At 46.4% G+C, this 136,763-nt stretch overlaps 19 protein-coding genes, 2 long non-coding RNA genes and 1 pseudogene across 26 annotated transcripts in view; 10 read left to right on the forward strand and 12 right to left on the reverse strand.

Moving 5' to 3' along the window:
* Positions 1 to 2,475: 2,475 nt before the first annotated feature.
* On the reverse strand, positions 2,476 to 4,601 carry LOC100832611 (aspartic proteinase PCS1). Its single transcript, XM_003561734.4, has one exon. The coding sequence runs from the start codon at positions 4,315 to 4,317 to the stop codon at positions 2,959 to 2,961; it is 1,359 nt and encodes a 452-aa protein (XP_003561782.1). The 5' UTR covers positions 4,318 to 4,601; the 3' UTR covers positions 2,476 to 2,958.
* Positions 4,602 to 15,412: 10,811 nt separating this feature from the next.
* Positions 15,413 to 16,834, reverse strand: LOC100834239 (E3 ubiquitin-protein ligase RDUF2). Its single transcript, XM_003558199.4, has one exon. It carries the CDS (start codon positions 16,612 to 16,614, stop codon positions 15,778 to 15,780), a length of 837 nt encoding a protein of 278 aa, XP_003558247.1. The 5' UTR covers positions 16,615 to 16,834; the 3' UTR covers positions 15,413 to 15,777.
* A 2,127-nt stretch (positions 16,835 to 18,961) lies between these two features.
* On the reverse strand, positions 18,962 to 21,635 carry LOC106866111. Its single transcript, XM_014898813.2, has 3 exons — positions 21,273 to 21,635; positions 20,922 to 21,117; positions 18,962 to 19,199 (listed from the first exon to the last, which is right to left on the reverse strand). Exons 1-2 carry the CDS (start codon positions 21,573 to 21,575, stop codon positions 20,980 to 20,982), a joined length of 441 nt encoding a protein of 146 aa, XP_014754299.1. The 5' UTR covers positions 21,576 to 21,635; the 3' UTR covers positions 18,962 to 19,199; positions 20,922 to 20,979.
* A 178-nt stretch (positions 21,636 to 21,813) lies between these two features.
* On the forward strand, positions 21,814 to 24,965 carry LOC100834539. The gene is made up of 6 exons (XM_003558200.4): positions 21,814 to 22,080; positions 22,210 to 22,355; positions 22,891 to 22,941; positions 23,660 to 23,881; positions 23,979 to 24,081; positions 24,172 to 24,965. Exons 1-6 carry the CDS (start codon positions 21,995 to 21,997, stop codon positions 24,707 to 24,709), a joined length of 1,146 nt encoding a protein of 381 aa, XP_003558248.1. The 5' UTR covers positions 21,814 to 21,994; the 3' UTR covers positions 24,710 to 24,965.
* On the reverse strand, positions 24,862 to 26,657 carry LOC100833543 (pentatricopeptide repeat-containing protein At5g59600). Its single transcript, XM_014899884.2, has one exon. The coding sequence runs from the start codon at positions 26,580 to 26,582 to the stop codon at positions 25,182 to 25,184; it is 1,401 nt and encodes a 466-aa protein (XP_014755370.1). The 5' UTR covers positions 26,583 to 26,657; the 3' UTR covers positions 24,862 to 25,181.
* A 315-nt stretch (positions 26,658 to 26,972) lies between these two features.
* On the reverse strand, positions 26,973 to 31,870 carry LOC100834839 (protein TOC75, chloroplastic). The gene is made up of 7 exons (XM_003558201.4): positions 30,586 to 31,870; positions 29,721 to 29,942; positions 29,495 to 29,602; positions 28,776 to 28,970; positions 28,432 to 28,680; positions 27,867 to 28,121; positions 26,973 to 27,655 (listed from the first exon to the last, which is right to left on the reverse strand). The coding sequence occupies exons 1-7, from the start codon at positions 31,753 to 31,755 to the stop codon at positions 27,416 to 27,418; spliced, it is 2,439 nt and encodes an 812-aa protein (XP_003558249.1). The 5' UTR covers positions 31,756 to 31,870; the 3' UTR covers positions 26,973 to 27,415.
* Positions 31,871 to 32,389: 519 nt separating this feature from the next.
* On the reverse strand, positions 32,390 to 35,425 carry LOC100835147 (RNA polymerase sigma factor sigB). The gene is made up of 6 exons (XM_003558202.4): positions 35,042 to 35,425; positions 34,395 to 34,928; positions 34,040 to 34,270; positions 33,782 to 33,922; positions 32,961 to 33,158; positions 32,390 to 32,851 (listed from the first exon to the last, which is right to left on the reverse strand). The coding sequence occupies exons 1-6, from the start codon at positions 35,255 to 35,257 to the stop codon at positions 32,558 to 32,560; spliced, it is 1,614 nt and encodes a 537-aa protein (XP_003558250.1). The 5' UTR covers positions 35,258 to 35,425; the 3' UTR covers positions 32,390 to 32,557.
* A 1,168-nt stretch (positions 35,426 to 36,593) lies between these two features.
* Positions 36,594 to 37,786, forward strand: LOC100833851 (translation initiation factor IF-2). Its single transcript, XM_003561737.4, has one exon. The coding sequence runs from the start codon at positions 36,830 to 36,832 to the stop codon at positions 37,379 to 37,381; it is 552 nt and encodes a 183-aa protein (XP_003561785.1). The 5' UTR covers positions 36,594 to 36,829; the 3' UTR covers positions 37,382 to 37,786.
* A 494-nt stretch (positions 37,787 to 38,280) lies between these two features.
* On the reverse strand, positions 38,281 to 41,885 carry LOC100835456 (uncharacterized protein At1g76660). 2 transcript variants are annotated; one of them, XM_010230509.3, is made up of 4 exons: positions 41,551 to 41,885; positions 41,101 to 41,322; positions 38,977 to 40,216; positions 38,281 to 38,786 (listed from the first exon to the last, which is right to left on the reverse strand). In XM_010230509.3, exons 2-4 carry the CDS (start codon positions 41,239 to 41,241, stop codon positions 38,560 to 38,562), a joined length of 1,608 nt encoding a protein of 535 aa, XP_010228811.1. In that variant the 5' UTR covers positions 41,242 to 41,322; positions 41,551 to 41,885; the 3' UTR covers positions 38,281 to 38,559. The 2 variants fall into 2 exon arrangements, with proteins under 2 accessions (XP_010228811.1, XP_003558251.1); XM_003558203.4 differs by having other exon boundaries at positions 38,977 to 40,219; positions 41,551 to 41,880.
* Positions 41,886 to 47,037: 5,152 nt separating this feature from the next.
* On the forward strand, positions 47,038 to 49,342 carry LOC100835765. Its single transcript, XM_003558204.4, has one exon. It carries the CDS (start codon positions 47,766 to 47,768, stop codon positions 49,191 to 49,193), a length of 1,428 nt encoding a protein of 475 aa, XP_003558252.1. The 5' UTR covers positions 47,038 to 47,765; the 3' UTR covers positions 49,194 to 49,342.
* Positions 49,343 to 49,730: 388 nt separating this feature from the next.
* Positions 49,731 to 51,529, reverse strand: LOC112269390. Its single transcript, XR_002961225.1, has 2 exons — positions 51,483 to 51,529; positions 49,731 to 51,361 (listed from the first exon to the last, which is right to left on the reverse strand). It is a non-coding gene; the product is annotated as an uncharacterized LOC112269390 (long non-coding RNA).
* A 2,633-nt stretch (positions 51,530 to 54,162) lies between these two features.
* LOC100836380 (serine/arginine repetitive matrix protein 1) lies at positions 54,163 to 62,851 on the forward strand. Of its 2 annotated transcripts, XR_001405455.2 has the most exons (13): positions 54,163 to 54,329; positions 54,431 to 54,520; positions 54,638 to 54,760; positions 55,376 to 55,543; positions 57,421 to 57,507; positions 57,645 to 57,769; positions 58,733 to 59,401; positions 59,494 to 59,604; positions 59,691 to 59,834; positions 59,925 to 60,005; positions 60,092 to 60,220; positions 60,970 to 62,031; positions 62,466 to 62,851. XR_001405455.2 is itself a non-coding variant. In XM_010230510.3 (12 exons), exons 1-12 carry the CDS (start codon positions 54,309 to 54,311, stop codon positions 61,754 to 61,756), a joined length of 2,535 nt encoding a protein of 844 aa, XP_010228812.1. In that variant the 5' UTR covers positions 54,163 to 54,308; the 3' UTR covers positions 61,757 to 62,096. The 2 variants fall into 2 exon arrangements, 1 of the variants encoding a protein (XP_010228812.1); XM_010230510.3 differs by lacking the exon at positions 62,466 to 62,851 and having other exon boundaries at positions 60,970 to 62,096.
* Positions 62,852 to 66,781: 3,930 nt separating this feature from the next.
* Positions 66,782 to 68,399, reverse strand: LOC100837302 (AT-hook motif nuclear-localized protein 22). Its single transcript, XM_003558209.4, has one exon. It carries the CDS (start codon positions 67,998 to 68,000, stop codon positions 67,149 to 67,151), a length of 852 nt encoding a protein of 283 aa, XP_003558257.1. The 5' UTR covers positions 68,001 to 68,399; the 3' UTR covers positions 66,782 to 67,148.
* A 7,057-nt stretch (positions 68,400 to 75,456) lies between these two features.
* On the reverse strand, positions 75,457 to 79,783 carry LOC100836685. Its single transcript, XM_003558207.4, has 3 exons — positions 78,553 to 79,783; positions 76,305 to 76,865; positions 75,457 to 76,216 (listed from the first exon to the last, which is right to left on the reverse strand). Exons 1-3 carry the CDS (start codon positions 79,435 to 79,437, stop codon positions 76,115 to 76,117), a joined length of 1,548 nt encoding a protein of 515 aa, XP_003558255.1. The 5' UTR covers positions 79,438 to 79,783; the 3' UTR covers positions 75,457 to 76,114.
* Positions 79,784 to 81,930: 2,147 nt separating this feature from the next.
* On the reverse strand, positions 81,931 to 90,504 carry LOC104581810. The gene is made up of 6 exons (XR_001406900.2): positions 90,226 to 90,504; positions 83,862 to 84,455; positions 83,320 to 83,383; positions 83,056 to 83,122; positions 82,899 to 82,972; positions 81,931 to 82,493 (listed from the first exon to the last, which is right to left on the reverse strand). It is a non-coding gene; the product is annotated as an uncharacterized LOC104581810 (long non-coding RNA).
* On the forward strand, positions 84,981 to 88,708 carry LOC100837602 (tropinone reductase homolog At5g06060). The gene is made up of 5 exons (XM_003558210.4): positions 84,981 to 85,150; positions 85,263 to 85,470; positions 86,329 to 86,545; positions 86,633 to 86,739; positions 88,215 to 88,708. Exons 1-5 carry the CDS (start codon positions 85,059 to 85,061, stop codon positions 88,401 to 88,403), a joined length of 813 nt encoding a protein of 270 aa, XP_003558258.1. The 5' UTR covers positions 84,981 to 85,058; the 3' UTR covers positions 88,404 to 88,708.
* A 127-nt stretch (positions 90,505 to 90,631) lies between the features above and the next one.
* Positions 90,632 to 94,245, forward strand: LOC100837913 (tropinone reductase homolog At5g06060). The gene is made up of 5 exons (XM_010230513.3): positions 90,632 to 90,870; positions 90,976 to 91,183; positions 92,136 to 92,352; positions 92,460 to 92,566; positions 93,803 to 94,245. Exons 1-5 carry the CDS (start codon positions 90,773 to 90,775, stop codon positions 93,983 to 93,985), a joined length of 813 nt encoding a protein of 270 aa, XP_010228815.1. The 5' UTR covers positions 90,632 to 90,772; the 3' UTR covers positions 93,986 to 94,245.
* Positions 94,246 to 94,396: 151 nt separating this feature from the next.
* On the forward strand, positions 94,397 to 99,646 carry LOC100838215 (annotated as a pseudogene).
* LOC104581811 (glutathione S-transferase T3) lies at positions 95,796 to 97,773 on the reverse strand. The gene is made up of 3 exons (XM_010230514.3): positions 97,162 to 97,773; positions 96,623 to 97,039; positions 95,796 to 96,546 (listed from the first exon to the last, which is right to left on the reverse strand). Exons 1-3 carry the CDS (start codon positions 97,744 to 97,746, stop codon positions 95,890 to 95,892), a joined length of 1,659 nt encoding a protein of 552 aa, XP_010228816.2. The 5' UTR covers positions 97,747 to 97,773; the 3' UTR covers positions 95,796 to 95,889.
* Positions 99,647 to 109,252: 9,606 nt separating the features above from the next.
* Positions 109,253 to 110,645, forward strand: LOC100834162 (probable protein phosphatase 2C 30). The gene is given in 3 exon segments (NM_001317866.1): positions 109,253 to 109,594; positions 109,688 to 110,020; positions 110,103 to 110,645. Coding segments are annotated over 3 exon segments (1,218 nt in total).
* Positions 110,646 to 128,458: 17,813 nt separating this feature from the next.
* On the forward strand, positions 128,459 to 132,476 carry LOC100838729 (probable mannose-1-phosphate guanylyltransferase 1). 4 transcript variants are annotated; one of them, XM_010230515.3, is made up of 6 exons: positions 128,459 to 128,685; positions 129,802 to 129,929; positions 130,374 to 130,516; positions 131,009 to 131,071; positions 131,168 to 131,407; positions 131,516 to 132,476. In XM_010230515.3, exons 3-6 carry the CDS (start codon positions 130,406 to 130,408, stop codon positions 132,185 to 132,187), a joined length of 1,086 nt encoding a protein of 361 aa, XP_010228817.1. In that variant the 5' UTR covers positions 128,459 to 128,685; positions 129,802 to 129,929; positions 130,374 to 130,405; the 3' UTR covers positions 132,188 to 132,476. The 4 variants fall into 4 exon arrangements, with proteins under 4 accessions (XP_010228817.1, XP_010228819.1, XP_003558261.1 ...); XM_010230517.3 differs by having other exon boundaries at positions 129,868 to 129,929; XM_003558213.4 differs by lacking the exon at positions 129,802 to 129,929 and having other exon boundaries at positions 128,461 to 128,685.
* Positions 132,477 to 133,745: 1,269 nt separating this feature from the next.
* The window catches only part of LOC100839031 (digalactosyldiacylglycerol synthase 2, chloroplastic), a 3,415-nt gene continuing 397 nt past the window's right edge, over positions 133,746 to 136,763 (forward strand). The window contains exons 1-5 of the mRNA XM_003558214.4: positions 133,746 to 133,906; positions 134,272 to 134,585; positions 135,125 to 135,391; positions 135,819 to 136,168; positions 136,360 to 136,763. The exon at positions 136,360 to 136,763 is cut by the window's right edge and continues 397 nt beyond it. Of these exons, the coding sequence (XP_003558262.3) occupies positions 134,304 to 134,585; positions 135,125 to 135,391; positions 135,819 to 136,168; positions 136,360 to 136,763 (1,303 nt within the window). The 5' untranslated portion in view covers positions 133,746 to 133,906; positions 134,272 to 134,303. The remainder of the gene's footprint in view (positions 133,907 to 134,271; positions 134,586 to 135,124; positions 135,392 to 135,818; positions 136,169 to 136,359) is intronic.

Consider the following 136,763-nt stretch of genomic DNA (forward strand, 5'->3'; position numbering starts at 1 on the left):
CTTGACGCCGGTCAAAGGAGTCAACAGGTCAAGCCTCCCATGCCATGTTCAAAGGAGAAGAAGAGTTAGAGCAGGGGCCAAGAAAGGTGTAGGGATGAGTTTACTACTTTGCCCTCACTTTCTCCCTCCCTCAAGGGTATCCATGGTCTTTTTTCATGAACCCCTAGGCTATAAATACCCCCATGGAGGCATGTATCATTCACTCTTCATTGGAATAAGATCAAAGGGGAGAGAGCTAGAGTAACCTAAGGAGACCGCTCTCGAGTGCTTGGGTCGAGCTTAGTCTCGATTCGACCTCGGGGACGCGACTTGGGAAGCCTAGTTTCGAGGTTCCGGACCGTTTAGTACGACCTCGACTCGAAGTACAAGGATTGGGTTAGAGTCTCGAGGGTATCCTAACCTCGCTACTTGGGAAGACAAGTTCAGTCCAACTCCGAGGCGGCTCCTAGAGATCTCTCGCCATAGGTGATTTGGGAAGACGAGTTTGGCCCAAACATCCGGCTAACGACCCCCTCAAAGCCTCTTCTAACATAAGACTAAGTCGTACCCGCAGGATCGATCGAACCTATTCAAAAAATATCAACGTGTCAACTTGTCCAAAGTGTACGACGAACTTCGCTATAAGACCGACGTACACACCTACATGCTAGGGGAAATATTTAGTGAAAATCCTCTTTATGTGCAAACTTGCAAGCCGTCCGATCTCATTCCGCCATCCCTCGATCCTCTTTTTTCGTTCCCCCGAGCTTCGAGGAAGGCGATGGCGAGTGCTCCAGCGCGGGCGGCGGGCGGCGGGCGGCGTTGGGCGCAGGCGCGGGATACATCGGCCCAGGCGCGGCGGCATCGGCTCCAGCAAACAGCGGCGGCGACCGCGGCCCCACGCGCTGGCCGCGGCAGCGGCGGACTTGTGCATCACGGCCAACGGCGTCCTATGCATCACAGCAGTCTGCAACCTGAGCATCATGCCATCATGGCTTCCTATCACCTGTGCACCACAGCAGGCAACAGATTTCTTTTTTTTTGCGAGAAAAAAATAAATGGGGCCAAATCGTGGGGCATCACGGCATGGGCAACCTAATTGAGAAATTAGAGTTTCAGTCTGCAGAGAATCGCCAGCCATGGATTAATTTGGATGATGAGAAAAGCAGAGGACTTGAGAGTGGCTTACGAATCCCCATCCGGACACCCGGTCTTAGTGAATTACTGGCCGATGGTTTTGAGCTGGCAGTTGGTGGAGAGGAAGAGGTCGACGTAGAGGAGCTCGTCGATATGGTGGCCATGAGCCCGTCCAGGCCCTGAATCCTCGTCGACAGCTGCTGCCCCGTCAGGATTGACGTCAGGCGGTTGAGCGCGAGGCCGGGCAACAGAGCACGGGGCGGCTGAGGACCGGACGAGAAGCGCCGGGCATCACGGCCCGCGGCGGAACAGCACTTCGAGGCCCCATCGCGGCGGAAGAAACGAATCATCCCGAATCGTTTTCCAGTGCATTACTAAACGAGAGGGTAAAAACAAGGGGGTTATCTGCAAAAGGTGCGTTTAAGTGATGGGGTAGAATCCCACCTCTCATCTGAACCACACGTTTTAGATCCAACGGCCTACGAGCAAAGTTTGCAAGTTTGCACCTAATGAGAGTTTTCACTAGATATTCCCCCAACATACTATTTTTACATTTGTGCCATCGAACATTGACACCCCGTACTCCTGTTTTTTTTAGGACAACAACAGGTATAGTTCCTTAGTCACGTATATTGAATAGCTTTGAAAATATTGCACGCGCCAAAATACATCAAATTGCTTGTGTGAATTGGATCTTATCTCCGTGCTTACGTGATATGTTACCAACGAAGTTAGGCTATGAAATTATGTGCGTCTATTTTCGGTCTTCACCATTTAAATCTAGTCATAGATATCTTAGTTTACGTGGACCGACATTGTTGCTTCTTGCCCTCTTTTTTCTCATTTGGTCGTTTTGTTTTTCTCTCATTGGTTGTTGAATGTATGACTTTTGATTGTTCTTTTCGAATCAGAATTATTGTTGCATGACTGCAGATTTTTTATCAAACCTAAAAGACATGAAACCAGGAAAATAGTTGATGAATCAGCAATGACATCAAACACATGTGTCCTGGCCATGCAAAATTCAGATTGCACCCAGCCTATGTGCGCATAATTATTTTTCTATATTATTAAGCATTAAATCTAGACAGTCAAAATTAAGACCGACGGTGACCGCTGTATTTAAGACCGGCAGTGTGTAGTGACAAATGATCATGAAATTGTAATGGTAATGGGCAACGACCGAATCCTGCGGTGTGTTTTAGCAAAGGTCTCAAAATAAGGGTGCGCTCTAGCCATTTTCCCCTTTACAGTAAAATACAAAACTAGTTGCTCCAACAAGGCCGCGATCCAAAACTAATAAACTGTCACTAATTTTGTCATGAGCTCGTATACCTGTCTGCACGGCATAATACAGCATGAACAAGTAACCAGTCCATTTTCCCCTTTACAGTAAAATACAAAACTAGTTGCTCCAACAAGGCCGCGATCCAAAACTAATAAACTGTCACTAATTTTGTCATTAGCTCGTATACTTGTCTGCACGGCATAATACAGCATGAACAAGTAACCAGACCAGTGTTCTAAAAAAAAAAGTAACCAGACCATTTTCCCCTTTACAGTAAAATACAAAACTAGTTGTTCCAACAAGGCCGGGATCAATAACTAATAAACTGCCACTAATTTTGACATTAGCTCGTATACTTGTCCGCACGGCATAATACAGCACGAACAAGTAACCAGTTGACCTGACCTAAAAAAAAAAAAGTAACCAGCTGACCACAGCAGCAGGTGATCGCACATCGCAGGGAGCCATCTCCTACTTTGCTCTCTGCTAACGATTCTCGCCCTGCTACTTTGCTTTGCTACACTGGTGCGTGCGTGGGGGGAACAGAGACGCGCCTACACGTGCGCGCCGAGGCCGAGGCGCTGGATGGCGAGGTCGGCGCAGCGCGCGGCCGCGAAGCCGAGGCGGGCGTTCCGGAGGTCGTACTCCACCCACACGTCCTGCTGGTGGTGGTGCCCGATCACGTACGCCGACACGCCAGCCATGTCCGAGCTCCCGAACGTCAGGCACCACACGCCCTCCCCCTCCCCGCGCCGCTCGCCGGGCACCCTGTACAGGAGCTTCTCCGCCCCGGCCACCACCACCTCGGCCCCGCGGAGGACCAGGCCCACCTCGGGCAGCAGCCCGCCCGCCGCCGCCGCCGACACCCGGGCCTCCGTGCCGCGGAAGCACGCGTCGAACGCGCCCTGGAACACGAACCCCGGCTCGCCGAGCGGCGCGAGCCCGCCGTCGAGCGAGCGCGTCAGCTGGTTCGCGAACTCGGCCTTGAGCGCCGCGTAGGCGTCGGGCAGGAGGAAGGTGAAGCGCGTGCCGGAGTCCACCATGGTCTGCCCTGCCCCCGTGTGGTCCGGCGTGAGGAGGTGTTTGGGGATCGCGAGCAGGGCCGAGCCCACGCGGATGCCTTCCAGCTGCACGGTGTAGGCCGCCCGGTCGAAGTAGGGCAGCGGCTGGGAGATCTCGACCAGCGGCGTGTAGTTCAGCTGCTGCTGCGGGGGGCTTGTTAGGGGGGTTTCGGTGTCGTTGCCGCCGAGGAGGAGGATGCCGGGGCCTTGGCCGGCCGCGATGCAGTAGGCGAAGCGGCGGGTGGCCGTCTGCGTCACGAAGGAGAGGCCGCCGCGGTTCATGCCGAGGAGGCCGGTGGGTGGCGTCTCCGAGGGATCAGTGGAGGAGGAGTAGGAGGTGATGCAGCCGAAGAGGGCGGGCATTGGGCTGCTGCCTAGGAGGAAGGTGTCGGCGGCGAGGAGGCCGTCGGCGGAGGAGGCGTCGGCGTAGGAGAGGGAGACGCGGCAGGCGCTGGAGTCGCAGAAGGGGCGCACGGGCAGGTCGCGCCCGAGCCACGTGCAGGCCGGCGACGAGCAAGGGACGGGCGCGTACGAAGACGAGGCCGACGCGTCGAACGGCGCGTCATGGCGGCTCCCGTTGCAGAGCAGCCAGGAGAGCTCGCTGCCGGTGTCGAGCACCATCGTCACGTTCTGCGGCGGCGTGCCCACGGCCACCGGCACCGTCAGGCTCACGTTGTGCCGGAACCGCAGCCGGTTCGCCGGCGGGGGCGACGCCGCCTGTAGCCTGAGCGGAAGGAGAACCGCTCCCCCGGCGGCCCTCCCTACTCTGCCGCCGCCAGTGCCGTGATAGCTCGCTGCTTCGGTCTCTGCTCTCGCCACCAAGAGGCAGAGGAGAACAAGAAACGGCTCCATCGCGGCGTCGGCGCGCAGTTTCTACTTTTCTATCCGCGCGGCGGTTTAATTATGCCGTGTTTGTAAACTCGGCGGCGTCTGCTCGATCGCTCTGCGCAGGTCAGGTCAGCAATGGAAGCAAAGTGACCAAAGCCAACTGTCAAGCCGTGTCAACTGAGAGCGTGGTCTTCAACATCTCCTCTGCTTTCTGGCGTCTCCTTCATCACAAGCAAGTGAGCAACATGTGCCATGTGTTTGGCAGTCAGCTCTCTTCTTTACTCCGTGTGGGCAGTGGGCTCTGCAACGCGGCGCCTGGCGAGAAGAGAAGGGGACAGGGGTCCTGAATACATAGTACTCCGGCCAGGTATCGCGGTTAGAAGCATTACGCGAAAGCCGAAAGGCCAGTAGCTTTCGGTGCAGCTGGGGCAAGGCATTCACAAGAGAAAAATATGTTGTGTCGCGCCAGTTGATCCTGTCTGCGGTAGTGCGGTTGAGAAATCCCTGGTCGATAGCTGGAGGAGCACACGTACTGCGACTGCGAGTGAAAAAGAACGTTTCCTTCTCTGCCTTGCTAGTTCCCAACTTCCTATCCTTCAGTAAAACTCTCCATCTGTTGGATGGACACTAGTGTGTGAATCTGTTAGAAAACTACTCTTATGTATCTTAACGAAAAGAAGAAGCTATGACGTGAGGTCACGTCTGGGCCTTGCGCATTCCTTTCGAGAAGAAGGAACAGAATGTACGTGCAGGCTTAAGTACAGTAGGTGATCAGTAGAAGCACAGACGCGGAACGTGATTACGACCTTACTTTCTGCCGATGGCCCATTTTGTTTTGCACAATTTTTTTTTGCAAAAATCAGCACAATTCTAAACAAGATCGAAACTGTCTGCCTGCACATACAACCCAGCAGCAGCCTGTGGAGGATTTCACTCTTTCCAAGCTCTTCCAGACGAACTCATGATTCAAGGATCTACAATGATCACGAGATGGTGACGCACATCTGGTTTTATTTGCGTCGCATGCGACGTGGTCTGCTAGTCCGGCTACATATGACAAGACAGACCATTACCCACGAACTTGACTCTTTTCACCTTTGTGATGGGCTCCGGTGATGGAAGGTATATCCCCATACGTAAAAGCGAAGCAACAGCAACGGACCACGCGTGCATCTGGCTACCACTGTACCCCATCTCAACCATCTGGCACGCCCTTCGGTTTCGCACACTGAAGATTCATCTAAAACTCCATAGAGTACCACATATCGGAGAAAAGGAAGAAATTGCAAGTTTGCAACTCGTCGTACTCATGGCGGGGTAGTATTTTCGATTTGCTTTCGCAACGATTAGGTCATGGAGACACATGTTGAGTTGTTGACCCGACATGGATTCGTTTGACTAGATTAGATCCATAAACGGCAGTCATGCACTGCTGAAGGTTTGGCGCCAGACTGGCAGACTGCCATCTGTTACGCATGGATTGTACAGCAGGCATGATGGCAGAGAACAGGCTACGGACACAAACCGCTTTTGGCAACCGAGCCGACGAACAAGCATCAAATAGGACCAAGATTATTGAGAAAACATAGCAGAGTAGAAAATTAAAGGGTGGACCTATTGGCTAGTCGGCTGAGAAATAAGATTTTTTGGTCAAGAATTGTCTTTGATCTTTTTTATTTTGACTTGATTGAAATTAAGTGGATGCAATGAAAAAAAAATTGAATCAGACTACTATTTCAATCCACTAATCTATTCTATATAGACTAGTACAGTGACCGTGCGTTGCCACGGCCTCTTAAACATATGCACATCAAAATTCACTTTTATAGAAAAGCAACATGGTTTGACATTCGCAATGGATAAAACAATGGCTATTAATCAAAGTGTCATTTACTTCCTAAATCTAGAGTCAAACTTGACAAGTGAGCTGTCTACACAGATGGTGTTCTATTTGCCACTTGTATTGAATCAATTGTTCATACAGACCTAGCATTGGAATTTGGAACACATCTTGCTCTACATAACATTGGTGTTACTCCATTCCGTCGAATTGTCTTACTTTTTATATCTATTTGTAGAGCTAACTCTTGAAACTTTGTCACCGGGTTGAGCACATCTTGCTCTACATAACAAAAAGAATTGGGAACTTTTAGGTCTGCATGACCTGCACCACGCCACCACAGCGAGGAGGTCCAGTGAATAGAGACAGGCCCTTTAAGTGACACAGAGTATGTGCTAGTGCGGAGAGGCCATGAGCCTGTCAAAAGACCAGTTTGAGAAAATTCAGTTCGGCAACTTAGCAATCAGCACTGACCATTTTATCAAATTGATCAGCCCGCACAGAGTTACCAAGTTGAAGTTCGCGATACTTTGTTTCCAGGCCAGCGGCTTTAGCAGGGTCAAATTCTCCTTTTACTTCTGCTAATTCACATGAGTAGACTATAGCAGTATCACCAGGCTTCGAGTTGATATCTGTCAAGCTACTGGCTCCATTATGGTACCTCGGTTAACATTGTTGATATACGAACTACTTCACCGTCAATAATAACAGTAGCATCTGAAGATTGTGAAGAAGATGCATTGCGCTCCACATCGAAGCTGTCTGTGAAGCATTGCCCTATTTGGGATAAAAGATTTCATCTCCCCCGCTGGAAAATCAAGGTCTGAAGAGCCCCATATATTCACCTGCATTGCAGTTAAATGTTAAATATTATAACCAATTTGAACAAATAGATTAATCGAAAACATGCATGAGCATCAGCATTTAGACATTACTGGAAAGAAAGCAATAAAGAAACTATTTCATCTCACCGACATGCCCTCATCTCCCACACCAGCCAGAATTAGCACAAGACCTACATTAAGCAAGAACCCTCCTGAAACATAAGCTTAGGCCCAGTGCAATTCTTCCAAATCCAAGCAACTTACATGCATGTTCATAGTTCAGATCAAATCAACTTTGGTCATAACATAAACAATTTCTTTTCTTAAACAAGCTTTCACAGATGACTCATAAAATATTGTTCGAATTAACTTATATCTGAAGAAAAACTAAAGTAACATGAATATTTACAGTTACAGGTGTCTAACCAGGAAACATCTAAAATGACCAAGGACCCAAAACAATAGCAAATTTCTGATCTTATCTCTACTCACCATGACACCGCAACCCTCGTCAGCAATCCTTGCGTCTCTCAGTGCTACTACACCATCTTCCACCATGTGCTATGCAGAACTGTTAGTGGTGTATGTAAGATCTCTCCTTTTCACTTCTTTTGGAATTTAATTGGTAATAAAACTGCAATTTGTGTATAGCTTCAGCACAAAGGGGTACTAAAACTGCAATTGGCTTATATCTTCAGCACAAAGCTGTGCTCACCCCGAGTGTTCTCGTGAGTATCTACATAATATCATACAAAGTCTTCTAGATCCGTGACGAGAACTGAATTGGCTTATACAGGTTGGTCTTGAGGTGCCCTTCGCGGACGGAATGGATCGGGGCGAGCTCGGTGCTGACGTCGACCTTGTCGCCGTTGGATGTACAGTCGGATCCCCTGCTATAGTGGGCCTTGGCCGTGGGGAAGGATGGCGACGGCGGGGTATGGGGCTGCGTCCCGTCACGACCTAGATGAGGAGTGGGGGGCGTCTCTGGTGCGAGTCCGTGGCTGGGGAGGGCGACCGCGTCGTCCGGAGAGGGTGAGGGCGGCGGCTTCGGACACGGCGTTCTCCCGTGCGTGTCCCATCCGAGGAGGTTGGCGGCGGCGTCCGCCCGGGACGAGGTGCGGCTGGGACAGCCAAGGTGGAGCAGAGCGAGTCGTGGGGAGAGGACGAGAAGGCCCTCGATCTAGATCGATCCGCACGACCGGCGAGGTTCAAGGCCATGACAGAGGCAGAGGGCGGCAGAGGTGCGAGGAGTCGAGTTAACGAAGGGTTGGACGGCAGGTTGATTTCACACTTTCGTAGGGGGTAAAATGCAAATATCCGGTGGACGACGACGGAGGAAACTTTCGTCCTTTTATTATTAGGGTAGATTCAAAGCTAATATAATAGAAAGAAAATACTCTAAAGTGTGGTAGAAAAAACTATATATAGTTCTTTCTACCACACTTTAAGATTCCAACCGGATCCTTTCATTTAAGACTTGGATTTTTTTATTTAATCCCTTTTTCATTTCTTCAATGATTAATTGGAATTCCAATTAATTCTTATTTCTCAGTCCACTGGCTTCTGTGACGCTCTTTGTTCAGTTGTGTCCCGCCTGTTTGTAGGCCTGGTATTTGTGTTTGTTGGGCTTATAGGCTTGTGTCGTTTCCTAAAGTTTATGGCCTTTAGGCCCCCCACTATAAACACCAAAAAGACACACACAGAAAGTACAAAAAAGGAAAAAAAGTGACAAACAAGGAAAACTAACACCTGACGCAAAAACAACTTGTCTGGCTCTGATACCCGCAATGTTGATGAAACAGCTGAGGTACTTGATGCTTGAATAGGTACTTGATGTTGGACACATAAATGTTGACAACACAACAACCAGAACACACCTTATAAACTAGTCATCATCTAAATCCTTTGACATAATTTTATTCTCGAAGTACTTGATTGGAGTCATTTCTGTCAACCCAAAAAGAGCAAGAAACTGCTGCTTCCCAATATGTTCATCGAAGACAATTTGGTTGTGTCCCATTGGACTTCCTAACATATCATGCACTAACAATGGGCTCAGCTTGATGCGTTTGCCGTGAAGACATATTTCTTCGTCTAGGATGCTTGTGTTATCAGCTATGTGCTGTGCAAAAGCCCTTGGCACAACACACCCATCAAATGATAATAGTGGCTCAAAATCAACAGTTGTGACCAAACCTTTCTTATGTTCACACTAGGAAAAGCTTTTCAGCACCTCGTGAAGGTAATCCATATTACACCTGCTACTGACTCTTGGTGGTTTAACTTGAACAATAGCATTGGGTGCATCTGGTTGGATCTTAGCGCGCTGTGAAGTGCAAAAGATAGGAAACCTGTTATCCACCAAAAATAACCTGGACATATACACACGAAGGGCTCTTCTTAAAAAGAAAAATACACAGTACAGCCTACTGCTTGGTCAGAAAGCAACTACATGTACCTTTTTATCAACTTTGCAGCTTTTATGCAGGTGCTTCCTTTTCAAACTATTAACAACCTGTTCCAAAAAGGAAAGAAATACATCACCCTATTAAGAATTGAACTTGAAGGCTATAAAAAAACAATAGGGAGAAACTTGTGGCATTAACATATACACAATAAAATTAGGTCTTACCCTTTCTTTGGTTTGATTGAAAAATTCCTTGTCTGATTTGTCAGTACCTAAATTGAGACGAGACTGTCAAAAATATTCAAAAGAAACAAAAGAGTAAATATTCGGGGGGGGGGGGGGGGGTGAGGGGACTCTGTCAATGTAGGCACATAATTTTTTTTAAAAAGAGAAAATTGTAGCCAAACTAACTAACTTCATCATCTGAACGCCTCCCACCATCATTTGATTCATCTGAATAATGTGGATCACCACAAGTCGCCTCTCTAGGGTCCATGCTAAGTTGCACATATTGATACATGTTGTGCACATATTTATTAGTTTTAGTTGCACGCGCGCGGGCATGTAGTGCAAAGTCAACACCCCAACTTTGCACATATGGCGCCGTGGTGTGCAACTCACCTAATGAAAAAGTCAAACACCCCCTACTTGCACATGTGGGTACATGGTGTGCGAGTCAACTAAATAATACAAAGCTAAGAAAGGTCAACTGATAAAAAAAAAGTGACCCCCACCACCCTTGTTGAATTGCACATATTTATACATGGTGTGCAACTCGTCTCTCTAAGACCATACTAAGTTGCACATGAAGACGGGCCATGTGCAACTCGTTACATGCAAAAAGTCTAACAAAAAAGTCAACTCATCAAACAAGCCTAGAAAACCTCTTTGTTGAATTGGACAAACTGATACATGGTATGCAGGTCGCCTCTCTAGGGTCCATGCTAAGTTGCACATATTCATACATGTTGTGCACATATTTATTAGTTTTAGTTGCACGCGCGCGGGCATGTAGTGCAAAGTCAACACCCCAACTTTGCACATGTGGCGCCGTGGTGTGCAACTCACCTAATGAGCAAGTCAAACACCCCCTACTTGCACATGTGGGTACATGGTGTGCAAGTCAACTAATAAACAAAGCTAAGAAAGGTCAACTGATCAAAACATGAGCCCCACCATGCTTGTTGAATTGCACATATTTATGCATGGTGTGCAACTCGTCTCTCTAAAGACCATACTAAGTTGCACATGAAGACATGCCATGTGCAACTCGTTACATGCAAAAATGTCTAAGAAAAAAGGTCAACGCATCAAAACGCCCCCCCCCCTCCCCCTAAAAAACACCTTGCTTGAATTGCACAAATTGATACATGGTATGCAAGTTGCCTCTCCAGAGTCCATGCTAAGTTGCACATATTGATACATGTTGTGTAGGTCATGCGGTTGGCCTTCACTTGGACCATGCTAAAATTAAACATGTCTCAATAACCATGCTAAGTTGCACATGCGGGGACGTTGATGTGCAAGTCAAAGTCATGAAAACACAAAAACTCACGCGTGGTTTGCAATTGGCCCTCACTTGGACCATGCTAAGTTGCACATGTGACCACGTGATGTGCAAGTTAAACATGAAGACGAAAAAAAAGTAAACTCGTGAAGCCAGAAAAGTCTCCATTTGCTTTTTTTTATAGCAAAAGTCTCCATTTGCTAAGTTGCACATATTGAGACATGTTGTGCAAGCCAAAAAAAACCCATCCCGGCCCATCGCAGTTTGGCCCAAAAGTCTAGACAAGAAACGACCAACCTAATTAATAAGTAACACTGAAACATATCGGGCATACATTGAACCCAAAAGAATAAGTTGTTTGTCAGATCCTGAACACATATATGCATGATAAATTCTGATTACTGAAAAGTCATTCAAGTTATTGAATACAAACTTGGCAACTGTTCGGATTTAGAAACATTAAAAACCCAAAAAATATATTTCCTGATATATAAGTAAAAGAGATATCCTTAGCCAACTAATCTCCTTCCTAATTGACTAATCATCCAGCAGTTGCCTTATATGTTAAGACTTGACACACATCAGGCTGTATATACATCAAGCTGCGTGTACATATGTTGCAGCACAGACACCATAACTCAGAACCAACATAATCTTTCATGAACCAACCATCAATAGGTGTGCAACGCACAAAAAGATACACCATGGTGTTCACATAGTTATATATGGAACTAAGTTCAGCAAAGCATACCCCTCTACAGAAATAATATCGTGCCCACTAGAAAGATAATGAGGCTGCATTTTTTTAGAAATAGAGTACCTCCATGACAAATAGTTACAAAAGCCTGAAAAAAATTAAAGATCAAAACACTACATAAATAAATAAATAAATAAATAAATAAATAAATAAATAAAGATTCTCTGAAAATTGCGCCTTCGTTATACATAAAAATTCACCTGTTTACCCCTTGACATGTTCTTCGTTAACAAAAAAAATTGCACCATAAAACATAAGCATCACTATGCAAATTCAATTGGTGGACAGTGAGAAATTAGCAAGAGCAAAGATGCAAGGCATTGGCCCCCCAAAATTAAGAACACTGCCCTCCTGGAATGACATAGCTGGCCTAGAAAAATCCATCAACCCCATCCATCTATCCGCAAACAAAAAGGCTTCCCACAGCCACAACATCCCATCGCCGCATCGCTTGAACAAAAAACAAAATACCTAGCAAAAGCCCACCGCCTAGGCGCCTACCTCTGCAACAAACCTAGCGTACACGCAAACCCTACATATGCATATCAATACACAAAAAACAGAACCGGCAAGGTGGGGTGGGGGGGGGGGGGGAGCCGAACAGAACAAGAGGTGAGAATATTACCAGCGCAGGGGACGGCGCGCGACTCGCAGCGGCTCCGGCGATGGAAGCTCTACTCCCGCCCCCTCCCCTTCCCGAACCAGTCTCTCCAGAAGAAGACGAATCGAACGAAGAGCAGAGCCCAGAAACAAAAGTTCGTTCCCTTCTCAACACATTGAATCCCGCTGCCACCCAGGGCCCAACAAAAAAAGCCCAAACCCCCGTGCTGTGATGGAGTCCGCAGCCCAAAATCTAACCAAACACAGACAAACAGGAACACAGGGGGCGCACCAATCTCCGCGCGAACAGACCAAGATGGACGGTCCGTGTGCGTCGCCTGAGAAATATAGCAATTTCGAAAGAAAAAAAGACAACGGACTTTAAATATCGCAATAGTTCCTCACGATTCGATTAGAATAAAACGAAACCGTGCAAAACCCTGACTACAAGCAGACATGACTAAACCGTTGAACAAGCTACAGCTGCCAAAAGCAAATCCTCCCACTCCAATGATGCCAAACAGGAAGCAGATCCTAACGCCAGGAAAAGGTAGGCAGAACTAAGCTTTTTCGGGAAACGTAGCAAAAAAAAGGCTGCCCTGACAGGAATGGCTCGCGCGAAAGGCAGCTTGTGCTGCTCGAAACCGCCACCCCTGACCAAGACCCTAGCCGGGCCTGCTCCAACAAGCAAACCTAAATTGCAATAGTCCTATACTATCCGGAAATGCAAATTTTCATGGAGAAAGGCGCATTTTACGAGTTGGGAAAAGATTAGTGGCATATGCTATTTTAGCTCATCGTCTCTATTTTTCATTTTGAGCAGCTCACAAACGAAAATTGTAATCCCGCGTACACATCTGAACGATCTCTTTTGTGTCTTTAGAACTAAAAGGTGTAATGTTCGACAAATTAACATCAAGGACTCACTTGAGCTCGGGAGCCAAAAACTCTGCAACCTAGGCACCTAGCAGATGCATGTTCCGTTACTCGTATTATCTTGTCCCGCTAGCCTAGCTTAATTACATTTTAGGAGTACTTTGTCGACATTGCTACGGTGATAGGAGGAAAACAAGGATGAATTGAATACTGTGGCACTGCAAAAAATGATGTCGGCACATCAGAAAGAGATGAATGAACCAACAAAGTAGAGTGAACTTTCAGAAAACATGGAGCCTCGCCAAAGCAGGACAACTGTACAAGGACACCACACCACAGGACCATTGCTTCTGAAGCAAAAAGAAAACATTAGATTATCGAAAAGTTCCATAGTACTCTGTATTAGCGTCCGCCGATTCCCGTGCACCGCAATTTGCATGCACAACGGTACTATCGAACCAGGATTAGCACAACATACAGTGTAATTAGCATGCCCGTTCTTCAGAAGTCCTTTTCGCGCCAGCAGCCACAGTGATGTCCCAGAACAGCTGGACGTTCTCCAGGTCCACCAAAATGCATTCCAAATTTCCCTGGAGCCATCCGGCCAAACATTTCCGTAAATTACCATCAATGCCAAAACGGAGTCTCAAGTACGGAGCACCTAACAGAAGGTGCTTACCACAATCGAAGATGGTCGCCCGTTAAGGCCGGGGAAAGCGAAAGCGAAAATGGCCTAGACGGGTCCGGGGTCCAGTCCTGGCCGCTTGACCTGACAACTGTTTCCCAATCTTGGCCAGGGGGCTCTCATGTTGCGATCCTGTGGAGGACCCCGATTCTTATCATCGCCAGGGAAAATGCAGCACATACCGACGTGGATGCGCCAAAGGCTGTCGAATCATCCGACCTTAGGTGATGCTGAGGGTCCAACGAACAAACACGTTTCACCTTAGATGCATGTAGCGAAACTGCTGGGAGATTGCCGTCTGCTGTAACTGAGTCCAATCCGAGAGGTTGCTTAGGCTTACTCTGGTAATGGTTGATATGCCTCCCGAGAATATACTGTTAGGACCTTGGAAATGGGTGGATTGTAGAAGAGAGAGGATAAAAAAGCACAAGAACAAAAACATTCAACTGCATCGCAGCTGAATAAGGAAGGAAATGCAAACAGAAGAAGTCTAGCCAGCAAAGCAGAGACTAAATATTGAACTAATGCGCTTTGCCAGACATCCTTCTGCTCTAAGCAACCTAGAAAAAACCAGTTTGTGATCAGGTTAGAAATAATGCGAATTACAACAGGTACTGATAGTCTGATACAACAGATATACTAAGGTAATGATCATGTGCAGAAGGAAAACATAGTACAGCAGGAATTACAAGCTACTCCCTCCGATCCTAAATTGTTGTCGAAATATTACATGTATCTAGACACTTTTTAAGAATACATACATCCATATTTGGGCAGATTTGAGTCAAGAATTTAGGATCAGAGGGAGTACATAAAACAGAATGAGCGAGGCCTCTCTTCTTCAATAGCACCAAAACATGAACTACTCAACATACAGAGTTGAGTGCTCGAACAAATCATTCAATTGCATTGCCACAACTTGCTAGAGAATTACCGTACGACTATCAAACAAGAGAAAAGAACAACAAGGATGAACATAGAGAAAGAGTCGTCATTCTTATTGCAAGCCATGCCACTAAAATATGAACTCCTCAACAGACAGATTACAGAGCAATACGTATTGTTCATCAACCAGCCAGCCATGTGCTTGGAAAACAATAACATGCTACCCCTAGTAACTTTATACACATGAAGAAGTAGCAAACGTACTAATGCTAGAACAAAGTTTAATCAGAAATTGACAGGCTCCATTTGGATTTGCATTATTAACCCCTGTACATGTCACAAATTGTATTGTTTTGCCCACTGGATTACTGGAATATACCATCGATGCCTTCATTAACCACTGTACTCAGGGTACAGCACCAGAATCGAAGATGATGCTACAAACGTAACGACCGGCAAGAGCATTCAAAATCAGTAGACTTGAGCAAAAACATTAGAGTACAGCATGGTAGAACCGGGGAAGGTGCACCAAGGAAATTCAAGAGAACGTCGCTGACATGTTGTGCATGTTATCCATATTTAGCAGCCCAAAGATTCAACCATCTAGAAGCGATTTGGTAGACATTGTTATCAGTAAATGACCGATCCAAGGAGCATACCTTCGGTTGTAACCAAAAAGGATTGGCCAAAGGAATAACGATAAAAACAGAAGAGCAAAAATATAGTGAAATGTCATGATGCAAAATCGAATTAATCTTGAACCAATCCAGTATATGCACAAATAGTACAGAAGTGAAAACAACAACTGTTCTCTTGCCTACAATATTGTCAATGACTCATTTCAATCCTCCCATAAATCAACTTCTATTTCATTATTGAAGGCCTGTGTTCATTCCCCAAATTTGCTATTCAAATTCATTTCGAGTTGTTTGCTCATGGCATCTCCAAGTTCCTAAAACAAGACCAAAAAAGTGGGGGCAATGCAAGGCCTTCATTTACATCAAAAGACTGAAGAAATCATGATCTGGGTTTTCTCCTTATACTAACTCCTACTTATTCACCACTATCATCAATTGAAAGTGAGTTACCAATAAGAACTTTGCTCAGCCACTGCGGGACTGCGAGGAACTCTCTGGCCGGCTGCCCCGACCAAAACAACCAAACAGATTCCTAAATACACGGCGAATCCGACCTTCGCCACTGTCTACTTGCCCCTCCCTCTCTGGCCATGTCACCCGCCTCGGCCCGACCCCGTTACTGAAGCCACCATCCAGTTCGGTGTAGACAACTGGTAGCTGTTCTCTGGGACCGCCGGCAAACCTCCCGACGGCAAATCCGCCGCGGGGGAGTCGCCAGATGGTGAGTCCTGCATCTGCCTCTGCCTCAGGGACGGCCGCCGCTGGTAGCTCGCTCCGGCAGATGGGGCAGGAGTTGCGGAGGGAGAGCCAGGGGAGGATGCAGTCCTGGTGGTAGACGTGCTTGCACGGCATCTCCCGGGCCGCGGCGCCAGGCTCGAACGCCTCCTGGCACACCGCACAGTGGGCCCCGCCTCCTCCGGCGACCGTAACGGACGGCATCGACTCCACCGCAGCCTTGGACGCCGGCGGCCGCGGCGCCGCCGCCTCCAGCCTCGAGAACTGGTCCAGCAGGCGATGGAACCCCGACCCCATCAGGAGGTGCGACACGTCGCCGGGCAGCGGCCGCAGCCCGTCGCCCGAGCCGTCTTCGTAGTAGAGCTCGAACCCGGACAGCGATCCACCGCGGAGCACGATCACCGGGTTCATCGCCCCACGCCGGCCGCTGCCGCCGCCTCCGCGCGGCGGCTGCGGGAACTGCTCGAGAAAGCCGCCGTCGCAGTCCGGGCAGACGACGGTGGCTGGGGAGACCCTCACGAAGCGGCTGCAGTGGTAGCACCAGTACGACATCGGAGACGACGCCATCCGAGCGAAGCTCCAACGGAGTCCCCTGGAAGAAATCGACCCGGAATCGACTCAACTCCAACTCCAAGCCCAGAGGCAAATCAAAGAGACAGCCGAGCTCGGATCTGAGGAACCACACGGGGAAGCGAGACGCCGAAATCCCCAAATCGAATTTCGAATTGGGGGTTTCGGGCAGTGGGGGAGACTTGGGGAGGTGAGGGGAATTGCGTGGTGGGTGAGTGGGTGGTTCGTTTTTATGTGGGATTGGACGGCGGGCCTCGCGGCGGTGACGTCCCGGGTGACGGCGACGCCACGCAGACGGACGGCCGCGCGAGTGGGTGGCCTCACGCCGTTAAGCGGCTGGGTTTACGTTGACTGGTCAGCTGTCTAGGGAGTCAAAGGCGAGGCGGGGATGTCCGTAGTGGCACGTGGATCGGCGGTGTCCGGATTGGCTCCGCCGCGTAGATGGAATGAACGGAGGCGATTTTCGATTGTGAAATAAGCAGTCATCTTTTTCAGGGTTCAATTAAGAAAAAAAAACTCGTCTCTGTTCAGGCTTTGCATGACCAAATGACAGTGTCATTTAAAAGCCAAGACGAACCGTTGTTCTTCGATCGGCTTGGAAAAGTTTTAGCGTACCAAGATGGCTTTGCAAGTGTACAATATACCGTACACTCCGTTGGCAGTTTGGCCCACAGCCATGTAGGTTTGGTTGCACAAAAAACACGAGATAATTAAATTTGCAGTCAATAAAGCGAGATAAGTAATAAAAAAACACGAGATAATTAAATTTTGTCTGTGTGCATCGTTTCGATGCAGAGGCCAAGAAGAACCCCTTTTCGAAAGAAAAAAACGAGATAATTAAATTCAGTTCTAAATAATTCAGTTCGTAGACGTAGCAAATTAAACCGTGGTCCAGAAAAAACCGCAAATTAAATTGTGTCTTGTAAAAATCAAGGAAGGAACACAAGTTCTCTTTTTCGATCGACTCCCCTCTCTGATTCCTTCTCCCTGCCTTTCTGGTAAACTTTACACGCCGTTGGCCATGGTATGGCTGGCCTATGTTTTGTCTCCCAGACCAAAGACGATTCAGTTATTCACGCTACATCTGCTTTTGCTGGTGGTCACCATTACAGCAACAACTTCCCACTTTCCTCTCTTTCCAGTTTCTACTAGTACTACAAGAAAATTTTAGTCACCGCCTCAGCAGTAGATTGCCGGGGGTCAAAGGTTTCCTGCTGCAATCGCCTCAATTTCTTAACCACTCACTAGGAAAATTAAAGGGAGAAATAATAACCATTAATAAAGAACAGCTGTTGCTAGTGGTCCTACCGACCATTATACTGCCTCCATGGCACCAACTGGACAGATGTCGAAATTCACGGGAAGCTTGACTTGAGCTCAAGTCCATGTCAGGACTCAGGAGAGAGGGTGAGATCCACAGAACCAACAAAGAAACTTCAGATGCTTTCATGTTTGTTCATCAAGTCATGACATGCTACACTACTCCATGTCTGCTGCTGAAGACAAGAGGGAGAGGGCTGACAAGAAGCTTCCTCCCCATACCTTGCGGCCACTGGCATTAATCTACTAACAAAAATGGCATTTCAATTCTCAACACATCCAGTATATACATGGGTTCTGTTCATGTGCTTATCTAAGGCTGAGTTAGAAGAGTTGTCACAATTCACACATTACATCAGAATTACCTAATAAGATGCTTTGTCTAGAAAAATATTGCTTCCATCCAACATCCAGACTTATGATATTTCTCCGCATTCTTCAACTACATACCAGGCTACGCCGAAGCCACATGTCCATGCAAGCATGACCCCAGCAAAGGCAGCAATCAGCAACCGGTTCATTGCTAGCTTTTGGCAAGTAGAGCCTCTATATGCATGGCACATTTGACATTTCCGAATGGACGGGTCAAGGTTTTCTACTTCCAGAAGAAAGCAACCCCCAACGGACATAGATACAGCTGTCTCTTTCAAGGTTCACGTTCGAAAGGTCACGGCCTAACTATCCTAATCCAGCCTCGCCACAGAAGCAACAAATATCTCGAAAAACTAAAATCATGTACTCACTCCATCCAACAAAGGATGTCTCAATTTTGACCAAATTTGAATGCATTTATACACTAAATCATGTCTAGATACATCTAAATTTTGACAAACTTGAGACATCTTTTGTTGGGCGGAGGCTGAGTTGATGCTTAGTGCTTCGGTCTTGATTTGAGTCTTAGTATTTGGGACTGTGCAAACTTTTCAGCATGAAAACCACTAACTGTTGACTGGCCTTGACAGCAGAACCGTACCTCCTTTCAGCACGGAAGACTGCTGGTAGGAAGGGCCCAGCAAAAACTTAATGCGACCAAAACATGCCATTATATTTGTATTCAAGTGTAGTATGTTGAAGAGCAAACTCAAGTGAGAGATAATTTACCGTGCATTTGTAGTACAAAACTAGTGAGAGATAATTTACTGTCACAGAACCAAAGAAACGACATGGATTGAAGCTAACTTGAACAGAACCAATACAAGAAAAGGATATGTCACACTTCAGAGTGACATAAAACCAGCACAAAAATCATATGCCGAAGATTTCTGCATTAGTACCAAAAGGAACACTGTCAGTGAACGAACAACCGAAATTACAATCAGTGAATGCACAATGGAATTTACAAGGATCACGTGAAGAACACAGTTGAAAAAAGGGAGTATGATGAGGCTAGGTGTAGATACAGAAGTATGCGGTGCGGTTAACTATGTAATCCGACTTCAAGAGGTAAACATGACTATGATTAGGCTAGAATCCAATTAACAAAAAACAATACAAATGATAATTGAAAAAAATTGAGGTCAAATTAACAATGTAGTTTGTCGAAGGTCAAATTAACAATGTTGTGTTTGGGAACATATCCAGCGCTACCAATTATGGTGCTTCCATGCTACCACCCTCCAAAACCGATGCAAATGATCATTGATTTTTTTTAAAAACTTCTGTCACATATGCCACTATATAATCAAGCATCCTGCATAGACTCTAGTGCAAACACGATGGACATTCAAGAATAAAATCATTCTACTAATAGTAGATTTATGTTTATCTTTTTTTCTCCTTTCATTTTCAGCTACTCCTTGCAACATTGTTTGTCTTTTTGGTATCTCAATTTGTAGATCGGATTTAGGTACGGCACTGTGTTTGTAAATTCGTTTTATGTCACATTGTCAGTATTTTTTGGGAGTTAATAACCAATATCATCACGTTCTGAGAGGGGGGTAGCACCTGCTATGTTCCCGTGTTTCTACATCCCTCTTTATACTCCCTCCGATCCATAAAAAGTGGACGACACTTTTTATGGATCGGAGGGAGTACTAGAAAGGCACAAAGAAAAGAGAGGCCTACATGTGTTCTATGCAAGTTTAGTTGGTTTGTTGAGATTTGTCAATTGGTTTCACCGTCTCGGCGCTTCTTCTAACGAAAATGACACAGGTTCGAGAACAAAAAGATATATCAATTGGTATCGACTTCATCGTTCCATTTGTGAACGATTCTCAGAATCTAAGAGGATTGGGTGGTTAAAGTGATGTTGTACAGAACTGTAAGCATTGACATTGTTGACGCCTGCACACTTTCTCCTTGTCGCAAGATAATCATCATAAGCGAAACACATATGTGTCTGTGAACGTGCGTATAAGCATAATGTAAGTAGTGCTCTAGTATATGTGATGAGAATGTCATTGCAATTTAGTATACTCATGAGCACTTTAGAAGCACTTGAGGAGTAAATAATACTACCGTTCACTTTGCTAGTAAGCCTTCCGAAATTCAGAAAGATAAGCAAACTATGCCATCAACCCTTAAAATAACTGAAAAAATAGAAACTAAATTGCTAGCATTGGGGTTACAGAGCAACCAGACACATTAAATTTCTTCCAATGTTGTACTCCCTACAGTCTTGAAGAACTTGAAGTTCCAACATATCTTTGGCCAAACTTTTAAAATTTTAACCATTGATTGGATATGTGAAAGTCATGTATATATTTGTCTAAAAAAAATACTTCCATAATACTAGAGTTCCAACATATCTTTGGCCAAACTTTTAAAATTTTAACCATAGATTGGATATGTGAAAGTCATGTATATATTTGTCTAAAAAAATACTTCCATAATACTAGAATGTTTTTAGGCTATATCATTATATCTGACAAAAACTGATGGTCAAAGTTACTTTGTGAAGACGTTCAAAACATCAGGTTTTAAAGATTAGATGAAGTATATTACGTTGATGCTATTATTCAAGAAGTTACGGCAGAATTGCTCACATTGGGGTTACAGAAGAACCAGCCATCAATGATCACATTGGGGTTACTGAAGAACCAGTCATTGCCGATTTCTTTTCTTTCCCCTCGCCTTGGCCCTCTTCTTCCTCGCCTCCTCTTTCTGCCTCTCTTCCTCTTCCCTCGCAAACTTCTCGCTCTCCCTCTTCTGCAAGAAGTCCTGCACCCCCAGATAAATCACCTGCATTGCCAGAAAAACCAGGAACCAGGGAAAAATGTTCACAAGACCAGCACCGACCACCCCAAAACGACACTATCAGCAAACGGCTGTGCAATTCGCTATTCGTTACCCAAGAGACACGAAATGATTTGACAGAGACCAAACGCGTTACACACCCCGATGGTGAGGAGCGAGAGACCGACGAACGCGATGGTGAGCAGCGCGGAAACTACGGTAGCGGTGATGCTTTCGTCGTCGGCAGCCACCCTCATCATGGCCTCGGTCTGCTCCACTTCTTCGGCGACGGCGGCAGCAGGGCGCAGCCTCGTGAGGCGCAAGCGTCCCGTGGCGCCTCCGCATCCTCCCCCGGCATTCCAAGCACGGCGAGAAGCAGCAGATCTCGAGAAGAAGAGCGCCGGCGCGGGTATTGCTGGTGGCGCGAGGGGTAGGAGGAGCGAGAGGGAGCACGCTGCCGCCATTATCCCGTCCCTCGCGCCAGCAAGGGAAGGGAAGGGAGGTGAAATGAACGGTCGGAACGAACGGGTAATGGATGGGCCAATCCGGCGTAGAACGGGCCCGTGCGGACCAGTATGGGCCGGAGGCCCGGCCCGACGTGGGCCCGAGAGGCCTAGAGAATTCTAGAGATATCGATCCCCATCGAGAGAACGATCAGAACGGAGGAGGCCACGGTGGCAGTTCGGCTCGACCGCTGTGACGTGGCCTGGCCTATCTGCATTTGCCAGTTCGGCTCGCCCTCTTTCTTCCCTGTCGTGACTCGGAAACGAACTCACTGGAAGAAAGAAGCGAACAACCGATCGCAGCGCCGCACCGCATCGCACCCATCACCGCTTTCGAGGAGCGAGGTCCGCATTCCGTGGGATCGGGAGGAGAGGTCGGGATGGCCGGGGATCGTCTGAGCTGGGCGAGGCTGCTCAAATGGAGCCTCTCCTACATCGACGGCGCGCGGCCTTCTCGCGCCATCAGGTGAGCAGGACCCCAGGAAAGGGGAGATGGAGTCTATTTCTCGGCCGTGTTCTGCTGTTTCCATTTGGGCTAACGGGCTGATGAATCGGGTGCTGGTGGTGGTTTCTGGACTTCGTGTGCTATGTGCAGCGAGGAGGAGCGGATGTGGCTGGCGGAGGCGGTGGAGCGGCACATGGCGGCCGACGTGGTGAGCCGCATGAGGGAGATCGCGCTGCTCATGAGCACCCCGCCCTCCGTCCTGGAGGCGCAGGGCATAACTCCTGACGACATCGAAGGTACGGTTCAACTAGGGAGCAAGGATGGTATTAAGAGTGAGGGAAGGCGGTCGATTGTGGTATTAGAGTGGATTCAAGTGATTGAATTTCAATTGTGATGATAAACCAAGGACAGTGGACGGTTGGACGAGTAATTTTTACCCGCCCTTGGGAACACTAGGGAGTAAGGATGGTTACGGACACTTCCGATGAAATATAGTATGCCATAGTTGTGAGGAATGTTTTTGGCACTCTGAACAGCCATTGTTATCCCAATTCGCTCAAGCTACTGAGCTCGCCGGGGGTAAACCTTTTGTCTTCCAGCCCATCATTCTGATCTCCATAAGGTTTGTCCAGCCCATCATTCTGATCTCCATAGGGGTTTGTCTTTGCAAGTAATGTCGCCCGGGTAATACTGGCACGACGATATTTCGTTTGCCTACTTGATTAAATACTGGCACGACGATATTTCGTTTGCTTACTTGATTAAATAATGGCACGACGATATTTCGTTTGCTTACTTGATTACTGATGTCCGTTCCATTGACCATTGCAGGTTTGCTGGCTGAGCTACAGGTACATGTGGAGTCTATCGACATAGCGAATGGTATGTTTTTGAACGCCATCATCTTTTCCTATGCATTGCTAATAGTGTTGTCATGGTCCAACAGTGTTATGAAATCTCCTCCGCACTTTGTTTCAAGCTATCTCCTTGCTCAGCATAATAGTAGTCTAAACAGTTGAAGCCCCCAAATCCACCACTACCTCGTCTCAGTTATGTGAGTCTTCAGTACAACTTCTCCATCATGAGTAAAATATTGGGTGCACTAAGGTTTCTGCACATGTATTAGCATTACTATTGCATTTCTATGTACATCAACTCAAATTGATTACCTTCGAGTTGAATCTGCAATTCCATCTGTAGGAAAACAAGGTAGCAATTGAAGGCATACATTACTGGTGCCTAACTGTAAACATTCACAACGTTGGATGATTCAAAGAAACATATAGTTTCTGTTGTGGTGGCTAAACAAATGGATGGAGGCATCTGTAGTGGTTATTGGCAATAAACATTGATCTTCAGGTGAATTCTCAGCTCCCCCCTTCCACTATGCTGCTATTACAACCAACTTCCAAGGGGAGCTGTGTTAAGGGGAAAAAAAGATACTGGTTCCAATCTTGTTTGACTAACGAATTAGTTCCAGTAAGGCAGTAATAAGTCTGAAATCTCGAACAAGAGCATCAACTAATGTACTGTGCGTGTGAATTGTTTGTTATGACTTAATCACTGTGTGTTGATCTACTTTTGGTCTCTGGTGTGTTAGATCTGCATTCTGTTGGTGGCTTGGTTCCGGTTATCAAGTACCTCAGGAATTCTAATGCTCGTATCCGAGCTAAAGCGGCAGATGTGGTAACAACAGTTGTTCAGAACAATCCAACTAGTCAGCAGCTGGTCATGGAAGCTAGTGGTTTTGAGCCCCTCTTATCTAACTTCATATCAGATCCTGATCTCACTGCTCGCATAAAAGCTCTTGGTGCGCTATCATGTAAGTTATCTTCTTATCTTCTCTGAAGATGGTAAGAGTAATGTATCTTTCTCTCTATTAAGCTCTGCTGTTTGACAATGCCTCCTTTCATGTTCAGCCTTGATCCGGAACAACAAACCTGGAGTTGCTGCATTTCGTCTAGCCAATGGATATGCAGGACTGAGAGATGCATTGAGCTCAGAGAGTGCCAGGTTTCAGAGGTAATACTGATTTGGCATGAGTATTTGGCAGATGAGTTGCTACTTCCTAGAATGCTTGTGAGTGTGACTGACATGCATGTTCTCTGCCAGGAAAGCACTGAACCTGACTCATTATCTGCTCAGTGAAAGCCATTCCGATTGCTCGGTATTTGCACAGCTAGGTTTCCCCCGTGTCATGATGACTTTGGTATCCAGCAATGACTCTGGTGTTCGAGAAGCAGCATTAGGAGGCCTGCTTGAGCTTGCAAGGGACACAACTCTAGGAAATAGAAGTTTACTAGCAGACCAGGACAGGCTTCGACGTCTTCTATGGAGACGTATACAAAGCATAAGGATGATGGCTCCTGAAGATCTGGATGCTGCACGAGAGGAGAGACAACTTGTGGACTCATTGTGGATTGCATGCTACCATGAACCATCTACACTTCAGCAGGAAGGGCTCCTTGTTTTGCCTGGGGAGGAATCTTTCGAGCAACCTCCTGATGTGGCAGGTAGGTTCTTTGAGCCACTGCGCCGACAATCAGTAGGCAGGGCACCTCCTGATGAGAGATCAGAGCCAGTAAGTGGAACTGTGGGAGGAATGATGATGCTCTTAGGTCCCGCACCAGGCAACTCACTGAGTAACTGATCACTGAACCGCGGCGACCACATGAAAAGGAGACTGGGAGTTTACTGTCCTTTGTATAGTTATGTCAGTGCTAGTAGCTCTATCATGTTTGTTGTTTGTTATTCCGAGACTAGTAAGTAAATAATATCCCAGTTTCAGGAAGGAAATGTAAGTGATGTGGCTGTTTCGTGTTATGTATATTGTGCAATTTGCAACGCCATGTATGATCGGATGCTTGAGTATGTAGTTGTAAATGTGTGGCGTATTTCTGTCTAAACTTTGGCAGTACTTCAATCTAATTTGAACTGATATTACCTAAAGTTGCACAAAAACCATCCTGTACACACGTACATATGCGAGGAGAGGACGGTGTAAATGTACTAACCCGAGCACAATGACGAATTTGCTCCTGCTGTACTTCCCAAGAACCCCAACGCCATGATCTCTGGTTTCTGTTCGTCTCTGACGGTAGCGTTGTGGCAATCTCTGCATCTTAAGAAGTCTCTAACCAGCTGCAGCCGTCAAGCCTCTTTAGCCGCCGTCTCTTCACCAACCTTTTGATCTTGAAAACGTCGGTTTGCTTGCCAGCACTCGCCAGTGCACCCGAGAGAAGCAGGTAACTCGCTGCGTTACCCGGCTCGACTGTCAGCAGGCGGGATGCCGCCATCTCCGCAAGCTCAACGTTCCCATGGCTCCGGCAGGCTCCAAGCAAGGCCCCCCAGACGAAGCGATCCGGCTCTACGGGCATCGCTTTGATGAAAACATGCGCCTCGGCGAGCCTCCCGGCTCGGCCCAGCAAATGAACCATGCAAGCGTAGTGCTCCAGCCTCGGCTCCATGCCATATTCCTCTTGCATGACTCGGTACAAGCCTTTCCCCTTCTCGACCATGCCACCATAGCTGCAAGCCGTCAGAACGGCGGTGAACGTCAGGTGGTCCGGCTTTGCTCCCTCGCGCAGCATCCAGTCGAAGAGACCGACAGCTTCCCCGCAGTGGCCATAATTCGCGAGCCCGAATATCATGGAGTTCCATGTCACCGTACTCCTCTCTGCCATATTGTCAAACAAGTGCCGCGCTTCGTGTACAAGTCCGCACTTGGTGTACATATCGATGAGAGAGCTTCTCACCGTGAGCTCCTGTTCGACACCGGTCACAACCGCGTAACCGTGGATTTCCTTCCCGTGCTTCATGTCACCGACAGTGGCAAATGCTGGCAGGATGCTGCTAATCGTGGCCGAGCTTGGCCGGACACGGGCGCCACCGGCCACCATCCCCTTGAATAGCGTGCGCGCTCTGCCGTACTGAAAGTTTAGCACGGAGCCGGAGACAAGCGATGTCCATGTGACCACATCCGGCTGCAACCCGTCCTCTTGCATGGCGCAGACCAAATCGCTGGCCATTCCGTCATCGCCAGCCATCGCGAAACCCGACACGGCAGCATTCCAAGTAACTAGATCGGGATTCAAGCCGAGGCCACGCATTTTGACAGCGAGTGCTAGTGCGTGCTCCGGAAGCCCGTGCCGCGCGTAGCCCGCGAGCAGCGCGTTCCAGACGACGAGGTCCCTGACCGGCATTTCGTCGAACACCTTCCGGGCGCTATAAACGAGGCCGCACTTGGCGTACATGTCGAGGAGGGCAGTGGAGACGACTTCGTCCGAGGCGAGGGCGGGGCGTGTCTGCACGAGCGCGTGGATGAGGCGGCCGGAGGCAGCGTCGGCCAGGTGCGCGCAGGCCCGGAGGGCGGTGGGCACGGCCGCAGGGTAGGGGTCTACGGTCCCGCGGATGCTGGCCTGGAGGCTGAGGCGGGTGAAGAAGAGGCGGAGAGCGAGGCCGTGGTAGCCTTGCCGAGAAGAGCTCATGAGCTGCTTCATCCACGAGCTGGTTGTTCCGCGCATTTGAAGCAGCGACGTGTACAGGGCTTACAAGCACACCGCAGTGGCGCAGTATACCTTTTTCTTGTGAAGCTAACGTTGATCCGCGATACAGTACTGTACTAACGTCAAAATGGTCATGAAAATGACGACATCAGTATAATTTTATTGTGTTATAAAATTTCAGACCAAATCGACACACATGTCCCCATAAACTACCTCTTTTTTGGGTAAGGTACAGTAAAAAAGTGTGGGACCAAACAAAGCTGCAACAATATGGATCGGAGCATGTAACTAATTTTCTTAACATGCATTCGCTGGTTTCGATGAATTAATGAGAGAAGACAATGGCCTTACGTATTGAAATTGCAGGATCTTAAAGATGAGCCTTGTATACCGAAATGGAGGAAGTAGTTCAGCCAAACAAGGATCACCACCATAATTTGGATGCCTTATATTTGTATAATCCGAGAATGGAACAAAACTGCAGTGACAATTTAGCCAACCAACTGAAAGAAGTGTTAACAGGGAAACAAATTGACTATGACAAAAGCCTTGTCGAAACATTGGTTAACAACACGGAGCTGAGCATTCACCTATTTAACAAGCTTGAAGCTCTGAAAGACACCTTACTTCCTACAAGCTAAACACTCATCCTCTGGCACTACTCTCTTCCCCATAAAAAAAAGCAAAATCAAAACTTCATTATTTCAGCAGAACATAAGTCCCTTCTCCAGTTGAAACCAACAAGGATTCACACGGAAGGCACATCTGATTCTGAGACTGGAGGCCCAAGTATTGCATTATTTATCCCGTCTTGAAGATCTGAGCCTTTCTCGATGGCAGTATGAATGCATTTAGAATCTCTCACCAAATCTGAAGAAAATGGTTCCAGCCCCAGCGTTGTGATCTACAATGTACTCTCCTCTTACCAAGCCAAGCTTGACGCCAACACCATAAGAAGATCCATGACCAACACGTCGGAAGAACTCAGTAGGGTTCCCTTTCACATCTTTGGAACTCCCAAGGTCGGTGCCATGTTCCACAAATCCATATACATATGTGTTCTTCACAGGTATGCGCACCTCACTAGCAACCTGCCAGGATTAAAAGGCACATAAAAATGAGGTACCAGCACAGCAAAGACCACAATATGTTGCACAAAAGTAAGTAATATCCTACTGTCAGTTATTTCAAATTGTTCGATGCAATGAGATAAATCAGAAGAAAAGCAGCAACTCACGAACACATCATAATTGGTGATGAAATTGATGCATCAGAATAAATTCCAAGCTCTGTAGTACTCACCTCAAGAACATTCCTAGAAGCACCAAGTTCACCCATACCATAGCCCCTAACCGAGTAAGGTCCTCCAAGTGTAAATGCATCATAACTTGGCAGATCTCCTACACAACCTGCAAAATGACCATGAAGAACCAATACAGCTGGCAGCGGCTTGCCAACACCTTTCTCTTGATTATTTAAATTAATAAACTTTGTCAACGTAAGCTGATGACGGTTGAAGAGCGGGTTCTTGCTTCCGATGCCAAGACCTTGATCCAACTGCAGTCAACAAGGAAATTTCCAAAGGAATTAGGCTTGTAAACATATTATAACATTAGCTCAAAAAAACTCATTATCTGTGCCATTAAACATATATGATACTAAAAAAACATTCATTGAGTGTGCCTAAAGCTTAAATGTAATGCACCGTGTGGAAGTCTCCAAGTGAACCCATGAAGCAAAAGATCAATCATATAGAGAGGTCCTGGTCCTTTCCACACAGTTAAGTGTAGGGCTTGAACCTTATCTAGAGCCGTCTAGGAATAATTACTCCGTGTTTTCAGAAAATTAAGGGTACAGATCAGCATACCTGGAAAATACATCTGTCGCCAATAACTGCACCATTTACAAACTCTGTATTGTCTCGAGTTATATTTGCTTGTAGAAATGCCATCCGATCTACACCAGTACCACTAAGGGTTGTGGGAGGCCCATCCATGCTCAAGCCCCCACTAGGCATTGCTCGAGAACCATGTGTACATATACTATTAGTTTCATCGCGTGTTGTAATCTCTTCCACCACGAGGCCATATGTGAATTTGCTCTGCCGTGTGAAGCTCTGAAATCCAGAATTATGTTTTCCTCGTGTTAGAGGCATTTTAAGAATAGTTTATAAGAAAAGAAGATGTACAAGGCAATAGCAATTTGTTCAACCTCGGTTATGTTGGCTTTAAATCCAACTCGATCAATCCAGACAGGCGGAGCTTCATCCATATTGGGCCCAGCAACGAAGACAGGACTCAATTTCCTGGTGTTGAAGCAGCTAGTTTTGAAGGTGCGGTTTTTATTACGGTCTTCCACACCGTCCAAGTAAGGGTGGACGTATTCAAGTTTGAATGAAAGATCATCCTAAAAGACCCCCAAAAAACATGGTAAGCACATGCGTATGGAAAAACAACAAAATCGAAAGTGATAAAACATCTCAGAAAGTAATGCTAGATAAATTCTAGGTTATCTAAACAAAGCATAAAATATCACCAAAATGAAACGAACCAATGCTTCCTGATGATGCTGCCAAACCTGCAGTTTGTCTTACACATCAACAATTACACTTTACCAAGCAAATACAGCATGCACCGTTGTTTAGTTCTTTTATGTTGTATTTGTAGTGGGCAATAAAAGGTAAATTATGTATAAGGATTTACCAATTGGAAATGTAAACATCTACAAATAACAAATGTACAATTCCGAGATGACAGTGTAATGAAAGAAACAGATAAACATTGGATCAAGAATGACATGCTGGACTCACTTTCTGATTTGTGGAAAACCCATTCCTCTTACAAGTACATAGAACCAAACAACTGATCTAATAGTAATGAAAAGCAAAACAAAGAAAAACTATGGACACAAATGACGTAGTAACAACTAACCTGAGGATTGAGCAGGTTGCTGGATGTAACAGAACCGACAATAGATCTGTTAAGACCATAGATGTTGCGGTGCTCAAATGACACAGTTCCTCCAGGTTGGATGGATGCCTAGAGAAATTTGCCATCAGATACAAGGTTGCACAACAGGATTACAATGGTGTGTCAAGCAACTTTAAATATAGATTTCGCAAAGAATAGAAGGTTGCACTATCAGTAGGTACATTACCAGAGTGGGTCTGCCTTGGCGCCCAGGAACAATACTCCACTCTGTGCTTACTTCAGCTGACTTTGGATCTAATTCCTTAAGCTTAATTTCAACAACAATACCACCTTCTTTTGTCTCATCAGGGCGTGGATTCACTTCTATATTGGAGAACAAAGCAAGCGAATTTATATTCTTCAGAGCTTGTTTCCCTGCTCCAATGTTAAAGATGTGACCAGGTCGAAGCTGTAACAGAGCAGTGTAAGTACAAGTTAAATGCTGAAGTCCCAGAAACAATAACGGACATTGCACTAGGAATATTCATATCAGCACAATGAGCATCGAAGAATAATGATGAAATTGAAAATCACAGTCAGCGTAAGAAAACCTTTGTTTTTCTCAAAGACCTGCACAAGCAGACCAGCTTCTACGTTCTAACAGTAGCATTAAGTGTGTAGCGGAAGGTACAAGTTGAGGCTCTTTCATGGTGACAATCATCAAACCATATGCCATGAAAGGGTTACGATATGGGCTGCTATTCTCCTAGCTAACTAACTAACTCGTTAGTAAGATTACATGGAAGCACTAAAAGAAGGTTTCCAACTGTGAATGAACCCAATATTATCCCAAACTCAAAGGATAGTGGGACTACTACTAACAAAATAATAATAGTAATAAAACCAATCATAGCAGAGTTCGTCGGTAAAATTTGAATGTTAGAAACATCACTACAGGCTAATGTTAGTTTACTGGCCAAAATAAAATGTCACAGAAATCACTATAACTATAAGCTAAGCTTTAACATGTTAATTGATAAGAGAACATCATTGTATTGCTAACAAAATTGTTCCCTCGTGTTGTCCTTGGTAGTTAGGGGTATGCAGCATACCTGTTGGGGCAGCTCCCGGTCTATGATAGGAATTTGGGTATTCCCTTCCACAAAATTTCCGAGCTTATCCTGGAACTGGTACTCCACTTTGGTTATATCTCCCTCGACAACCTCACACACAACCTCACTGGTGTTAAGGTTTCCAAAATTAACCACCTGGGCGCATACAAACCCCTCATTGTGGTACCATTTCTGGACGTGATCCCTGATCTTCTGTAGCATCCTGGCACTCACCTTCTCCTGTTTTTTCATCATTGCCAGGACCTCCCCTCGCACAGATTCTGGCAATATGCATGGCATAGCGCCACGGACACGCTGCTGGTAATCACGTTCCTGCTTCCGAAGGTAGTCCATCTTCTCCCTCTCTGTCATGTCCTGATCGAAGTCGGCCTGGCCTGACTGCGCCATAAGCCCAACATTGATGCACTTGAACTGCTTAGCTGCACTCCATACACTCTCAACGAAGGACACTGTGAGGCCAAGGGTGCCATCAGGTTTGGCCTTCCCCTCTAGGTCAACCCGCTCGAACATGCCGCAGGATACTAGTGTCTCAAGTTCTTTCAGCAGCTGTGACTTGGTGTACACGCCTCCTGGCTGCAGGGTAACCATCTCGAAGAAGGAATCCTCCGGCCCTGCCTCCGTGCCGCCGCTGCCAGCAGGCGCAGCACGGTCGAAGAACTTGAGCTCCGACAACTTGTACCTCTTCAGCCCGCTCAGCTTCGAGAGCGGCACCGTGATGTTGGCCGGGAGCCCATGCGGGTCCCAATCGCCTGACGACTTCTCGTCGGCATTCGCCGCGCCAGCGGAGAAGATCCGCGACCAGAAGCTCCCGCCGCCGCCGCCACCAGCGCCACCGCCAGCCCCACCACCCCCGCCGCCCCATCCGCCTCCCCCGCCGAGGGGACCCCCGGAGCCACCCCCAAAGCCACTGGATGAGGCGAGGAGGAAAGCACCCGAGGCGGCGGCGGCTATGGCGGACCCAAGGGCGAGGGTGGTTTTGGATGTCTTGGATTCGGATTTGGGGGTAGAGGATGAGACGGCAAAGGGGTGGTTTCGGGGTTGCGAGTTGTGTGAGGCGGCGGCGGACATGGTGACGGCGCGCCCCCGGCCGCGCCGGGAAGGCCCGGCCGGCAACGGGGAGAAGAAGAGGCTCTGGGAGGTGAGCGCCATTTGCTGCCTCGGATTGGAGGGGAAGAGGAGGAGGAGGAGGAGGAGGGGGGCGAGGCTTTCCTCTTCCTGGTCCTGGGTAAGGGTTTCTTCCCTATCTTCTGGCCCCCGCTTCGCGTTTTTGTTGAGGGTTTAGCTGTGCCTTTGCTGGCGGCGTGCTTCCCCCGGACGCCCCCCCGTTGGTGCAACGGGACACGGCCGTGCTGTTTTTTATCTCCTCGATGCTGCTTTAGAGTTTTAGATGGCCAGATTTATCTTATTCTTTTTCCTGTTTCGAATTTTCAATCACCTCGCAGTAAACACAATGCGTAGATGAAAAACGGAAACATGTCAATGAGTATTACGTCAAGCTGTTCATAGTCAATTTTAAGTTTTCATAGAGTCGTATTTTAAGTTGAAACTTTGCACAGGTGTACAATATGGTCTTCCTGATACTTCCTCCGTTCCTAAATTCTTGTTAGGGAATACTGTTTTTTTATAATTTTAATTGTGTGCTTTTTAAATGGTATATTTAAAATTTTCAAAAAATGTGCATTTTCACATGTTGCACCCAATCAAGAAAATCACAACAAAACCCCAGCATAAAGAAGAGAAAATTCATTCCAAACAAACTTTTTCAAAACGACTTGAACCAAAGTAGACACGCACAACCAATTGTGTGGAATGGAGTATTAGGTTGAAAAAACTGATTTTGTTTCCTTTACACATTTATATACTGTACTACACGAGTGTACAAGAGGCTCAAGAGTGAATCGTACACGTTAATATAGTCCTCCAAAAAATGATCGCAATGCGCGCAGCACGGCTACCAGCTCTCCGCCGGCTCCAGGTACTGCTGCAGCGACGTAACCTTCTTCTTGCTCCTCAGCTTCCGGAACGCGGCCATCTCGATCTGCCGGATCCTCTCTCTGCTCACCCCCATCAGCTCCCCGATATTGTGCAGGGTCCTCATCCTACCGTCGTCCATCCCGAACCTGTATCTGATCACCTCCCTCTCCCGAGGGCTCAGGCTGTCGAGCGCTGTGTCGACGTCTTTCTTCATGAACCATCTGTGCAGTGTCTCCTCGGCTGTCTCAGTGCTCTTGTCCGGCATGATCTCCTGTGATAAACAAAGTTAAATACCGCCATTCAGATTCAGTAACCACATTACGATGTTTGATAGTTTGATGTGCATTCATAACGTGGTTTGCAGAGCAAAGGAAGCATACCTGGTATGTTACGTCTGTGCACCCGACCTTGCCCGAAAGGGACACACTGTATCTTGGGAGGGACATTGCTGCTTCGACCCGTCTCGTTGTCAAGCCGGTGTCCGATGCGATTTCTTCGTTGGTGGGTAGTCTATTCAGCTGCCGGCGGAGTCGCCGCCGGCATTCCTTCACTCGAGAACTTGCTTCAGCCATGTGTGTCTACAAATTGAACGGCATGCAACAATGATTTAGGTATCAGGGGACAGCCATCTCAATTTGATATCAATACTGCCATATCGGGCTCGTGCCAGCACCTTTGAAATCGCATTGGTTTTTAAGTCGAAAGAAGAAGAAAAGGCATTGGTTTCAGAAAGACCCTGATGCAACATCACGCATCAGTCTGTTCATTTATTGATTCAGTGTTTTTCATTTTGCTGATTTGATCACCAGTTACTTGTAAATACAATCTCTACTACCTAAGTATATACATCATCAATCAACACACATATGAAATTTATGTTCTTACGAGATTGCATGCTAGGCCTGTTGTCCTAACCTTGAAGTTCACACACTTTTTTTTCAGGTAAAGGGTTTGCTGATTTCATTACTTAAGTAGAAGTTGTGGCCGAGGCCAAGGAATAAACGACATGGGTCTAATCTCCTGGAATTAAATTACAGACTTAGCTCCTGCCTTGCCCCAAAGATGTAATAGATGGAAACACACTTCACTATCACATGATGGTATGGTATGTATGTATCATCATCACTTCTAATTGCCAAATGTGTAAACATCAATACAAAGAAATTCAAGTGGTGAAAACACAAGGACAAAGAGGACATACCGGCAAGCGAATTATTTGTGTTTGTTCTAGAACAGACTTGCGTATTGCTTGCTTGATCCACCAATGAGAATATGTAGAGAATCTAAAACCCTTCGAAGCATCAAACTTTTCAGCACCCCTTATAAGGCCCTGCATTCCTTCCTGCATTGGAGGCAGATTGAAATGCAACTCGTGAATATAATCACAAACATTTCCTTCTGAAAACTCATTAGAGTTTCATACTGGAGTGCTTGTTTGTCGAAAAGTACAGAAAAATACCTGAATAAGATCAGAAAATTCCGTCCCAGGGCCTTCAAACTCTTTGGCGATTGAGATTACAAGTCGAACATTAGATTTGACCATCATGTTCTTGCAGTAAATTCCATAGCTGAGACGTTTCCGCAAAGTGTTCTCATCAGTGCCAGCTGCTGCAGCCCACTGAGTGAAGGTTGGTTCACCGCCGTTGTAGTGTGCAACCTCCTTTTGGATAGCCTCCAACTTCAGAAAATCCTGCGTGATCAGTCCATGGCAACCACACGTAACAAGCTGACTCAGATAGCTGTAAGAATTGATATGTGTTCCGGACAACATATGACAAAATCACACACGCCCTTCACATTGTATAAGTCTTTACCTGAATACCTTCTGACAGCTCAACTTCTTGTTTCGCCGTCAGAAGCCTCCGTGCAGACATCTTGTAGAAGCAGCCCAATGGATTCCGGCAGCCCTTCACCCTCTTCTTCCTCGAGGAGCCCGTCACGGGCCACCGAGCACTCAAGGATTTAGCAGCCTTCATCGCCGCCCTCACCCTCCGAGCTCTTCGCTCGAACTGACGCGCCGACTTGACAGCCACGGCCGGGGCGCCCTGTTCCTCCTCGTCTGACTCGGATTCGTCGCTGAAGATACTGACAAACCCAGCATCGTCCAGCAAAGCGACATCGGCATACGGAGCGGCCCCCGACGATCTCGCCTCGGTGCGAAGAATCTCTCTCGTCAAGTAGTTGTCCACCGCGTCATGGCTGTCGATGTCTGGCCGGTACTGGTCAGTCTGCGCCATCCGGGCAACTTCTCCGGCTACCTCTGCGGCTGCTCGAGCTAATGCTACGGCCTCTGCGGCTGCGGCCGCCACCACGGCCTCTTGGTTGAGAAGCGCCTCCCCAAAATCTCCCTGGTTCCAACATTCGATGCAGCAAACAAACGAGGAATAAAAAACATATTTCAGCACGTATATTGCCCACTCCGAAATCCAAATCATCCTGATTGCCCGTAAATAGACGTTACCGGGAGAGGAGGAGGCCCGACGGCACCGTCGTACACGAGGCGCGTCGCCCCGGCGGCGAAGGATTCCAAGCGCTCGGCCTCGACGACGGCTGCGGAGGACACCGCGCAGTGTACCCTCCCTGGTCGGAAGCTGCCGCAGCCGGCGGCACCGGTCTCCCTGGACACCGCCGCTCGGGGGGAACGGGGCCACTTGAACTGCGGCGCGAGACACGACATCGCCCCTAATTGAGCTGCAAATGCGGCCTCGCCTTGCCTAGCTAGGTCTCTTCGCTGAGGGAGATGTTACTAGCTAGCGTGGAACGCATGGCGGAGGAGCGGGAGCGCGGGGAGGGGGGTGCGGCCGTACTGGGAAGAGGAAGCGGATAAGAGAGGAAGGAGACGGACAGGATCGTGCGGGGGAGGAGGTGGCCACCTCCACGCCTAGGCATCGTGGGCCGGGACGACGACGGGCCGTTGCTGAGCTGCCCGGCCTATCTAGTGAGGTACAGACCAGGATATTTCGGGTACGGCCCTGTAAACGCCGGAAAGCCACGGCCTACCTTTCCGTGCTAGTACCCTCCAAAAGAAAAATATCTAGACTTATATAAAAACACGTAATCTAGGCGCTCGGCCTCAACGTGATTGAAACGGTGCAGACGGTGGCAATTCAACCGATAACCTGTGAAGAGCCTGGTGGAGTGACGGGAGGTTTCATTCATGTTGTTTTTGAACCCTGCCCAAAATGTCGCTATTTCTAAGTCTTCTGATTTTTTTTAAATGAGTCTTAAATCTCAGCGTTTCAGAACCGTTTGATTAAAATCTGAGGATCATTCTCATTTTTTCATCTCCAACTTGCTATTGTTGATTAAGGTCCGATTGCTAAGCATGTCGACTGGTCTCTAACTTAAAAAACAAAAGATTTCTCAATATCAAAAACATGTCGTATAGTTTATATCCTAGTCAGAGATGTAACTCTCTTTAGTACTCACTCCGTTCCATAATTCTTGTCGAAATATTACATGTATCTAGACACTTTTTAAAAATAGATACATCCACTTTTGATTAAATTTGAGACAAGAATTATGACACAGAAGGGAGTAACTAATAAAGTTGTCCTTTGGGCTTTAAAATAAAAGCACCGAAGCAATACACTTGGACTGATTTTCAATTCCATGAAGTACCGCTTGCAAAAGATTCTGTCTGAAGTTGTGATTTCCACCCGTTGGCGAAGCTCACATCATCACATGGTAGTGGACGTGCGGCGTATCGAGGGAGATATTCGTTTCTTCCTTTTTTCTTTGAAACCACGGAGTAAGTCAGAACAGGTTGCTATAAAAAAAGTTAAGTCAGAAACAGGTTCCGCTGCGTTCAGTGGATAACGACTCGATTTTTCCAACGACTCAATCTCTGTGGACGTATTTCGATAGGATCCGACGGCTCCAACACTTTAATAAACACAAAAGAGAAGCTGTAGTCAAAAAACAAAAGAGAATCCAAAACCGTCCCGGGACCCGTTGCACCGCGGTTAAAATGAACGAACAAACGTTACACCCACGGATTGGAACAACCCCGGCCGCGGCCCGCGCACCAATCCCTCCCCACCGTCCACGCGCCTCGCCTCCTCCAAACCCGGCCGTCCCTTCGTCACGCGCCGTCCTTTTATATCCTTCCACGCGCCCCGCATGCACGGATCACGAATCCAGGATCACGTGAGAGAGCAGTAGAAGAGGAAGAAGAGGACGGCCGCGCACCACGGTTAAGCCAACCAGCTGCCTGCCAGCCAAGTCCAGGTACGCACGCTACGCGCCGATGGAGATGAAGCTCTCGTCGTCCAGCTCCGGCGAGGTGCTAGGCGGCAGCGGCTGCAAGAAGCGGCCGCCGAGCCGGCTCCAGAAGAAGGCGCCCGCGTCGCTGAACCTGGAGCAGCCGGCCGGCCCGGCGGGCGCCCCCGCGGCGTCCCCCGCCGCCGCGTGGAGCGGGGACGGGAGGACGCCGATCCCGCTCCTTTCGCCGCTCGTCATGTCGCCGGCGCCGGCGTGGGAGGCGGACCAGGGCGGGAGCAGCAGCAGGAGGGAGGGCCAGGCCGAGGGGACGAGCGCGACCCGGCACGGCGCGGGCAGCAACGGGGAGCGCCGTGGCCAGTCAGACGAGAAGTCGAAGACGCCCGCGCCCGCGCCCAGCGGTGGGTGGCGACACCCGGCTATGCCGACGCCGACGCCGGCGTCGTCCCCCGCACCCGCACCCAGCGCGGCCGGGGGGTGGCGGCACCCGGCGCTGCCGACCCCGGTCGCGGAGCCAGCGTCCCTGACGCCGCTCTTCAAGTCGCAGTGCGCGGTGGAGGTGCGCAACGCGCAGCAGTGAGGAAGATCCAGAACCAGGCGACTGGCCAAAGGCTTCGCGGTCGACGTGCGCAAGGGTTCGCTCGCGGTGGTCGCAGGCCACGCGGGCTCTCTTAATCCTGCTTGCCTGAGTCATCGTCGTGAAGTCGTCGTAATCCTGCTCGCCTCGTGTAAATTGGATGTGGTTGCGGTTCTCAGCTGTCGACATGAATTCAATAAAAAAGCAATGGCACAATCTGGATTCCTGGCGCCGCGTCTCATGTTCTGTCGCTGATTTAGAAAAGGTTTTGTTCCATCGATCAGTGGTTGAAGAACCAACGCCCACAGGAGGAACGAGAGCATGTTCAGCGTGGTGGTTCTAAGAAACTGACATGTAGAGAGGTTCTAAAAGAAATCAACAAACGATGCAACGTATGCATTTTTCTTAGCATCTCTTGGTGTCACCCAACAAACAACAAAGCAGTACTTCCTCCGTCCAACAAAAAATGTCTCAAGTTTGTCAAAATTTGGATGGATTTAGACATGACTTAGTGTATAGATGCGTTTAAATTTTGTCAAAGACATCTTTTTTGTACGGAGAGGCTATAATTCTTTATTCAAATTTGCTAGGTTCAGCTAGAGGTGTTGCCCTTGTCATTCTTTATTCAAATTTGCTAGGTTCAGCTAGAGGTGTTGCCCTTGTCATAGATGAGCATGCAAAGAGAATGAATATTTTATCGACTAGAACCACGCAACCTCCTAGAAATCCGCTAGATCTCAGTTGTATTCCAATGTCGAGAGCTCTACCATGTCGAGGAAGAATCGTAGCAGCACAATGTAGCCGATGAACGGATCACTTTTCTCCTTTTCTCGTCACAACTCAAAAGTATCCAAGCCCTCTGATATATAGATGGCACGCCCATGTTGTTTCGTCCAAAAAAAAAAGTATTCAAGCAGACTGGGAGCAACCTGTGCTCCAGCGCCCTTTCATTTCATTGCTCAGCTAAACGATTAGAGAGTGTCTACAAAAGAGGAATATGGAATTTTAAACAGAATACAGGCTGGTCATCACATATCCAGAGAACACAATCTGGCAGTATAATCCCCAGATATATATGTGGTACATGCTACTCTTCGACTACGGATTACTTCTAACAGCGCGAATCGATGCACGCTAGGCTAAAGGAAACACTGGAATTTGTCCTGCATATTAGTACATCATTACTGTAGCTGCCTCGCGAGTGTACTGCGCCATGACAGAACACTGTTGGCTTCTCTCAAGCTCCTCGCCCTTCTGTACTCGATTTCTGCATCTGAGCATGCCTGCCCAGGCGGACTTTTCTTTCTGACTTCTATTGGTTTTAGAGATATTTCATCCCTTGACTTCCTGAAAGGATGACAATCCTTCGCAATCCCGTCATCATCAGACAAGTGTCCCCCTTTCGTTCCTGCGATAAAAGGGGTAGAACACAGTAAGATTGCAGAAACATAAACACGACATCAATATAGCATTACGGAACTGTCAAGTCAAAATTTTGGGTGTACCTGATGCAAGACAGTTGAGTTCAGATTTCAAAGTAGAACAGTTTAAGTTACGGAATGCACAGAATGATTGGGGTTAAAAGTCAGGACATTTACCTTTGAATATATCCAGGTGCAGTACTTTTTGTGGAGTGCCACTGGAAAGCTGGTCAGCTGATTTCTTTGGGCTTGTGATCGCTTTTGCATTCAAGAGTGATTTATCCACCTTCTGAGCCTCATTAGGAAGATCATTAAATGGAGACACCTCCGCAGCAGGGGCACTGTTTCCAAATGGGGATATACTGAATCCATCATCAAGTGTATCTGGTATTTCTGCATAATGTTGAGTTGTAACAATCTCGTCCGCACTGAAGCCAAAAGATGCTCTGTATGCTTCAACCTCATCAGCATCTTGCTTATCCCTTGAGACACTGAGTCGCCCACCATTATACGGGAATGTCTGCTGAGCCTGATCCAGGTAAAACTGCGCAGATGCAGCTGGACGGAAAAAATTGCTATCCAGCAGGCAGTTTCTAGGGGCAGCTGAATCAAGCCCAAAAATATTGGATGGTGATGTCCTGGAATACGGTGTGTCGCAAGCAGATCTGGAAGTCTTCCACTGTGCAGTAGGAACCTCTTGCTCAGGGATGGGTGAAGCAATGGAATATGGTGTGTCACAGGCGGACCTAGATATCTTCCAGTGTGCAGTAGGAACATCTTGCTCGGGGATAGGTGAGGAAAGACCGGTCCTTGGAGTTGCTGAGGCAGGTGATATGAGACTGCTAGAAGGGCTTCCTGGGTAAAGCGGATAAGATCCCTGGAGTCCTGAACCACCAGAATATGCTGTTGATAAGTAATGCATGTTGTGCTCCTTGCCTGCAGTTTTAAGACCCATAGATGATGAAAGAAATCGAGCATATGGAACATCTGGAGAGGATGGGGTGGTTGCATGAGCTAGTTCAGGAGGAGGGGTCAGTGGCGCTGTGGAGGGCTCAGTTGTGTAAGTTGAAAAGGCTGTTGGAGGTGAGACAAGTTGAGGTTCGTTGGCATATGGTCCAACAGCGAACATATTAGAGGTCGGGCCACCAGGAGAGTTTGCAGATATTGACAAGAAGCAGTTAGGTGACTGGGCAGTAGAAGGAAGGGCAGAGTTTGAGAAGGATGCTGGCGAGGATGGTGGAGCAAGAAGAGATAAATTCAGAGCCCCATTTTGGTTGGAATTGCCACCAGATTGGAGAGCATTTCCACGGTTAGTTGATGCATTCCCATCAGGCATGCGTGCTGCAGGAACTATACGTTTTCCACCCTTCTGCGATCCAAAACATGACAAGCCAGAAAAACAGCCAGCCCATCTACTCTGCTGTTAAGCACAGAGAAACATGTATGTATTAGTGCGAGTAACAGAGATAAAATCCACCGTTGTAATTGTTGATAAAGATACACAAAATTGACTCCACAGTCCACACACGAACCAAGAACTAGTTTAGTGCTTAAAAGACAATGTACTAGATTGGTAGACGAAGAAATCGAACGTGACTATTAAACCCTGGCCAGAAAGAAAACACCACTGCTTCATCATTAACCATGCAGACAAAATTGGACTGAAATTGCATATGCATTAAATGCTATCACGTCGAACATATAAAATGTGGTACCATCAGTCAGCACAGCACGTCTCCTACAAGAATCAGAAAAATCTTAACATGGAAAGATCCTAGCATGAAAAGCTTATCAGGTTCTGTGCTTCTACCATATAGCAAGGGCTTTCCAAAGTGGAAAGCAACTTTGCCCCTAACCTCGACTATAGACAAAATATGAATAAGAGTAAGTCCATCAGTTAAACCTACAATATCTATGAAACGAGTAAGAGAGCAACATACTCCAGGTGATTCTGTAGCAGGACAAGGTATGGGGTCTTCACAAAATAACTGAATGAGTGTAAAATGCATGCAATTCAGCATGGACCAACACCAAGAAGATCAATCAATTGAGCATGTTATGCATAACCAGAGAGCAAGCAGTTAGTACTAAAGCATAATCGTTGTGGTAAAGATGCCCCAGTTGCAAGTTGCAGCATCTAGTGGTCGGTACAGTTCGTACTTAGTACGCAGATGCTGTGCCCTTCTATTTCGTCACGGCCTAACAATTGCAGGTACTCGTACACATGCCTAAAGCAAGCAGCGCAAAAGAGCAGCTAAAGCTTAACTGATTGCGTGCACAAGAACAAGTAAGCATATATACCCTATCCTGATGTGGTGGTTGAGAGTGGAATCTGGCGTCGGCTGAGCCGGCCGCCGTCGCAGCAGCACTGATGGCAACTGCGCCATTCGCCGCCCTGGTGCTGCTGCCGCCACCACCAGTACTGCTCCCAGGTGTAGCCATTTCTGATTGAACCAGCGGTTGCTTCCAATCACATTCTCCGTAGCCGCAGCAAGGTCTATCTTACGGATCCCGGGATCCTACCTGAGTTGTACAAAAGGAAATCAAAAGCAATCAGGATCCAAATCAGGGCCGGATCTAGCAGCGCTGGGTCACCGGCGGAGGACCCGGTAGGGCAAGGTAGGGGGGCCGCCCCACCTTGATTTTCGCCTCAGTTATGAATTAGGGAAGATGAAACGGGGAGCTAAAGGGCGGAATCCGTTCGTGGGGTGATGGGAGGAGAAACGGTCGGGAGAGAGAGGGGAGATCAACCTGCGCTGGAGAAGACGAGCTAGGGGGCTGGGGCGCTCGGCAGCGGTGGCGGCGCTGGCGCGAGGAGGAAGACGAGCCACTGAGCGAGCCTGCGAGACCTGATCTGGTCTGGTCTAGTTGTCCATGGAGTTACACTAACACAAGGGAGGATTTGATATCTTTAACCTCACCTTTGCTAGGAGAAGGGGACGTCGGGAGGAAATGAAGGAAACATGACACGCAGATACATGAGCACCAGCTGCTGGGCCTAGCGCCGGACAGTGCCACCACGTAGCAGCGACGAACGAGAGGAGGAGATACCTGCAACAGTGCATGATGGGCCGTAGAAGGTTGCTGCCGTGGACCTCGAACGGGGCGGACATATTAGGAACGCGATGTTGCGATGAGGTAGAAGAGGAAGTGCGACGGCGTCGACGCGGCTGACAAGGGACGGCGGGGAGAGGGGAGGAGAGGTTTGGGGAGTGGTACGGTACGGTGGCAGCTCGACTATAAGAGAGATAGGTCGGAAGAAGGAAGAGGGAAGGTACGGGATGACAAAAACTCTCCACCCCTCATTATAGGAGAGTTTTGAGTGAGGAGTGAGTGTATATAGATTTGATTATATATATATATATATGAAAAGAAATCAAACAAATTATTATGAGGTTCAGGGTGACGAAAGATCTTATTATTTTCTTTTTAGACACATAATTGAGTAGAGTTTTTTAAGAGTGTTTTTTTTAAGAACCTTTAAAATCAGTAATAAGTACTCTCTCCGTTCCATAATTCTTGTTGAAATATTACATGTATCTAGACACTTTTTAGGAATAGATACATCCTTTTTTGGACAAATTTGAGACAAAAATTATGAAACGGAGGGAATAATAAACTAGCGGTATGTATTGAGTACAAAGATTGGGGTGCTCACATGACATATGGCACAGGATCTCAAATCCGCAATATCAATATTAGGTTGAGGTTCGTGCTCATTTTCTGATTAGTACACATGCACATACCCTACACAATTTGAACACAGATTGTTAAGTACTACTCCCTCTGTTTCTAAGTACTTATCGTCATTTTAGTTCAAATTTGAACTAAGACCACAGCAAGAATTTAGGAATGGAGGGAGTATAAATTTGCGAATCCCACTATTATAAATCTGGTTGAGCTCTCATAATTGTAATTGTGATAAATTCACGTGTATAGCATTTGACCACTTTCTTATTATGTCATCATGAATTCAACCTACACCAACGTTGTCACCTTACTAACCTTCTCGACAAAACATCATATTATTATTGCGACATGAGACACAACAGATTATCGTTGCGACACGAGGGCACGCTGAGGGGCAAGGAGAGTAAGGTGGAAATGTGGGACTGCATCGTTTCTATTTCATATCATGTAAGTAACAGTTGTGTTTAATTGGTTGTTTATTTATCCATGTGGGAAAATGAGGTTGTGACTACGTATGTGCCTCAGCCTAGAAAAAAGACTACATATGTCCCTCGGAGACGTCCATGATGCATAGAAAACGCAACTTATTCTCACTTCATTTTCCTCCTTCCTATCATTTGAACTTGTGTTGGCTTACATTGTCATCTGAGCTTTGTCCACTCCTCTCTCCGGTGTGCATCAGAGGAAAAAGGAGCGGTCTCTCTAAGCCTTTTTTGTCGCACCGCTCTAGCAATGGCTTTTAATGTATCGACATTGCATCAAGCATGCACGCTTATGATCCGGCAGCATCAACAAACAATTTGTTTTAAAAGGAAAATATTTGTAAATTACATGCAAACTAAACTTGGAGATCCGATAATCATGATGATTTATAGTTTGTGTTGCCGTTATTAGGCTTACATTTGCATCACTATCTTATTTTGAATTATACTCTTGAGTAATCTCAGAACTAAGACATTAATTGCCAAAATTTCAATGTTGTACCATAAACATGTTATTTCTTTCTCTTCGTTTATTAGGGTGCAGAACGTACGTGTTGTTTCTTGTTTTTTTCAGTTTCCATACCGGGTCCTGCTAAGGAGGGATTCGCTATATTTTCTGGGCAAGTGTTCTTCCATGATGAGTAGAAACTTGTCTTTGCTTTTTGTTTTTGGAATTGGAATGTTCGTTGCTTATGGCAACTGGCCAAGCGTCTGTTGAATTTGTGAAAGCTTCCACATCTGATTTATTTTGTCTCCTTCAGGAATTGGGCTCGTTGAAGTATCATTTTTTAAAACAACATCCTTTCTTTCTCCTAGTATGTGACCCTTTCAATTCGTTCTTCTATAGGGGCACGTGCATGCGTTATAACATCTTGGAACAATCTCGGGCTGTGTTGTATAAACTTAACACACAATAGACGACTGCTAACCTACTACTATTTTTATCATCGTGTTTAGATGGGTTGATACGATCCACATGTCGTGTGATAAGCTAACAAGAAGTTATTCTTGGATGAGTTGGCAAGTCTAAGTTTTTTGTCTTTGTTTTGGGGCCTTGGGTTTTAGTTGGGGAGTATAACCAAAATTTAATGTCTGGTTTGTGGTTTGTACACTCATTTCTATCCATGTTTAAACCGAATGATTGAGATATTTCTTTAATTATTCCTTCAGCTTGCATGCTAATCACAAAACAAATACAAAAATGTGGAAATCTCCTTCTTTATTTCGATTATGGCTAGAGCTAGTGGAAAAGGAGGAAAACTAAGATTTTCAGTCTGAATCAGGAGGAGGGGGTGATTGTAGGGGATAAACCCATCCTAGACTATGCTACTAATTTCTTGTGTTCTGAGATAAGGTTAACTAATCAGGAAGACAGTAGTCGGTGGTTACTAGAAAAAGATGGCAAATTTTCAGTTAAATCCTTTTATAGCATGCTGGTTACTAAAAAGATCTCCTTTCCTTTTAAATGCTTTTGGAAGTTAAAGTTACCTTTTAAGATTAAGGTTTTTATGTGGCTAGTTGAAAGGAATAGTGTCCTCACTAGGGATAATTTGTTGCATAGGGGATGGAAGGGTCCCAAAATGTGTATTTTCTGTGGAAATGATGAATCTATCCATCATCTTTTCTTGAAATGTCCAATTGCTCAGTTCATATGGAGTGTGGTGGGGGTGTACTTTTGGCCTTAGTCACATTCCTGCATGTATGAAAGACATTCATTCTTGGTTTGCTAGTTTCCCTGTCAAAATTAAGCACATGTTAATTGTTGGTACTTCAGCTCTTTGTTGGACTATTTGGAAGTCACGTAATGATGTTTGTTTTCAAAATAAGTACCCTGGTGATCCTACTAATCTGGTATTTTCACTATGTTATTGGCTTCATTATTGGGCACTTTTACAGAAACCTGATGCTAAGAAGATTATGGTGGATGGATCCTGTGTTCTTAGAAAGGAGGTGATGGAGATACGGTGCAAGGATTTTGGCTGAGGTGTGGCTGGACGCCTGGAAGCAGGTTGAAGCTGTTGTGTCTGTGGATGGTCTTTTGTCGTGGTCCAGTTTAGTTTTATTTTGGTGTGACGAAAACCCAGGAGTTGGTTTAGCTGTTTTGCTTTCTGACTGTCCAAAAGTTCCTGGCAGTGTGTTCTTATTTCATGTACTGAACCTCTAAGAACCTGTAAGACCATGCGATTTCTGTAATGAAATCAGGAGCAGTGCTCCTTGTTGTAAAAAAAAGGAGAGGGAGTTTTAATGGTGTGCTCTTCCATGAAACTGACTGTTCTTAGGACCTAACTGCTGCCAGAATCTAACATATTAAAAAAAAAATCTTGTATGAGTCCTAAACCATCTCATATTTTGGTTCACCGTGCTTTGGTCCACTCAAGCCGGGATGCACCCGAAGGGCTGCAGGTTCATCTGCCAATCAAGCTGCTCCTCGCTGGCTGATCTTTCTGCTCGTCGGTCCCCATCACGATTCCATGGAACACATGTGAACAAAGAAACCAATGTTTTCTTAATATAAGAATGAAAAATGAGGATGGTCACACCATAATCAGACACTATTCAGATGATATACTTTTCAGGGCAGACGGATGCCTCTCTGAGCCTAGCAAATCTATTCTTCATATTTGGGGGATTATGCTTTCTCATCTAACAACCACCTCGTAACTAATGCTGCCCGTTTTATTTTTAGCTTTTGTGAATGGCTATAAATATCTTTACTCTGATGGAAGTAAATGAAAATGCTTCATGCCGGCTCCGTATATCCTTCACGAAAAAAGGAACATTGCCTAAATTTTTTAACAGAAGACCCTCCCGATAAGGCGTCAGCTGTGAATCGTGAAGCCAATTGGTCCGGCTCGTCGCATGCTAGTAGCTGCTACGACAATAAAGCATCGAAGGTATTCGTTTGCGTGAATTAACCACTGGAGCAAAGTTTCGAACAAAAGAGCATTCGAGCTTTGGTAGACTAGTATACGATGGAATGCTTTGCTGGAATAAAAGGTATTTAGAGCAGCATTAGAGACATCATCACATGATGATACAGGACGAGCTTAATGGTCCTCACCCCTATCAACGAGAACAATGATGGAAACGACAGAATTATCAATTTAAGTAGGTCACAGCAGCCAAACGTACGTAGACACCATCAACGTTTGTCATTGGATCAACGTATAATCATGCACGGCAAGAGCATAGTACTCCGTACTAGTACGAGCGCTTGGATCTAAGAATCCAAGATTTAATTGTGCAATGATCATCCTGGCCATAAAGCTCAACGAAGACACAGTTTTTTTTTTCTTTCTAAAAAAAAGACACATTTTTTGAACCGTAAGTAAAGAAGGAAAATCTCCTTTTGGCCCACAGATCAACCAGACATGTGCAGGCACTCCTGAGTCCTGCCTGATAACCTTATGTTTGATTGGAGAAATCTCTTGCAAAAAAAAGTAAGCCCATCATGCCCATTTGTGTTTAGGGAGGTTTATAGCCAGTTGCAAGTAGTACTCCGCTACGTCCGCGAAACGAAAATAAACAGCTGAACCTTGAGGGGCCCTGGGGGCGTGGGGCTCCCGATCACGAGCCGGACAGGCGGACGAATACGGTCATCATTGCCCCGCCGTGGCAACGGGACGGGCGGCGACCGCTCGTCGCATGGTGCTGTGGTCAAAAAGGGGCGGCTCTTCTCCTTTTCTGGAGCCGGCGATGCACGGGAGCGGGTGGTTTCCACGTGACAGCTTTTGCTCGGCGCGCGTCTTTTCGGTTCCGTCCATCATCATTCATCGATGACGCGGCAGCTGTTGGATTGGATATTTGGAAGAACACTGCAGTCTGCAGTGCCGTGCGGGGTAACAGAAGGAAGTTAATTCCCAAGTCTTGAAATGGCCCCTCCTGGTAATTTTAGTCCTGTGGCACGCAGGCACTCTTTAGTCAGTCTCGGGTCAGGGTTGAAAATGGGAGAGCTAAACTAAGCATAGGGGGAGCCCTTTTTTCAAAGCGCGCTTGACAGGAAAAGACGCCTGTATCTCTCTCGTAATTACAGACGAGGCGACATGTAGGCGTGCGTACTACGGTGGAAACGCGCTATCCTCCGCCAGGGAGCAACAACAACCTGTGTGATGCACCACTAGGCCAACGATGAACGGCAACGTGTTGTACCGATCGACCGGAAGTGCATATTCCAGGCGAGAAAAGGAAAAAGGTAAAAAAAAAGGAGAGGAGAGAGGATCGATGTCGCAGTGGAAGACTTGGCGAAGGAAGTCTCCGGCCGGGTCCATCAGAAACTCAGAATTTGCCGTTCCCATCGGTGGCTTAAGTTTAGGTTGGGACATGTCTCGCGGTGGTGTGGAGACGTGTGACAGTGCCTCGATCGATATCTTCCTGCGTATGCCTTTGGAATGGAACCGGCCAGCCCGTGCACATGAGCTTGTGACATGCCGGCTGCGTGGACGACTTCGCCTCTGGTGGTGTGACCCAGCCGCGTCGATCAAGCTGCCGACTCCGTTAGCATCTGCAGTAGTTCTAGTGCTAATTCTCTAGTCCAGATACATTCTTCCTTTTCTCTTCGCGTCGTTGCGTAGCTCTTCGCTGTTAAACGCGCTATCCACATCAGGAGCGAATCATCGATCACAGCGTTTAACGTACGTATGATCTGGGTTGGTTCGAAGGTTCCTATAACGACTCGATCTCTTCTTGCATAACTACCTATAGCTCCGACCTGCCGCAGTCAACAGCGTACGTAATACACAGAGTTGCTTCTTTATCTTGTTTTTCGATCGAGCGTGTGCGTGTGTGGTTCTGGTCATGCCCGGGTCGTCATGGCTCGCCGGCCTGCGGTCTCGGCTCAGCGGCGGCAGAGAGAGAGAGGACGGGCTAGGCATCCTGGCCTTCGAGGCGGCGGCGGCCATGTCGCGGCTGGTGTCGCTCCACCGGTCTCTGTCCGACGCGGAGGTCCGGAGGCTCCGCGGCGACGCCCTGCGCGCCGAGGGCGTCGCCCGCCTCACGTCCACGGACCAGTCCCTCCTGCTCCGGCTCGCGTGCGGCGAGCTCGTCGCGGACCTCGACCGTGCCGCCGGCACCGCCTCGCGCCTCGGGCACGCGCGATGCCCGGACGGCGAGCCGCTCCTCCGCGACTTCGACCGCGTCTACGCCGAGGCGAAGCGCGGCAGCCTCGCGCGCCTGGACGCCACGGCCGGGTTCTCCTTCTCCAGGGGCGCGGGGAAGCGGTTCAGGGAGATGGAGCGGCACGTGGCGGCCACGGCCAAGCTGTACGCGGAGATGGACTCGCTCACGGAGCTGGAGTCCTCGGAGCGGCGGATGGAGCAGTGGAGGCAGCACAGCGGGCCCATCATCCCCGCGCAGTCCGCCAACTCCAAGAGGCAGCAGGAGCCGAGCGAGAAGCTGGTGCGCGAGCTCAGGCTGCAGCGGCACAAGGTGCGCCGGCTCATGGAAGGCTCGCTCTGGAGCGTCGCGCCACGCAAGGCGGCGAAGCTCATGGCCAAGTCGGTGCTCGCCGTGCTCGCGCGCATCTCCGTCGCCTTCGGCGCGTCCGTGCCGGGCCTGCCGCTCCCGCCTCTGGCCGCAGGCCGGCAGGCGTCATGGGCGCTCGGCCACTCGTCCGGGCCCTTGCACCGGCTGACTGCGACGCCTGCCGACGCGGCGATCCGGCATTCGGCTCCCATCTTCCGGCCGAAAGACGCGGCCATGCCTGCGTCAGAGTCGCTCAAGCCGGCCGCGACCACGGTCGGAGGCTCCGGGATGGAGCTGCTCTACGCGAACGTGATCGTGTCCGCCGAGACGCTGCTCAAGGCGCTGAGGCCGGCGATCCGCAACGAGGAGGTGGCGCAGGACGGGCTCGAGCTGTCCATGAGAGACGAACTGTACAAGATGCTGCCCGTGACCATCCGCGCGGCCGTGAAGGCGAAGCTGAGGGAGAGAAGGAGAGAGCAACGGCAGATGGACGAGGAGGCTGCGGCGGCAGCCATGGACGCGGTGGAGAGGGTGCTGCGGTGGCTGGGCCCGATGGCGCGTGACACGCAGCGGTGGCACGACGAGAGGAGCATGGAGCGCGGGCAGCGGTTCAGCATGCGCCCGCGCGCGCCCATGGTGCAGACTCTGCATTTCGCGGACCGCCGCAAGGCGGAGGCTGCCATCGTGGAGGTGCTCGTCGGGCTCAGCTGCGCGTGCTGGTACGACGATGAACGGCGCCGGCCGGCCGGCTGGGACGAGTAGATCACTGCGCTGCGGGTACATGTGTAAATATCATACGTATACGTAGTGAGTAAAGGAAATGAATATAGGAAAATCATTTGTGTGCAAGAAATTGCACAGTTGTCCAATTATTACTATGTTTGCAATTGATGTTCTGCTGATTTGGTTAATTGTGTAGATGTAGGTGCGTGAAATTTTTCTTTTTAGAACAACGATCAACCAACCGAGGAAGATTTTGGATAAATCGAAAATTACACCAAACCAGCTAAGTGGCCCGTGCGTCGTAACGGTCTTCGCAAATTATTTCCGTTCATAACAATTGATAATTATACTCTTAGCTGCCTCCTCTTTCATCACTACAGTAGTAATGTAGGATACATCCGATAAAAAAAGTACCGTAGGATTCAAATACATGATGACATTCTTTCTAAAACATGTGTTTTAGGAATTCTGCGATGTGAATCAAAAAGGGCCTTAATGTAGTTAAATCAAAAGAAACACACCGTTTAATGGCTATTGTGGTAGGAAAGAAAAGTGTTAACGGAATATCAAGTAAGATGGCCTGAGAACTTGGGAACCCAACTCTTAGATTATCAAAAATAGTAAGTTGCCCGTACGTTGATACGGAACACAAAACCTATCAGTCGCAGATAGAGAACACTGCAACTAAACTTAGATATGCACATACATCAAATCATCTAAATTAAAATGTCAAACTCCATCTGCAGTGTTCCAATGAAACAAAAGTACCAAGAAGCAGGAACATTACCACAGATGGTTTCCAGATATTTAGAGAACAAATGATGAACTACAGACGCATCATCTCTAAATAATAACAAAGTGAACATTACCAGGAAGCAAGAACATTACATCAGATGGTTTCCAAATATCGTGGAGGCAAAGGAGCAAACTAAAAAAGTACATACACCTTGACCTTTTGCTTCTGAAAGTACCGAGACAAAGCTTCTTGCTTTCGATTTTGGACTAAGTGGGGTGAAAAGAGATCTTGCCAGTACAGATACTCCAGAATGCTTGCTTCTGAGTTTACCTAGATTTCAGGAGAGAGAGAGAGAGAGAGAGAGAGCCTGAAATCGGCAAAGCTGGCATCTATATCGGATGCAGCCACCTGACATTTGTCTCCAACCCTTAAATTCCAAGGTAAAAAAGGAATTGAAGCACAAGCCTGTTTCTTTTCCGGATACTGTAAATTGGAGATTCAAAACCGAGTGATATGTTTTCTTTTAAACACTATATACTATTGAATGGTATTCACATAGATTTGGACAAAAATATCACAAATGTGCATGTCTGATCTAATATTTTCCCCTAATTTATACACACAACAGGTACGTGACAAATTCATCATCACACTAATTGTTTGCACAGAAATGTAAGAATAGGAAAATTCTTTTGTGCAACAGTAGGAGGTGAACAGAAATTACTTGATAAAACAACACAATCTATCAGACCAAAACAGTTAGAAACTGAGAACACAATCAGGATTTGAAGAAGTTGAGCTTACCTCTTCTTGATTCTGAATAAAAAAAAAATACATACCTCCAGCAGGACCCAGAGAAGTATGGCTGGAATTAGGATGGCTTAAACGTACAAGTAGGCATACTTACGTTCAGTGCTTCCAAATAAGTAAACTTTCTTCCCACAAAGCTTCCTCTCTTCTTCTAAAGCTTTCTGTTCATCAACAGTAAACCATGTACTATGATATAAGAAAACTTAATATTAAAAAGAGGACTATGAAGCATATATGCCCAATTTTGAACTCCTTGATCTTATCAGTATTTTTTCCATTGCAATTGACATAGCTAGAAACAGATATATATTAAAACTCCTTCGTAGTGAAGCACCTAATGAACTCAGTTAAAAAAGCCAAATCATTACACACCTACTAAAAATTGCCACCGTAGTAAACAAATGAAATATAGAGAGTTGCAGTAAAAAATCTGCCGATCATTAACCAAACAGAATATTTATCTCAACAGCACGTGATCCAGGCGATAAGCATTTTGTAGTGAAATTAATTAATCCTATACTCCAACCAAATCATGATTCAGCAAGATAGAGTAGTAGACTTCCAAAGACTTTAACCACCTGCTCCTTCTTCTTTGAGAAGCACGTTGACATCAAAACCTAACCGCCCGCTCCTTCTTTGAGAAGTACCTTGATATCAAAGCCTGCAACCAGAGAAAGAACTAGTTGAGAAGATAAAGTACTAATCAGTGTTGTACTGCAAAAGTCGACACAACAATCATTCTCTCCTCGAAACAATGATGCTCTGGTTCTTTTGCACTCAACTTAGGTGAACAATGTTGTTGTTTTAGAAAACAACAGGAGTACGGGGTGCCAATGCACGATGGCACAAATGCGAGAATAATGTGTAGGGGGTGTACGCCGGCCTTATAGCGAAGGTCGCCGTACACTTGGGACAAGTTGACACGTCGATATGTTTTGAATAGGTTCAGTCGACCCTGCGGGTACGACTTAGTCCTATGTTAGGAGAGGCTTCGAGGGGGTCGTTAGCCAAGTGCTTGGGCCGAACTCGTCTTCCAAGGTCACCTATGGCGAGAGATCTCTAGGAGCCGCCTCGGACTTGGGCCGAACTTGTCTTCCCAAGTAGCGAGGTTGGGATACCCTCGAGACTCTAACCCGATCCTTCTACTTCGAGTCGAGGTCGTACTAGACGGCCCGGAACCTCGAAACTAGGCTTCCCAAGTCGCGTCCCCGAGGTCGAGTCGAGACTAGGCTCGACCCAAGCACTCGAGAGCGGGCTCCTTGGGTTGCTCTAGCCCTCTCCCTTTTGATCTTATTCCAATGGAGAGTGAATGATCCATGCCCCATGGGGGGTATTTATAGTCTAGGGGTCCATGACAAAAGACCATGGCTATCCTTAAGGGAGAGAGAAAGTGAGGGTAAGGCGGTAAATTCATCCCTAGAGCTTTCTTGGCCCCTACTCTAGCTCCTTTGACCATGGCATGGGAGGCTTGACCCTTTGACCGGTGCTTAATGCCTTGTTGGCGATTTGACCGGCCTTTGGAATTTGTTGACTTGGTCGTCGCCACGTAGGATTGCGGCCCGGCCCATGTAAGAATTTTATTATATTACCACAAACAAAAAGATGAGTGAAATCCTAACAGAAAGCATAAGGTAAAAACTTGATAAAGTTGTACACAATCACTCTGCAGTTCTACTAAAATTGTGAAAGCACATATTCGAGACTCGAGCCCCCGATCAGAGAAGGCAAGGCGCACCACGTACCCAGCGTTGGGCTGCTGACGTGGGGCATGGACGAGGAGGAACGCCGCCACGACCAGCGTCAGCAGGAGGTCGCAGCGATGCCCCCGCGACCGGGAAGGGGGGGAGACGCTCGTTGGCTCGATCCAGATCGGGGCGAGGGGGAGTGGGCGAGGCGGGTCATGCCCCGGCGGCGGGCGGCGATGCCCCTGCGCTCGTTGCAGATCGGGATGAGGGGGGAGAGGGCGAGAGGGTCGGGGATGCTTGCGAGGTGACGGCGAGGAAGGAGAGGCGCGCGGGTGGAACGAATGGCGGTGGAGGTTTGGAAGTGACGAACGTACGTACCAAACTCAAAATTAAGTAGTAGTAAAGAAATGTCTGAACCTATTACGATTTACGAATATGATTGTGGTTACATCAATGCAAAAAGTAGATGAAAGACGGTATCTGTTAACTCAGTGCCTACTCTCTGGGCCATGCTTAACCGACGGTCCTCTTCGTGTACTATCAACATATTACAGTCGACGACATGCTCGCCGAGACCATCGGGCACATCAAGATCACTTTGCCAAACCGCTCTTATAACCCTGTCACGGGCGCCATACCGCCCCCTTTGCAATCTAGTGCCTAACCTGCCAGCTTCAACTTGTCTATTTTGTCTACGACGATGTCTTTATATTAGTGCCAGTTTATAAAAGTGTTCGATTCCAACACCTAACCTATCACAAATTCAAGTCCAATCATAGCCTATAAACATATTCGACACATAATTCAACAAAAACCAACTTCTCTACCCGTGCCATTTACATCTCGATATTTATCCAAAAATCTGGTGATGAAACAATAGAAGACCAAACATGTACAAACCGACTAACCTTGGTTTTACATTGCTTCATGAGCTGCCCACCTCGGCAAGTGAGATCATAAGATCGCTAACACACCGTGAGCGGAGAGCCAGAGACACATCCCTCGCAAAGCAGGTTGTTAAACAGTTGAATCATTGCCAAACCTACGAGGGAGATGACCAAAATCATTAAATTGTGAGCCGTGATATCCATACGCTACATGAAGTGGACCATGATAATCAGTTTAGTCACACCATAACAGGGATGGAGACGGGAAACATTGAATCCGTACCTCGTTGCCTCCACGTCAGGATGATGTTGTAAAGAACACACAAAACCTTACAATCAAAATATTAAACAACAACGCATGCGTTGCCACGTGGTTCCTCTCGCATCATGATGGTAAGAGGAACCAATGAAAATGGAACTGTGACCTCTTCTCCGACGACTATGATTTGCTTCATGTTGTGTGTGCGTGAACAACAAGCCATGTGTCTAAACAGATCCATCGGCACAAAAAGGTGAGAGGAACCGATTAATATTTAAACATTGACTTTTCAGAGACGGATAAGATTTATTACTCTTATGTGTTATTTTTTGTTTTCTGGATGGAACAACTTTATTAACTCAAAATGTTAACCGAGGTTTTCTGGTGGATTACACAGCCGAACCAACGGCAAGAGAAGTTGCCGCTCATGCTAACCGGTTCATCTCGTCGTTCGTGACTTTATTCTGTGATGAGTCAGTTCGTTTCAAGCCCAAGCTAGTACAGGCCCAATTAGTTCAGATGCTGGAGGCCCAACAGTTACGGCAAGTTTTCAATCTGTTCTAACGGCCCACGGAGGTGACTGTTCTGGATCGGGCTAAAAGACTCTTCCTGCCGTGAGCCCGTGACCTGTCCGGGTCCGGCCGTCTGTTCTTCTCCCCTTCTCCCCACCCCTGCACCCCAACTCGTCGTCGTCTTCCCACGCACACCTCCAACCCTAGTGACCCTCCTCCGCATCCAAAGCGGCGGCTCGACCCGGCGGCCGCTCCGTCTGTGAAGATGTCGGGGGGCTTCTTCCGGGTAAGCGGCTGCCAGTCTCCGTATTGACCTAGCTGGCGAATCCCACTTCGTAGTTTCCGTTCGTCGGATCTGTGTGCGCTGATTCGCCGTGGTTTTCGCAGGGGACGTCGGCTGATCAGGATACCCGCTTCTCCAACAAGCATGCCAAGCTTCTCAAGACTCAGAAGTTCGCGTCCGAGCTCGATCACCAGGTATGTTTGTTTGTTCGGCGCCACGCCTCCATTGCGTTCTAGCTGATGAGCGTCCAGAGGGAAACTACCCGCTGTCGACTCAACGGAAAATGTTTTTTGTTTTTTTGTTGGTTCTAGGTGGACATGTCAAAGGTGAAGATGGACGTGATGAAGCCGTGGATTGCGACGCGGGTCACCGAGCTTCTTGGGTTCGAGGACGAAGTGCTCATCAACTTCATCTACGGCCTCCTTGATGTGAAGGTGAAGTTTCTGTTGCTTGAGCAATGGTGCTCGTGTCCTCATGGTACATTGGTACATATATACAGATGCAAATTCGACGGAAGTCCTCATTAAAAACCAAACCCTGTACTTGGTTCATGCAAGGCATATCTGGATAGATTGGATTTGGGCCAATCAACTTGAAGATTTTAGCCTGCGAATTAGAAACGAAATTTTTTCATGTTGTGGCCCAGGAATTAAATCTGAAATCATGCACATGTAGTTCTGGAAGTTAAAAATCGTGCACGGGTTTTTTGATAGCACAAGACAGGTACTCAACATCCATCTTGTGTAGCTAGATCACTTCGTTTCTTCTTTGCAGAATTCCAGCTGGATTATTACTCACCAAAACTTCTCTAGATTTTTGTGAAACAAGGCCTGCGATGTGCCTGTAACAGCTAACCATTCTTAGACTAGTTTGTTTCTGTCATGTCATTGATTTATTTGTTGGCGGGATACAATTATTTTCCTTAGTTAACCTGAACTTGAGCACTTTTTTCTCTGCCTGTGTAATGATTCAAATTTTTTTTTTTTTGCACCTGATATAGGAACTTTGTTTATATGTGTTTTCTTTGCTTCGTTTGTTTGTTTTGGCAGGAGGTGGACGGAAAGCACATACAGATCCAGCTGACAGGGTTCATGGAGAAGAACACAGTGAAGTTCATGAAGGAGCTGTGGAGTCTGCTCCTTAGTGCACAGCAGAATGCAAGTGGTGTGCCCCAACAATTTTTGGATGCAAAGGAGGCTGAGATTAAGCAGAGGAAGGTTAGCATTAAATACATCTGTATCATTGTATGTACACTTTGGGTATGTTGTTTTCACTTAACTCATAAGACCAATTCCACCCCCCCACCCCCCTCTGTCTTGGTTGGAGTGTATAGTGGAAGCATATGGAGATATAGGGGGGCAAATTTAGGGGCCGGTTGGAGTAAAGACATATTCAACTAGCATATGCCTTTCCAGTGATTAAGAGGTGCTCTCGACTAGTTACTTACCAGCTCTACCAATCGGTACTTGATTTCCAACAGGAAATATTGACTAGCCGTAGCTGATCTACTTACGGCTGTAAAGTTTCTTTGTGCATTAACTGGGGGAAAGCATGGCGCCATTATAACCAAAGTTATTGTTTTTCAGCGACCAAATATCTTTATTGTATTATAATATAATAACTATATATGTATGGCACATTTTAGATATGTTATTTTCAATTTCTCCATCTGTTAAAAAATAATAGGGCCTAGTGTATTATGAACCTTGGTTCACAAAGGGATAGTTTGGGTAGGGTAAAGGTTTGAAAACCAGGGATAGGGCACTCGCTCGCAACAGCCGGTGACAGGGCTTGCCCTTGATGTGGAAGAGATGCTCTAAGATTAGAGAACTTGTTGTTTTATTTTTCGATTAAAATAGTTACACGCTTGTCCTTATTAGTTTGACTTGTTTGATCCACAAGTTGGACTCAAATCTTAACTCTCGCAATCTCACTTAATTCCTATCTGGATGAAGCTAGCCTAATCTGAAACAGACTCCTAACTGGAAATAACTCAATTTTCCAATGTCTCCACGACTCTATCCAATGCCTTCCTTGTCACACACACTTGCTTCTGCCTTACTCCCGCATGCGTACCAAGCCACGTTAGGAGTACCCCATAGCACCAGCCAGCCACATAATCCTTGTTGTTAAGGATTGCTTGCATGTCTAACAGTATTGGCTTGCATGCAAATATAATAACGTTTTCTCTCTTTTGTTCTCATTTATGTTCCATGTGTCTCCAACATGTATGGCTAAAAGCTCACTCATTTATCTATCTCTTATTCCCCAGATATTAGTTTCATAGATAGCATGTTCATTTCCCTCTAGTTGTCTCCTGGTTTCAAAACGTCCTTAATCCATGTGATGAACTAAAATAAGCCTCCAACATTTATGGCTAAAAGCTCACTAATTTATCACAGTATTATTGCCCAGACATTAGTATGATAGATGACATGATCACTTCCGTCTAGTAGTCTCTTGGTTTCACGACTAACTTAATCCACGTGACGAACCAAAATGCTCCTCATATTTTAAACGTCTCTCTCTCTCTCTCTCAATACTTCTTTCCCACCGGCCTCCATTTTTCCTCTCTAATTTCCCGCCTGCCTCCAGTTTCTTTCTAATTTCCCGCCAGCCGCACAGGAGGCTCCCGCCCTTGCATAGGTCGTCCAATTTGGACGAGGCGACGCACTAGGACGCCTAATCGACGCCATAGACGCCTCAAAGGTGTCAAACGAAGATATCAATCTGTTATGGTTGAAGCTGTGGATGGCCTAATATATATCTAAGAAATTAGTCAACTAGGTTCATAACATATGGTACTATAGTTTTTGGTATTTTGTTTCAAACAAAGATATCGATGTGCTATGGTTGAAGCTGTTGATGAGCTACTTGGATGTTGTGCATGGAATAATAAGTATCAGTACTGTGGTCAGGGTTCAAGGCATTATAGTGTATTAGATGTGATTTCTGGAAGAAGAAAATCAAACTTTATTTTTGCCTTTGGTATTTTTCTTTTTATTCACTGTGTTATTTACAACTCATAGAGTTGCTCGTGAGACTTCACAGAAAATTGAGAACTTTCTTATGAGTCCATCTGTTTCATGTTCAGGCGGAGGAGGATAGAATTGCCCAAGAGATCCAGAAGAAACGAGAGAAAGATGGAAGGGGCACTGAAGTGGATAAACGTAAAGTGATGGTGAGCTATTTCCTGCTGCCCAGTTGTCCTATAACTGATTTTATGGTTATCTTGTGACCTCTTGTGTTTCTGATGACACTCAGATAGCTTCTCCGATTATTTCGGTTCATATCGTTCTTTACCTCAAACTACTGTAGGACGGGGATACCAGTAATCCAAGATTTTATGGTGATTCACTTGGCTCTGCTTTAAATAATCCCATTGTTGATGCTGAGAAAGAGAAGGAGTTGGACTCGAAATACAGCTCAAGAACAAAGAGCAGGTTAGTTGTTAACTTATTTGATTAACTTGGACTGCCCTTTAAATGCATGCCCACCTTTAAGACCCTTTGACTTCTATTTTATCATCGGGGAAAACCCTATATAATGGTTGTCCTTAATATGGAATTCATTTATTTTTCTCAAACTGTGCTCCAGTGCGCTGATGATGGCCTTGCCAACTGTCCTGTCACAAAGACGCATTGCAAAAATTCTATTCCCAAGTCAATTAGCTATTTGTTTGGGTTCTTTGGTAAAGTTGTTAGTTTCTGCTTGAACAACAGTATCCTTTGTCTCTGCCGTACAAAAGAATAGCTGTAAGCTGAATTTGCAGTACCTTCTCAGTAATATAGTGTACTTTTGCAGTAGGTGCTTCTGTATGTTCTTCTACCCCACCTTTGAACTTTGTAACCATTGTTGTCTGTTATGCTGATGTCCTTTGGTTATGTTTTAGCCTGCCATTCATTGACCACCAATTCTTATCATTGTTCCGTGTAGTTTACAATTGAAATTAAGCCCGTTACGAACTATAAACAATAAGGCCATGTGTTGCCCCAAACTCTTTCATAAAGTGAACCTTCACTGTCGTGTGCACTCATACATTCTGATAAGCAGTTCCGCCTAATTATTGTCTATTAAACTTAACACCTTTTGAGAACAGGTCAGTAGAGATTTAATCTTGATTTTTTTTACTTTGGCATGACATTTGTATTGCTAGTTATCATGTGTTTTACTTCCTCCTATCCATAATAAGTGTCTCAGATTTAGTACTCTGTACTCCCTCCGTCCCATATTAAGTGACTCAAATTTGTTCAAATATGGATGTATCTATGCCTAAAAAGCGTCTAGATACATGTAATAGAAAGTCACTTAATATGGGACGGAGGGAGTACATGGCAAGAGGCAGGTTCTATCAGTCCCAAGACAAATAGTTTCTTTTGGAGAGTCTTATTCTTTTTTTATTTCAGGGAACATCGCAGACCCAGAAGCACATCTTTGTCGCCCCGTGGTAGGCAGCGATCTGTTTCTCCTAGGAGGCGTTCTCCATCCCCTTCCAGGCATTCCCTTTCTTTTGAGAGACGGCAAAGATCAACACGACGTTCAACTTCACCTAGACGTTCTGTTTCCCCCCGAAGGCATTCTCCAAGACATGCTCCTTTAGCATCTAGGCGGAGGTCACCGTATTCTAGGAGATCACCTTCAGTACCGAGATCCCCATCACCTCGCCGAAGATTTCATAGTAGGAGAATATCTCCACCTTCTGGGCGACGCGGATCACTATCTCCCCATCGTCATCGTTCTCCAGCTCGTGCACTTAGGCGATCACCATCTCCTGCACGCCGCAGATCACCCGCTCGACACCGATTTCCAGCAGACAGACACTGGTCCCCATCTGCAGGAAGACGCAGACCACGGTCCCCATCTCCAGTAAGACGCAGGCCAAGGTCCCCATCTCCAGGAAGACGCAGGCCAAGGTCCCCATCTCCTGGAAGACGCAGGCTACGGTCTCCAGCAAGACGGCGGTCCCCATCACCTCCCCGCTCACCGCAGTTGAGGTCACCCAAACGCCAGAGGAATTCCCCAATTTCCATAAAAACTCTTCCTGGAAATCGCCGAGCCTCTCCACAACGAAGGAGGTAATGCAGCTCTCCTGTTTTCTTTGTACCCAATAACGTCATGCTGCATGTAATACCGTTAAATTTAAATATACTTGTCTTGATACTTTCAGGAGTACTAGTCCATACAGCAGGAGTCCAAATCCTCCTCCTAGGAGTTTGAATAGAGACAACAAGAAGGGAACAAATGGTGTTCCCTCTAAAGATGGAGATATGCCTCAAAGGTAATTCGCATGAAGTAGATGCAGGCATATTTTGTTGGTAATTTATATTCTGGTAAGTCGTTGTCTGACTTATATTATCTCCTCAGGAACCAAGAAAGGAGATCATATGCTGATGATGGGAATGACAGAGAAATGAGCGATCATCGTTCTCCAGGCTCTGAACACCATAGGTCCACAAAATCCTTGAGGTCTCCTACCAACAATTCAGAAAGAGTCTCCACAGATGATAAGTATGTATTTGTATACATCTGTTATATTCTTGTTTTCCACATGATGGTGCCTAAACTTGGATGTTAATTGTCTCACCATCTTTTTGGCAGTCCTAAGAAAACCAGGAAACATTTACCCAGTCAGGACATCACAGATGCCAGTGGAGACGAGGAAGAAGGCAGTCGCGCAAGGTTGGGCTTCTTTCTCACATGTCTTGTGCTAAAAAATTATTTACTTCACGTTCACTATGTATTCATTGTATACTTTTTACATTCAGAGAGAATGCACGGAAAGCCAATTCGTCGCGCAGGAAATTAAAGGATTTCTCAGCTGATCCTGAACTAAACAAAGTCCATGATGATAGCTTAGGCCTGGGAGAAAAATCACCCTCAAGGTCACAGCAGGAGTAAGTTTCTTTATGTAGTTCTCTGCTTAAAACTGCTTGTAGTTTTCTTAAAAAAAATTGCAGCTAAGGTCATGCTTGCGTAGTTTCTTTGGATTAAGAAAACATTCTTGTTATTAGGAAAAATCACCATAATTTACTGGCTATGTTTCCAGCATGTTTTTAGTTTTCTTATTCAAACTCTATTACTAGGAAAAATCACCACAATTGATCCTTTGTCATAATTTACCAAAAAGCATGCCGTAAAACTTTTGATTGAGAAGTTTATCCTGTATAAGAAACCGTAGTGCACACTATGAGTGATGAATTGCTGATGATGGTGGTGATTGTTATGGACAAATTTGCAACCTAATAATTATGATGCCAACTGGCAGGCTTGCAACCTAGGGAATAATCTTGGTGGAGTGAACGGATGATCACCAACTCAGATCTTTATAAGATTAAAGATTAAAGATAGAACGGGTGGCAACTACTGTGGTTTGCTAGCCACCTAGGGAATAATCTTGGTGGAGTGAACGGACGACCACCAACTCAGATCTTTATAAGAGTATATATATATATATATATATATATATATATATATATATATATATATATATATATATATATATATATATATATATATATATATATATATATATATATATATATATATATATATATATAAATTGAAAACACCATCTTTCCGTAGCATGACATGCATCTTTTCTTTCTGTGTCAAACTAACAGTTTTCCCTCCTTTCCCATTGTAGTGGCAAGGACATCCACAGCAAACATGACAATCAACTATCAGATTCATCAGAAGATGGGCGTGGCAGTGGAAGAAAGAAACGCCAGTTTGATTCTCCTGATGATTCCCTTGTGAAACAGCAGTCCCCTAGTAGAGCTGGAATGGATGAGACTAACAACGAGCATGCCATAGGTTCTCATGGCACTGTCGCAGAAAAGAATTATTTGGTTAAAGTTGATGAAGCTTCCCAATCAGATGGTGGAAGCCCTCTTCAAAAAGCTAAGAAAAGTAGCAATCATATTGATTATCGCAGTTCAGGCTCAGAAGAATCTGAAAAACACAGATCCCAGTCTGAGAAGCGAAGGCATAAGAAGAGTCACAAGCATAAGAGGCATCATGATGATAGTTCCGAGTCAGATTCTGAGTCAGATGACAAGGAGTCCAAGAGGAGGAGGAGAGAAGAAAAGCGGCTGCGGAAAGAGGAAAGGCGCCTTAGGCGTGATGAACGCCACCGCAGAAGGGCAGACCGTCATGCCAGTAAGCAAAAAATGAATTATCTTGGCACTCCGCCTTCAGATCTTGAGAAGGATCGTGAACCTGGCTCAGATGCTGATGCAAGGAAGAAAGGTTCGTACACCAGCAGAGAAGAATCTGACCCCAAGAAACTTGAAGTCGAGCTTCGACAGAGGGCCCTTGAATCTCTCAGTGCAAAAAAATTGAAGCATGTTGTTACTCCATCCCCAGACGAGAAGGATCGTGAACCAAATTCAGATGCAGATGTTCGGAAAGAAGTTTCATACACTGGCTGAGAAGAATCATCAAAACAAGCTTGAAGTTGAGCTTTGGGAGAAGCCTCTGAATCTCTTTAGACCAAAGACAGCCGTCAATCACTAGGCTGAGGAATTTCTCGCAATGCATTTACACATTTCTATTTTTTCAAGTGCGTATCTTATGTTATTGAAGTGTGCTTATATGGTACCTGTTTAATGTTCTGTATGTTTATTTGACAGTTGATCTGAGTAATTGACGATTCCTGAGCTGTTTCCTTGTTGCAGCTGCTTTCAGGCTTAGCTTCTTTTATCTGGTAACGTTTGCTTTTACATGTTGTCTGAACCATAACCCTGGAAAAGAAATATTTGTGTTATTTGATGTAGTGCCCCTATTTCCTTTATTCCAAATTGGGTGATCTAGTTCTAACTTGTGAAGAGTTCACCATTAGTCAGTTTTTCAGATGATATACATCAGACAGTTTGTTGAAAAGATTATCTTATCTATATGGTAGTGTCAGCTAAATTGTGTTGTCTGGTAGATTAGGTATGCACCATGCAATGGAATACCTGGTATTGGATCGAGCCAAAGTTCTCAGCAAAAGTTAGCTTGCATGAACTTGCGTTGTACTGGAACATGCTTATTTAGCTGAGCCACTGTGCAGTTCATTAGTGCAAACTGTATTGTTTTTATTCTTTCTAGAATACCAAACTGTATCGTTTTGTTGATTTGAATTTGGATTATTGGCAGATTAGCGCCATGTGAACAAGCTTTTGTATGTACCCAGAGATTTAATCCACACCTCAGCAACAAGCCAACAGCCAAGTTGGTAACTCCTATGATACTTGTGAAACTCTTCTAAATGCTCCTGTTTCGTTTGGTTGCTGCTGCTTAGAATGAGGTTTGTGCAATACTTCATTTATAATATATGTAGCTAGGTTCTGATGAAGCAAGTAGACATTCTTTTCTTTGAAGCTTGCATGCTGATTAGGTGCCATTCTGCTAAATTCACACGGAATCCTCACAAGCTTACTTTTACTGTGAAGTTGTCCTTTTCTAATATGTGGCTCCAACATGGAACCTTCGGTTATGTTCTGAATTCAAATAATATATTGGCGTATCACGCTTGGTGTGAAGAACATAATGCACGCCTCAGGAGCATTTGAAAGCATTCAGATGCATGTCTTGAGCAAAACTTATTGCATGTTCTTTCTGACAGGGGATGGCTGCATATGAGCTGCTCCATCCGTCCCATATTAAGTGACATTTCTATTACATGTATCTAGACGTTTTTAGGTATAGATACATCCATATTGGGGCAAAGTTGAGTCACTTAATATGAGACGGATGGAGTACCATTTATTTCCCATTTTACATTATGCTGATTTTTGCTTGATTTCCATCCTATTTCTTCTGTTCTTTCATGTGTTTTTGTTTATTTGGAGAAAAGTGTGTGTTCTTTAGTCTTTATTTTTTATATGGATGGTTGACCTTTGTGCCAGTCAGTAGTCCTTTTCCATGCATTTAGCATCGTCTTGATCTATAGTTACCGGGATTTGTTGTTCTGGAGCAATTTCATTTGACAGTCTGACACAGCGACTCCGGCTTTAATTTGTTCAATGGTTTGCCGCCATACCAGGTCACTAGACTATCTAGGCTACTACTACTGCAAATAGATTGCTGATCAAGACGCATTTACTGCTAATACGACAGTATGGAACCGTGTTATGACTGACGAGGTGAATGAACAAGATTGAAATGTCAGTATATAGCCCGACAATCTCACTAGCTATATAATGTTTCTTGTCTTTGTTTATAAGAGAAATATCATCTTTCAGCAGTACATGACGATCGACTTGTGAGGTCCGATTATTGGCTGTAGTTTAAATTCACAGTACTAGTACTATTACCGGTGCCAATCGTACACGATAACACGACCACATTTCTAGATGTCCATTAGTTCGTTGCTTAACCAGTCAGTCAGCCTGCCCTTATCGGCAGCTCTCATTTTCATCCCTATCTTTCCAGACTCATAATCTGTGTTGTTATTAGTCCCTTCGTTCCATATTAAGTGCCGAAATATTACATGTATCTAGACGCTTTTTAGTTATAGATACATTCATATTTGGACAAATTTGAGTCATGAAGGGAGTACAAATTTTGCAATATCCACTTTACGTTAGTCGCGATCCATGCTTTAATCCCTACTTTCTCACATCTTGCAGCCTCCTATTTGCTTACCAATTGTTGAGTTAGCTTCTGCCGTAATCTTACTACTTTCTGCACTAGTCACCCGGTTGCTTGTAGTTCAAGACCGCTTTAATTTGAGCTTTGCAGCTGACAGGCTCATGTTGGGTGAGCATTCTTATAACAGGGTATCGAATTAGACCCCAATTTCGACACCCGGTTGCGCTCGTCGGCCGCCGCGTTGTCAATTCTCAGGCTGGCCGGGACTTTGGACCAGACCAGATCGTCGGTTGTTGGGCGGAAAAGGGTCCCAAAAGCTCGATGCTCTGATCGGTCACCGTCTCGCGCCCCGGAAGTCGCGCAACTTGCCCCTCCTGCGACGCACGTAACTTGCAACGTGTGGGTTATGCTTTGGCCCCGGCGGATGAGCGCCATCGTTGTCCTTGTTTTCTTCTAGGGCAAGTTGGTTAGACCTAGAGCAGCACCTTCAATTCCTTTTTTCGGAAGTTAGGGCAGGTTAGACTTTTGTATATTATTAAGTCGAATCGCATGATGCGGCTGGGAGCCAAATTCCTCGCGGCAACACAGTCGAGTCCTTCGCTAGGCTGGCCATTTTGCGTCCGCGAGACATGCATGGACCTACTATGTCGTGTAGGGTATGTTTGGATAAAGTCCGTATTTCTTTCATGCTTGGACATTTATATCGGATCCTGCAGCAGCGATTGGCTTGCGCGGCGGAGTGAGTAACTGAGTAGTCGTACCATCTAGCTAGGTCGCCGGTCCAAAAAAGCTTGGACGCGTTCTGGCGGTCCCAATCATGGACGCAGGCGGCTGGCGAGGCAGAAAATCGCCGCTGCAAACTGACATGCATGCACGGCACCGTGCACACGGGTCCACTCTACCCTAGCGCAGCGTAGCCAAACAGTCCACCGCTTGAATGCCGCGACTGCTTCCACGTGGGCAGGTTGGGCGGTGCACGGCCATGCCCACGTGCGATATCGACGGCCCCATTTACCCATGGGCGCGCACCAGCAACGGCCCAAATCGCCCCCTCGCGGCACGGCCGCCGTCCCACCCTCGCACGCCCGTTAAACGCCGCCGCACTCCGCAATCATTTAACACCGCGCGCCCACGGCGATCGATGCGTGGCATGGCACGCACAACACAAGCTGAGCTAGGAACGTCGAACCTCCGGGGTTCGCAAGCAATGGGATCGAGGAGGAGGAGGAAAGTTGGTGAGGTCAAATCGGTCGAACCTAATCCCCGACCGGGCCGGGTCAGTTGATTGCTTCCCTTAACGAGCGAAGCGAACCAAAGCAAATGAAGCACCGCCAGCACGGGGCGGGGCCTCCCGGGCACGTTGCCGTGCAGAACAACGTCAAGTCGGACGTGAAACGCTTCTTGCACTCCAAAGGCTCGCTCAACCACCGCTGCTTCTCGACGAGACAGGCTCCCAGGCATCGCCAGCTCGGATCCCATCGCCCGACCGATCTCCTCTCTCCATCGCCACCTTTACCCCACGCACACACTTCAAATCACATTCAACACACAACCAGAGACAGAGCGGAGCGGGAGAAGAGGATCGATGGGATGGGAGCTTTGGGATATTCCTGTTCCTGCACAAATTACTACGGCGCGAGAAGGAGGCCGGCAGGCGAGACCGAATAATAAGCCTGTTTTGACGCCTGGGTTCGTTTGATCCACAGCGTCGTCCGTCCAGAAGTGTGAGGGTGAAAAGAGATGGATATGGTTACTAGTACGTGGCCGAGGCATCCAAAGATGGCAGTCAGGAGCAAGCAAGAAAAGAAAGATCCCTTTCGTTTCGTGAGGGCATTGGAACATGTACACGCACCTATCATTTCCATGGTGTCTTTTCTTTCGGGTCTCACCACCGGCCCGGCCGCCAGTGTCCGGTAGGGCCCTTCACAGTTGCACACCATGTCGCCGTCTCCATGCTGCTTTAAATCTGCACTGACAAGCTTCAGCTTATAGCCCTGCAGTGCCTAGCAGGCACTGTGACGACGGGAGCATTTCTTTTCTTTTTTTCCTGTCCAACCTGAGCTGATTTGGGAAATGGAAAAGTGGAAAGACAGAGGCAGCATTTGTTGTAGTGGGAGGTTTGTTCTTGATGGATCAGAAATGTCTTGGACTCAGACATGGGTGCGAAGTTTAGATTCTGGACGGGTGGAATATTGTTGACCGGCGAGTTTTGCGAGTACCACTCCCGTTTTAGTGCTGCCTGTCGTGCACTATCCCAAAATGTACTTGGTCCTAAAAATACCAAAATTGGCAAATTAAGTTGTACTTGATCATAGTACTGTACGGTGGCTCAGTCCAGGCTCCAGTGTGGAGGCTTGCACGTTGGCATGGTCGCATTTTCTCTGTGTGCTGGGATGCATGGGCTAGTCTTTTTAATTTTACCTGATTACTACTGTTGCTCTTTTATCGCCATGTAATCCGTACATAACAAAAACTGTAAAGATGAGATCATCACGCGTGACTTTTCATGATATAAAAAGAAGATAGAGTAAAATAAGAATAGTGGACTTCAGATGATAAGAAAAGATAGGACACTGAGGTATGAAATGAGCGGAGTTCCTGCCGTCAAATTAACTGAAGAAATCGACACAGAGTATAACAGGACTCAGTTTGTGTACAAAAAATGATTCTCGACGAAATTAGGAAGGAACCGTACAATTGAGGAACCAAGACTATTGACCATAAACTTGCATGTCCGAAACGAAGCATACTCCGTACAATAATACGGACAAGCATGCATGAACGCATGGCCGTACGCTGCTCTAGCAAGGCAAATTTACTTTCAATGCAAGATCGACTACATCAGTACACACGCGGTACATACAGCACACCATCAGACCTGCATAACTCGGGAAGGAAATTTGTTTCATATACTACTAGCTCGCTGAATGCATTATAGTACTAACACGTCAAATTGATCATTGGAAAGAAGCTAATCAATCGATCGGCCGACGAGCCACGATTGCTCGTTTGGGTTTCCTGACACTACTGCGGTGTAGGAATTTTACATACCCAAGCTCCAAAGAGAAGTAAAATCGACAAAGATCATACAATTACCCATGCATGAGATAGCACATTAATTAACAAGGTAAATCAAGAGCTACGCGGGCATGATAGCAGCTAGGGAATGAAGAAAAGCAGAAAGCTAAACTAGGTAATTAAGGTAATCGATTCGCCGCCTCGCCGGTGCAGTGCTATCGAATCGATCTAGAAGGACGTCGGCGGCGGCGGCCTCGCCTGCTGCCCCCATTGCCCGAACATGTCGTGCGTCGGCGTCGGCTGCGGCACGGAAGCATACATCGGCGGATGCGCCACGGCGGTTCCCCCTCCGCTTCCCTGCTGCTCCAGCAGCTGTGCCGCGCCGCCGCCCTCGGACGACCCGGACAGCACGGCCCCGGCCTCCTCGGCGTCGGCCTGGGAAGCTTCGTCCAGGGGCAGCCGCTCGTAGGTGGCGTTCCCGAACGTGGCCGCGATCACCATGACGGGGCCCGACGCCAGCAGCTCCCCCATGACGCTGCCGCCCACCACCTGCCCCTGCCCGCCCGCCAGGTACACCGCCAGCCCCGTGGCGCCCGGGGGAGCCGGCGCCGGCAGGAAGGCGCCCGACAGGGACAGGATCTCGAACCGCCCCCGCAAGGCGACCGCGGGCGCGCCGTTGCCAGCCATCCCCGCGGGCTGCCTGAGCGTGACCCCGGTGACGGCGCCGCTGCCGCTGAGCACGGACACCCCGCGCTGCCGGCGCCGGGAGAAGGCCGCGATGGCCTCCACGATGTCGGCCCCGCTCGCGATCTCCAGCACGTGCGACCGCATCGCGTTCGGGCTCTCCCGCGTCACCACCACGGGCGGCTTCGGCTTGTTCTTCGACCCCGGCGGCCTCCCCCGCGGCCGCCGCCCTGCCGATCCCCCGCCCCCGCCGCCGCTGGCCCCCGAGGGAGGCGGCGACGCGTCGTCCTGCTGCTGCTCGTCGTTGTTGCTGCCCGCGGGGCCCGACGCGGCGACGTGCGTGTAGCCGCCGCCGCCGCCGTGGTGGTGCAGCGAGTGGCCGTCCATGCTCCCCATCTCTTCTTCGGCCGCCGCGCCGGCCGGCCACCAGTCTGCCAGCCCTACTATCTTCGCGGCCGGAAGATAGATGGAGTAGATAGATAGATAACCCAAGCAGCTTCGCGAGGACCCAAGAGATAGATAAAAGCAGCCCCTGCAAATCCCGAACGCAAAAGCAGCGGCAGCGCCCTGCAGTCTCTAGCTCTAGCCAGTGGGTAGTATGGTATGGAACGGAACCATGGGCGTTGCTCTCATCACCTATTTATTTATTTATGCCGCTTTCTAGAATTCGCTTCGCTACCAGCAGTACCAGCAGTAATTCTCTCCTCTCCGCGAGTAGTCGTAGTCAGAGTACTCACTTTGCTTGTTCCTATTGCAAAATTTGTACTGCTAGTACGATATCTGGACCGCTCTTTGGCTCCAAAGTCCAAACCGAAGCATATATGCACGGTACGGCCTGTGCCCAGTGGCGAATTAAGCTGCTACGGCCTACGGGTACTGATGGTACGTTGAACAGGCCAGGCCAGTGCGTGTGACCCCGCATGCATGTGTAATACGTTGCGCAGGTGGAGGTGCCTGGAGGGTGGGTGCTCGGGCGGCATGGCCATCTGGTCGTCGTCAGGTGGGCTTTGAAAACATGTCGTGAGAATAGACGAAACGAAACAGCTGCGCGTCGTGGATACACGGAGGAGTGCCCCGCGCGGCTAAAACACGTGCGCGTTTGGATGCAGACACATGACCCGACGGACGATTTCCTCTCGTCGGCCCCTGCAAAGTGATCCATGATCGATTACTGCTTTGATTCCGATGTCTACCAAGTTGCACGGCAAGTATGACTATTTTGGTTAACTGGAGTATGCTTTCTTTCGAAAGCGGGGGCAATTTTTCTCAAATCTATTTAGCCCATCTTCCGTAGGGCTCTCGGATCTGAGAGCAGGAATGAATCCCTGCTAAAAAATATTACATGTATCTAGATATTTTTTAAGAATAGATATATTTTTTTTTTGAGAAAACACGGTACAGACGCAAGCATTCACACACACGCACACCCATCCCTATGAGCACCTCCGAGAGACTGAGTCACCGGTCGATCATCTTGAGATTGACGAAGTCACTACATGCGCCTCGTAGTTGACGGGTACGTCACTCCCACTGAAAACACAACGCCGGTTAAAGCCTGAAATAAATCCAGGAAATGCGAACACACATGCCAAATCTGGGACTTGAACCTGGGTGGGCTAGTTCCACCACAAGGAACCAACTACCTGAGTTAGGCTCAGTTCGTAGATACATCCATTTTTGGTCAAATTTGAAACAAGAATTATGAAACGGAGGGAGTAGCCAAACTATTACGGGTGCGAGCCAGGTCCCATTTGCAAATTTAGTCAAATACTTTCTTTGTTCCTTTTTTTTGCGGGTGAAATACTTTCTCTGTTCCTTAATGTCTGTATATTCGGATTGTACTGAGTCAAACTTTGTCAATTTTCATTGGCTCCGTGGAAAAAAACCAATATATGCAACATCAAACTATTATCATTAATACTACTATTAAGCATATTTTATATTGCATTTGTTAAGTATTACTCTTTGAGATCCTAAATTCTCATCATGGTTTTAGTTCCAATTTGAACTAGAACCATGCACAACAAGAATTTAGGATAAGAGGGAGCACATATGTTAGTAGTTTTATATGCAAACTTGGTCAAAGGTGGCAAAGTTAGATTTAGGACAACCCAAAATGTACAGACATTTAGAAATGGAGGGAGTAATATCAAGCTTATAATGCACTTCACGTCGCAATTGGTTATTCTATGTCTTCCAAGTGTATGTTATACTTTCATAGAGTGATCACTTTGGCATATGATTGCACAAGATTTGTTAGGAGACCGCAATTTCGGTCTGTTAGGTGGAATATGCAAATAACAAATCATGGCAATTCACTGGCAGTATTGCGATTTATATCGTAGTATCATACGATATATGATGATGCTACTTCAGCCAACTTATACAGATTGCACTGGTATCTCTTTTGGGTGGCAACTCGTGGTATCCAATGTGGTTAGTAGAATTGTTAGTATCATGATACAGAAGCTATATTATGTAATCCTACTTTCGGGACAAAAACCAACCATTGATACATCTGCGATAGGAAATCATTGGGCCCATGTTGTTGGTCTGTCCCCCCCCACACACTCTTTTCTCTTTTTTGCTTACGATCCCTAATGCACTGAGACTTGTTGTTTCCGTTTCAATGAAATGGAAATTGGGTGTCGCCCAATTCAAAAAAAGAAGATAGAAAATCATATCCCTTCCCCCTAGCTATTAGCCTGCTGCAGCCATTGCAAGTTTGCAACAAGATGAGAGGCTGGGCAAGTGATGATACGTCATGTTTTGACTGGTTGCACGCCATCACTGATTGGAAGTTCATATGCGCCAAGTGAAACTAAACTTTATGTAGGATTGTGAGTCAATGTTTATTGTTGCATTCTCTTTTTTTTATCCTTGCCGTTAATTTGTTGCAATCTTGTTCGAGTTGTTAATCATGCGTACTCTTAATCTTAAATTTTCACCTGGAATGACAACATTGGTATCTACTTATGTCTTAACAATGTGTTATGAAGATACCACCTTCATGAATCATGAGTTTTTTCCTACATAATTGTGTTGCATAGGGTTTTTATACTACTTATTAATAAAAATAAAAATTCACAATATCGATCGTGATACGGAGTACTATGGTAGATCTTACGATATATGTTGACAGGAGAAAAAGGTACTTCCTAGTATCCCGATACCCATAACCTTGCTCTATGGAAGACACAATTATAACTTTTCCTTTTTCTAGTTATATTGCCACGCTGGATTTTGGAATGCAGACATGGGTAAAACATAGTCTAGTTTAAATCAATCGGAGAGGCGCGCGTAATGGTACCAGCACCAGAATATTTCGGCGGTCTTACTATATTTAAGTCACCTGATTAGTTAGGGATAAGTCGGATTTAATTAATGCTTTAAGATTCGTAACGAATGCTGAAGAGAGAGGAGTATCACTAATCTGACGGTTTCTGATGCGTTGCTGAGATTTAACCATTTTTCGTAAAAGAAGCAGAGTCAATATCGAGACGTCACGTCCGATGGGTGCCGATTTCTAAAGGCAGGCAGGAACCGGGAGCATCCGGATCGATGGGATCGGGCGAAGGCGGACGGGAGAGCTTTCATGCAGGGTACCTGGGGGTTGTGTATGTGCGCGGCGCGGGGGCCATCCGACTGCGCGCGGCCACACACCACCGGTCGCTTTCTTTCGCCGATCGCAACGCTCCAACCATAGAGTTTGCCATGCCATGCCATGTACGTGCGACGCCAATTACACGAAAGCTAACCTAGGTCCCAATTATCTTACCAACCCTAGCCGTGTAGCCGGGTAGGTCACAGTGATCCATCGGTAGCTCTGGCCGGCCGCCTGCAGGCTGCTCGCTGTTGCCCGGCCCAGGGACAATGTTGTACTCGTACATTTGTGGCAAAGAAATTATACTTGGATTTGGATTATTTTGGTATGGTTCTATGATGTAGTCGACGTATTTAGAAGGCTGAATACGATTACTTAAACTGATTGGTCCATTTCAATTTTCATTGGATGGCTAAAGTGGACAGTAGAATGATCGGTCAAAGCGTACTTCTGTAGCTATCGTGGAATTGTGGATACTACTGGTCTTTAATAATGAAGAACAACCGGATCGAACAGGTGTGACCAGCAAAACCTAATGATTTGAAGGCAAACATGTACCGGCATGGCAGCACCCTGCTGTGCGCATGTGTCCCTAGCACGCAGTCCCTATCTTGTGCATTATTTCTGGGCTTATCCTCTTGCAGAAAACGAGCTTTGTGGAACTATTCCTGATAACATGTCTGACCGGAAAATAAACAAGATCTCAAGGTCTTGGCTAAAATAACACTGCATATGCACGAGAAATCTACGGTTTTGCTACTCGTAAATTGCAAGAAATTTTGTGGACGAAAAAATATTTTTGTTATGCAAAAGTAATCTTTTTCATCCCCCACATCAAAATATCCATTTGGTCTCTTATTTTCTTATATTTCGGTCCTCAATTATTAAAACCGGACAATTTGCCTACTCGAAACCTTAATAGAACATGCAGTGGGTGGTTTGAGATGAAAGTTTGTGGCGGGAGAAAATAACCTTGTATCTTGACATTTTAGGATTTAGAAGTAAGCCTTCAATACTGAAACAGAGATGGCAGTAGTCGTTACTTCAAGAGGCAATTGGTGGCAGCGCGTGGTCGGTCACCTCTTTGCCTCATCTATTGTAAAAAAAGTGCTTACCACCTCCTGACACAACAACTAAATCCGTAAAATAATTAAGATACCCCTACAATGTTTTCCATTAAAGATAAGATAAAATTATTTAACATAAAAGTTTTAATTTCATGAGCAGTTTAATATACATTTATCCGTAGCAACACACATTTACCTGATCAGTATTTCTTTTGTTTCATAATTCTTGTCAAATATAACATGCACCTAGATTTTTTTTATGAATAGATACATTCATTTTAGGACGAATTAGAGACAAGAATTAATTAACCTACATTGTGGAGTTTAGCCGATATATGACGAGCAAGAAGAAATCGATACGTACGCAGGGCGTTTGATTAGAGACCATAGAATCAGGTTCTTGATTGGGTAGGTCATATCATGTGTCGTCTTCTACGAGTACTATCCACGTCGTCCGTCACTCTGTCGCCAGATTTTTCAAACCCCGAAATTGCTGTCTTTTCGCAATTATGCCGAAAGAGTGTGCATGCATGGCTTGTTGCTTCCCTTGCAAATGAAGTAAACTTTTTCGGCCCGACACGGGGTTCGACGAACACGTGGCCGACGCTGTCACGCAGGCGGCCACGATGCAGTAGAACATGCATACGCGTTGCCCGCAGGTGGCCCGCCCGCCGCAAAGCACAGAGCTTCGAGGTGCCTTGCTTTAATTTGTCTTCTGCCGACTGATTTCAACCTATACTCGCAAACAAAACAAAACAAAACGGTTCCTTAATCTTTATGCGGGGCAAGATGTATATGAGACAATGTCAGTACCGCAACGTGAATGCGACCATTTCAGCCGGCGGATATATTTCCACCTATCAACTAGCTCAAGGAACTCAAGTCGGGTCATCCAACCGAGCGTACGTAAATGTCGTACTATCCATCCAACAGGCATGCATCCCTGTCGATCCACAAGTTGACATGCATTCGAAGCGGCGCTGCATGCACGGACCATTTCTTTACTACCAGATTTTTTTTAGGCAATCAACGGCCGAAGATTCCCCACCTAAATATATTACTTCAAGAGAGTAGAAATTACAGCAGGAATGAGAAATAGTCACGTCACAGACGGGCAGCTATTTTCTTTTCATGGCATCTTAGCCTAAAGGACCACAAAGTGATGTCCTGGATTAGTGAACCAATAGCAATGGGAGGAGGGAGATCTTCATTAGAGAAAACCTTTGCATTTTTTGATTTCCAAATGCGCCAAAGTATTGCTAGTAGCATGGAAGGCCACATTTCCTTCGGCAGATCAGCAGGAGGGTGGAGGAACCAAAGATCTTCAAAGTCCAGGTTCACTGGGTTCATGTGGAGTGCATCCCAAAATTGCATCGCCATTGGGCAACAGAAGAAGAGGTGCAGCCGGTCCTCACGGCGCTTGGCAGCGGGCACAGGAGGCAAACGGAAGGAGGGTTTTGTGTAGTAGATTAGCCCTTGTGTTTAGCCTGTCCCGGAAGAGCAGCCAAGCGAAGATCTTCACCTTGTTGGGCACATGTGAATCCCAAATCCACTTAGCGTTCTCGTCTTCAGGAGCCGCGGTGATCGCCAGGTAGGCTCCCCGTGTGAACAGTGGAGATCCATCATTGAGCAGCCGAATGTCCGAGGCTTCAAAGAGAACCACGACCTGCAAAACATTTCGCAAAAGAGCAAGCTCCGCCAGGGCAGCCAAGGTTAGTCTGTTCCGCAAGCCAGCATCAAGCCCCTCATCCAAAATGTGCCTAACAAAAGCATTTGGCTTATGGTGGTGTGAGAAAATGGCAGGAAAAATCTGAGCAAGTGGTTGAGGTAGGATCCAAGAATCTAACCAAAAAAAAGTAGACAAGCCTGATCTAACCTTGCAAGAAGTAAGTGACCTCAGGAGGTCAATATGTTGCATAATAATTTTTGCAAGGTGCGAGGTGGGAGGATTTTGTGAAAAAGTATTTGACCAACAATTGAAGAGCCATTGCTTCCATGGCAGGTGCTCTGAGTGTAGGAAACGGAAGGCAAATTTCTAAAATAAACTCGCATTCTGCCCCGACAGGTTTTTAATTCCCAAACCACCCGCTACTTTATGTATCATACGAAGCGTGGAGTCTGACTTCGCCTAGCCACCATTTATGCAGCGCGGTGCTGAGTCTGACTTCGCCCGATAAATGACAATCAACCGTAGAAACTAACTAGCACTCAAGTACTCAACTTGCAATCCTGGTTTCAGAGAGTTTGATATCTGCAGGCGGTTCTTGCAAAATATCTGAAGAAACAAAGAGCAGCGCACAATCTGGTCACGTCTCGGTATGTAAGAAAGCGTTGAATTTGGAGCGTGTACCGCAGTCGTAGACAATTGCGTACGCCTGGATATATAGATCAATTGGCCGTGCGGCGGAGCTTGTGGCTAGGATTGGTTGTGCCCTAGTTGACATGATTTAAATAGATAAGAGGCAAAGGCCAAGTTAGCCATGTCAGCATTGCCCACGACAAGGAACTCGTGGGATAATTCCATGAGCAATGTGAGCCACATAATGGATCGACGGATGTTGTGTTTGACCTTCTTCTCCGCTGCGCCCCACTTTGCGCTTGGATGGCTCTATGATATGAAAGGGATTGAGATTTGAAAGGTGTTGTTCATCCTGTACATGTACGTCAATGATCTAGGTGTTTTCAGCGCTTTCGGGGACAAAGGGGAGTGGCTACTGGCTATGATTTGTAGCTCCTGCCTGTAAATATGATCCAAAGCTGGGACGTACTACGTACGGTTCTCCAATCTCCCGAGTAGAAATGGGAGTACGCATGCGGGCTGTACTGTCAAGAAAAGTTTGAAGTACGGACGCCTGTTAAGTGCTAACTGCATAACAACGAAAACCTTTCCTTCATTAGCGCTATACGATGTCTCTTCCTTCAAAAATTTTACACGATTTTCCACCTACTCTCTTTTTCAGGGAATCACCTTTTTTTTAGAATCTTTTAGCGAATCTAGTGATGGAAGGCGGGTGACCCAACCCTTAGTTCCGGGCCTCCGGCCTTTCGGACGCATGCATATTGACCCAACATGTCACGACATCTGTGTGCGCATGCATCTTGGCCCAATAGGCCAACTCCGAACGGTCCTTGGCATTCCTCGCCAATTATTCATTTGTTGCAACTATTCCATCCGTCAAGCTACAGAAGAAACTCCCGCATTCAGGAGCAGGAGCAGAAAATTATACGTCCTCCGTTCATCTCCCTTCCAACCCATATTCCAATCCTTTTCCAAATCACCAATCTTCCGATGGTAGAATCAGAGCACTACCAGGAAAGAGGTAAAACCTGAAAAGAGCAGGATCCTGCTCACTGCTACTCCCCTTAATTTACAATCCTTTTCCAAATCACCCATCTTCCGATGGTAGAATCAGAGCACTACAAGGAAAGAGGTAAAACCTGAAAACAGCAGGATCCTGCTCACTGCTACTCCCCTTAATTTACATGTGAAAATGGACCACCCATCTCCTGTAACCAGAACAACCGCCTCTGTGCAGAAACAGTACACGATCCCATATGGCAGTAACGGAAAATTTTGCACCTCTTGTTTGTATATGTATGTATGCGTTTGCCAGTTTGCCCCATAAGTTATATAGTTAGCCATCTGGACACACTGACTGAAGTCCATCTGTCGCGCGCCAGCAGGAAAGTACGGTCCAAAGAGAAGCTATTTTCTGTGTCCCTGCGAGCACGGAGAGGATTATTCACCTTTGCCATCCCATTATTATCGCACTGCCACAATGGCACTCTACCCTCCGTCCTGTGGAGAACTGGCAACCTTGCGGCAAAAGACGATGGAGCTACGGGGTGGTGAGCTCTCCTCGGCCGCAGTATCGTATCCGCACCTCTAGCACCGTGCCCCACCTCGTCCTCTTTGTTTTGCAGCAATGCCGTCGTGGTGCCTGAAACATGTGTACCAATACGGATCGAGTAAATCAACGTAGAAGGCATAAAGATTTTTGAGATGCAGGTCGTGTCCTTGGTGCTTACCCGTTTCCACTCATTTTGGCTCATCTTGGGAGCGAACACCTTGACCGTATGGACCGTGGATGCAGCACGGAAGCTGGCCTTGTCGCACTCCTTCTCCGACTTGGGATGGTGCCTCGAGTACTCGCTGACGGTGGCTCGGCCGGTCTCGTTCCGGACACGGCTAAGGAAGAAGATGGCAGGCCGGTAGCACGGGTTGTCCGGGCCAAACAAGGGCCGGGTGTTGAAGACGAAAGGCCCGTTGGCCCAGGTCCGCCAGGTCTTGAACGTCTGCAGCGGCACCTCCAGCTCGTGCGGGGCTACAGCCCACGGGTATACCTGGACCGTGTAGCCCCACGCGATGGACACGGACCAGGTGTAGTCCACCCCGTGCTGGTAGCAGAAGGCCTGCTGCAGCAGCCGGGCCGAGTCGAACCGCGACGCGTCCATCAGCGGCCGGACCGCGCTCAACGCAGTGTGCCCGACTGGGCTGATGGGCTCGATGTGGTCGAGGTGGTGGAGCGAAACCAGCGGCGCCTGCGGATGGGCCGCGAGCATCCCGTACGCGTCACCGCGGATATCCACCTGCGTCCATTACAAAATTGTAAGATAACATGCATTTTCTAAAAGGCATTGAAACGGGCGGCGATCGATTCCCCGTGGCCAGGTCGCGAGAAAGGCACAGGACAAAAGGGAAACCAGACTGGGACACGCCAAAAAAGCAGGATTAAACTTAGAATCGGGGGTAGTGCACGTGTCAGAGACGGCACAGGGCTCAGAAAGGTGAAACGGAAAGTGCTCTCCGCCGCGCGCGGAAAAAGTTATTAACTCTTCTGTTTAACTTTTGTTCTCCGTTTGCTCATGAGCGGATTGCGGCCGTTGCCATCAAACGTTAACTTCGGCTGGTTTGTCAGTGTCAGTGGGAAACAAAAACAACACTGAGACCCCTGGCGCCGCAGGGTCGTATAGCACCACACAACCATGGCGTTGGCGGTGCGCTCCGGAAAGCGACAGCCTCGGACCAGGACCACCACCCCTCTGTGCGCGAGGCTCGGTGGCCTTTCACATCTTGGACTAAACTGTGGCCTTTGGGCTGGTCAGGAAGGTGGTGCGATGAGCTTTGGCTCGCCGCCGGTAATCGTGCGCACGCCACCACCGCTGTGGCCTACGCCAAAGAAAACCATCACGATAGCTTTGCCTAGAATGCAGTAGATCCTCTCCGGCCAGCGAGACTTTAGGCGACCTAACTGAAGAAATCCATATCTTCTGCACGGCACAGGTAGCCAACACAATGCCAGCAACAGCAACACACATGCAACAGGGAGTCCCGGCGTCGTTTGCTTCGGCTTCATCTTTTCTACGGCGGCAGCGACATGTGGAACGTGGCAGAGGCAAAGGAAAGACGAAAAGGTGGTGGTGTGTGGTGCCCGGCAGAGGAAAAGGCAATGGGGGCTGTCGTTTTTGGTTGAGGTGGTGGTTAGCTAGGTCAAGTCGTCCTGTAGGCTGTGGACACTTGGCCTGGTAGACACCCGGGTCACATGGGTTCGACAGAGAGGTGTCGCTGCAAGGACCGGCCGGGCCTGCCTCTGCGCTTCCGGGCTGTCCTGTACCTTCGAATTGTCCGTGCCTCCGCGACTACCCATACACTTTCAGTCGGGTTCTATCCAGTGATTTCTAGAAAAAGGTTGCTCGGGCAACTATTCGTCTTTGCGGCAACTGATAGAAGGTTTTGTGTTCTCCTCTCGATAGACGGAAAGATTCTATCATCCTCTTGATAAAGGAAAGATTCTGAAGGATAGAAAGATCACTTCTGTTGCCTAGCCCAGTAATGTTTTGGCCCTCTCTCTCTCTCTCAAAAAAGTAATGTTTTGGCAGCACAATCCTGAGTCCTACACTAGTACTACACTACCTAGGAGTATAAACGGTGAAAAGTTGGTCAAAAAGTATTTTGATTCAGGCTTAAATGCAGAGACGCCTACTGGAAAAAACCGTAAGCTGCTCCCTACGAGTACGACTAGGCGAGCTAAATTCTGCATGGGCATCAGAAGTTACAGAACTAGAGTTTTTTGTACCGACGCTGTTTTAAGGAACATTCGTGGATCAATTGCTCAGACACGATTAAATTCGGGTTTGGGAGACGTTTCCCCAAATATAAAATGAAGGGTTTGAACTTTTGATTGAACAAATCATCATCTACTCCGTAACAATCTAACATGACGAGTTTTGTCAGTAAGAAAGTAAGTAAATTAAGCTGCGGCGAAATGACACTGACCTGATGGAATCCTGGCTCGCGGGTGAGCGGGATGCCGAGCTCGCTGAGGCAAGCCTGCACGCGCTGATCGCTGCCGTAGAACTGCGAGTAGCGGTCGAGGCAGCCGTCGATGGCCTTGGCGAGCTCCGCGGCGGCCGGGTAGCTAACGGCGAAGCCGCCGCCGCCGAAGGCCATGCCGTACGAGTGCATCACGTTCTGCTCCACGCTCTCCGACGGCGCCCCGACGTAGTACATCTGCTCGTGGTCGTACTTGCGCAGCACTGCCACCAGGTTGTCCGGGAAGAACACCGTGTCGTCGTCGCCCATCACGAACCACCTCGCCTCGTTCTCCTGGACGGCGCCCGTGGCTGTGTCGTTCGCGATTGCCAGGAACGAGTCCGCCACGATCCTCGCCATCCGCGAAGCCGACGCCCGGTTCCCGAACCGGGACGCGTCCCCCGAGATGCGGTACGGCGGGCACGTCGCCGCAGGCCATGGGCCGACGGGCTGCTCGTCCAGCCAGACGTGGCCGCGCATCGCCTCGGGCCGCCACCAGAGCTCCGCGTACCCTCGCCGCTGGTCCCACGTCTGCGCCGAGGCGCCGATGCCGAACACGATGTGCGACAGCGTCGTGGGCGCACGGCTGCCGATGGCGGCGGCGGTAGGCCCATCGGCCCCCGCGGCCTCATCGACAGGGAACTCGCCCAGAGCGCCGCCGGGGCAATCCTGGCAACGGCTCCACCACCGGTAGACCCCGCCGGCGCCGTCGTCGGGGAAGAAGGCGACGTAGGCCAGAAACGCCAGGGTGGCCGCGATCAGCATGGACAGCGACGCCGCCACGCAACGCCGCCGCTGGTCGCCGACGACAACGCCGGCGGCCTCCACGGCCTTCCATTTGGGCTGCATCGATCGACCACACGTCCTCGCCGAGATCGAATTCACCACCTTTTCTCCCTAGGACGGACGGGGGCGCGGTTTCACGCGCCGGGATCTCGCGCGGCGCGGGGCTGCTAAAATAAAATCACCCCCTGCCTTTCCTTTCCCCTAGGACGGTTTCACGGGGATCTGGCGCGGCGGGGGGGCGGGCACAACGGCGAGGCTCGAGGCCGTATTCTCAAATCCAGCGAAAAGGGGATTATGAGAGAGATGGCGCGTGGTGGGGTGAGCCAGGGGAGGCTGGCTCGCCTTTCTCGGATGCGGCGGAGGAGGAATTTCCGAATTTGTGCGCGCGTGGTGTACGCTATCCTGGTACGTGTTGCTAGCTCCCTGTCATGTGGCCCGTATTTGTTGTATTCCGACGACGTACAGGTACAGGCACAGAGGGGTGGTGGGGCGATTCCGACGCCTCCTTTTCGTCCTTCGTAGATGGCAAGTTTCGCAAGGACCCAGGACGCAGCCCGCGCGCTCGCGTGTCCGTATTAGCCTTAGCCTGGACCGCCAGGGACGTGGCATGTGAATGTTTTTGTTTTTTTCTTCCCTTTACCAAATTATTATGCGATAAAAACCAGTCGACGGACAGTAACGTCCGCCCAACGAGCCACGCGCACACTATGGGCGAGTCGTGCGAGCTACGGCTTGGGAGGATCAGTTTGTTCTCGGCAGCATCGGAGTCGGCCGGTGTGACTCGTGAAGTTTGCGCCGGATGCGGCTTTCTTTGCTTCGGTGTCCGGCAATAATGGCCGGGACGCGTGGAGCCATCAGAAATTTTGCCGTCCGTTTCGGGGTCCTGCCTACACGAGGAGTGACATCACAACAAGGAGTCAAGGATGACTTGACCGCTAAGCCTAGAAGCGCAGAAGGGATTTGATGTCTCCAAAAATGCGCCGACCGGTTTTAAAAATAAAATGGAAAGAACAATATTGTTTTGCTGAATTGCATTAAAACGGAGATGAGAATTTAGGATAGGAGCTTGCGCTTGCTTCAGCATATTGGTTGTACTGAGCTAAATAGCTAATCAAACAATTCGCAGGTAATTGATACTCCCTCCGTTTCTAAATACTTGTCGCTGTTTTAGTGCAAGTTTCTACTAAAACAGCGACAAGTATTTTGAAACGGAAGGAGTATCATGTTGAATGACGAGATTTCCACGACACCGGCGGCTTGGATCTGGTTTTACCAAAGTTTCTTATGAGTGTTGTCAAGGATAGTTTCTCTTCAAATCTTTCTTGTTTCTGATATGATGGTTCCCATAGTTTTATTTTACCATGTCGGTGAATGATGTGAATAACTATTTTTTATGCAACTAGATAAATTTAGATCATGTACGTGTTGGTACGTAGAATTATAATTATTTAGTACTCATTAATAAATCTTGTTTACAAAATATAGAGTTTGGTAAATTGAGTGAGCTTCCTACTTAATATTCTCGTAATTCGTGAAAAAAACAATGAAAAAGTTGTCATGATCATCTAATGTAGCATATTGTGTTTAACACTATACAAATAAATTTTGTCTTAGTTAGTATTGGACCTATGTGTGCCTCAAACCATTTGATGTTTTGTCCCTAACCCATCAAATATGCCCAGTGACAAATCCAGAACGAGAGATATGTGGGTGCATCCCATTACAAACCCTGATTATTCCACATTCTTTCGCACAAATACTATTAGATTTCAACTTATTTTCTGTAACTCATGTGGGACACACAGTCACCAACGTGGATCCGCCACTGGATATAACCACCGTAAATTCAGATGGCGTGGATCAGTGTGAAGCCTCCCGCCGGTACCCCTCATATTGCTTTTAGTACAATAGATATGAAACGTGATAATAGATAGAGTATAGTTTATAATACTTTCTCCGATATATAATAAGTGTCTCAGATTTAGTACAACTTTGTACTAAGTTACTATAAAATTTGAGACCTCTTTATGGATCGGAGAGAGTAATAGATTTACGGAATGTATGAAACCTTGACCACTTCAAATACGGAGTTTGTTGACACATCAAATTTTTCTGTCATAATTGCTAAAGTGAGCCTTGCAAATTCACCAAATAACTGGTACCCCCAATTCGTGGGTGCAGTTAGTCAAAACAGTTAATTGCTCTCGATACATGCTCGTAGTTTTGTTTCACATCATAATACATGCCCGTAGTTGCATACGCATGAAAAGCGAATTGATCAATGAAGCATGCATGCACATACCTCGACTCGCCGGGCAATTCTCCTGAGCGCTGACCGATGACTGGATTCTGGGATCAAGGTTGTCTAGCGCATAGCATGGACGTGTATGTACGGAAATGGTACGTGCCACGTTAGAGTCCATTTAGATTACAAGATACGTGTGACGTTAAATCCGGTTTACATTTTAAAAATTATGTATCACATGGTTCCAACAGTTGTCTTTCTAAATATCATAAATCCAACAATCAAAATAATTCAGATGATGTGGATCAACGTGTTGGTTCTCCTCGATACATATCATATTGCTTTTAATATATACTCCCTCCGTGCCGAAAAGATTGGCACGGGGTACTCACAAGTCAACTTTACAGTTGGGTCCTTCACTTTACAAAATATTACAGAGGCATTCAGCAATTAACTACTCCAGCCGCTATTTCAAATCACACACATAGCACGATCCAGGAGCTGCAGCCGCTATTTCAAATCACACACAGATCTCAATCCCAACAGCCGCCAATACAAATGAAACACAGAGAGATCAAGATCACAGGAGGTACATACGCTATTTCAAATCAATCACAGATCGATGACGTCGCCAGCAGCCAGATGCCGTCGGCCGTCGCACGCCGCCGTCGCCTCTCACCTGCCGACGCCTACCAACAGGCTCCGACGCCAGGCATCACCGTCGCCCGCCGAGCATCACCTCTGCCTTCCCGCATATGAGGCAGAGCTCTGCCTTCAGCCATCTCAGGGCAAGCTGTTCCTCCGCTCCTCATCTCAAGCAGAGCACCTCCTCTGTCTTCCTTCTGCGTAGCCATGGAGCGGCTCCATTGAGCAGCTGCAACCAGATCATGCAGCCATGGAGTAGGAGTATTCAGCAAGAAGATAAACAACATGTACATATAGCCCAGCAAGAACAGCTTACGTGTGCAAGTAAATGAAGATACAGCTCAGCAAGAACAGCAATTAAACAACGAGTAACTGGAGAGACATTTTTACTCCTATCAGACAGGAAGAAATTAAACGAGTAACTGGGGAGACATTTTTAACATTGGAACAGTGAACGTTGGAGTATAGAGAAGCTCAACCTTATCAACATTTGTACAGAGTATAGGGACAAGCTCAACATTATCAACATTGTCCCATTTTTAACATGAAGTAGTCCATTTAAAACTAGAGGCAGGGAGCCATTTTTAAACGGAAGTAGTCCATTCAAAACTAGAGGCAGGGAGCCACAACAAACCTCATAGACGAGAAGAAGCCGGGGTTCGTCCTGACGGCGTCATGCCGGAGAACAAACCAGAGCAGCGCCTCGACCTTGGAATAGAGAACACAAGAACAAAAGTCAATTGGAATTTTTAATTTAAAACAGAAACAAGAACAGAGAACTGTAGCCTTACTTGAATGTCCTTGACAAAGACCCTGGAACTGGACCGCTCAAATTATTATACTCTGTAGGACAGGTCCCTGAGAAATGTAAGTCCAACAGTGAGTACCACAGCACAGAGCCAACATAGTACACAATCACATACTCCTGACAGAGTAACATCAAAACAAGAAGAATACTCACAGGAAAACAAGCTTTGATAAATTAGCTGACGATGAAGGGAATGCACGAGACAGGGAGTTATTGTTGAAGTATAAGTGGATTGCCTAGCTCTTACCATTAGATCGGTCTTTTGGTTGCGTAGGCTAGCGCATGAAGCTCTTCGGTTATTATTGAGCCTCCTGGTAGCAGTACACAGTGGCAAACAATATGAATATCTACATGGCTACTGAGAAACAGGCCATGAATGGAGTACAGTAACAGGGAGTACTTAAAGAAGATCCGGCTGTAATTAAACTTGAAACATTTTTAACAGCAAGTACTAGAGGCATGCAAGGAGTAAGTATAACTAGAGGAGTAAGAGGAGTACTACGAATATCATTTTCATGTTTGAGCATATATAGGAATACTTTGTGGTATCTACTCATGGATCAGTGAGTACACTAATTAGGACAAGATCGATGGCAAGCAGACGGTGAGAAACAACAATATTTTTGGACAGAGTGGCTCAATGATTCTGCATACTGCTACTCTATGGTTCCAGTTGGCTTCAATGTCGTTGGTTTCAGTTGAAGAGAAAGAACAGAAACTCAGAGAACATCAGCAAATCAAATCTTCCCTCAGTGCCTCGCATTCAATTAAACTCAGAGTACTCCGTACCTTGTTGAGGTCGAGTGCCTTGAAGATGTGCTTCGCCTCCTCGAGCCGCTGCTTCTCCTGCTGCAGCGTCTTGAAGATGTGGACGGCGACGGGGTTGGTGTCAGGCTCGAGGTCCAGCTCGCGGAGCTTCCGGTCGGCGCGCTGCTTCTCCTCGTCCTACCTCCAGTCCACCTCATGGTGCTCCTCCCTGCTCGCCACCGGATCCGTCCTTGCCACCAAAGAATCTGGCCTCGTCGCTGAAGGCATCTCTGACGCCGGATCCAACGATTTTTGGCCAAAAAAAGCTGCCTGTCGCTAGCGATTCTTTCGGGGGGGGGGGGGGGGGGGGGGGGGGGAGCGCAGCACAGGGGAGGAGGAGCTGGAGCGTAGCAAAGGGGAGGTGGAGGAGCACGGCGGAGGCGAGAGAGAGCGTGGTGGAGCTGTGGAGGCAAGCAGAGAGGAGAAGCGGAGCGCCGCGGAGGCGAGCAGTATCACGGCGGTGACGAGCAGACAGGGGAGGAGACGAGGGGGTTGCCGGTACTTAAACAAATGTACTGCGTGTTGATTCGAACAAACTGCACGGGTGTTTTTGCAAAACGGGCCGGTCGCGCCAACCTAACGGAAGGAGTAATAGATATGTAAATATCACCGAATAGCTTTGCTTAAAAAAATTCGGAGCTCTGAATTTTATGCAAACCAAGAACAAACTCCGGGAAGTGTATGTGTCAGACGGGAACTGAAACACGTGGGTCAGAGAAGTACAGCACAAGATACAGGCAGACATCTATATCTATACCATTATATTAAATTCGAAACGGTGGTCATGGTACGGGCGTCGCTGCGGTACGTCATTTTGCCAAAATTACGAATATGCCACCACTGTCCAGCGGGTGGGCGCAGTACGTCACATTTGTTCTTTTGTAGCAACGCACGGGGCTTTTGCTAGTATGGTTAATACCACGTTCCACAACAAGTTGAGCTGCTGTTCCCTATGACCCCGGGCCTTCGAACTCGCGCAGCGACCACTGCATACGTTATTGGGCCAGCCCGAAGGAGCGTGGCTGCGTGGGCCGTGGGCGTGAATTTCTTCTCACACGCGAAACAAGCGTGATAGGTTGCTCTAGAAAAAAAAGCGTGGTTTTGCCACGGCAGGGTTCCAACTTCCAAGCTCGACGCAGTACGAACGGCGTCAGCAGTCAGAACACAGCACTAGAGCACATGGCCGCGGAGGACGCCATAGGCAGCAGTGCGGCAAGATGGTCTCTCCACGGCAAGACGGCCCTCGTCACCGGCGGCACCCGTGGAATCGGGTACCCCTCGATCTCGATCAACGCCTCTCCCTTTTCCCTTTTCCGGTTTCACGCTGGCTTCAGGTGATTTATTATCGTGTCTGCGCTTGCGAATTTGCGACGCTTTGCGCAGGCGCGCGGTCGTGGAGGAGCTGGCGGCGCTGGGGGCGGCCGTGCACACCTGCTCGCGGAAAGAATCCGAGCTCCGCGAGCGCCTGAAGGAGTGGGAAGCCAAGGGATTCCGCGTCACCGGCTCCGTCTGCGATGTCTCCGTGCGCGACCAGCGCGAGCTCCTGCTCCGCGACGTCGCCGGCCGCTTCGCGGGAAAGCTCGACATCCTTGTAAAGCACCCCCAAATCTCCTCCCGGCACTATACTTATTCTCTCTTTTTTCCGATGAGTTAACTAACTGTAGTGTTTTCCCTGTGGTCAAAAGAAAACTGCAGTGTTTTCCTCCATTGTTTCCCCCTTCCTTAATTGATCATGTAGTTTATGGTTGGAACCCGCTACTCGTCCCTTAGTTTAAATCAATTTGCATGTTTTGTTCCGTTTGCGTGGATATAAGTACTGTATGTTGCTTTGGAACTGCTTATACTGCTGTTCAGTGGATCACAAGTCATGTCAAAAAGAGAACTGCATACTGTCTCTGAAGCTGTATTCACTCTTGACTTCAGAAAATTTGATACTGGCTTGTCACGAGGGACTTAATTGCTTAATGACCATTGGAGCTCAGTGATTAATTAGATAATGAACTTGAAAACAGTATTCGGTCGTTTTCACTTTTCAAGCACCTGACGTGTTTGTGCGGCGCTTCAAAGTTCATCAAACATACTACTCATTCCTTTCCGGCATGATACAACGAGAGCTGTATCCAGGCGGCTGAAATTTTAGGATTCAAACCGCCCAGGAGAAAAAATGAAAAAGAAAAAAGAGGGCAATAGTTAATACTCTCCTGTTCAAAGTATAAGGAATATACATTAGGGAGTGTCTATTTCTCAGTCGACAATCATAGCCATCCGATGAAATTTTTTTCATCTTTTGCACTTACATGAATCTTACAAGAATCTCAATAATTAGACTGGACGGTCGTTAGCATCGACTGGTTATTTTTCAGTCGACTAAGAAATAACAAAACCATTTATTTTTTCATGGCCTGACTGTTGTAGCTGATTTATGTACTCCCACAATTTGGTTATGCAGGTAAACAATGTGGGGACAAACTTTACAAAACCAACTACTGAATACTCAGCAGATGATTACTCATTCATTATGACCACTAATCTTGAATCTGCATATCATCTATGCCAACTAGCACACCCTCTTCTAAAAGCATCTGGATCGGCCAGCATTGTATTCATATCATCAGTTTCTGGAGTGGTGGCCATATCTAGTGGCTCCATTTATGCTATGACAAAAGGTAACTGCGGCAACTTATTTCTCAAATATGTTGTTGTTTTCATGGGCATAAATCATCAGTGCTCTTTCTTGTCACTGCCTCTTTTAGGTGCCATGAACCAGTTGGCCAAGAACCTAGCGTGTGACTGGGCTAAAGACAACATAAGAACCAACTCTGTTGCTCCATGGTACATCAAGACTTCACTTACAGAAGAAGTAAGGCTTGTATGATTTTCGTTCAGAATTATCATCTGTTTCCTACCACAGCTCGTTTGGAAGTTACTATTTTGGTTGACTAGACCATTGGTAAGCCGGAGTTGATAGTTAAATCCACTGTTGTCATTTCATGATTCATGAATAACATACTAGCGTTCATCTTATTGTAAACAGTAAACAGACATGGCCTAGTTTTCCTCCCTTCTTAGTTTTTCTTTTCCTGAAGATGCTCCCAAAGAATTGTACACCATCCATCTATATGGTCCAACAGTTCAAATTTGTTTTACTCGAGCCCTCATAGGAGATTAGGAGGTAATAGTTCATCAATTACCATCCAAAGGCTAGTAACGTCAGTTACTACTCCCTCCGATCCATAAAAAGTGTCGCCCACTTAGTGCAAAATTTGTACTAACTTGGTACAAAATGAGCGACACTTTTTATGGATCGGAGGGAATACTACATAATGAAATAGACATCTGTATCTATACATATATAAAAACGTATGAGTTAGGGTTTGACGCAAACCAGCTTAGTCACAAAATCTGATCTAAGAGCTCAAGAATTATGCTGAAGAATAACCTATCCCCTATTCCTAGTCATGATGCCATCATCGCTAACTTTATTCAGTTCTTGCCACGATATATTTTATTACTCGGAAATGGTGTGGTTGTCATACCATTTTTTAACAATATTATAACTGTGCTAAGTGAACATAAAAAATTCAAAGGAGTTTCAAATCGGTGGTATTATCTTTTGGGAGATATAATCGTATTTGAAAAATGTGCATGGTATACGTAGTATGTTAATACTTGCTAATTTGAAAATTATAATTGTAGTAAGGTGAGTAACTATATATGACAATCTTCTTACTCAAACAAATAGATGAGAGCTCAGTCTTAATTACTGTTTTTAACACATTTCACAATGCATATCATTTATTTTGGGAGAAACAGTACACATTAAGCATGTTCGATCCAAAGCATAAAAAACATTGAGTATGAAATACTAGTACATAGGAGTGAAATTACACGTAAATGATACACAACATACATACTGTTCTTAAAACAAGCATGTCTTTATTCATTCTTCGACAAAATAGATAGACATATGAAGATAAGTTTGCTGCACCTGGGAGTTGTCGACAGATTGAACATATTATTAAAAATGGTAATCGAATCCATCAAAATCATTTCTTTTTCAACAAAACCAGTAAACCTTGCAATAATTAGAATACTCGTGCGGTCAAGTTTACCTTTAATAAATGGTTGTCTTGGATTAAATAAATTTAGAGCATCTTAAAAGAGCTCTATAATCATCTTGACCCCATTTCAGAGAAATAATCATCATCTTTTCCATCTTTCATAGCTAGCTAGCTTGCTTCATGGATTACAACTATAGATGGAGGAATACCAAGGAAATGAAAACTACAAGGATTTTGTTCTGAAAACCTTTACTTTTCTTGTGCTGTTCTGCAGAATTTGGCAAGAGAGGATTTCGTCGATAGCATCGTACGTCGAACTCCAATGAGGCGTGTGGGAGAACCGGAAGAAGTATCGTCGCTGGTCGCTTTTCTCTGTATGCCTGCTTCGTCTTACATCACCGGGCAGACGATATCGGTTGATGGCGGCATGACCATAAATGGATTGTATCCAACTCAGGACTAAACAGTAGAATGCAGATTTTCTGCAACTAGTTGTGTCCAAACACTAAATTACATGCAGCTTTTCAAGGTTTTCAGAAAATTTGAAGGAAAAGAAATCCCTGGATATAGCTTATCGTGTATCTTGTACAGTTACAAAATTTCACCTGGAAAAAATAGTTGTATGTTGCATGCAACGAGAAAAGATATGTGAATTTGTATCCTAAAACTAATCCACACCGCATTGGCTGGATTCATGAAATGTGCGTGTATGAGAATTGAGAACCTGTATGAGAAGTTCTCGCCGTTTGGCAGAAGCGAGCAAGCGAATTTGGGTGGAGCGAGACAGTCGCGTACAATTATGGAGGGAATCTGTTCAGGGCACACTAATAGCATGTCTGGTATACTATATTTTTGACATGGGCATGTCTGCTATACTTAACTGATATGTTGCGTATGTATGAGCTAGGTAGGGGAGAATGGAATCTGGGTTCAGGCAAAAGACCGTCCGCGAGCAAGATTAATAGTTATAGCCTGTTGCAAGCTGCAAGCTCTGCCATGTCATTTTTATGTAGTAGTATAATAGCTAGCATGTATAATAAGTTGGTTATAAAAAACACTATTTTACTAATAGCAGGCCCACATTACAGTCTCACGGGGTGTTTAGGAACACGTGTTGCGGCTGGCTACTAGTTAATAACCCACTTCTCTTCTCTGTCCTTTTCTCTTTCCTCCAACTAAGCACCAATATAGTATTTAAATTCTTGTAACCAGTTTATAGCCCACCATTATTCTTACTCTAAATGCGTGTCCTAGGTTCCCTAGTCCCTACCCGGGGAACCAGGGTTGGTCTAGGTGTAACATAATGGATCGGTGCTAGGGAAAAAAGTGGTTTTTGCCGTGTATACAAATTGGTTCATGAATACCTACCTATTTTTTTTCGCGGGTATTGTGAATACCTACCTAGACTGTCCTCCTGTAAAAAAACTACTTCCTCCGTTTTATAATTCTTGTCTCAAATTTGCTCAAAAATGGATGTGTATATCCTTAAAAAATGTCTAGATACATGTAAGATTTCGACAAGAATTATGAAACGGAGGTAGTATCTATCTGTACATGATTATCCGTACATGATCTAGATACACATCAGCGGGCTTGTGGGGTGTGATCTGAGGCCTATACGTCTGCCTTAGAAATCAAACCAAATCTATCACGGTGCAAATTTAATTTTCTAAAATTCTGATAATTGTCAGTCGCAACGCAGACTTTTTTTTAGGGAAATCTCAACGTGGATGTGCATATATTATACGCACCGTCGTATACACAATACCTACAAAAGACCGAAATCATAGAGTCTATAGATGCCAAATTTAGCATGTGCATTTTTTACTTTTATTCTCGAGATACATCGCACACATCCGCACAAAAACCGAGTCATGGAGATCGAGAAATCACCGTTGGCACCTACCATCCAAAGGATAGTCTCGTCTTATTGAGAGACACACGTGACAACATCCACAAAAGATCAGAATCATCGAGTCTCGAAATTGAGGAGGTCTATCGAAACTAAGAAACAGGGAGGTCAAAGATAGGGGGGCGACTAATTCAAGGGGCTCCGCCGGGGGGACATGGCGGGCTAATTCTGCAACTCATTTTTTGGGCTGCCAGGAAAGAGTTCTTTGTCTTGCTTTTTATTTTTATTCTCTTGACTTTTGATTTTTAGCCTTTGCTTTTTTTTTCAACTTTTAATTCCTCCGTTTTGATTTGAAGGTTTTGATTGTTCAACTTTTCATGCTAGATTTTAATTTTCAACTTTTATATTGTTTGCATAATTTCTTTGAAAATACCTGACCACTTGTCGACGTTGACTCCCCGACGGCACGCATGGACGTGGGCGGCACACTGGGATCCGGGCCCTTCTGGTGGCCGATGTTCCTCTCCTTCAGCACGGCAGCAGATCCATGACGACAAACATGCCCGTGCGGGGACAAGCCGTGGCGGCGTGGAGCCGGCCTTCTCCACGGGAGTTTGCGGCGCACGCGGGGAGAAAAGGCGACGACGCAAGAAGATGACGAGGGGAGGAGAGGCAGGTCGAGAGAAGATATGGAGCGGCGGTCGAGGGAGGAGAGAGCGAGTGGGAAAAAAATAAACATTGTTTTTTTAGTAAGGATGGGGATGGTGGAATGTGGAATAGGACGAACACCAAAAGAGTCAAAGAGATGTTTCGCAAAGGTAGGGCCAAAACAGGACCTCAAACATAGGGTCCGGGTACACCCATCTCACTAGTGACCACCAACTGATGACTGATGGTTCTCTCTGAGTGTGCACCGTAGTGCTCATCGTCTGGGGAACAGATAGGTAGAGAAGCCGAAAAGAGCAACCAGAGGTTGGCCGATGGCTGCGGCGGAGACCTCGGGCAAGGCGGGGGCGCCGGGGAGGTGGTCTCTTCACGGCAAGACCGCCCTCGTCACCGGCGGCACCCGCGGGATAGGGTACCCCTTTTGGCCCTCCACCTATCTCTTCACTAGCAAGCACTGACGCCCCCAATCCGCGAGATTCCCTCGACACTTGACATGAGGAGTCCCTGTGATGCGCAGGCGTGCGGTGGTGGAGGAACTTGCGGCGCTAGGGGCGGCCGTGCACACCTGCTCCCGGAAGGAGTCGGAGCTGGGCGAGCGCCTGAAGGAGTGGGAGGCCAAGGGCTTCCGGGTCACCACCTCTGTCTGCGACCTTTCCGTACGGGACCAGCGTGACCGCCTGGCCGGCGAGGTCGCCGAACGTTTCGGCGGCAAGCTCGACATCCTCGTGAGTCGGAACCAATCCTTCTCTGTCTCAATCTATATACTGTACCTGTTAAAAATCTAGCAGCATCGACATTTCTCTGAATGCAAGCCTGCAATGGAGTTCAAGTTATGCAATAGACCTGTACTATACGTCTACTATACCCCGTCCTACCCAAGAAACTTTGACTAATGTTGAGATAGCAATGAGAACAGGGAAGTCAAAGAGAAAAGACCAGAAAGTAAAATTGGCATGGTACATCTTGGCACCAAACCTAACACACCCTAAATCCATGTACTCCTACTACATAGACTCGTACCTCTCACTAATTCATTGTCAATCATGTCCGTGGTTTATTCAGCTTTCCTCACTTTCAGGGCCAATTATGTTAATCTCACGACAACATGTTACAGTTGCAGAAGGACACTCCCAACGGAAATTATCTTATACGAGTAGTTCTTATGTTAATGCTGTAGCAGTGCAGCACATAGTTGAATTCAAGATCTGAAAAATTGTAACATGAGGTTGAATGGAGGATTTTGATGGCTCCATTAATCTTCTGATGAAAAATGTGAGCTGAAGTTAAATTACAGATGTGCTGGTGAAGTTCTTTTAATGGCATAGGCCAATATTTTCACTTGAGATCTGCATTCATTCAAATGTAGCTCAATTCCACTAAAATCTGTGGTTACCAGAGTACAGGACGACATGCTGACCCTGCAAGATGAACTGTTTGCTGAATCTCCATTTCATTTTCTGTTATGTTTCCATTAATGCTGATTCCACACCGTGAATGCTCGTCTTTATTTTTTTTTACTATCTTGACTTCTCTTTAATGTAAACAATGTAGGCGCAAACATAAGAAAGCTAACCACTCAATGTTCTGTATAAATTTACTCACTCTGATGGCCAGTAATCTTGAATCTGCATTTTATTTGTGCCAATTTGCACTGACTTTCTTCATTTCCTGTTTAAGGTAAACAATGTGGGGACAAACATAAGAAAACCTACTACTGAATATTCTTCAGAAGATTACTCATTTGTCATGGCCACTAATCTTGAATCCGGGTATCATTTGTGCCAACTTGCACATCCTCTTCTAAAAGCATCTGGTTCGGGCAGCATTGTTTTTGTATCATCTGTTTGTGGAGTAGTAGCCGTATTTAGCGGCACTATATATGCTATGACTAAAGGTAATTATATAGCTCACTACTGCCTATGGCTTTGATTTCCTGAGCATGTGTAAACATTAGGTGTGTCAGACATCTCATGTGTGTAACCAGCTATGGTTTCTGTTCAGGTGCCATCAACCAATTAACCAAGAACCTAGCATGTGAATGGGCAAAAGATGGCATAAGAGCCAACTCTGTTGCTCCATGGTACATAACAACTTCACTTACGGAAGGAGTAAGTGTCTTGCTTTGAATATTGATCTGAAGTCTGCATAGCACTTTGGAACATCATATTGTTGGATCCATGATTCTGACTTAGTATGCAGACTACAGCAACTGTAAATTGATTGTGGATATCCTTTTTACTTACTTGCCTCTAAGACTAATTAAGTTTTAGTCTACCGGTCTCTGCCATATACTCCCTCCGTCCCAAAATAAGTGACATGGATTTGTATAGATTCTTATACAAATACACGTCGCTTATTTTGGGACGGAGGGAGTATATGTTTACCTGATTTGTTTGTCTTGGGAGCATCGGTTCCCAGCTTGCGCTGATTTAACTACACTTTTTGCCAGTTGACTTATTTACGATAATAACCTCGTATTAGTATCAGTTGCTGACAGAAATTAGCGCAAAAAAGCATGCTTTTACTTATATTCAAATTGCATTGCTAGAAATGCCACTTGCTAAATATATATGTATACATATTACTGTTAGCACGTAATGTAGCCAATAACATTATGTTGATTTCAGACTGTACCTTCCTTTACTATCAGAGAATGAACAGTGTCACAGTCATGCTGTTGTATTAACTGATTGACAAGGATTATAATGGTTATACCTTAGCTCTTTGCATCTGTATAAGGTATGCACCTTATAAGATGGAAAGCTGGGAGCAGATGTATGTACATTCTGTAAATCCCCAATAAGTATATTCATGGTGGATTCTTGGAAAGATGGTACAGCCTGCATTATTAAAACCGTTAAGTATGGTAAAATAATTGCGCACACCAATTTACAGTTATGCCTACATCAATTCAGGGTGAAGTTAGGATTGTGAATTCCTGCTGAGCTGAATACTGTCTGGCACCCTGAATAGATACGCTAAAGATTTTTACAACTGTTTCCCATGTTCTTTTTTTTTTGTTGAGAAAAGGGGTTCCCCCCCAGCTTCATTAATGAAGCCATAGATAGTTCTACGAGGAGATAAAACAATAGAGGTTCCCATGCTAATTTGTATGATTGTATCCATAATAATATAGAAGCACAACATAAATATATTTTGTTATTCCCCACTTTGCTTCTTCGTAATAGTAAAAATGGAAGGAAAGTTGTATTACAGCCACATGTGGAAGTTGTCTTCTATTTGCAAGAACACTTGAGTGATGAACTCTTTCATTTCCGTATGTACTTATGTAACCTCCGAGAAAATGGAAACTATGATCCCTGAAACTCTCTTTTTTTGTGCAGCTTTTGGCGAATAAGGAGTTTGAGGCCAGTGTTGTGAATTGTACTCCACTTAGGCGTGTCGGAGAACCAGGAGAAGTATCATCGCTGGTTGCTTTCCTCTGCATGCCTGGTTCCACTTACATAACCGGCCAGACGATCTCTGTGGATGGAGGTATGACTGTCAAAGGGCTCTATCCAAGTTAAACAGTATCAGGGAAGACACTGCGTTTCTCGTTGTTGCCCAGGAGGCAACCATATCATCTTGTGTTCTTGGCAAACCAGAATAAATATTCATGTAAACTGAGCTCATCATAAATCCAGACCACGGTCATTAGCCATTGTTGAAGCCAGCCATGTGAAGAAGGTTATGGTCAGATTTATGCGATGCCTTGCCGCGCTTTAATTTACCAACGCACACAATGTATTCTTTCAGCTTCTACACTTGCCGTTCCAGTTATTTATCATGTACTCTCCCAATCAGTTCAACCTGGATCATTCTGAATCACTGGCGGCAGGAGGGTGGGCTGGCTTCCCCGATGTGCGTGAACTCACCTACAAGGGTGAAGCCGTGAAGGCGTGTGAGAGTCGCATGCCGCGGCGAACACATCACACAACGCTGCACAAGCATTGGTAACCAGAGGTTAAAGAAACGTTGCAGCTCGGACACAGTAAAGTGCAAGGTAGTGCGAAGAAGGTCCCACAAGCCCTTGCTTTTGCAGCTACTTCCTTCGCGCTGTCAACTCCTGATCTGGATGCTCTGTCAGGGGATGCTCATCTCTGCACATGTCTCCTGGGCGTGGGAGCCGCCTCCTCCTGCCATGGTCACCGGTTCACTCACGGTTCACTCATCAGGAGCAAGCTTCATGAGCTGCTGTTGCGCCATGCATCAGCCAGCCACACCGAGACACTCCAGGATGATGCGGCTCGATGAACTTTCTATTTTCTGCTTTTAAATTGTCTGTTTACTGTAGCATTTCTCATTTTGTCGGATCAAGTATTTATTTTTGCAGCAGAATGTACAATTGGTTTCATTATTAGTAATGGAACCGGGAGGCCTGGCCTCCTGATACTCTAAAAAAAAGGTCCCACAAGATACGTAAGCTAAGCAGTCTCCGCTTCCACTCGTGCGCAGCAGTTCTGCTCGTCAGTTCGTGAACGGGATAAGCATTAGCAGAGACGCTAGAGACACTCGGCAGGATTGAAGCAGCGAGATGGACGCGGCGGATCAGACCTCAGCCAAGGCGGTGGCGCCAAGGAAGTGGTCTCTGCACGGCAAGACGGCCCTCGTCACCGGCGGCACACGCGGCATCGGGTAATTAAACTCCCCCCCATTCCCCAACGCCCGCTACCATCAGTGCGCGATTTCGTCGAACGGTTAGCGTGAGCAAGCAGCTCGTTTCGGTGAGCAGGCGTGCGGTAGTGGAGGAGCTGGCGGCGCTGGGCGCGGCCGTGCACACCTGCTCGCGGAAGGAGGCGGAGCTGGGCGAGCGCCTACATGAGTGGAGGCCAAGGGCTTCCGCGTCACCGTCTCCATCTGCGACCTCTCCGTGCGGGAGCGCCTGATCCGCGAGGTCCGCGATCGATTCGGCAGCAAGCTCGACATACTCGTGAGTCAGGACTACCTCCCCTGCCCTCCCGTCAGTTTGTTCATCGTTTCGATCTGCGAATGCAGCATCGATGGCTCAGCGTGTAGACCCTAGTTCGAAGTGGGCTCTTTTGTCCGGTGAAAGCTAAAAGGTTCTACAGTAACAGCGGGCAAGAAGAGAGATTAGGGCATCTCCAAGGGTGACTACCTAAATGGACATGCCATCCGTCCGTTCGTCCACCGTCCGGACAATTTGGTAAGTGTCCATTTAGCACATCATCCAATGGATACAAGCTAAAATGTCCGCGTTTCAAATTGTCCACACCTATTTTTCAATGAGTTCTATTACCATACAACTATGTATTCAACAATATCAATGCAATTGTAGAGTGCAAATTAATTAAAATGACATGGTCCAAATATCTCAAATGACAAAGTTCAAATATCTCAAATGACCATGTTCAAAAATCTCAATGACATAGTATCAAAATAAGCACAAATCATATGATGCACCATCACAAGATCAAATGCCATTTTGTGCCAAGATTTTGTCACGAAGATTTTCATGCCACAATTTTGTCTTGGCATCCATCAAGCTTTTGTTGGCCAACATGATCCTCGACTCCTCGGTGAATCTAGTGAGCCCAACTTGTTCGGCCTCGGTCACCGCCCTCATTGCTTCAATTTCAAGTCTCTTCTCCTCCCTCTTTGCTTCAATGTCAAGCCTCTTGGTCTCCCTCGTTGCTTCAATTTCAAGCCTCTTCGCCTCAAGTGCCACCTTGTCCTTCTCAATCGCAACCTTCTCATTTGTCATCTCCATGAACCACTTGTGGTGTTCATCCTTCTTTTCTTCCTTCTTTTCATCCCTCTTCTCAATTAGTTTACCTTTGTTGGCCATAATCTCCGTCCAAGTATCTTTCAACGTACTCGCATTAGCACGCTTTGCCTTCTCCTTTTCCCACTTCCTTCCCTTCGGCCTAGTTGCGGTTGACATCGGCCCAAAACCCTCCCCATTCTCATCCATTTGGCTTGCCGGCCTCTTGTGTGCTCCATTGGGATTCTTGAGTGATGCTACAAGATTCATCCACTTTGGGGCCTTGTTGAGTATGGTCCAACAATGAACCAAGCCAAAGTGCTTCCCTTCATGCATTGTGCTATACAATGTGATAGCCATTCCCATCTAGCAATCAAGAGACATGTCAAAATGTAGCAACATAGCAAAAGGGTGAATGGTATTGCAAGAATGTATTTCTTACATGTTCTTTGATTCCCATGCCACTTATCTTCCTATTGATAATTTGATCATATGCTCCACAAAACTTGTTGCAAGAATCTTGAATGACACCCCAACGTGATTGAAGTGAACACTCATTGCGATCACTTACAAATTTCCATGGTGGATAATTTTTCCATTCATGAAAGTACTCATGAATTCTCTTCCAATATGACGAACCCCTTTGCTCTGCACGTTGGATTGGGTCTTGGCTCACTTCCAACCATGCCGTCACCAACAACTCATCTTCTTTGATTGTATATGAACTTCCTCTCTTTGTCGGACCTCTCTTTTGGTGGAAGGGTTGGTTGGGAATTGGAGAGTTTGGATCATCAACATCAAATATTTGAGGTTGTTGCCCATCATTGATCAAATCCATCATACACTCCTCTTGATACTCCTAGGAATACAAAACCAAAAATTTCTTACATGTTCCCAACTAAACCTTCCCTAACAGCACCATATACTCAAAACTGCCACTCACAGCAACTGAAAACAACAACAAACAGAGGAAAATAATACCTGTGTCTGTTCAGACATTTCATCAAACAGGTTGCGGGCGCCACGGCCTCTGCCTTCCGACATGGCACTAGGCTGCCGACACAAGGCCGGCGAGTCGTCCATGCCGTCGTACCCCATCTCCTCATCAACAGACGGCGAGCCACCTTCCATGGTTGTTGGGCTGCCCGGACGGCGCGCGTTGGCAGCAGCCGGAGGTGGAGGGTGGCGGGGCGGTGCGGCCTGGCCTGAGGAGGCTCCGGCGGTGGTAGCTCTGGCCACGAAGCCTTGCTGGGATGCCCGGGCGGTTGCGGCTCTGCGTCGTTGCGCCCGTTGGACGCTCGCCGCGGTCGGCGGCCGGCGGCCAGTAGGCGCGGTGAAGAGCTGCGGCAGGGCGACGGCAGGGCGGCACCGCAGGGAGATGGCGGTGCAACGGGGCTGGGAGGGAGCGGGGCGAGGCAGGGAGTTGGCGGCGCGGTAGCGGGGCGAGGGAGATGGCCGCACGCGTGGGAACCAGGAAAGAATGGCGTGCTCGGTGCGAGAATAGGGAAAACGCTGAGGTGGCCTTTGTCCGCGGACTGCCAAGTTGATATCAAATTTGGCTAGCATTTGGCATGTCCGCGGACAAACGGACGGATAGCAATAGTTTGGCATGTCTCATTGGATTGGTTTTTCTTGTCCGCGGACAAAAACGGACGGATGGCATTGATTTGGCATGTTTCCTTGGCGATGCCCTTAGACTGATGGAGGACAACATTTCCATTTGGGACCCAGATTTCTCTTTCATCAAGTATACCTTTCAATTTGCATGCATATAGGCTTTGTCACGAACCCATGATGCGTTTTGACTCGGGAGATTAAATTGGCAAATTTATTCAATTACTCTTTCAGGTAAACAATGTGGGGACAAACATAAGGAAGCCAACAACTGAGTACTCTTCAGAGGAGTACACTTTTTTTATGGCTACAAATCTTGAATCTGCCTATCATTTGTGCCAACTTACGCATCTTCTTCTAAAAGCATCTGGGTCGGGCAGCATTATTTTCGTATCATCCATTAGTGGAATTGTAGCCTTGCATGGCGGAACTGTCTATTCCATGGCTAAAGGTAACAGCTATCGCACAATATCGAAAGTGTCTATCCAGCAGGTTTAAGCATAATTTTTATTCACATCCAGCATGCATAACCAGTTACAACTGTTCTTTTAGGTGCGATGAATCAGTTAACCAAGAACTTAGCATGTGAATGGGCCAAAGACAACATAAGAACCAACTCCGTCGCCCCTGGCTATATCTTGACTTCACTGACAGAAGGAGTAAGGATCATACGTTACTTTTATTCGGCTAAATTTACAGTGTATGCGGCAATGTTCATGCAAAATGCAGTAAGGATACATAAATTGGAAATCGATTAGCACCTAATTAATTCATAATTAGGTCTCGCTTGTGCTATTGCGAGCTACTGTATATAGGTAATGAACATTCTGTCAGCTTCGGCCTATCTAGAACATTTTTAAATACTGAGATTTTGAGCCGAGGAATTGCCAGTTCCAGTCGAGCTGAAGATTGTTGGCAACCCAGGAGTATATTGTACTTTTTCACACCCTGAGTATCAGTATACGCGGATGCCTTTGTAGTGTTGTTCTTCCAAAATATAGATACTTAATTTTCTATTCTAATAATTAATTCTGCTAACCATTCTGGTATAATGTGCACAAATTTTGTATCCAACATTGAACTGAGACTGACTAACTGAAACTGGAGTTGAATTATCTGTACCCATTTCGTGCAGCTTTTAAATGCATTATAGTAGCTAGCTGCTTTACCATTTGACTTCTTTGTACCTTGAATGGTAGCATAAATCCTAAATATCAGAATTGAGTACTTTATAATTGCATAAATCTAAATATATTTTACGAGACCCTACTGGCCTACTCTGCGTCTTGGCAGAGATATGGTGTTCTATTACTTACATGAACTTATCATTCTCAATTCTTCTTTCTGTAGTTTACCTGCATGTGCTCCTTGAGTCCTTCTGATGGCTCCTATTTCACCCCGAGACATGGGAACAAACCCTGAATATTTTTCCCATATTATTTCTCTGTGTGTGTGTGTGCAGGTTTTGGCAAATAAGGAGTTAGAGGGCGCTGTTAAGAGCCGAACTCCGCTTAGGCGTGTCGGAGAACCAGCAGAAGTGTCATCGCTGGTTGCTTTTCTTTGTATGCCTGGCTCTACTTACATTACTGGCCAGACGATCTCGGTTGATGGAGGTCTGAGCGTCAATGGGCTTTATGCAACGCAGGACTGAGGAGCAAGAACTATGGAGTGAGTCGCATGATCTTTGTTGTCAGGGAATCAGCCATGTATGGGTGTTCTTGCTCATCAGTCATCATGAACCCGTGATTGTTGCCAATCGTGTAATAAATCTGGGTATAGAACAGTACGAGGAAGCTCGTGATTAGATCTGTGCGAGGAGTATATTGTTCTATTTATTTTAGTTGGACTGCTCTGAGCATGTGAGCTAAATGCAGAAGCGAACACTTGGCAGTTGGCACCCAATGCCCGCTAAAAGAACTGTCGGTAGTATAAACGGGACCTGCTGAAAAGGCTGCGAGACGTGTGTCCGACTGTCCACCGCGAAGGCGTTGCCGCTGCGCCATTGGCCCCCGGCTCGACCGCATCCCGGGAAAGCGAGAACAGCAGCAGAAATAGATCAGGCCGACGACGTGCGAACTCATCGCAACGCCAGGGGCCAGGGGCCAGCCGGTGCGAGCGAAAAATCTCGTGCTAGTAGCTAGGCTAGGCCAGGCTAGCTCGAATCCGACGGAGAGAACCCAGGCACCAGCAGCGCGATCTCCCGTGATAGCGAAGTCTCGGCCCCCGGGCGCCGAACACGTCGCCGAGCCCCGCAGACACCTCCCTTCCTCACGCAATCTACTATCAATCTCGCCCGGCCGGCCGGATGCGTGGCGTCGTGGTCCGGCACCGGCAGGGAGGGGGGGACCCGCGACGTCTCCTCCTGCGCGCACGGGGCCTGATCTGACTGCTGGCTGCGTGGCGGTGTCGCTGTCGAGCCGGCCTTTACGTGGCCAGGCTAAGCGTGCCGCGCGTCACCGGCGGCACGGCACGGCACGGCACATGATGTCGTAGTCCGGAAGCGAAAAAAAAAAGGCCGTTGCCGCTCCTGTTCCGAGCGGACACCGACAGATGGGGACGGACGGACGTGTCGCGTGGCATAAAATTATTTTCGCTACATCGGCCCTCGATTCTCGGTCACATACATGGACTTTTGCAGAGACACGGAACCTTTCAAAAGATCTCGAAAATATCGTCCTCTGTGATTGATTGATCGTCTTGATTTATGCCGTTTGGAGGAAGAAACAAAAAGGATATGATAATGGATCCATGCATCTGAAAACACCCATGGGTCGGAGGCGATCTACTGTGCGGATCGCGTTGCGTAGATTTTTTTTTCTAGGGAAGGTCGGATTTTGATCAAACTCATGCTCAGACGCGTGCCGGTGCCCGATCACGATGTGAGGCACTCCAGGTTACGCAACGAGCTTTCTGTGATGGCGCGTATGATTTGTATCTTGACTCGTAATTGTCTTGCCATCGTTGTATTATGATGATGTGATCTGTCCTTGCTACGATAATTGGTAATTGATGAGATAAGGAGTTGTCGCTGATCTTTTAGTTAACCCGACCACAAGATCTCCAACGAAAGCAAACGTTGTGTGGTCACGTAACACCAGGTTTATACATTTTGCTGTAAAAAAGTATCATACCATTTTTTTAAAGGGTTTTATACCAACGAGAACACTGTTATTTGCAAACGATATGGCTCCACTTGTACTTTTTCGAAACCTTTCTCGACGGCGTTTGATGCCGGAGCTAGTGTTGCCCTGCCTCCTCGTTCCACGGAGGCAGAGTAGAAAGAAGGTGTGAGACAGAGGGAGGAGAGCTCGCATCAATACCTTCAAATATGAAACAAATATGAAAGAATCCATTCTTTAGAGAAAAAAAAATCTCTTGTAGTTGGAAGAAGAGTTAATTTTTGTTTTTTTGACGATTTAGTGTTATATTTTAGTTTGGTTTAGGGTAATCTGGTACCCCACCAGCAAATCTAGCCATCCATTTGCATCAACAAATCCATTTTCTGTTTGTGTATTAGACATGCTAATTTGCGCCTATTCTTTAGACTGAACATAGATTTAGCTACACTCGATGCATTCTTGTGTAAAAAAAAGTTGCGACAATCGCTGCATTCGCAAAAAATTCCAACAGTTTGAATATAGTTTAATTTATATATTGCAGAACCTAAATTTGGCATGATATGAAAGTTGACACAACCGTTGCATCTATAGTCGTGTGTCCCCTCCCTGTGGTCATTATGCCGTAATTCTAACATCTTTGTTGTAATTCTAACCATGACGGCTGTAGGAAATTTAACGGTGGTCTACCCCCTATTCCTCTGCGCTTTTCCGTGGTGCCGCTCACAATTCCGCAATCTGAGGCTAGGGGGTAAGGACCTTCTTATACTGCATCTACAAATAAGAGTCCTATTTTTAAATCATCATATTTAAACTAGTTTCCAGATAGAGTCCAGATTAAACTACCAACCATGATATAGTTAATCCGTTAGGGACTCTAACTGTGGGTCCCTGGAACACGCACTTGTGAGCAATGCGCCATGATTGTGTTTAAATTCCACTAATCATGTAGGTCAACATTAGGGCTGTAATCTAATCAATGACATAGCTCCTTCCGATTACTAACGTGCCCGGACGGTCTTTCCAATATTCATACAAGATATATTGTATTCCATTGATAATCGCCAGCTTCCTTAAAACACATAAGTGTATTTAAGTACCTTCCAACAAGTATACATTCCATGCATCATATAATATGCACGTGATTCCATAATGAGGTAACCGAGTATTAGAAGTTCAATAAATAATAAAGTTGCAGAACACAAAAAATCCTACATCTCCCACTTGTCCAAAACGATTATTCAAATACTCGTAAACCCATATCCTTAACATGCTTACCAAATACCACCTGACTAAGAGGCTTAGTCAAGAGATCAGCAAGCATATTAATACCAGGTAAAAATTCCAAACAAACTAATTTAAGTCTATTAATCACATCACGTATATAATGATATTTTCCCTCAATATGTTTACTCTTGCTGTGGAACCTGGGATCTCTGGAAACCTTAATCGCCGCCTGATTATCACAATACACGGTCACCGGTTTGCTTGCACTTTCTACAATCTTGAGAGTTGAAAGAAAATTCTTCAGCCACACCGCCTCCTTGACAGCTTCGGATGCTGCAATGTACTCCGCCTCCATGGAAGATAACGTCACAGAATCCTGCTTCTTACTTCTCCAAGATATTGCACCTCCAGCGAGTGTAAATAGATATCCAGATGTTGATTTTCGGCTGTCCAGATCGCCTTGCCAATCAGCATCAGTAAAGCCCTGCAACTATAGATCCTTTAGGTCAAAACAAAGATAATAATCCAATGTTGCTTGAACATAACGCATAGCATGTTTAATTTGATTCCAATGCTCAATTCCTGGATTCTTTTGATATCTACTCAAAACTCCAACCGTGTAACATAAATCAGGGCGTGTAAACAACATGGCATACATGAGAGATCGCAAGGCAGAAGCATATGGAATATTATCCATTCTCTTCTTTTCCTTAGGAGTATTAGAACACATTTCGTCACTGAGTTTAATTCCTGGAGTCATGGGTACTAAAGCAGGTTTGCATTTATCCATAGACAAACTTTTCAGTACAGATTTTAAATAATTCTTTTGAGATAAACCCAAAGTAACTTTATTCCGATCTTTAAGTATTTCAACTCCCAAAACATAAGAAGCGTTACCCATATCTTTCATGTCAAAAGTAGATGATAACCAAGTTTTAACCTCCAGTAGCATTTCCTTATTGTTTGAAGCAATAAGTATATCATCAACATACGGTGATAAAAGAGTAAAATTTCCTCCCACTATCTTAAAATAAATGCAATGATCTCCTTCCATCATAGAAAACCCATATTACGTAATAGCATTGTCAAATAAAATATTCCATTGCCGTGAAGCTTGCTTAAGACCATAAATCAATCTCTTTACATTACACACCTTTCCCTGATTTTGCTTTTCAACAAACCCATCAGGTTGAGACATATAATTTCCTCTTCCAAATGACCGTTTAAGAATGCGGTTTTAACATCCATTGGATGAAGTTCCAAGTCAAAATAAGCAGTTAATGCACCAATAATACGAATAGAAGTAAATTTTGCTAAAGGGGAGAAAGTTTCCACAAAGTCAATTCCTTCCCTTTCTGTGTACCCTTTAGCAACAAGCCTAGCCTTGTATTTTTCAACATTACCAGATGCATTCAACTTCCTTTTAAAAATCCATTTAGACCCAATAAGCTTCCGGTCATTAGGCAGGTCAACTAACTCACAAACTTTATTCCTTTCCATTGAGCCTAGTTCCTCACGCATGGCTTCCAGGCACAATTTTGATTCAGAACACGTCACAGCATGTTTAAAGGACTTTGGTTCATCCTCTAAACTCAAAGTTTTGGTGTGAACTTCCCCCAAAAATACATAATAATCATCAAGATATGATGGAGCAGATGCATTCCTCCCACTTCTCCTAGGCATGCTAGTAGAGGGAGTTCCTGTGCTAATTTCGCCATTAGTTTGGCTTTCCTGATTATTAGAATCAGTTTCTGTATTTGGTTCATTAGTTCCAATGGGGTTACCAATAATTCCACTCTCACACGTTTGGCACGCCGAGGTGTATCTTGATCTAGAAAGACATCATCTCTACTTTTCATTAATTTCTTATTTTCTGGATCATAAAACCTATACCCATTTGATCCAGAAGCATAGCCAATAAAAATACCGGGTATACTCTTAGGTTGCAACTTAGTTTTGAGCTGACTATGTACTCTAACCTGTGCATTGCAACCCCATACTGCCAAATTCAACAACGTAGGTTTCCTTCCTTTCCATAATTCATAGGGAGTTGAGCTAACAGACTTCGAAGGCGACTTCGAAGGCGAATGATTTAGAAAGTATACAACAGTATGTAAAGCTTCTCCCCAAAAAGATTAAGGGAGATCAGAATAGGCCATCATTGATCTAACCATGTCCATTAAAGTTCTATTCCTCCTTTCAGCGACTCCATTTTGCTGAGGAGTATAGGGTAATGTATAGTGATGGACAATTCCATTTTCCTTGCAAAGATCATCTAATATTCCTGATGTGTATTCGCCACCATGATCAGTTCTAAGTACCTTAATTTTCTTATTCAATTGATTTTCTACTTCACTTTTGAATATCTTGAACATATCAAAACCTTCCGACTTATCCTTAGTCAAATAGAAATAGCCGTATCTGGAGTAGTCATCTATAAAAGTAATGAAGTAGACTTTCTCCCAAAATGTAGGTGTTGACATTTCCCCACAAATATCAGAATGTACAATTGCAAGTGGTTTAGTAGCTCTAGCGGCTTTTGGAAAAGGTGCTCTGGTCATTTTTCCCATAACACACGCCTCACATATGCCATAATCTTCCCACTTGAAATTTAAATTTTCAGAACTAATTAATCTCTTAATTCTGTTTTTCGAAATATGGCCCAGCCAAAAATGCCAAAGGTATGATTCTGAACAATTATTAACTCCATTTATATTACTCACTACTGAGTTATTTTCAGTGACCATGCAATCCATGTTTTCAATGTCTAAGAAATCCTCAATGTAGTATAGACCATCAAATCTATTTCCTGATTGAACTAAGTTCCCGTTCATCATTATCTTCACTTTGCCATCTCCAAATAAGACCTTAAAACCTATCGTTTCCAATCTAGAAACTGATATTAAATTCTTTTTCATGCTAGGGGAATAAACTGTATCCTTCAAAATTAATTTTCCTCCGCTAGGGAGTTTTAGTATGCAGTCACCTACACCCAGAATTTCAGCTTTTGCAGTAGTTCCTAGATAAATAAATCTAGTTCCTTTTTGTATACGTTTCAAAGAGATAAAACCGTCGCTATTCCTTGCTATATGCGAAGTGGAACCAGAGTCTACTACCATCTAACGACATGTTAAACAAAAGTAAATCTCTCTTTTTCTACATGAATCTCTTCATCATCAATTGTTGATACCACAATTAATTAGAGGGGTCCTTTCAACTCATTAGTATCAATTGTTAATTCAGAGATGGACCACACATGCAACTGATAACCATCATTAATGGAAGAATACAGGAAAGAAGAACATTGAAACATAAAATAATGTCAAGTGTAATAATCATGGAGCCGAAATCATAGTTCTCGGCTATTGCTTCTAGCGGCGGACATTCTGTTTTAACCTATAATTCAGTTCATTTCTACAATAATTCAGTTAATGAGAATGTCCACCAAAATATGATAGATTTTTCAGTTAACCGCAATTCAGTTAACCGTAATTATCCGTTCGCTGTTCTATTAATTTAAACCGATATATGACCGAACTTGTGAACTGAGTGGGGAACAAACAGTATCAAATCATGAACGTTAGCAGAATTTTAATACATATGTGCCTACTATCGACACTGTTAAAAACGGGGAGTAGTGCTGTACATGTATGTTTGGTAAAACTTGGTAGACTATCTACTATAACTACTAGCTACACTTTCAATAATCACTTATCAGGAGTAGTACTTCTCTTTTGGAAATAATCAGGAGTTGCGGAGTACAACACATGCATGCATCATTATTAAAAAATTGATTTGCTAGCTAGCTAGTACGTACCTACACTTCTAAAACTCCATGGCATCGATTGTACTAACTCAGTAAGAAGAAATATATCATCGAAGAGAGGTTTTATACTAATTCCCGCGGTCGCGATTTGCAACCGCGCCCATCCCTAATTGCTTCTACACAAGTGATTTTAGAGTATTGACGTTTCATTGCTTTTGGCAGATCAAACCATGTATTGCCATGCATAACAGCCTAATGACCAGGCCATAATTACAATTTTACCCCTTGAAACCGGTGGCGGTCTCTCATCTTCTATTGTAGTGAATCACGGTAGCTAGATTGAGGGTGATTGATGGACTATATTAGTTAACGGTTTTGCTATTGAGATGTCGCTTGCTTCTTAGTTACAGATCAGATCAGTAGCACGTGGGAGCGGGAAGAGTGTGGATAACTCTTAGATCTTAATCCAACGGTTATGATACGTCAATTGAGACTTAAGCCATTCTTCTTAAAAATCAGACGAGCTAAAAATAGCCACACCCATTAATTAAAGGGTACTCTAGAGACTTTATTGCATGGTGTTAACATCAATATACAAAAAAACATTTATATGACGTTACAATTTGTCAATTCGTCGTTTAGTTTTTGGTTGAATCCTTCTTTAAACATGTGTGTGAAATCAATGAAACTTTTTCAAAATTCTCTAGAAACACGTTGAAATAATATAACATTCTTTGGAAATTAAATATGTGGTACTACGGTACTAACAAATAAACGTATGGAACTCACAGCCTGTTTGGGTAATCATCGTTTCATTTCATTTGGTAGAAATGAAATATCCAATTATTGATAGGATTTCATTGGGTTGAATTTGAATTCCTTGTTCAAAAATCATGTTTGTCTACTACATGGATTTGTAGAGTGAGAGACAATTAGGAAGAAATGATAACTTTTGGAGAGGAATTTGGCTTAGTTATAATGCAATTTCATGAAATTTGAGATTGAAATCATGTGTCCATTTCCGTATCAACCAGATAAGTTCGTTTTTGAATTCAAAATGAATTTCAAAATGCTAGACCTAAATGTCAAATGAGCTGTCAATTGAATTGTATGAATTAAATATGTAGAATGTTGAAACAATAAACATCGATAATGTTGTGGTGGTTTACTAATGTTTTTTGAGCGATCCCGTTGCACGTGGATACGAACTCTTTTGTCAGTGAAGAACTATTCTGTAGCAGAGCGGCCAATCATGCACGCGAAGACATATCTCGCGTACGGAGAATATGGACTAGACGGGCGTCCGGTTGTTATTATTCTAAAGCTAGCCCATTGCACAAGCCACAAGGCACACTGAGCCATTGAACCCAAGGCACAATCGCATACGTGCCGATGTATCTGGCCACAAACACCAAAGCAAGTGCCGGAATTATCAAACGCCGGGAACGTGGCTCGTGTCGTCGCGCGGGGAGCTAGCGCTTATATAGCAGCAATAGCCGTTAGTAAAAATATCCAGCGTTTTCACACAAAAAAAGAGAAAATATCCAGCGCCTAGCGGACACCTGTCTGGTTCTCTTCTTCCCTGCCCCTCCTTGCAGCCGCGCGTCTCCTGCAGTATCGTCCATGCCGCCGGATACGGCAGTGAGTAGTGACACGGATAACTGTGCACGATTCTTTTCGTCCGCGAGAGGAAGAATGTCTTCCGAATTTTTGCTGGTTCTCACGCCAACAGTCACCGATCATTAAGATCGATGAGAATGATAATACACGTGATTCGCTCGGTTTGGGGGAGCCAATTACGTCTAGTGTATGAACGTCTGCCTGTGTTGTAGCTGGCTGTCTGATTAATTAATGGACATGTATGTCCCGTACTTGACACTTGACACGTGGTGTTTGCAGTTTCCATATGCGATTAAGACGTTGTTCTGCTGATGGCTCCTTTCTGCTACGCACGTTCCGACGTTCGGTGTCTAGAGTTCAGTACATGGCATTGTCACCAGAAATGGACCGGTAGTTTAGCAGCAATACGGTTTGATCCGATTTCACATGGTTCGCATGGAGGGATAAGTACTCTTTCCGGAATTCTTCAACGTTTGCACGTGTGGCAGTTTTGCTTCTCACACAAATACTCTTGTGCAAAAAGTGCTGAAAGAGTGCTTGCAAAAGTTTGTGCAATCTACTCCACTTTGAATAAGTTACACATCGAAGTGTAAAAATGACAAAACAGATGCAATTTTATCAATGCACGATGCTCTTAATTTGCTCCTTTCGCGTAGTAATTTTGAACAGGATGTTTACAAATAATACCATGGTATGAGTAGATACAACCAAGTGTACCACCTCCACTTTGTACGTACAAACGGAACATCTAAACTGGGACGCAAATTAAATCTGTGAGCAACGAGCTCATAGAAGGAGCAAGAGACGATGAATCTACGACGTGTATGGTTGCTTGCACATTGTCCAGATGCACGTACAGAACATGTTCAATAGTCTGAAAAAATATCTTATCGCACTCGTGTTGCGTTTGGGCTTGGGCTTGGAGAAACGGCTACGTACGCCCGAGCGTTTTCCAGATGGAGATTTTTTGTACCTTATAAAACGTGCTGGTCTAGGCGTACGTGCATGGCATGGCCCAGTGGCATAAAGCGTGAGAGCTAAGGTCGATCGTACTCCTGGGCCGTGCCGTGCCGGACGACGGCGACCAGACACGACCCGAGGTGCAGCGGCAGAGCGTATCCCGTACATCACCCCTTGCCTCCACGTATCCCCCTATCACTCCTCCCCCTGCCGGCCCTTATCGCTCCACGGATGGGCGCGTCCACGTATACCTGGTCCCCGCCTCCGGACCCAGCCAAAGAGCGACGCGCACGTGTCCCCCCCGCGGCGCGCCGAACACCAAGCACGGAAGCAAAAACCGGCCGGCCCGCCGAACGTCGTGTCACGCGGCAGCGTGCCCCAGCTCGCAACCGCCCAGTGGACGCTCCCAGGGCTCGACACGCGTGCCCGAGGCGGGGTACCGGCCACGGGCGAGCGTCACGTGGAGCGGCATCCGACGGCCCTCGGCGCCATCGCACAAATGTACGGGGCGCGTGGCGCGTGGCCTCTTTCCTGCCCCCGACCCCACAGCCCGGCACATTTATATGGAGGCGCCACTTGCTCGCTTCCCCGTCTAAATCGCTCTCACGCCTTGCCATTTGCCAAACGTTGGAGAAGAAGAGAGGCAGAAATATTTAACTGTCGCCTGCTGTTTCGCTCGCTCGCCCGCAGAGAAACTGAGAGAGGAGTTTGGTTTGAGGAGCTTTCTTTTTGTTGCTGCTGCTTTGGAGATCAAGCTGGTGGTGAATTCATGGCGGAGATTTGCAGCGAGGTGGTAGCGCCGGCGGTGGCGGAGGGGAAGCAGGGAGCCGAGTGCGACGCCGGGGGCCGAGCGGCGCGGCGGCGGAGGATGGAGATCCGGCGGCTCAGGTTGGCGGCCGAGCGCGGGGCGGATGAGGAGGCGTCCAGGAAGAGGCGGAAGCTGGAGTGCCGGAGAGAGGAGGAGGAGGACGTGGAGACTGGGCCCGCGAGGTACGGCGTGACGTCGGTGTGCGGGCGCCGGAGGGACATGGAAGACGCGGTTTCCATCCGGCCCGAGTTCCTCCCCGGCCACCACTTCTTCGGGGTTTTCGACGGCCATGGCTGCTCTCATGTAAGTGCCTCTACATATATTTGGCATGCCGAAAAGGGCCTCTTGCTTTGACTTGGGATGAGTTACTTATGGATTGATTGCATGTGCATGTAGGTGGCGACGTCGTGCGGGGAGATGATGCACGAGATCGTGGCCGACGAGGCCCTCTCGACGGGGTTGTTGGACGGCGACGGCGAGGAGAGGTGGAAGGGGGTCATGGAGAGGAGCTTCGCCCGGATGGACGCCAAGGCCGTGGGCTCAAGGGGCAGCAGCGACCCTGCGCCCACCTGCCGCTGCGAGCTGCAGCTGCCCAAGTGCGACCACGTGGGCTCCACGGCCGTCGTCGCCGTCGTCGGCCCTCGCCATCTCGTCGTCTCGAACTGCGGCGACTCCCGTGCCGTCCTCTGCCGCGGAGGCGCCGCCATCCCACTATCTTCCGACCACAAGGTACTTTGTTGTGTACGCGCGGCATGGATCCCCAGACAATTGCCATGTTGTTCTAATCATGTATGTTTGATTCAATTTTCAGCCTGACCGGCCTGACGAGCTGGAGCGGATCCAAGCGGCGGGAGGGCGCGTCATCTTCTGGGACGGCGCACGCGTCTTCGGCGTGCTCGCCATGTCACGCGCCATCGGGGACAGCTACCTGAAGCCGTTCGTGATATCCGACCCGGAAGTCAGAGTGGTGGAGAGGAAGGACGGCGAGGACGAGTTCCTCATCCTGGCCAGCGACGGCCTGTGGGACGTGGTGAGCAACGAGGTGGCCTGCAACGTCGTGCGGTCCTGCGTGCGCGGCAACGCGAAGCGCCGTGACGACCGAGGGCGGTCGAGCCCGACGTCCAACCTGAGCCCCAGGCAGAGCAGCGGGAGCGGCAGCGGCAGCAGCAGCGGCGACGAAGCCCCCAATGACGACTGCGGTGGCGCCGGATCCGAGAGCGACGAGGAGAGCTGCGAGGTGGACAAGGCCTGCGGCGAGGCGGCCATCCTGCTGACCAAGCTGGCCCTGGCGCGGCAGACCTCGGACAACGTCAGCGTCGTCGTCGTCAACCTCAGGCGCCGCCCGAGGCCGTGACCCGGTGGATCCATGGATCCATCGAACTACTCCTGACTCAGCCGCGACGTGGCATCGATTGCAGAATTGGTGAATATAAAACAGAATTGTTTCGTTTATTTTTTGCGGCGGCGGTCGCAAAGGTGTTCAGATCAGACAGGCCACACCGCCCCCCGCCATTTTCCATTGATGAAAAGCCGGTGTGTTTCCGGTGTCTCAAGAAACTTTCTCTCTCAAGCGTCGAAGAGGAATTGTAATTATAATCCGGTGTCCCTTTTGCTCGATCGCCAAAGCTTCCCATCCCCCTCTGACTAGATCACCATGTTCTTTGTTTATGTGTCGAACGTTCAATCTTGTCGTTCTGATCCCGCAATCGTTTCTACGCGTTCGACAGCGGGAATTTGTTGCGCAACCTCGAATACAATATGTTTCGTGCGGATGTCTCCGATTTTTAATCGAGCTTCCGTTTCCGGTAGTAGAACCTTCGCACGCAAATGCATCGTTGCGTTGGTGTCGTGCTGCTGCTTGCTGCTTTCGTGGTCGCTGAAAAGTCCTCTTGCAAACCAGCTGGTGGGTGAGCCGTGCAGTAGCGAGTCAACAAATCCGCGGCCTGAGAATAGGTAACGCCTAATTATAGTGGACACGAGGCGACACGTACTGTGCTACGACTTGACGACGGGAGACGGGTGGGGGACGATTGGTGGGGGGAAGAGATCGCTGAAATCACGTTCCTTGGATGGTGTATGCCACCTGTTGCGCGCTCCGGAGTTTGGCCCGATGGGTTTTGGTCGCAGCCGAAGATTCTTTTTTGGGATTGTATTTGTTTGATCGGGACGGCGTTTATCACACCCCGCGCCACGTCAGGACGTCTCGGCTGGCCCTTTTGTGGTCTCCCTTTTGGTTTCAAGGATGTTGATGCTGATGGTGCTTTTCATCTCTAGTGGAAGGTAGCTGTGGTATCCAGCGGTCAAGTACACCTGGCTGCTCCCTGCTGGATCCGCACGCATTGGCGTTTATAATTCTACCACTCCCTCTAGCCCAAACTAATTGTCACAGATTTAGTAGTTCCGATGGAAGGGAGGACTTTTTAGTTTTAATAGATAACGGATAATCTTTTTCTGTGTGCTTAGTAATTCCAATTTTAGTTCACAACCATACATCTTGCCTTTATTGTCTTGATCAATTGTGCAGGAAACACTTTTATACATTTTCTAATAATTTACTCATAAAATATGTATTGATGTATTATTTGTATGTGCTATTAATCATCAAATTAATGATAGGCGTGTGTCATTTGTATGTGATATTAAACTAGTATAAAAATAAGAAACTAAAACTCATCTTGCCAAAATATGAATCATGACGAATAGAGGTGAGTTTACTATTTAATATTCTTGCGATTCATGAAAAAACTAGAAAATTTTGTGTAATGGCGTAACATATCTATTGTCTAACGCAATATGTTAAGTTACAATTCTTTAAATGCTCGTTGATAAATCATCTTTGCAAATTTATATTATAACGAACAGGGGTGAGCTTACTGCTTTGCATTCCCGCGATTTGTGAGAAAACAATGAAATTTTTTGCCATGTTGTATACATTCCCGCAATTTGTGAGAAAACAATGAAACTTTTTGCCATGTTGTATACATCCTGGCGATTTGTGAGAAAACAATGAATTTTTTTGCCATGTTGCAACATATTTATTGTCTGGCGTCGTATGTTGCGACTACATGTTTGGATGTAGAGTTTTTGTTATAAAATAAATCCCTTGTATTGGCCGGGGCATGAATCCTACTTGGCGAAGACCAAATCAATAATATCCTACACCGCTCAAGGTGCCTGGTGGCATAGTCAAGCCTACACGGCTCCGCAATGAAAAACAAGTCAAAAGAGTCAAACCTCCTAACCATGGTCAAACAAGCGGAAGGACTCAAATGTGAGGGAAAAAGAGGAAGAAGAGGCTGAAGCAAAAAGGCAAAAGGATGAAAGGATAAAACATATGGTCCATTGTGGACCATGGACCACCCTTATTTCTCCCACTTGATACATCACAAAGTTATGGACCAAAGACCTACTTCCATTTTTGTCCTCGCTTTCTCTCTCCCACCATGGGTAGCCATCGTCTTTTTTCACGGACCTTTGGCCTATATAAACCCGTTATGGGTCATGCAACATTCACTCTCAAATTGAATAAATTCAAGGGGAAAGGTCTAGGGAATCTGGTGGAGCTTTAGTCACAAGCAGCGTGAAACAGAGTAGCTTGGGTTGGGAGCGAGGAATCAGGATAGTCTGACGGGTATCCTTACCTTGTTTCTCTGCAAGACCCGTTCGTCTGAGCACGAGAGGGCCCGAAAGGATCTCGTTAAGTGTGTTTCAGGAAAGACCCATTCGCCCCAAAATACTCGGTTAATGATCCCTTCGTTGACTCTCCTGACATCGAACTAGGTTATTCCGCAGGGACGACTGAACTTATTTAAAATAACATCGTTGTTCTCAACTTTGTTCAAGTGTACAACTACCTTCGCTATAAGGCCGACATACACATTGAAAGGGCATTTCGTTCCCTAATGAGTTTTGGTGTTCATGACAACATAACATGTAGACTAAGCGTGCACTAAGTATTTTCAGAGCCTGTATAAAACCAAGTGACGTGGTTCGTAGTCCTCAAAAAGGAAACATGCGTAGAAGAATTTACATCCTTTTATTTCATTGAGGCCTAGGGAAATCCGTGCTATAAAGAGGGAGTCCATATGGAAAGGCTAAGGTGAATCAACTTCACGTACACAAAACTATCAGATTGCATCCACCAAAGAGCCTCCAAATCCATCGGTGAAGATTCGCGAAAACCAAATTTTGAGCCAAGGGTTTTGTGTCTGTTTCATTCCAGGGCAGCAGTGCCGCTCTGTCTAGGCCGGTAGTACCGCCCAGTGCCAAAACACCACTAACCTAGCACGGCACTGATACGGTACTGGTGCAGTACTACCACCGGCGGTAGTACAAAAACAGCCCGTAATGGGCAGAAATTGGGGATCTCTATAAAAGGGGGTATTCGTCCCCAACAGCTCTAACCCTGACTTCCATTGCTCTTCACAATTTCTAAGCTTCAAATCTCGAGATCTCTTTTCCTAGGGCATCCCCCAAGCCAATACTTTGAGAAAAGGTAGAGAAGAGCTCGATCTAGGGTTTCACCAAATCAAAAGTTGATTCCCCTCGTTTTTCTTTGTGGATTTTGTTACTCTTGGGATTTTGGGATCTCTAGCCGGAAGGTGTCTCCTCAAGGCCATTATTCTTGTGTGGTGGTGCTTGTGGATTCGGGAACGAGCCTCCAATTGAGTTGTGGAGATGTGCCCTTCTCTTTGTTTGTAAAGGTTCGGCGTTCGCCTTCAAGAAACCATTAGTGAAGCTCACCTCGCCTTTGTGGTGTTGTGAGAGGTGAATAGAGTAAGCATTTGTGGTGCCTCTACTTTTTTAGTAGAGCACTCCTTCAAACGGAGACGTACACCTCCCCAAGAGGTGAAACTCCGAGATAAATCTTAGTCTCCCGTGTGGTATCATTTTTGCCTCTTTACTTACTTGTTTAGTTTAATTGTCTATCATTTTGCTTCGGCTAGTGCACTTCATACTAGGGTTGCATTCACTTTAAAGAATTTAGTGAGTCCTAAGATTAAGTGTTTGTATCTTTCAAAAATAAAAATAAAAAGTTAAATTTATTAGTCGCCTATTCACCCCCCACTCTAGTCAACCATACCGATCTTTCACACGTCCACTTATTCTTTTCCATTGCGGGTTGACACCCCCTATACTAAGTGATGTTCGACAACGACAACAATTTAAATGTATGTTACTAACTAATCCTTACAGAAATATTGATTATGACGAATTGAAGGCGAGCTTACAACTTAAAATTCTTGTGATCCATGAAAATAATAATGAAAAAGGGTTTTATGTCTTACCATATTTATCTAGCGGAGTATGTTAGGTCATATTGTGTTTAGCATTATGCAAATAAATATTTCGCTTATGTAGCATATTGGGCCCATGTGCGTTATGCCGTGTTTGGTAGCATTCAAAAAAATATTTGACTTATGTAGCATATTGGGCCTATGTGAGCCTCATACCACTTTGATATTTCTTTCCTAGTCCATTAGATATATCCTCTCATTAAATCCTAATCATCAAATATAAGATTTTTTCTAAAAAAAGAGTCAAATATACGGTCTGAATAATTTTCGGTAAAAAAAAGTCAAACATACTTGAAACAGGATTTGCTTGCGCGGGTTTCACGTACGGTTTCCTTGCGCGGATTTGCTTCATGGTTTGGACTTCCGCAGTTCGTTCCCCGTACGTGAAACACAGTTAGACTGCAACTTTGGTCTTTCAATCCCTCGACAGCTGCGTTGCCGTGAATTATTGCTCGCCCATCCAGAATGCGGAACGGAAAAAAAACTATCCTCGCAAAAAAAAAAGGAAAAAAAAAACTACCGCGCGTCAGCTGCATTACAATGACACCGCACTTCGGCAGATGCCAGGCGCGGAGTTTTCGTGCAGCACTCGAAAATTAAGTCCCAGCTCGATCTCTGCGTTCTGGTTTCTGCTTCGCTCATAATTTGACAGCGATGAGGATGAACAGAGCAAAAGCGAGAAAAGGATTGGCCGAAAACAACAGCGACGGAATACTACTCCACGGGAAAGGAGATCAGCATGGCGATGCGTCCTGTAATATCAGGGAAGACTTGGTTGACACGACCGGTGCATGTCGCCGGAGCAGCCACGCCTGTGGTTTGGAACAGCAACCACTAAAAAGTTGCATTAATTAGCTATCTCTCCGGGAAGAGGACATTTGATCCGTGGCATCGGAATCGATACAGGGAAGCGAATATGATGGCATGTTCTATTCGTCGCGCCGTTCAATTGGACCGGGAATTTCCATTTGAGGCACCCAGAAGTATAAAACAATTTTGAGCCCAGTAACTGGAATGTTGGGCCTTTCAAGGACAGGTTTAGTATGGGATCCAGTAATTGTTTGGCCCGGCATGCCAGTTGGATTACTAATGTAGTGGTTTGAGAGCTCTTCTATCCACCACCCTCACGAAGGTTTACTCCATTTTTGTCTGGGCAGATTCTCTCGTACCTAATACTCCATCTAGCCTTGACAGAGTATTAGAGAAGGGCATTCCAGTCTTTGCACGTTTTCACATTAGTAAAAAAAAAATCTGAAAGGGGGAATCTAATTAGCACCGCGATTTTCCATCTGGTTCTCGTCTCCCCCTCCCTCGATCTTTTCCTCTCCTCTCTCCTGCAACCGCCACCGATCCTTGGCCGCCGCCGTCGCGCGCCGCTGCCCCTCCGTCGCTCCGTGAAGCGCGGGCCGTCTGACCGGCAGAAGGAGCTGACCTCCAAGAAGAAAATCAAGCTCGAGGCCACCAACAAGAAGGCCTGGCTGGACCAGAAAGACGCATGGCCTGGTGAAGGAGAAGACGGCGATGGTGGCTGCCAAGAAGAATACACCGGCGGCAAGGACGGCGTCGCCGATGGCGCTGATGATTAAGTATCGTTGGTGGCGTCGCTAAAGGCGGTTCACGCGCTTCCGGTCGCTGGACATCGACGGCATCCGGGTGTACTAGAAGTCCCACATGTGCCGGGTCATCTACAGGTTCAGACGCCAAGGTGGCGCTCAAGTACGCCAAGGCCAATGCCATGTTCGGCTATCTCACGCCCAACTACTACCACTGAAGCCGCCGACCGCTCCTCCACTAGTCCTCCCTCCCTCACCGCCGCTGCTACCCTCCACTCCAGCAGCGAGATGCCGTCGCCGAGGACAGTCTCCTACGAGTCTCCCCTTCTCCACGTTCACCTCCAGCTTGTTAATTCTTTTTCTCCCGTGGGTGCGGTGTATGTTCAAATTTTGTTTGCACCCGCAGGAGCTTTGCAGGAGAGAACTGGGTGTTTCCAAACATCTACAGTATTTTGCTGCATGTACATTATACCATTTGTATTTGTGCAAACATTGGCGTGCTTTGCTGTAACATCCCAAATTTCAAAACCCTTCATATGCATTGCATATCATAAGCATCATGTCACCTTTGCATTTGATCACATTTGAAAACCCTAAAATTTACCGTGAGAATCCCTATTCAAAAGTGTTTTTATTTGATTTTGAGCTTTGATCTTGCTTTCAAGCATTTTTGTTTTAACCCATGAAGGTATTGGTATAAAAAGGAATTTAATGCATATATAAAGCTATCCCATATGTTTGTCTTTTGAAATTATTTCGAAAAACAATTTATTTTGATATTCTATAAGGCCCTAAAGGCTATTCTATAGTCAAAAGTATTTTTAAATATTTTATTTTGAGAAATTTTTTATTCCAGAAGTTAGATCATATGAAGATATGATTTTACAAATTTTGTTGAAATTTATTTGGAGTGATTTGGAGTTTTGAATCAATTCTGAGGTTCAAAAACAAAAAATAGAAAAAAGAAAAAAAAAACCGAGCCGAACCGGACCGGACCGAACCGGCCCAGCCCGAGCCGCCAGACGCCCCCACTGACCAGCGGGCCCCCTCCTCCTTCTTCCTCCAACTGCACCCGAAGTTCACGGCCACGCACGAGTCCGCGTCGCGCACGATTCCATCCTGATTTCTCCGCGCACGAGCCTCTACTCCCGAAACCCCGCGCGTCATCTCGAGCCCCACCCTCTTCTCCTCCTTTTCCCCCAACTCCCACAGTCAATTTCGCACCTTCAGCACCGGAATTTCTCGCCGGAGCAAACCTTCGGGCGCCGCCATTTTCGCGAAGCCGCCACCGCCCCGGTGAGTTCCGCGCACCGGCAACCCCCTCATCCTTCTCCCCTCTCTCGCGCGCACTGTCTGACGCGTGCCGTTTTGTTTTTGGAGCTCCGCAGCGCCCCGTCGCCGGCCACCGCCAGCCGCCCGCGCCCGTCGTCCTACCGCGTCGTCCCCGAGCCGTCCCCGACCACACCGACCACGCCGTCCGCCGCCTCCGCCCCGAGCTCCGACCCAGCCGCCGCCGCCCGTCTTCCTCAGCGCCGGCGTCCCGCCCCGGTGAGCCTCGGTAAACCCTAACCCGACCCGACCGGACCAATCCCGGGATGCCACGTGGTGAAGCATTTTTTTTAATTTTCGGCCGAATTAAAAGTTGCACTTTTGTAGAAAAACCTCCGAGTATTCAAAGCATCATAACTTTTAAACCGCTTGTCCAAAAATTGTGATCCTCACCTTTCTGGAATTGTCACAACTTGTAGAATATTTTGGCACAGTCCAACTTTAATTTTGAACAAATTTGTCAGAAGCAAATTACAGAATGGTTGAATATGGTTTAAATTTCAAATGAATTATTTCAAAATGGTTTTGAGCATGTTAGCTTGCTGTAAAATTATTTAAACATGTTCTCGTCCATTAGGACCAGAGGAGAAAATTATTTTATGAACGACATGACCCTGCAAGTTTAAATCTTACTCTATGTTTTGCAAAAACCATATAATCTTTTAATTAAAGCCTATGCTTGTTTTATGCATATTAATTACCTCTTTTATTATTGTATACTCTGTCCAAATCTTTTGAGAAGCTTTTCGAAACAGAAACAAAACTTGTTACATTAAAAGTAACCAAGTGTGCATCATCATGGCATATGCATCATAGCATGATTTTGTATTGAATGTTGTGTTTATTGTGTGTATGCTTTTTTTCATTTTAGATTGTGTGGAATGTAATCCCTGTTGTTGCGAAGAGTGTGATAACAACCACTACAACTCTGGAGAAGGCAAGTTCACTTTGATCAATTCCCAATTATTTTACTATGCACTAGTTGTTTTATTAGATGCATCAGGAATATTACTCGTACCTCTATGCTAGCTATAAATCCCAGGTAGTATAATTTTACCCTTGCCATTACCTTGCTACTAAAATTACCATCGATTGTAGTTGATTGCTAGGCTATGGTAGTATCGCGGGGGAAATAACTAAATTATGATATTGTTATGCCTTTGGATATATGAAATGTTTTGTTAGATGTAAGGCAAAACAATTAATTCAATGAACCATCCTGGATGGCTTCTTTGAGGATTTTGAGGATTAGTGGCGCAGGTCCATTTCTATGGGTCCCTCTGAGTCGAGTTCCCGTGGATTCGGGAATGGATCGTCCATGAACGTCTCTCCCGTGGATTCGGGGAGCGCCTACGTTGCAAATGTGGAATGTCACCTGGGGTAACCGAGACTGGACTAGCTTCCTATTTAGCAGCTTCCAGTACAACCACAATGCTACATGGGCTCTGGGAAGACAAGAGTAAGTTGTATGAACCTAGACCCGAGAAATTGTACCGAGGTAGAATGTGTAGGGGGAGCGTGATTCTCTCGTGGTTTAGGGAATTACCTCTGAAAATCTCGTAATCGATGCCGTTGCTACTCTACCCTGAGGACAGCAAGGGATTAACACGTCGGTTCCTTGTGGGGAATGTGTACAAACTCTCGAGAGCGTCAAAACTAAGTACTTAGCCGTGTCCCCGGCAATGGACAATTTGAGCAACTAGATGTGGAGCTGTAAGAAAAGTCTTACTCATTCTAATTTTTTAATAAAATGAATGGTTTGAACTTGGATTTAGGAGCATTGATGTGTCTACTCAATGTCCTTAGTTTAATATGAGCATGGGTGTGTCTACCCCATGTCCATTAGTGATAAAATTCTATTTGATTTAAAAGATAGGATTAAACAACTAATCTTTTACGCAAATAGCTTTGAACCCTACTTTGCCATATTATGCATATACTTGGTACGTTCTGATATAACTCCTAGTGAATCTTGCCAATACATTCAATGTATTGACCCTAGTGACTGCATCGTTTAATGATGCAGGAAACTCCGACGACGAGTAAGATGTACGTTCTGCTTGTTTGGGTTACGGGCCTATATTTCAGAACGCTCTCACCGTGGTGTTGATGTGCCCTTCTATCTTTCGCTTTCCGTTGCTAAACAGTTGTTTTATTTCCAGCTAACCCGTGGGGTTATGCGAGCTGTAAGTACTTTTAAATTATGGATGATACGTTGTAATATTAAGACCTTTGTTCTATGATATTACATCTTAAAACTGTATGTGCTAGTGAGTCGATCCAGAGACTAGCAAACAGAAATCGAAACCGTGTACAGTGCGGTCGCTTCATCTGCTTTTTCTTTCGTGCTGCAGAGATGTAGTACGGACCACAGAGGAGATGAGATTACTGTCACATGTCACTCTGTGTTGATTAAAGCTGAATAAATTAAGCACACAAGTAAACACTATGAACTGAATGGATTTTCTGCAGACATGCAAGAATAGAACGTACATTGACAAAATTAGATAACAACCAATGACACATGCATGAATTAAACACTTGTACATATAAATAAACAAGGAGGTAAAGTGCCTAACTATGAGCTGGTAGAGCCGTGGTTAATTATGACAGCGTGTGTCAACGAAATCTCAGTTCAAACGGCAAAACCAACATATACACATGATGTACTACTGATACCAGCCCGCAACCATGGTCTGGTATTATACTGAATCAAAGAACCCTTCTGATCCTTCCGAGACGGCCATGGTCAAGGTCACCACCGTGGAGTCGTCCTCCGGCGACTTCTCATCGACGTCATCGTCGCCGCCTGATCTGAGGCTACCTCGCGACCGGCGCCTTTGCCTTCGTGCTGCAGGCGGCGTGCCTCGCTGCCGGGTTCGTGTCCTTGGGCCTTGGCGACGCTCTGCACGCGACCGAAGGTCACCATTCTGGATGTTGCTTCTCTGCGCTGCGCTCCTGCTCGCTGTGGCGCTCGCCTACGGCTATCTCAACGACGACGTCTGCACGGTGGCGACCGTGGCGGCGGTCGGGGCCCGAGCGCGGCAGGGCGCGTGTGGCGACAGGAAGAAGCAGTGAGCTCTCTGCGCGGCCACGAGCCGACGAACACGACGTGTAGCCCCGCCTCACGCCCTTAGAACTCCGCCGCTTCAAGCCTCAACCACCCCACGCTGCTCATTTCTCGGGAGGCAGTCTGCGACATCGGCGGTCGAACGCGCGCACAAGCAACGGAAAGCACCAGAGGCGACGACAGAGGGAGCTCTGCTCTGGGAGGTGGTCTGCGGCGGGCGAACACATCGACGGGGAGAATTGACCAATGGGGAGATTGGGGAAAATGAGAAACTGTCGGTTGTTTATGCAGTGGGTTGGATTACGTTTTTGCCCTTGATTCCTGATACTCCCTCCTAATACTTCACACCTCTAAATTGGAGTATTGAGGAGTATTAACAAATCTGAGCCATTAGATCAGAAATGAACGGTTTCAATTTAATATGGGATACTGTAGAAAGAGTCTTTTGTCTGGCCCAGCATGCCATGGGGATTGCTAATGTACGTACTACGTAGTGGATTGCCAACTGCGACATGGCGTGCACCATGGAGTGATGCGGTACTCGTCTCCGTTGGCCAGAAAAGGTCGTGCCGGCTTATCATGTGGAACTGCTGGAGCTCGAGCTCTCTGCAGCTGGATAATACGTAGCAGCCCAATGCTGTCATCGACCTGGGATCTTAGCAGCTGGAGTATTGGGAGGCCACTTCTCTCCTACTCCATGTTCTCCCAAGCCGTGCTTCAGAACTATCATTCCATTCCGTTATCCTTATAAGCTGACATGTACCTCGTCAGAAAGACAGAAACCAAACGGGCTCCACGAGTGAGAAGGCCGAGGAGCCGAGGAGACACCGACGAATTAAGCCAACGCTTTGTGCAATGGAAGGGCTTCTGCCACTTGTGTACAGGGTAATAGTGCAGTCGAGGAAGGGAGGGGAAGGCCCGGCCGTCGGCAACCTGTTCTCCGACGAGTCGCTGGCAGCGGCCAGCACTTACCGGAGGCTTGACACCTGCGACTCCGGCGCATACTCTCCTCGGCCTGCAGCCGCTGACGCCTCGTCGTTGATGCTGGCAACCGTGTTGTCACCACGCCGTCTCCCGATCGTGAATGCACGGGAGAGCGTGCACGTTCATGGCATAGGGATATAGCGTATGATGTCCTTGATTTTTATAGCTGACCAGGAATCATCGGGTGCTGTTCGTTTCTTTGCCCGTTTAGTTCTGTACTAAATTGGTACGCAATCTTCTTTTTTAATGGATGAGGTGTATTCTATGGAAAAAAAAATCGTTGGGTGCGTGCTTGTTTATGGGTTTAATTCCACTCACTATTCTTCCAACTTCTTGATTTCTTCTTTAAAAGCGAACTCCTCCACTGTTGAAATGGAATGGTCAGCTTGCTCATGTTTCTGTCGGCAGAGTGTAGTCAAGCCATGAACACAAATACAACTCCTAGGCTCCAACTGGAGCAGTAAATTGTACGCATGTCCTCCTGGTAAATGTTGACGCCTGGTAGCAGCCCACATTCCGACCGACAAATCAGCAAGCTTCACCATCCGGGCAACGTGATTCAGGTCACTTTCAGAGATGCCTAGAAAATGATGTTAGTACAATGCCAGTAAGAGGAGGCACATGTCCTACCACGAATCCTATGTGAAGTACATAAACATTGTCATGGGAGCAAGTTGCACGAGTATTTTTCTCCGTCGCAGGCAGGAGGACGTTATTTATTAGCCACTGATCAGCACTGCATGCATCTAATACGAATCGTGACCTGATCCGATCATGCGAGTCTGACGCACGGGAAAATTTCATATACGGATCTTGTGATTAATAAGCCCCAGCATCAATAGTTCTTACAGCCAGGGTTGAATTTTTTTTCTTGTTAAGTCATTGTTTAATAGTCTGCATCAAGATCTCATCTGGGTCCAAATCAGAGTTTAATCAGATCGTTCGTTTAATAGTTTGGGTCTGGTCAGATCCAGGACAGCTAAGACGAGATCGAAATGGACCATGCATCTACATGGCTTCCAATCTGGATTCCTCTGCATGACTGCATTACATTTTTGCCTAAATTTACGATGCGTGCTGATGGGCAATAAAATAAACCCAAAAAGATTCTTGCAGATGTGCTATAAGAAAAAGAAGGTGTGTGCTGTGTGCAGGTGGTGTGGCTCCGTTTAGTCGTGCAGGTCCTGTTTCATGTTGAACATTTGTTAGGGCCATGGTCCTGAATCTCTTGATTTCTCGTGTGAGTACAACTTAAAGGCGACCGCGGTTGTGTCTATTTGTACTACTGTTCTCACACTCAAAGGCAGGCACATGTACGCACACAACTGTACTGTACAAGGTAAACCTGATACTCGCAGGATCGCTTCCAACACACATGCCGAAGAACGCAAGGCATAGAGTGCATGGAAAACCTTGCCGAGTCAAACGTGAGAAAGAAAAAGAGAGAGCGTACCTTTCCATAGTCGTACGATACCTCTTCGTTGACCTAGGAAATCGTGCATGGCAGGAGCGATCTTGTCCGGCCGTTGGCCAATTAACGATGCATCGGGCCAACTCGTGCCATCTCTCACGACAAGAACAGGGATCGATACATGTGCCAGGTACGCCGGTGCCTTGACGAGGTGGCGTGGCGTGCCGCCGAGAAATATGGCGTGAAAGGAGTGTCTAGTTCGCCAGCGAGCCCACCAAAACACGCTAAAAGCCTAAAACCATTAGCCTTTTTTTAGCTGTAAAACCATGGACCTTGGACACTGGAGAAGTGAAACCCTGGTAAAGCCAAACCAAGTAGAACACCGGTAGCCGCCTCGTCGTATGCTGGGAGGATTCTTCCAAAATACAATGTGTTATCCGCCTAAACGCGCCTAACCAATCGTCACCTTCCATGACTTCCCCGTCTTACGAAAGATTATTCACAAATCCATTTTTTTTCTTTTTTCTATACCCGAAGCATATGCCTCACCTTCCGAATTTCGTTCCAATATATGTTTGGCCGTTGGGATTGAGGTAAATTGCATATCTCTCCTGGGGTTTGTGAGATTTGTTGGTCTATATGAAATTACAGAAATCATAAGTTTTCACAACGAAAAGTTTCTAATTGTTTGCACGTTGTTCTTCGGACGTTTCCTTTGGCTTCGTATTTGGTCCCTATTGCTGACGGAGGGACATGGGTTTATGAAATCTGTGTGGAACCATTTGGAGATGGTAACACATGGATTCTTCATCCGTTTCGGGTGGCGGGCGCACCGGTCTTCGGCTTGAGGGCTTGTGGCGCATGTTCGTTATTTTCTCATTTATAATATTTGAGACTTGTACGTTGAATAATACTGTAATAATATGAGGGACGTATTCATCGATTGATGCAGAGGCCTGGGGTTTCCCTCTTTTTTTAAAAAAAATAGGCTCATTTCAGGATTGTTGAACCTTGTCGCATGTTTTACAATATATTATAGAAATATATTTGAAAAATATACAAAAGTTGGTTAGCGAGACTATAAAACAGTCAAAAACACGTTGGTGAAATGGGGGTATGAGAATCCACTGCATGCAATGCAACACCCCCTTCCCTCGCTTTCTCTCAAAATCTTCTCATCCTTTACTCGATCTCTCTTTCTCTTAACCCTCTTTCCACTCTTTCATTTCTCTTCCTCTTCCTCTTTCGAAATTACAACCAAGTCAATGTTCGTAGTTCATACGCCTGCCATCACGCTTGTGCATCCTACCGATGCCCCTCTCTTTTCTTTTCAATAATGACATAACCCCTTTCGGCATCCATAAATCGTGAGACAACAATTCTCCATTATGGGCGACAAAACGCAACTCCTTTCTTGAAATTTCTTCGAAGTAGACATACTATAATTTTTTAAGCTATAGAAATGAAAATGATCTACTCAATATGGTGTTGGAGAGGCTTAGTTTGCTTACCTAAAGCATCATGTGATCTAGCAACTTCTTTCTTTCGGTCTAACACTTAACATATAGTGCTGGAGGGTTTAGTTTGTTTACCTAAGGTCCCATGTTTGAATCCTTCAACTTCTTCCTTTCAGTCTAATATTGTATTTGAATCTTATCAATGCCATAATGTGTTTTTGGGGTAAATATTGCGAAAAGCAAATATTTTTTGGTTGGGTTGAAGAGATTCATAAATCAAAATTTGCTTCCCAGCCCTTTGCCTCGTCATCGGGTTAACTGAGAGTAGGAATCTGTGAAATTGAGGTGAGATGTTGATTATCTAAATGCTGATCGATTTTTTTTCTTCCGGAAATTCATGTGAAAACTTTAGAAAGTTCATCTCTAGTAAAGTTGTAAACCTGAAGAGTTCATTCACAATTCTGGGTTTTGTTGCAGTAAAATAAAAACCTTACATGCACCAGGCCATGAATCCTACGTGACGACGACTAAGTCAACATTTCCTAAAATTGGTCAACATGCCAACGAGGCGCGGTCAAACCGAGTCAACAAGTAAAGTCCAAAAGCCATGGTCAAAGTGGTGGAAGGGCTTGTGTAGGGGCTAAGAAGTAAAGTGAGGGGGCCCAGGAGCAAAAAGTGTAGGGATGATGTTTTTGATCCATGGTGGACCATGAACCGTCCCTCATTTTCTCACTTAGTGCACACAAAAGTTATGTACCAAAAGGCACCTTGTACCACTTTACTCCCACTTTGTTTCCCCTCAAGGGTAGCCATGTTTTTTTTTGTCATGGACACCCAGGCTATAAGTACCCTCATGCGGGCATGTATCATTCACTTTCAACTTGAATAAACTCAAGGAGAGAGGGCTGGATCCTCTTTGAGGAGCTCTAGTTTCGGGATTTCAGGAATCCAAGCTCGGCATGAACCCGAACGAAAGAAATTGGGTTAGAATCCTAAAGGTAGCATAACCTTGCTACTTGGGAAGCCTCGTTCATCCCAAGTCCGAGGCGGTCCCTTTGGATCTCTCGCTAAGTGATTTGGGGAGCTGCGATCGACCCAAACACTTTGGCTAACGATTTCCGCGGAGCCTCTTCTAACATAACACTAAGTCGTATCCGCAGGAACGACCGAACCTATTAAAAAAATATCGATGTGTCAACTTGTCCAAGTGTACGTCGATCTTTGCAATAAGGCCAGCGTACACTCCCTACTTTTACGCACTCGTGACATCGACTTTTGGCACCCCTTGCTCTTGTTGTTGTTTAGAACAAGAACTTGTTTCTCACTAAAAGATCATCCTAATTTCTTGAAAGCTTGTGTATTTTCAGTACACACAAATGGGTCTAAGTTTGTTAACCTTTCTTAGGTGCTGATGCTGGAATAAATTGGCTTGTAGTTTTACCTAAAGCTCAAGCCAACGAGGAAGGGGAAAGTTGTCTTGTCAAAGAGGTACGAAAAGCGAAGGCTTAACTTTCGACGGTAAACCAGGCCGCCTCTGCTGCCCCAAAAGATATCAATAACTTCACTAACTGAAAACCTCTTGGGAGTGAGAAATAGTTATTTTTCGGTCGATGATCATGACCATCTGATTACTTGTATCAGATTTAATTCTGGCCGGAATTACTTGTCATTGATTTAGTACAAAGTTGTACTAAATCTGATACAAGTAACTCCGGCCGGAGGGAGTATCATTTTTTATTTATATCAATCTTGCCCAAATCTCAGTGATTGGATTGGACGGTTGTTGGCATCGACTTAGAAAATAGTTATTTCTTAGCTATTTTTCAGTCGGCTTAGAAATAGCAAATCCCAAACTTCTTTTTCGAAAAAAAGCTAACTGAAAACTTAGCTTTTCTTTTGAGAAACATCTGGCTTTATTGATTCAATAAACAAAGTACAAGTGATCGAAATTGTAATGAAAACCAACAAAAAAAAATAATGAAGCTAAAAGTTACATGAAGATGCTTTGAAGTAAATAACTCTGGATCAGTCATCCGTATCTTGAAAACTCTCCAGGTGATGAAATTGCAGAAGACCAAATCTGCACAAGCTGGACTAACCTTATAGGTTTTGAATAGCCGCATGAGTCGCTCACCGCAACCGATGAGAACCTAATATTGTTGAACGCACTCTGACCGGGGACACATCCCTTGCAAGTTAGGTTGTCGATGTGCTGATTAGTCGCCGAACCGACTAGAAAGAAGATCAAAATAACGAAAAAAACAAACCGTGAGATCCACTAGCTCCATGGAGTAGATCATGTTGACTACGCCAGGAAGAGGATGGAGCTGGGAGACTATTATTTCATATGTCGTCGCCTCCTCCACCAAGATGCCGTCGCGAGGACACATAACCTCACAAAGAAGAAAAAAGCCGATCCGAAGGCTCCTAGCGGCTAGGGTTCCGCCGAGCTCTTGGCGGCTAAGGTTCACATCCGTAACTGAAAACTTAGATGTGAAATGAGAAGATAATACATGGATCGGATCTGGCTGTAGGCTTCGTCGCGTCTCGGATCTCCCGGATGTCAATGGTGCTTGGCGCTCTAATCTGGTCACACAGATTTTCCTGCCAGTGGACAGCGAAGCTATCTTGCGCATTCGTGCGTCTCCGCGGAGGTGTCCAGATTTCCTTGCTTGGGAACCTGAAAAACTTGGCATTTTCACTGTCAGAAGTGCTTATAGGCTGGGCATTGATGCCTCAATCGCGGGACAGGATCGCCAGGCTACAAGTGCTAGGCCGGATGGTTCTGATCCCTGTTGGAAAAAGATCTGGTCTTGTACGATGCCTCAGAAGGTGAAAATATTTGCGTGGAAAGCTGCTTGCAATGGTCTGGCAACAGAGGAAAATAAGAGAAACCGCGGAATGCAGGTGACTGGTATTTGCAAGATCTGTGGGGTTGAGGTTGAAGATGTACTGCATGCTGTATTCTTGTGCCCCCATGCAAAGAGGTTGTGGGAGACTATGACCAAGATCTGGCGTCTACGACCTAGCGATTCCCTCCGCTTCTCCCGTCCAAACTGGGTGTCTTCTTGCATTGTGGAGCTTGATAAGGTTTCCTGCTCTTTTATGCTTATGATTCTTTGGAGGAATTGGCATGCTCGAAACGAGGCCACGCATGATAAGCCACTGTCGTGCACTGAAGGTTCCCGGTGGTTTCTTGATAGCTACATGTCCTCGCTACTGGACATCAAGATCAACCCGTTGATGGATCCTGTTAAAGGGAAGCAAATCGCTTCTGATTTCACTCGTCGCCTGGGCGCGCCTAAGAAGACCCCTGCAGTCATGAAGGCGTGGTGCAAACCTCCACCGGACTGGGTCAAATTGAACATTGATGGATCCTTCAAGAGCGATCCGTTTGGGGCAGGTACGGGTATGATCCTTCGGGATGACCATGGGCACATAATTGTCTCTTCCTGCTGTACGCTCCTTCATTGTTCTGAACCGGAGGAGGCCGAGCTGTGTGCTTGTCTGGAAGGCATTGCTCTGGCTGTGCAATGGAGCCAGCTCCCGATCCTTATTGAGACGGATTGCTCCTCGGTCGTACGGGCTGGTACTAGCCGTGAGGCCGATAGATCTTGCTTGGCTGCTCTTGTTCATGAGATTAGAGCCCTAGTTTTCGGTGATATATGCTTTTCTTTTGTGAAAGGGGATAGATCACAAAACTGTGCTAGTCATATGCTTGCCAACTTAGTCAGGGTTGAGCATCGCACGGAAGTGTGGCTGGGTTACTGTCCTCCGCCTGTGGTGGATCTGGTTCTTTAAGAGTGTAATGTTATGCCTTGATTAATACATCCCTTTTTACCGAAAATAAGAAGAAGATAATACATGGCCCACAGGCAATTCATACGCTTTGGATAAGCTGGCAGTGGCAGCCCCGTCGTTCGATTATGGGTCTGCGGTTGGGGATTAAACTAGTGACAGCAAATCATTGCCAAAGCGAACAAAAAGAAGAGGAAACGAACAGATAAAATAAAGAGATAGGAAAAAGGTTTCAAGGATTCATTAGGGTGGAAGACAGCGTTTAAGTACGTTAATTCCACGCAGCAGCCGGGGGGCGAAGGGCAACTACTATAAAAACAACACCGCGTCGTTGGCTGCGATCCCGCGACTCAGCCGACGGTTTTCCCCCTTCTGACTTCTCCTTCCTCAATTGGCCCGATTCTTCTCCTCCTCTCTCCTCGGCGCCATTGAGAGGAGCCGCTGGAGGAGATATCCGGGCGCTCTGTTTCCTGCTCCGGCTGCCTCCGCATCAAGGTGCGTACGCCATCACGCTGATTGGCCCTCTCCTTGTTACGGGTTTCCGCTCCGTTCGTCGCTACGCGTTCGAAAGTTTTCTGTATGTTCCTGTACATTGGCACCTGCCTCCGCCGTTAGACTTTACTCCCGTGATCTGGTCATTGCGTCCTGGGTAGAGCCTGTAGTTTTCTCGACGCAACAGCTGCAGCTGCACACTGACAAGAGCAAGCATTATCATCATCCAGGAGACCAGATCTGCAACGCTGCAAAGGCCCTCCTGTTCAGTCCTCTGTCCTTCTTTCCCCCTTAATCTTGTTCTGCTTCCTTGTTCTCTTGTGTGGGGTTGGTAGGTAGGTGTGCTTAAGGGCTGCGTGACCATTATTTCATCACCTCATCTCCTCTCCTTTCTCTCTGTCGTAATGGATCCAGCCTGTAGCCATTTTTTTGCCAAAATATAGATAGAGCAGTAAGGGAGAAGGAACCAAGAAGTTCAGAAAAAGAAAAGGTCAGCTCTTTGTGTTTTGTGCTGGGCGGCTGGATGAGGATGGAGATGTATCATTATCGAGGTGGTTTTTTCGGTGGAAGCAACGCGTCCACAGCATTACATGCATGGATTGGGAAATAACGTTTTCAGCGGCCCGCAGATACTCTCTCCGTTGTTATTGAGGCGTGTTTAAACTTTTCGAAGCCGTGCCAATTTTTAGGGGAAATTAGTCATATGACACTGTTATTTCGTGACCTTTGCTCAAACACATCGTCCAATTGTGGATTTGTCCAGTACCAAATAATGGTGTGCTGTGGCCAATTTTCCCCTCCAAGGACAGACTCGGCCCCTCTCCATGCCGTTTCTCCTCACCTACTACCAGATAGTATTATAAAGCTGGTCATAGTGGGAAGTAACATAAGTTACTAACATGCATATGTTACTAGTCTACGTTACTACTTCAATAGTGGATAGTAACATAGAGTCTCATTTATTAGTTTTATAGACTCATTTTATCTTGAGAAGTGTGATGTTATGGTAACATATCTAGTTACACCAATCCTCCCTTTTCTCATTAATAACATGCAACATCACCCAAATTGCTTAGTTGGCACTTTAGTTACCGTCTTTGTTACTTCCATTATGACCAGCATAACACATCACTGGCCTGCGTGCATGGGGACCCTGACAAGAGAAACATTTTGATCAACCTCCAGGCTAAGAAAAATCCCGTGTTCCAGACGAAGGCCTCAGATTGCATCCGGTGTTAAAGGTTCAGGTTGTCCTTGTCCCAATGCCTTCAGATTGATCAGTGCTGTTGTTTTGCTTTCTATAGGCCTGTTTGTTTGGATTTCTGCTTCAACTTTTGTGCTTCTAGCAATCTCAAAAGTGTTTTGGGAGAAGTGATTTTGAGATCTAAAAGAACCAAAAGCTGAAACAGAACCCAAACAAACAGGCCTGTATATATGCAAGTACAGTACGTACTACTGCGTTCTGCTCCTTGAATTGCCCCCTGCAGTCTTTCCCTGCTTCTGCGACGCGCAGCGCTGTCTTGTGAGTCATGGCATTCGCATAGGCAAGGGCGCTGCCCCGCTGGGCAAAGCGGAGTCTTGGAATTCAGTGGCCTGTTCTGGCTTCTGTACTGAGACCTCGACCCTCCGTGACCACAAGGTCTGGATCAGATAATCTCATTCTTCTTCTGTTGCTTGCTGCATTTTCACAGGGTTGGGAGGCTGAGTTAGGAGGACTGCGACCATGAAGGCCCTCATTCTCGTGGGAGGCTTCGGCACTCGCCTGCGGCCGCTGACGCTCAGCGTGCCCAAGCCGCTCGTCGATTTCGCCAACAAGCCCATGATCCTGCATCAGGTCAGCAGCACCGACAAATGCACCATCTTTATTTCTTCGCCATGTATTCCAGTTATTCAGGGTAAATACTACAGTACGAGGATAAGTAATTTTGGGAGAATTTTTTGGAGAAATGGCAATGCAAGGAAAATTAAAAGCAGTATCATGTAGTCCAGCCACCTGATTCTCTGCCTGAGTCGTCATAACCTATGGAATTTGTTTATGTTTTGCTGTGATCGGTCAGTGATTGCTAGGTGGATCCATGTGAATAGATTCTGAGTACTCATAGATTCTTCACAACAACAGTTGTCGACCTGTATGGCTGTATCCGTCACCGACTGCGTGGCAAAATAATTGTGACAGTAGAAACAACAGAGATGGATTGAAAATGAAATGATCAATAATTGACCATTTCCCTGTCCTGAGCAAAGATCCGTTTCAGGCTTCTGTTGAGACTTAACAATTCCGTGAATCTTGTGACTAATATTTTTTTGTAATGCTTTTCTTCACCAGATCGAAGCTCTGAAAGAAGTTGGAGTTACAGAGGTTGTCTTGGCCATCAATTACCAGCCTGAGGTAACAACACTGGCCTGCAGCATGCCATGGCTTCGTCTGAATCCAAGATCTCACTGCTAGTGCATCGTGTTTTACTTTTGGCCATATTAATTGCAGGTCATGCTCAACTTTCTCAAGGACTTCGAGAGCAAGCTTGGCATCACTATAACCTGCTCCCAGGAGACTGAGCCACTTGGAACCGCTGGACCACTAGCTCTGGCCCGCGACAAGCTCGCGGACGGCTCCGGCGAACCATTCTTCGTCCTCAACAGCGACGTGATCAGCGAGTACCCGTTCGCGGAGCTCATCCAGTTCCACAAATCCCATGGCGGCGAGGCCACCATCATGGTCACCAAGGTAATCAACACTGAAGAATCTTGGCCCAACGACCGAAGGTGTCCAATATCAATTCTCTCAGTAAAGAAAAAAAAATGTCCATTTCAATATGCTGAGAAATGTTGATAGGTGGACGAGCCTTCCAAGTACGGGGTGGTGGTGACGGAGAAGGAGACCGGGAAGGTGGAGCGGTTCGTGGAGAAGCCCAAGGTATTCGTGGGCAACAAGATCAACGCCGGCATCTACCTGCTGAACCCGTCCGTCCTGGACCGCATCGAGCTGAAGCCGACGTCCATCGAGAAGGAGGTGTTCCCGCGGATTGCCGCCGACAACGCGCTGTTCGCCATGGTGCTGCCGGGTTTCTGGATGGACATCGGGCAGCCGAGGGACTACATCACGGGTCTGAGGCTGTACCTGGACTCCCTGCGCAAGAAGGCGCCGGCGAGGCTGGCGTCCGGCACGCACGTCCTGGGCAACGTGCTGGTCCACGAGACGGCGACGATCGGGGAAGGGTGCCTGATCGGGCCGGACGTGGCCGTCGGGCCCGGGTGCGTGGTGGAGGCCGGGGTGAGGCTGTCCAGGTGCACGGTGATGCGCGGCGCGCGCGTGAAGAAGCACGCGTGCATCTCCGGCAGCATCGTCGGCTGGCACTCCACCGTCGGCAAGTGGGCGCGCGTCGAGAACATGACCATCCTCGGCGAGGACGTGCACGTCTGCGACGAGGTCTACAGCAACGGGGGCGTCGTGCTCCCGCACAAGGAGATCAAGTCCAGCATACTCAAGCCCGAGATCGTCATGTGATGTGACCACCGTACGTGCTACGTACGTGGTGACGATGATGCCATCATGCCAAAGTTCATTCAAAAGGCTTGGCTTGGCTCCTGTATTTCTCAATATCTTTGTCGTTTGATTCAACGCCGAGCTGTCTGCAAGTGTAAACCAGTTGCCTATGTTTAGACGTGTCTCGAGTATTATTATTTTTCCTTAAATTGTTTTTTGAAGGCAAAATGTGTGCCAACTAAATTTGTGCCCGGGTTTGTAGATAGATGTCAGATGAATGGGAATAAAACATCAGTCTTACTTTTGAGTTTCTCTGTGATGTTTTACTCTACCCAAAAATGGATGTATTCTTCTTCTTCAGCAGTCCGTTATGGAAAAATTGCTGCATGCTAGCGAGTTGCCAATACCAGGCCTCTGATCGAGCTTGTCATGGCAGCAATTTCCCCCCGGGTTGTTATGCTGTCCTGTCACGCGGTCCGTGGACTTCGCCACGTCTTCATTTGGGTGGCATTCTGGTCGTGATGCAGAAGCTTCTGATCCTGAACTATGATAGCAACCAATGTCAAGGAAGCATACCGATCGTAAGCTCTATGATAGCAACGGCAACCAATGTATTTGATAAAAAACAATGGGAGACTATTCCTTCAAGCACAAAACCTAACCAGAAACTTTGAACCTTTTTTTTTTGCGAAAAGAATATTTGAACTTTTGATAGTATAGGCATGTACACATCAGTACCTAATTTTAGTGTCGCCTGTGATGAAGTTTCTGCATTAGACAAGTGCTCTCGGCCTGACAAAGTTTTTATTCAATTCTGTAAGCCCAGGGGTTTCGTCAGGTCTAATATACATTATATGGGGATGGCTGCGCCAAACCACGAAGCATCTTCCTTTGCCGGATTCAGAAGTTGACATTTGGCGAATACGAGATTCTACCCAATTCCAAGGACAAGAAGTTTGTACTTCACTGGAGCAAGATTACTACTCCCTCCAATCCATAATTTTTGTCATCCATTTTTGGCAAATTTGAGACAAGAATTATGAAACGGAGGGAGTAAATTATCAAGTCTAACGTGCGATGGGCAAGCTAGCCAAGCTCAGTTGCTGTCCCTCGTTTCGATGACAACTTGACCAGCCATTCATTGCCTGGGTTGAGTGAAGAGGACATTGCACCTAAATAGAACTGATTGGATTTGAGCGGGTCAATTTGGAACCATACATATTAAGCGGGTTAATGAGTAATAATTCATGTTGTTGTCGTCTGTACTTTAAATCTAATAAAACTATCCTTTTCAAAACAAGAATCTAATAAAACTATCTCTTTACCTTAAAAAGGAGTTCTGCTTGTTTCTCTTTCTTTTGCTGCATTCCGAGGAGAACCAAATTTTTTATAGCCAAAGAAAACCATTTATTTTTTCTTGTATTTTTCTTGAAGCTGGTCAGGCAAACAGGCGGGAGCGACTATCTCCCGGCCCAAAGTTTTCTGGCCTGTTTTTCTTTCTGGGCTGGCATCTGGTTAGCCTAGCATTGCCAAGCCCGGCTGTACAGAGAATCGGGACACACGGTTGGAGATTCCGGCGGGTCCTGGTTCCGTTGAGGACGAGACGACAGAGACAGCGGTGTCGATACCCAAGTCCCCCCAACGCCAGCCGCATCCGGCTGCCATTTTTTCCTCCCAGGCTCCCAGCTCTTCATCCTCAACCGCTCGCCCCAACCGCGGCGCCACCCATCGCACAGGAAGGTAACCGCTCTCTGCTTCCGCCCCGCCTCAATTCCCTTCCGTCGACTCTGAATCGCAGTTAGGGTTTGCAGCTTCCTCGGTTAGAGGCCTAGAGCTCAGATCAAATGCTGTAGCCAGGTTGTGTTTATCGTTGGATCTCTCCTCCTGGGTATGCTTGCGTGAGCCACGATTGCATTTGTGGGCGCCGAATTGGATGCCCCTGAATCGCTAACTTTTGACTCACAACCAATGAATCAATTCTCCAATGCAACGGGGAGATGGAAGGTGGGGGGATTAGGGGGAATTGGATGCTCCTGTTACTATCACGTGCTATTCTTTGATGATATGATTTAAGGATCAGTTGTGGTGTTTACTGGACATTGCAGCAACTCTGTGCGGTGGGGTGGTCTGCGTGGCGATGGCGAGGAGGCAGCATGTCACGATAGTCACCACGGCGAGCCTGCCGTGGATGACCGGGACTGCTGTCAATCCCCTATTCCGGGCAGCTTACCTCGCAAAGACTGGGGACTGGGAGGTTACTCTGGTGGTACCGTGGCTATCGAAGGCGGACCAGATGCTGGTTTATCCTAATAAGATGAAGTTCGGTGCACCAGGGGAACAAGAAGCTTATGTGCGGCGGTGGCTTGAGGAGCGGATTGGGGCATTACCGAGATTCAACATAAATTTCTATCCCGGGAAGGTAAATTTGAACAAATCGCCAAAATATATCATTATCTCATGTTATCATGATCTAAATATCGTGTAGAAGTGCATGTGTGTGGTTAAATAACGCCTCCCACTCTTTTTGCGGCACGCAAAAATATATCACCTATTGGCACTTTCGGTTTATCTATGAACCTCTATGAACTTATGTTAGTTGTGGAACTAACATGGAGTAGAATGGTATGTTCTGCTTCCTTGTTTTATGAGTAATAAATATTAGAGAACACCAATATAGTAGAAAGTAAAAGCGATTTATATGTTTGAAACGTTTATACATCCAGCACTTTCAATGCTGTAATTAGTAGAGAACTTATGGTAGTAGAACATAGGAAGCACAGATCAGCAGAAACTCAGAAGCAATGAATAACATAACTTGTACTAACCCCTATGATGATAGAGCATTATACTGACTTGCCTCTATGCATGTACGAAAGGACAGCATAAATTGACCTGGTGCTGATAATGTTCTTTATCTTCTGATAGCATGTAGACTAATCTAACCATGTCCATATGCAGTTTTCTACGGAGAAAAGAAGCATTCTACCTGTTGGGGATATAACCGAGACCGTATCTGATGCAAAAGCAGATATTGCAGTTCTAGAAGAGCCAGAACATCTTACATGGTATCATCATGGACGAAGGTGGAAAACCAAATTTCGTAAAGTTATAGGTGTTGTTCATACAAACTATTTGGAATATGTGAAGAGGGAGAGGAATGGGTACATTCATGCATTTCTGTTAAAACATATCAATTCTTGGGTCACTGACATCTACTGCCATAAGGTTAGCAATTTTACTTTCTGTTCCGTTTACTGTCTTCCCATTTTATTTCAACCTTCCCATGAAGTATTAACATCCAGTTGGTTTATACGATCTAGTAGTCTTCCAGTTCAGTGAGATCTGAAAACTTTCATCGAAACCATGATGATAATTCTGGATGCATAGTTGCTGTATGGATAGCATCCATGCAGTCACCATGTTTGTATGCTAGGGGCTGTCTCACTTGTTATGCACAGTGTAAAGCACAGTGGCATAATAATTCACTGCTGTAATGTACAGTATATTTGTATTGTTACAACAATATCATACAACCATCTATGATTTTATATGCAAACATGTGCTTCATTTTCTGTTCTTGAGGACATTGTATTTTTAGTTTTTACTTTGTTATGTGCAATCTCTGACTTCTCTTTACTCATGATGTTTCTAGGTTATAAGATTATCAGGAGCAACTCAGGATGTCCCAAGATCTGTAATTTGTAATGTTCATGGAGTAAACCCCAAATTTATTGAAATTGGCAAATTGAAGCAGCGCCAGATATCTCAAAGAGAGCAGTCATTCTTCAAGGGTGCATATTATATCGGAAAGATGGTCTGGAGTAAAGGTTACACAGAGCTGCTCCAGCTGTTTCATAAGCACCAAAAGGAATTGTCAGGTCTCAAGATGGAGCTTTATGGCAGTGGAGAAGATGCTGATGAAGTTAAAGCATCAGCTGAGAAACTAAATCTAGATGTTAGAGTCTACCCTGGTCGCGATCACGCAGATTCAATATTTCACGAGTAAGATCCTCTGTTTTTCCTATTCCTTCATTCGTTTTCCTGTGCTCCAACTAAGTTGCACAAGTGATGTAGTAGCTTCTAGTGCCAGATGGTTGAATTTTGAGCTATACTACATTTTATCAGTAGTTCAGTACTGCATATGTCATCAATTTACTCCTAATCTAACTGAATTGTATTAACCATTGTTTCAGCTACAAGGTTTTTATAAACCCAAGCACAACAGATGTAGTCTGCACTACAACGGCAGAAGCTCTGGCGATGGGAAAGATTGTGATCTGTGCGAACCATCCTTCAAATGAATTTTTCAAAAGATTTCCTAACTGCCACATGTATAATACTGAGAAAGAGTTTGTTAAACTAACGATGAAAGCATTGGCAGAAGAGCCAATCACACTGTCAGAGGAACTGAGACATGAGCTTTCCTGGGAGGCAGCGACAGAGAGGTTTGTTAGGGTTGCTGATATTGCACCAGCCATGCCTATCAAGCAAAATCCTTCCTCTTCACAGCATTTCATGTACATCAACCCAGATGAACTTAAGAAGAACATGGAAGATGCATCGGCATTTTTCCATAATACAATTTCTGGGATTGAAG

This window comes from Brachypodium distachyon, chromosome 1 (genome assembly GCF_000005505.3).
Source record: "Brachypodium distachyon strain Bd21 chromosome 1, Brachypodium_distachyon_v3.0, whole genome shotgun sequence".
Lineage (NCBI taxonomy): Eukaryota > Viridiplantae > Streptophyta > Magnoliopsida > Poales > Poaceae > Brachypodium > Brachypodium distachyon.

Coding starts and splice junctions, on each gene's coding strand:
- LOC100833851 (XM_003561737.4), top strand. CDS start 36,830: ATGGAGATGAAGCTCTCGTCGTCCAGCTCCGGCGAGGTGCTAGGCGGC.
- LOC100832611 (XM_003561734.4), bottom strand. CDS start 4,317: ATGGAGCCGTTTCTTGTTCTCCTCTGCCTCTTGGTGGCGAGAGCAGAG.
- LOC104581811 (XM_010230514.3), bottom strand. CDS start 97,746: ATGCTAGCCAAATTTGATATCAACTTGGCAGTCCGCGGACAAAGGCCA. Junction 97,040..97,161: donor AAATGTCTGAACAGACACAG/GTATTATTTTCC, acceptor TTGTATTCCTAG/GAGTATCAAGAGGAGTGTAT. Junction 96,547..96,622: donor GCATGGGAATCAAAGAACAT/GTAAGAAATACA, acceptor CTTGATTGCTAG/ATGGGAATGGCTATCACATT.
- LOC106866111 (XM_014898813.2), bottom strand. CDS start 21,575: ATGGCGGCAGCGTGCTCCCTCTCGCTCCTCCTACCCCTCGCGCCACCA. Junction 21,118..21,272: donor TCTCGCTCCTCACCATCGGG/GTGTGTAACGCG, acceptor CTGGCAATGCAG/GTGATTTATCTGGGGGTGCA.
- LOC100833543 (XM_014899884.2), bottom strand. CDS start 26,582: ATGCGCGGAACAACCAGCTCGTGGATGAAGCAGCTCATGAGCTCTTCT.
- LOC100835147 (XM_003558202.4), bottom strand. CDS start 35,257: ATGTCGTGTCTCGCGCCGCAGTTCAAGTGGCCCCGTTCCCCCCGAGCG. Junction 34,271..34,394: donor AGCTGTCAGAAGGTATTCAG/GTAAAGACTTAT, acceptor CTGATCACGCAG/GATTTTCTGAAGTTGGAGGC. Junction 33,923..34,039: donor AATTTTCTGATCTTATTCAG/GTATTTTTCTGT, acceptor CCTCCAATGCAG/GAAGGAATGCAGGGCCTTAT.
- LOC100834539 (XM_003558200.4), top strand. CDS start 21,995: ATGGCCGGGGATCGTCTGAGCTGGGCGAGGCTGCTCAAATGGAGCCTC. Junction 22,942..23,659: donor GTCTATCGACATAGCGAATG/GTATGTTTTTGA, acceptor CTGGTGTGTTAG/ATCTGCATTCTGTTGGTGGC. Junction 23,882..23,978: donor AGCTCTTGGTGCGCTATCAT/GTAAGTTATCTT, acceptor TTTCATGTTCAG/CCTTGATCCGGAACAACAAA.
- LOC100837302 (XM_003558209.4), bottom strand. CDS start 68,000: ATGGGGAGCATGGACGGCCACTCGCTGCACCACCACGGCGGCGGCGGC.
- LOC100837602 (XM_003558210.4), top strand. CDS start 85,059: ATGGCCGCGGAGGACGCCATAGGCAGCAGTGCGGCAAGATGGTCTCTC. Junction 85,151..85,262: donor GGCGGCACCCGTGGAATCGG/GTACCCCTCGAT, acceptor CGCTTTGCGCAG/GCGCGCGGTCGTGGAGGAGC. Junction 85,471..86,328: donor CGGGAAAGCTCGACATCCTT/GTAAAGCACCCC, acceptor TTGGTTATGCAG/GTAAACAATGTGGGGACAAA.
- LOC100836685 (XM_003558207.4), bottom strand. CDS start 79,437: ATGCAGCCCAAATGGAAGGCCGTGGAGGCCGCCGGCGTTGTCGTCGGC. Junction 76,866..78,552: donor GCGAGCCAGGATTCCATCAG/GTCAGTGTCATT, acceptor TAATGGACGCAG/GTGGATATCCGCGGTGACGC. Junction 76,217..76,304: donor GCCAAAATGAGTGGAAACGG/GTAAGCACCAAG, acceptor CACATGTTTCAG/GCACCACGACGGCATTGCTG.
- LOC100838729 (XM_010230515.3), top strand. CDS start 130,406: ATGAAGGCCCTCATTCTCGTGGGAGGCTTCGGCACTCGCCTGCGGCCG. Junction 130,517..131,008: donor AGCCCATGATCCTGCATCAG/GTCAGCAGCACC, acceptor TTTCTTCACCAG/ATCGAAGCTCTGAAAGAAGT. Junction 131,408..131,515: donor CCACCATCATGGTCACCAAG/GTAATCAACACT, acceptor AAATGTTGATAG/GTGGACGAGCCTTCCAAGTA.
- LOC100834839 (XM_003558201.4), bottom strand. CDS start 31,755: ATGGCGCTCACCTCCCAGAGCCTCTTCTTCTCCCCGTTGCCGGCCGGG. Junction 29,943..30,585: donor ACCGGGAGCTGCCCCAACAG/GTATGCTGCATA, acceptor GCTCTGTTACAG/CTTCGACCTGGTCACATCTT. Junction 28,681..28,775: donor TTAAAGCCAACATAACCGAG/GTTGAACAAATT, acceptor TCTGGATTTCAG/AGCTTCACACGGCAGAGCAA.
- LOC100836380 (XM_010230510.3), top strand. CDS start 54,309: ATGTCGGGGGGCTTCTTCCGG. Junction 54,330..54,430: donor TGTCGGGGGGCTTCTTCCGG/GTAAGCGGCTGC, acceptor TGGTTTTCGCAG/GGGACGTCGGCTGATCAGGA. Junction 60,221..60,969: donor CCCTCAAGGTCACAGCAGGA/GTAAGTTTCTTT, acceptor TTCCCATTGTAG/TGGCAAGGACATCCACAGCA.
- LOC100834239 (XM_003558199.4), bottom strand. CDS start 16,614: ATGGCGTCGTCTCCGATGTCGTACTGGTGCTACCACTGCAGCCGCTTC.
- LOC100835456 (XM_003558203.4), bottom strand. CDS start 41,241: ATGGCTACACCTGGGAGCAGTACTGGTGGTGGCGGCAGCAGCACCAGG. Junction 40,220..41,100: donor AACCACCACATCAGGATAGG/GTATATATGCTT, acceptor TGTGCTTAACAG/CAGAGTAGATGGGCTGGCTG. Junction 38,787..38,976: donor GCACCTGGATATATTCAAAG/GTAAATGTCCTG, acceptor CTTTTATCGCAG/GAACGAAAGGGGGACACTTG.
- LOC100837913 (XM_010230513.3), top strand. CDS start 90,773: ATGGCTGCGGCGGAGACCTCGGGCAAGGCGGGGGCGCCGGGGAGGTGG. Junction 90,871..90,975: donor GGCGGCACCCGCGGGATAGG/GTACCCCTTTTG, acceptor TGTGATGCGCAG/GCGTGCGGTGGTGGAGGAAC. Junction 92,353..92,459: donor TATATATGCTATGACTAAAG/GTAATTATATAG, acceptor GTTTCTGTTCAG/GTGCCATCAACCAATTAACC.
- LOC100835765 (XM_003558204.4), top strand. CDS start 47,766: ATGCCCGGGTCGTCATGGCTCGCCGGCCTGCGGTCTCGGCTCAGCGGC.